The 130,097-nt window shown below is 35.5% G+C and overlaps 8 protein-coding genes across 44 annotated transcripts in view; 4 read left to right on the top strand and 4 right to left on the bottom strand.

Annotated features, from left to right (window-relative positions):
* Positions 1-7,258: 7,258 nt before the first annotated feature.
* On the bottom strand, positions 7,259-15,784 carry dhh (desert hedgehog signaling molecule). Its single transcript, NM_001030115.2, has 3 exons — positions 14,910-15,784; positions 9,939-10,200; positions 7,259-8,186 (listed from the first exon to the last, which is right to left on the bottom strand). The coding sequence occupies exons 1-3, from the start codon at positions 15,219-15,221 to the stop codon at positions 7,417-7,419; spliced, it is 1,344 nt and encodes a 447-aa protein (NP_001025286.2). The 5' UTR covers positions 15,222-15,784; the 3' UTR covers positions 7,259-7,416.
* An 11,084-nt stretch (positions 15,785-26,868) lies between these two features.
* On the bottom strand, positions 26,869-52,607 carry lmbr1l (limb development membrane protein 1-like). 3 transcript variants are annotated; one of them, XR_012398222.1, is made up of 17 exons: positions 52,243-52,607; positions 42,255-42,339; positions 39,782-39,815; positions 37,462-37,601; positions 36,335-36,438; positions 36,116-36,239; positions 35,936-36,004; positions 35,720-35,784; positions 33,972-34,044; positions 33,726-33,809; positions 33,571-33,647; positions 33,409-33,486; positions 32,812-32,976; positions 32,577-32,643; positions 32,059-32,220; positions 27,187-29,519; positions 26,869-27,098 (listed from the first exon to the last, which is right to left on the bottom strand). XR_012398222.1 is itself a non-coding variant. In NM_198874.1 (16 exon segments), coding segments are annotated over 16 exon segments (1,476 nt in total). In that variant the 5' UTR covers positions 52,306-52,564; the 3' UTR covers positions 28,809-29,433.
* A 749-nt stretch (positions 52,608-53,356) lies between these two features.
* Positions 53,357-59,631, top strand: dnajc22 (DnaJ (Hsp40) homolog, subfamily C, member 22). Of its 2 annotated transcripts, XM_073939081.1 has the most exons (5): positions 53,642-53,835; positions 54,935-55,194; positions 55,295-55,501; positions 58,666-58,958; positions 59,084-59,631. In XM_073939081.1, coding segments are annotated over exons 2-5 (684 nt in total). In that variant the 5' UTR covers positions 53,642-53,835; positions 54,935-55,193; the 3' UTR covers positions 59,267-59,631. The 2 variants fall into 2 exon arrangements, with proteins under 2 accessions (XP_001335380.1, XP_073795182.1); XM_001335344.8 differs by having other exon boundaries at positions 53,357-53,835; positions 54,935-55,501.
* Positions 59,632-61,149: 1,518 nt separating this feature from the next.
* ikzf4 (IKAROS family zinc finger 4) lies at positions 61,150-76,334 on the top strand. Of its 29 annotated transcripts, none has more exons than XR_012398381.1 (10): positions 61,150-61,261; positions 63,590-63,644; positions 64,137-64,241; positions 67,009-67,314; positions 67,448-67,615; positions 70,468-70,605; positions 71,798-71,929; positions 74,001-74,108; positions 75,594-75,686; positions 75,986-76,334. XR_012398381.1 is itself a non-coding variant. In XM_073938640.1 (9 exons), the coding sequence occupies exons 2-9, from the start codon at positions 63,602-63,604 to the stop codon at positions 75,997-75,999; spliced, it is 999 nt and encodes a 332-aa protein (XP_073794741.1). In that variant the 5' UTR covers positions 61,150-61,261; positions 63,590-63,601; the 3' UTR covers positions 76,000-76,334.
* A 2,617-nt stretch (positions 76,335-78,951) lies between these two features.
* On the bottom strand, positions 78,952-80,868 carry rps26 (ribosomal protein S26). The gene is given in 4 exon segments (NM_200025.1): positions 78,952-79,045; positions 79,148-79,278; positions 80,112-80,289; positions 80,855-80,868. Coding segments are annotated over 4 exon segments (348 nt in total). The 5' UTR covers positions 80,858-80,868; the 3' UTR covers positions 78,952-79,009.
* A 13,848-nt stretch (positions 80,869-94,716) lies between these two features.
* On the top strand, positions 94,717-116,340 carry wnt10b (wingless-type MMTV integration site family, member 10b). Of its 3 annotated transcripts, none has more exons than XM_073937969.1 (6): positions 94,717-94,811; positions 98,614-98,779; positions 98,902-98,988; positions 110,192-110,454; positions 112,320-112,771; positions 114,414-116,340. In XM_073937969.1, the coding sequence occupies exons 4-6, from the start codon at positions 110,292-110,294 to the stop codon at positions 114,906-114,908; spliced, it is 1,110 nt and encodes a 369-aa protein (XP_073794070.1). In that variant the 5' UTR covers positions 94,717-94,811; positions 98,614-98,779; positions 98,902-98,988; positions 110,192-110,291; the 3' UTR covers positions 114,909-116,340.
* On the bottom strand, positions 95,309-104,310 carry wnt1 (wingless-type MMTV integration site family, member 1). Of its 3 annotated transcripts, XM_005162223.5 has the most exons (5): positions 104,156-104,310; positions 103,459-103,564; positions 101,468-101,721; positions 100,440-100,705; positions 95,309-99,099 (listed from the first exon to the last, which is right to left on the bottom strand). In XM_005162223.5, the coding sequence occupies exons 1-5, from the start codon at positions 104,163-104,165 to the stop codon at positions 98,608-98,610; spliced, it is 1,128 nt and encodes a 375-aa protein (XP_005162280.1). In that variant the 5' UTR covers positions 104,166-104,310; the 3' UTR covers positions 95,309-98,607. The 3 variants fall into 3 exon arrangements, with proteins under 3 accessions (XP_005162280.1, XP_073794065.1, NP_001188327.1); XM_073937964.1 differs by lacking the exon at positions 103,459-103,564; NM_001201398.1 differs by lacking the exon at positions 104,156-104,310 and having other exon boundaries at positions 98,412-99,099; positions 103,459-103,610.
* Positions 116,341-122,981: 6,641 nt separating the features above from the next.
* Positions 122,982-130,097, top strand: part of arf3a (ADP-ribosylation factor 3a) — a 12,172-nt gene continuing 5,056 nt past the window's right edge. The window contains exons 1-4 of one of the 2 annotated variants that reach the window (XM_068216735.2): positions 122,982-123,007; positions 125,114-125,608; positions 126,629-126,790; positions 126,926-127,036. In XM_068216735.2, coding sequence (XP_068072836.1) covers positions 126,643-126,790; positions 126,926-127,036 — 259 coding nt within the window. In that variant the 5' untranslated portion in view covers positions 122,982-123,007; positions 125,114-125,608; positions 126,629-126,642. 2 annotated transcript variants of the gene reach the window in all.

The following is a 130,097-nucleotide window of genomic DNA, read 5'->3' as shown; positions in this document are numbered from 1 at the left end:
ATAGATAGATAGATAGATAGATCTGTTTGTCTGTTTGACTATTCTTTTTCATTTTTAAAAGGTAGCCATTTTAAGCAGGCCATTTATTATCCAGCCACAATATTTACAGCAAGCTCAGTACAGAGACAATTAGTCATACTAGATGTCAGTGCACCCTTGCTTTCAAAATTAGCACACTGCTAGCTCAATGAAAATCGATCCTAATCAGAACATTTAAGATTACAAAATGAGACCACAAAACATTGCATAAACAAAAGTGAACTATTAGTCTATTCTTACACTAGATAAGTATAGATTTAAAAAGACAGACTTTATTGATCCCAGGGTGCAAATGCATGAGCTGTCTGTTTAAATGAAAGTCCTTCTGTATTATAAATGCCTGTATATTACATGCCTATTTCTCATTCAACATGTTCCGAGAACACATGCATAACAAAAACCAAGCAGATTTAGATTTATTGTTCTTTGAGCTGACAAGCATAGTTATGGCACTCAACACACCCTGACAGACTGTTTTAGCAGCGAAGAATATAATGAAACAATGGCGAATCAAAAACACACTGGAGTATAACCAATGTTTAGCACAATGCAGTTAAGATGTCTGTAGAATATGATGTTGTCATGCTGTCTTGTCTATTTGGTGTACAGTGCCTTTTGTTTTTCTTTTAGAGCACAAACTGAGATGTTGATTACATAGAACAATCAATAGAGCTGCACGATATTGGAAAAACTCAAAAATTTTTAAACATATTTTGCAAAATATATTGCAATTTCACCAGATAACTTAAAATCTCTTATTGGAAAGAATTTATAATGTTTGATTGATTGGAATGATGCTGATCTAATAAACAATCTATAAAGTCTTTGGGGTACTCTGACACAATTTCGTAGTTGTCTGTGCTACCTGCAGTGCATTTTTGTATTTTCATTCATGTTTTTAGACAGAAATTGATGAATTAACCTTCACTGTTTGCATTTCCATAAAACCTAATAAACAGTCTATAAACTTTTTGGGGTCCCCCGGCAGGTTTTCGCTGTGGTCTGTGCTATTTGCAGTGCATTTCTGTATTTACAAGTGTTGTATTTGAGAATTTTCATGCAAAGCAATCTATAAATATAATCAAGAAAAAGATAAGTATAATAACAACACACTATTAATCATTTGTTAAGCATTAGCATATAGTGAATTCATTATCTGTATTAGCTCTACATTAATAAACATTTGTAAGCAGTTTATTACTGCAGCTACAAATGCTGTATTCTTGACTTTTAAGCACATTTATAATGTGCTTAATAATTGTACTTTCATAATTTCTGAGTGATTCATTTTTCCTTACTAAATTAAGTATTCCATTATTTACAAATCATTTGTATTTAAAAGTATTCAATGGTTTTTAAGATCATTCAAAAATGCATAATTAAATGATTAATAAACTATTGAAATCAACATTTATATAACTTATTATTTAGGCGTAATGATTACTATGTATGTTGATAAATGCTTTATTAACACATACATGCAGGTTAGAATCACATGAACAATAATCTTTGCATTCCTATCTAAAAAATAATATTACTGTAAAATTAAAAGATGGATAAAAAACAACAATATAATATTTGTAACAATATAATATGATGCAACATTTCAATGGTAATAGCGATGTTTAAACGGTACAGTAACTTTATTTGAGATAAGGTTGCAAAGATTTATTTTGAATTTAATAGGGTTTAATTTGTGGATCTTCAAATGAATAGAAATAAAGTCATTTATATTCATTTTTTTCTGTCTAGAATTTAACTGAGCATTGCATTGTCATTTATAAGGGATTTATAAAGCATAAATAGACCTCACTTTAGATTGGGTCACAAAACTGGATGAAGTTGAGTTAATAAAGCATTTATTAACATGCAAATTAACTAAAAGTATATGCCTGAATAATACGAATTATAAATGTTCATTTGAATAGTTTATTAATCATTTACTAACTCATTCTGAGTGATCTTTAAAAGCCGCCAACTATTCTTAAATAACTGGTTTGTAAATAATGCTGTAATTAATTTAGTAATAAAAAATTAATTATTAACAAAGTATGAAAACAAAATCATTAGGCACATTACACATGTGCTTATAAGTCAAGAATACAGCATATGTAGCTGCAGTTAAAGTATTAAAGTAGAGTTAATCAGTTAAAAGATAAGGAATTTACTATAAATGAAATATAAATGAAAAATAAATATAATTAAGTAAAATTAATCGTAGTTATGGTCAATAATTGTACAATTTCTCATATTTAAGTAATTTTAAAGTCATTATACAATTACAGACATTAAACAAAACACATTCAAATTATAAATTATAACCCAGACTCAACATTGCATATCCTGCGATGTGATATTGTGAATGATCACATTGCGATATCGATGCTAAAACGATATATTGTGCAGCCCTAGAACATAACTTGTTTTTCTCTGTTCACCCTGACCATACTATACCCCATTGACAACTTCTTCCCGGCTTTCACCATGCAGAATTAGTTTGAACACAAAAGGTTTGAAGGGAGCCTGACTAAGCTTTGCATCTGATTGGTTCTCCGAAGTTAATGGTTGGGTGGGCCTACATTACAGTGTTTTACCATTGGCCTAAACCAGATAGGGTTTATAGCATCTCTTCTCCAGTGGGGGTGTGTGTCCATCTGCCCCCTTCATGGACAAGATAATCCTGGGTTCTTTACCTTCAGAGCTGTGAAAAAATAAAGGCAAAAGCATGCACTTTCAAAAACTCCTTAATGGGTTACTATAATCATCCCCCCACCCCACCGCCAAATATCTACATTTACAAAAGTGATTTAGCATATTCATAGTAATCATGTATCAGCAAAGGAAGAGACTAAGTTAGTTTCAAATAACTTTTCTGAAAATAAAACTTCACAATATGGATCAAATATGCTTTTATTTAAAGTGTTACCACTTTTGTGTTAAACTTACAGTTGAAGTCAGAATTATTAACCCCCCTTTGAATTTTAGTTCTTTTTAAAATATTTCTCAAATGATGTTTAACAGAGCAAGGAAATTTTCACAGTATGTCTGATTTTTTTTTTCTTCTGGGGAAAGTCTTAGTTGATTTTCTTTGGCTAGAATAAAAGCAGTTCTTAATTTTTTAAAAGCCATTTTAAGGTCAAGATTATTAGCCCCCTTAAGCTATATTTTGTCCGACAGTCTACAGAACAAACCCTCATTATACAATAACTTGCCTAATTACCCTATGCTGCCTAGTTAACCTAATTAACCTAGTCAAGCCTTTTTATGTCACTTTAAGATGTATAGAGGTGTTTTGAAAAAGATATAATCAAATATTATTTACTGTCATCATGGCAAAGATAAAATAAATCAGTTATTAGAAATGAGTTTTTAAAACTATTATGTTAAGAAATGTGTTGGAAAAATCTCTCCTTTAAGCAGAAGTTTGGGAAAAAATAAACAGGGTGGGCTGATAATTCTGACTTCAACTGTATATGTGAAATGATGAATAAAAATATGATGTGCTTTTAAAAAAGGACAAATCATCATACTATTGTCATATTTTAAGCGTGGTTTCTTTATAAACCAATTTTGAGAGGATCACATGCTTATGATTGAACACAGCTGGTACAGCATCAGATCCGTATATTCCCACCAATCAGATGAATACTGACCCACTATAAATAACAAGAGTTTTCCACTCCAGTCATCTTAGTTTTGAAGGATCCCCCCTTCCACCCCCACTTTGATAGGGTGGCATGGCGGCCCAGTGGTTAGTACTGTTGCTTTAAAGTTTGCATGTTCTCCCTGTGTTTGCGTGGGTTTCCCCCTGGTTTCCTCCCACCGTCCAAAGACATACACCTTAAGTAAATTGACTATTCCAAAATAGCATCTTAAGATAACTCTTGGCTAGATATATCTCAGCACGTTCATAAGCAGGGGAGTTCTCGAGACCTACCTGAGCTCAAACTCCCTTCTCGCCTTTCAAACGGTAGGGAGCCCCAGGCTCGAGGATATTCTGAGTTCAGGGCTCTCTTCTAAGACAGCATGCCAAATACGCTTTATTATCAATCATCAGCTTAGTGTAACCTCTTGAAATAATAATAATAAAAGTTAAAGGCTAACAAATGGACAAAATTACATTAATTACTTTATACATTTATTACTGACTTCAGGAAGCTTAAAATAAATGGGAGGGGGGGGTGATGGGGAAGAAATACAAGAGATTATGAATCATATTATTCACACCATCTGTAGAGATCATATTATTCACATCATCTGTAGAGAGTGGTGTGTTTTATGGTGCCCACAAGGGGGTGTGAAATACTTGGTAAAAACAGGCTGATGATTTTGAGCACTGGAAGCTGATTACAATTATTTATATATGGTTAAACAGTGTTAACTCAATGTTTGGCTCAACTCATTCATATTTAGAACTAAATTATCAACTACAGGATGTGATACATGATGATGATGTCACCACTGCTTGCTTGGTTTGGGACTTGTGGAGCTGTGCATCAATGGATTTGCTCTTCTGTGTCTGGACTTTCAGCAGTGTCATTTAAACATAACTGAACTGAACTTTACTTCAACTCTGAAAACCGAACTAACACAGTTTAAATTTTTTTAAAAATTCAAACAGGAACCTTTATGTTATGCTGCTTTAACAAATTCTACATTGTAAAAGCATTATAGAAATAACATGAATTGAATTAAGTTGAATTGAAATACAGGTTGGTTTGTATAACTAATGTTTCATATTGGATCAAATAAATGTGAGAAAAAAATCTCTAATGTGTTTTGTGTGAATAAAATGTAAGCAACTCAGCTTTATTTAGCAACACAGTAAATTACAATTGTAGAAATAAGTACAAACAAAACAAAGGGCCTCAGGCCATAATCAGCACTACATGAAATATATATTATAAATCCAAAAGTACAAAAATAAATATTTATTGCTCTTTGAAATATTTTCTCGTAAAATAAACATAAAAATAAAAAGTCTACATTATTAATTCCATAACTGTCCATATTGTGATTATTCAGTGACAAGTCATATCTGGACAAAAAACAAGTTACCTTGTATATATTTTACATACAGTATATGCAACACATTTACATTAATGAATTAACCACAACTGGACCTTTTTCTGAGGTGAGTAATCATACCAGTTATAGTGTCTATTACAATTCCTTTTTGGTCAGTAGTGTTTAAAAAGCTGTTTTGCAGTTGATTTTATGTTTGCATATTCAGGGATGGGCATTCTTTATAATACAAGTATTTAAAATACAGTTAAAATCAGAATTATTAAACCCTCTTTGATTTTTTTTCCTCTTTTAAATATTTCCCAAAAGATGTTTAACAGAGCAAGGAAATTTTCACAGTATGTCTGATAAAATTTCATTTTCTTCTGCAGAAAGCCTTATTTGTTTTATTTCGGCTAGAATAAAATCAGTTTTTAATTAAAAAAAACATATTACGATCACAATTATTAGCCCCTTTGGGTTATATAAATTTTTAATTGTCTACAGAACAAACCATCATTATACAATAACTTGCCTAATTACCCTAACCTGCCTAGTTAACCTAATTAACCCAGTTAAGCCTTTAAATGTCACTTTAAGCTGTATAGAAGTGTCTTGAAAAATATCAAGTCAAATATTATTTACTGTCATCATGGCAAAGATAAAATAAATCAGTTATTAGAGATGAGTTTTTAAAACTATTACGTTTAGAAATGTGCTGAAAACATCTCTCTGTTAAACAGAAATTGGGGGGAAATAAACGGGGGCTAATAATTCAGACTTCAACTGTATGTATTTCAAATATAAAATAGTATTTTGTCATTTATATTTGATAGGGTTGATGAAAAAGGCTTAATATTTTGTATCAAAATACTTTAGTATCTAGTATTTTTGTATTTATAAAATACTGTAAAATACTTTGTAAGAAGTCTACATGATAACATCATTAATATGCAGCCTCTGATTGGTGCTTTCTCAGTTATTTGCCTTGGCTTGAGATCAGACCAGAAAATTGATTCATATTAAAGAAATGCTTGGAGTATGGATGGAAAATATGCAACACACATAACACCTAAAGATGGTGTACTAGGGTTTACTAAGTAGTTAAACTGAGACTCTGCAGTTAAAAAAGAACTCTTGAAAGAATGGATATACTGCACAAATAAAAATAGATTTAGGTGGATTGCTGATGTAGATGTCAAGTAAATAAGTACGGTGGCAATACTCACAATACTTCATTGGCAGTTGATTCATTTCCAATGCCAGTTGATTTGCAGGTGCTAATGAAAAGGAAAGATGTCTGTCTATGAAGAGTTTATTTGCAAAAACTGATAACTCCATTTTTAAAGATATTATGTTTTGCGTTGGCTGACGCTGTGGCGCAGTAGGTAGTGCTGTTGCCTCACAGCAAGAACGTTGCTGGTTCGAGCCGTGGCTGGGTCAGTTGGTGTTTCTATGTGGAATTTACATGCTCTTGCTCTCCCCACGCTCGCGTGGGTTCCCTCCAGGTGCTCTGGTTTTCCCAGTCCAAAGACATGCAGTACAGGTGAATTGGGTAGGCTAAATTGTCCGTAGTATATGAGTGTGAATGAGTGTGTATGGATGTTTCCCAGAGATGGGATGCAGCTGGAAAGGCATATGCTGCATAAGTTGGCGGTTCATTCCACTATGGCGAACCCTGATTAATAAAGGGACTTAGCCGAAAAGAAAATGAAAAAAATATGTTTTACGTTGTGCAGTGAAGAGTAGAATTGCAAAAAAAAAAAAAAAAAAAAAAAACATGGTTTATGGAAATTTCTGTCGTTTCTGGATCTTGTTTTTACTAAATTCATAAAAAATTATATCTAAATTTATTTTAAAAACTATGTGAGCAAAAAAAATTAATTTTTTAAATTTTACTGAGCCCCCAATGGATGGAAACACAATGAAGAGATGTACTACTATGTTTCATCTCATTATCTGCATTACATGTTTTTTACAGTGATTAAACATCTTCAAGACAGGGATTTCTGTATGAAATGTATACTAAAATGAAAAAATCCATGGTTTATAAATACCTATGTACAGGAGTAGAGATGGAGTTGGCAGCGAAGCTGACTTAAGTTGCTCAAGCATTGTTTACTTCATGAAGTTAGTTTAATGGTGAAGAGATTGATCAAATATGCCTATTGATGGAAGGTTTGAGAAGAAATGTCATGTTCCCTTGTAAAAGTTGTAGTATTTTCAAAGTACAGTATTTTATTTTGATACATTAGTGGCTGATGTGTTTTGTAGTTTATTTTGATACATATAAGATTGAGTTATTTGGTATTTTATTTTAAAATACATTTTAATATTTTTGCCCATCCCTGAGCATATTCAGTGTCTTGACCATCAATAAAATCTTTGTGGGTCAAGAAATATACGTCCTAATGTGTGCAAAAGCCTTGCATACCAGTAAACCTCCTTTTGTTGCAAGAAAGCATTTTCCATTTCAGCCCTTGTGGCATCTTGCCATTTGAACACACTGGATAATCTACTGTGCATCACACTTGTGAGAATGGTCTGATTTGTGGAACAGATATAAGGCACCGCCACTCTTTGCAAGTCCTCCTCCATTTCTTTGTTAAAAAAGACAAACAGGACACGAAAAGGCCAAAATACAGTGTGCGCGAGTCCGTGATCCTGAAAAGTAGCGTAGTTGGACGCCAGCACGCCATCCACAAATAGGTTCCCATGTTCTGTCAAGGGAGCATAAACCCCCATCCTCTCCTCCAGAGAAACTGAGACCACTTTAGATGGCTGGATTCCTCTATCGCCACCAGTAGTAAGTATATAGTCCCCAATCCTAACATTTCTGGCAAATACAGTTTCATAGTCATGATGGTGCAGTTTGAGATTGTGAGCCGCAAAGATGAGGTGATTGGGAGTAAGTGCTATTCGTTTCTCATTTTCAGTAGTAATAATAAAGAAACTGGTTCTGCTCTCTCTGTCCAGATGAAGAAAGAGAAGTACCCGACTAAAAACAACTTCACCTGACCCAGACACAGAAAGCACCTTCTCTCCAGGCCACAAACATGACATGGGCTTTTGTACACCATCAGCCATTGTCACAAGTCCAGATGCCGAAAAGCAGCCACCTTTCTCCACGGCTACAGAGTGATCTGTAATGTAGAGGGGAATGACTTATTATCAATCAATCAATCCAATGTGTTATCATTTACTGACCCTCAGAGACCCATATGAAAAGATATACATGAGGATATATGCGCATATATGAAACCTATATGCAGTATATAAGCACATTTATGTGTATATATCCCACATATAGGCAAAATTGAGGTGCATATATGTGCATATACAGGCCATATAGATCTCCTGCATTGCTTTTTTATATCAACATATAAGTCATATGTACAAGATATGTCTTCTATAAAGTAGCTTATATCTCACTTTAGCAACTCAGACATGATGCCTAGCTCATGCTGTCTATTATCAAGGCAATAACTAAGAACTAACTAAAAAAAAGCAAAAAACGTATGTATGTGCAAACTATGGCAAATAAGTGAGAGGAGATGGAAAACTGTGATGTCCACATGTTTCCTGAAACATTTACAAGGTCAAATCTTTCTTGTATCAAGATAGTGGAAAAGAAGGAAATGTAAAATGGTGTGTCATTTTTTCTGTTTTGTCTTATTTTTGTTCTTGTACTATATTTAAAGTAAATAAAAATTGTAAATTTGAATTTTTTGGATATTAATAATTTTACTAATGTGCAGGTAAACAAATAGGTGAACATATATGCACACAAATATACATATAGGAACCTAGGTACATGTATGCATATGCATATATATATATATATATATGTACACATACATTATATGTATTTATAATATAGAAAAACGACAGATTTGTCACATATGTTAAAAACCTATTTTAAAACATATATGTTTATATAGGTTCTTTTCATGTGGGTATCATGTTGATTTTAATATGATTTATGAATCTTTTTAACCCCCAATATCCTCACAATCAAGCTTTTTTTTTATTTAGGTGAAAAAATAAGTGAATGACTTTTACCCCTTAACGCCATTTATTAATCTGATAGCACATTTAGAAATCTAGCACCTTTTACAGCTATTACATAGCTGGGAAGAGCTAAGCTATTATTTTAGATGTATACAGTGAAAATAATAAAGGCTAGAAAATATATTGTTTAAACAAGAAGATTAGAACTGTGAATTCACTGCAAGCTAACAATATCAGTGTTTCAGTATGTACCTTTAATTATGTTAATGAGGTTAAATGCTTATTAATTACATTATAAAACAGTCTGTTTCTGCATTTCTGATTGGCTGTGGTATTTTAGGTAGCATCTAGAGTTATGTGCTACACTAGCATCAGGCCACTCATGACATATCTGGTTAGGAAATGGTCTAAGGGTATAATATTCTTTTTTATATTTATTAAACTGTTCCTTTAATGGAGTGAAAAGCAGAAAGTAAAAAAGAGTGAAGCCACAGAACCACACACACCTTTTACTGTGACCATGAGCTAATGGTAGCTGAAAGGTTTGAGAATATAGCAGGATGTTAAAGAGATAGCTCAGGCAAAAATGAAGGGCTTTAAAATTTGTTTGAATTTCTTTTCTAACATAAAAGAAGTTATTGGTTGGATGTTGGTTACCGGTAGTCACTGCATTTCATATTTGGGAAAAAATACTTTGGACTTGCAGTATCTACTTTTTTTTTTTAGCATTCTTCTGAATATTTCAACATCAAACGTTTGTGTTTATGTGTTCAAACAACAAAATTGAAGAGTAATAAACAAAGACAGAATATTAATTTTTGGGTGAACTTGGGTGTGTTAAGTGAAAATATTTGAATAAGAAATCACAATGAAAAAAAGCTTACCTGCTTTGACAGAGCAGTGCACGTGATACTTGGATTCATAGTGCACCCAGTCAAATCCTGCCTCGACTGCCAGCTGTGCAAGTAGGCCGTATTTTTTTGTGTCCCGATCTGAGGTGGTGATGTCGACTGCACGGCCCTCATAATGTAGAGAACCAGGAGGGTGATGGCCATCCTCATCCCAGGCCTCTGTCACCCGCAGTCGAACCCCTGGCCACTGGTTCATTACTGCTATTGCCAGTTTATTTAAACAGTCCTTACAGCGCTGCAAATGAAACATATCATTTCACATAGGTTATCCAAAAGTGCTAAGGGGATTTTTTTTAAATAATCTCCATATACACTTAAAAATAAAGACTTTAAAAGGCTGTTTTCAAAACCAATGTCATAGATCAGGGTTGTCAGGCTTCCTTGAGGGCTGCAGCCCAGCACAGTTTAGTTCCAACCCTGCTTCAACACTCAAGCTGCGGTCACACTGGACTTTTCTCCAAATAGACTTCCATTCATTTGTACGCGAATGCATCAGACCGAAAACGCAAGCTCATGCGGCAAGTTTCACAGGTTGCTGCACTGGAAAGTTTATGCTTTGAAACGCTGACCTGCGGAATTGCATCACTTAAATGCGTGAGATCAATCGAGGACCAAAACATGACCTCTCTGGAGAGAAATTTTAAATATGGACCAATTGCTCGCTTTTTTAAATGTATACTCATCTTGTTTAATCCCGCTCCTTTTTGCAGCGCCGTACTACAGAATTTCGCAAGTTCACTATAGTGTGACCGCAGCTTCACCTGGAGGTTTAAAACAAGACTGACGGACTCAATTAGCTGAATCAGGTGTGCTTAATTAGGGTTAAAGCTAAACTGTGCAGAGCTGTGGCCCTCCAGGAACTTAGTTTGACACCTGTGCCATAAATAAACACTTTGGTAGAATTGTTTGGTTCTCCAAAGAGCCTAGCAGAGAATAATTCTTAAAAGAACCATTTTCTTGGGGTCAAGAACATTATAATAATCTAATAAACACCACAAACCACATTTTGTGCACTATTAATGTTAAAAGTTATTTTTAGAACCATTGATGCCAATAAATAACCGTTATTTTAAATGATGTGTGTCTAAACCTACTGTATGTGTCTTTTATTTTTGCGTAGAACAATATTTTGAAGACTGTCCATAAATCTCAGTAGACTCTTTTGACTTTTACGTTTTATCAGTCTGTCAGAATTCCACCTTTTTATAAATGATTTAAACCAGAGGTGAGCAAAGGCTGAAAGCATAGCAAATACCATAGCTTTTATCGGTTTCCACAATTCCATGGTAAATTTTGGAACTGCTAGACATTAGAAATTTCTTCTTCAGCTTATTCAGCAATGCAAAGGGCCATTTCCACCCTCCTTAACATCTAACAATAAGAACAAAGCTACTTTAACTCATTTCCAGCATTCTTCAGACACTTCAGCATGGTCACAGAGTACAGTCAAGGTCATTTTTCTTCACACGATGGGAACATTTTCACACAGTCTTTTGAATGACCCTGGTGAAAACCTTGAGACTTTATAATACAGCATTTAGTCTTTCTCAAAACGTTAGGTCCTTCTACACCTCACATAATGGAGAATCTGTGAAAAAAGTAGTATTATTTGTCTGTGAAACTAATATTATGTGACCCAGGGTGCTATGGAGAGGGTATGGGAAAAGGCGAGAGAGCAAGACAGGGTCGAAAAGCCGAGAAGAGCGAGAAGAAAGCAAGGACCAGTCTGAGCGAGAGGGCCATGGGATGGAATGTTTAGAAGTGTTCTTGGGAATGTGACAGCAAGAGTGAGAAATCAAGAGGGGAAGAAAACAAACCGGGGAGATTTTTCTCGCAATGCTGTTGGACAGAGGCGATTCATTGTGAAAACTACAATAGAGGCTTTTCCGATGGTGCCATTACTTCAACAGGCGAGAATTCTGCACAGGCGACCCCGCGGAGGCTTGAAAATATGCACAAAGGATAGCTTTCAGAGTTGCGCAATGAGAGGGCACATGCATACGTACACATACACCAACTCCAAGCACTTCCATTAGGGTGCTGACTTATCAGCCATATCACACTTATCAGTAATATCTCAAAACGACCTATGATACCATGACAGATTAGGCCTTGGCGAAGTCATTTAGCTGAAAATATCATCATATTCCCATGAGATTTTTATTTGACATAAAAATATATATATATATATTTAGTGTGCTCTGTTCATAATGTTATCTGTCTTACTTGCTGGATGTTTATCATGTTCAAACAAGGAAAAACACACTGACTTCTTGGCTAAGGAGGTAGAGGTGTAGTGATCATTTTAAAGCTCACCAACAAAGAAGTTGGTTAAAGATTAAAGGGAGCAGTGGAAGTCCAGACAGTCCTAATGTCACGTTTTTAACATTTGCTAGGGAACATGGCAACATGGGTAAACATTCTATCAACATCATGGGATTGTGACTGACAGAGTTGCTTTGCTTGGACTAGTTTGTTCCTATAGTTTCAGCTTGACACATGTAAACATTTCTAAAAGGCTATATATTCATATATGAATCTTTAATTTTGCAGGGCTTGTCCAGAATAGAATCATGTTCTGTCATTGATCATCATATTAATTTGATTCAGTTTTTTGACAATGAATCAGCTGAATTACAGGAATAACAAAACCCTTTTGTTTTTTTCAAGCACTGTTTAACTGTGCATGAAGTATGTCATGGATGGCTGAGGAACTTGAAAGGGCCTCTAATGCGTCTGGTTCATGCCATGATATCTTTTTCTATTTTTTGAATAAGATTTTAAACGCAATATGAAACAAAGAATCTTTAAGTGTTAATAAATTACACAGAGCTATTTCACTGTAGAAGTTCTCAAATTACTGTAATTCATATGTGGCTTTACAGCTGTGCATTTAACAAAGAGTAATATGGTGAAGTGATGTCTTACATTCAATTGGAAGAGATTAAATACATGATTTGAGGCTTAAAATGCAAGTTCCTGGAGAAATGGTCCCTCTTTATTAAATATTTTGAAGAACTCCCTGGCCTTTAGAATATATGTATTTATTTACTTGTGTTTTCTATGTTATTTCTTTGTTGTACTCTTAGAATGTTACCAAGCCCTTCATGTTAAATGATAACATTCATTCATTTTCTTTTTGGCTTAATCCCTTTATTAATCAGGGGTCGCCACAGCAGAATAAACCACCAACTAATCAAGCATATGTTTTACGCAGCGGATACCCTTCCAGCCACAAACAAACACTGGGAAATACCTATACACTCTTGAATTCACACACACACACTGTGGCCAATTTAGCTTATTTAATTCACCTATAGCACATGTCTTTGAACTGTGGGGGAGACCGAAGCACTTGTAGGAAACCCACGTGAACACGGGGAAAACATGCAAACTCCACACAGAAATGCCAACTGACCCAGCCGGAGCTTGAACCAGTCACCTTCTTGCTGTGAGGCGATTGTGCTACCCACTGCGCCAACGCGTCACCCTCAGGTGATAACGTATTGACTAAAAAATGGCATAATGTATTTCCTCACTGTTAACTTTTATATATCTTCAAGATGATAGATCTTGATGCACTTATTTTCCTTCTTTTAGGTGTTGCCAAGCCTCTCATGTTAAATGATTACATATGGACTGAACAAATATGGTACACTCTGTTTTCTCACTGTAAACTCAGAAAGTCTGGAAAGATACATATTTTATTTTTCATTTTGTCAATGCCGTGGTTGCGGTAGGGGAGGGGTAATGAATTGCTTTAAATTGTAAATGCATATAAAATATGGTTAACAGTAACCAGGCTGATAATCCATTTAGTAATTAACTGTTCTAAAGATTATGAGTGTCTAAATGTAACAGTTTAAACCTGATATATGCACAAAAATGTAAATGTTGCTTCAATCTGTACAGTAGCAACTAATTGTATATTTAAAGAACTAAATAATAATGATTAACAATTCCTTACATTTATATAGAGCTTTTCCAGACATTCAAAGCACTTTACACATTATAAACAGTATACTTTGTGTGCGTGTACAGTTGACGTCAAAATTATTAGCCCTCCTGGGAAATTTTTCTCTTCTTATAAATAGTGTTGTTTAGCAGTTCTTTTTTTTCAGTTTAATTGCTTTACCTAACTAGTTTCTAATAACTAATGTATTTTTTTTCTAGCAACTGCATACTATTTTTCTTATTCTTTTGCAAGATACTAGTATTCAGCTTTAAATATGTAACTTGGTTATTATATTAACTAGTCAAGTTGGGCAAGTTATTGGAGGACAGTGGTCTGTTCAATAGGCAATTAAAATTATATATATATATATATATATATATATATATATATATATATATAGAGAGAGAGAGAGAGAGAGAGAGAGAGAGAGAGAGAGAGTAATAATATTGACCTTAAAATAGATTTTTTAAAAGTAAAATTTACTTAACAGTTTTTAAAAACTGATTTTATTCCAAAATATAAATTAAAATTTTCCCCAGAAGAAATAAAAAAACATTATAAAAAATACTGTGAATTTTTTTCTTGCTTAGACAAATATGACATGCTGGGAAACATTTGAAAAAAGAATAAAAAATTAACAGGATAGGTAATAAATTATATTATATTTACATCCATACATATTTGTAATTTTATGCCTGTGGAGGAGTAATTTTGAATGAAGTTAGTGAAGGTTTCCACACAAAAAAAATTAAGCAGCACTTTCTCAACAATAACAATAATTAGAAATGATCATTGTGCATTAAATCAAACAATGATGATGACTTCTGAAGACTTGTTGTTCTGACGACCAAAGCAATGATGCTGAAAATTCAGTTTACAATGTTCACATGATATTGTTTACAAGTTAAGAGACACGAGCACTAAGGTGACCCATCTGCAACACGGTCGACTCTGTGAACTATTAGCCTGAACATGCAGGTTTCCTTTACCTTGGTCATGAAGCGGTCAGCATTGGAGCGTTCCTCGTCTTTGAAGTCAATGTCAGTGTTGTAGTTGCACACGAGCTCATTGAAGCGCTCCGAGCTGCGCGTGATCCTGCCCTCCGCTCTTCCGCTCGCGCCCAGGTTGTTCTCGGAGACGCCGGGCACGTATTGCTTATAGGACATCGGAGTCAACTTGCGCTGCCTGTGGCGACCGCCGTAACCGGGACCCGGGCCGCATCCGTCAACCACCAGCCATGAATAAAGACACGCAGTCAGCAGGCCAAGCCGTGCCAGCCTTAACCAAGGAGCCAACGTCATTGACGCGCGTGGAGTTTGCTAGGAGATCAGCGAGCCGCGAGTCCTGCAGCGCGAGCGTCTCTCCAAACACCCCGTGACATCTCTCTGACACAACTGACTTTTTCCATGTCCATATCACGGTGTTGAATTAAAGCGGGGAAAGATTTCGTGAATCATTGACCAAAGTGTGCTGGTTACCTGATTATTAAGCAAAACATCCAGGCAGGTGTGATGAGTGAAAATCAATACATATAATTACTACTATATTTACGTCAATCCATTCATATAGTCATGTTTCAGTACTCCAAGCAAGGATGAATTGATGGCATCCTCGTTTGTAGATACTGGGATCGCAACAGGTGCTTCATCCCATCATCCTACCCCACCTTGGACAGCTCCGCGCGAAACAGCCTCCTTTGGAATTGGATTCAGGGCGCGCGTCTCTGTTTGTCCTGCCTGACAGTCGCTTTCAAACATAATTTCATTCCTTTACTGTCTGAGAGCTCGGCCTGTTTCAACGCGTGTTTGCTCCCGCTTTTAACCGCTGCGCTCGGACCATTGAGTATTTGTGACCGGACAGAAATCACCCTCCCTTCCTGCGCGCGCTCCAGGACAGTGGCGCACACGCCTCCTGCTCGCGCGCGTTTCCAGTCATGCCACTGTGAAGTCATATTGCAGCTTTTGTATTGGAAATATAGCGGGGGATACTTTCAGTAGGTTTTTTTTTGTATTTTCGCTTGAAAAAACAGTGTTGACTAACTTTAATGGCTGTAGAAAATATTTGTTAAGAATTATAATTATAACTGAGCTTTTGTTCACGATAAAATCATACGGGATTATCTGTAAAAGGCTAAAAAAAAATACTACATTAAATAACATTCATTCATTCATTCATTTTCGGTTTAGTCCCTTTATTGATCAGGGGTCGCCACAGCGGAATGAATTACCAACTTATCCAGCATGTTTTATGCAGTGGATGCCCTTTCAGCTGCAACCCAACTCTGGGAAACACCCATACACTCTTGCATTCACACACATACACTGCAGCCAATTTAGCTTACCTAATTCACATATACTGCATGTCTTTTGACTGTGGGGGAAACTGAAACACCCGAAGGAAACCTACACTAATACAAGGAGAACATGCAAACTCCACACAGAAATGCCAAGGTCGAACCTGCAACCTTCTTGCTGTGAGGCAATTGTGCTACCCACTGTGCCACCACAATGCCCCACATTAAAAGGTTTTATATTAATAAAACAAATGCATATTATGGACTGAAATATATCAACTTTATTATTAAAATATAAACATACATGTAAATTTCCAATGTGGCTTATAGATGTTTGGATAAAAACAGCTAACTAAAGTACAGTACATTGAAGTAAAAGTCAGGCCCGTAGCCAGCTCTGGAAAGGGGTGTACTTTTTTTTCTCAAAAAGTGGACCTTTTTACAGTTTTCTATTTAATTATGGGGTTTAAATACTACATTTAGTGACATTTTAAGCATTTTTTTTTACCTGGATTGGCTTGTCAGATGGTCATCATAACCACACTGTTTGACTAAATGTATTTCCTAAAGACTTAAAATAAAGAAATTTGAAGAATAAATAATTATTAAATATTTATTAATTTAATATTTTAATAATGTAACTTATTAATAATTTAAATTACAAATGGATTAAATAATATATCATTAGGGGGGAAATAATCAAAGTTGTAAATTTAAAACTGAAGCCTATTGTCATTAAGTCTATTAGGCAAATAACAAACCAAGCAGCACATTCAACTGTCCTCAGTCAGATTTTGGTCATTTGAATATTGAACAATTAAAACATAGTAATAATAATAATAATAATAAAAACAACAAAAATCATAATAATAACAATGTAGAGCTTAATGATGTTTTTATAGCCTCTCTTGTAAAAAGTACATCTGAAGATTCATGGGTGACAACAACCTAATTAGTATTAAAATTTGGCCATTTTTTTCCAAGAAAAAGATCCAAGATTTTGAACAAGTTCCTTTTAAAATGTTTTCTTATTTCCAATACAGTAGGTCAGTGGTGAAAGATGACTTTAGATTCTGCTTGGTCTAAACGCTTTAATGGGTTATTTTCAAAATTTATGATGCTTAGCAATTAAAATAGGACAAATAACTTATGTATGAGACAAATTCTGGACCTTTGTCAGTGGTGGGTAAATCTTTCGAACCACCTGAACCACCCAAACCCCCCTGGCTATGGGCCTGCACATAGTATTTAAAAACTTTTTCCTTATTATTTTTTACAATTTAGAGGGTTTTTTTTTTAAGCTGGTTAAACTATATGAATTGTAAAACAACAATCAGACAAAGCCTTAAGCGGCAGTCTCTCTCTCCTAGAAGTGCAAAAAAGCTCCCATTTACCCTCAACCCATCCGCTTGTGGTGTCTTTACATGCAGGTGAGGGTCACTGACATGAATCTGGGCTTCACTGACAGTTTCCTGCTGAGAGATAACACAGTCATTCCCAACATTTCTATGACTCATTAATTTCTCTCTTTGTTTTTCTCCTGAAACAGAAGACAGTGGCTGACACATGCTGTGCCCTGAGCCAAGAGGACCTCTGGGCTGTTAACACCCATGTTTTATCAGCTCCATGCTTTTAAACCACCCCAGAACAATGGCTCAAAATTAGAAGACAATACAAATATCTCAAGTCAATATATGGCAATGCGAGCGAGAGGAAGAAAAATAAAGAGCAGTAAAATATTAAAATGATTTCTGCTGACATGTGATATGCATACAGACATTTGGCAGTATAGACGATTAATTCACACACACATAAAACAAATATTAAGACTTTTAGGAAATGTATTAGTCCTTCAGATTAAGAGTTATATTTTATTTGCTAGATATTGTTTCTTTATTTGATTATCAGGTTTAAATTAAACTGACATCACAAATGTTTTCATACTACTGAACAAAACTATTAACCCCTTCGGACAATGGACATAGACAATGAACATCACATGTCGTTTTTATGTGTGTGTGTTCTGTGGCTCCTGAGCATTTCATCTAATTTAAAGCCTGCAGTCTATGAGAGTGGACGATTGTCATTCAATCAAATGGCAGTAAGGCTCAGCAGCATGGCATCACTTCATTCCAGACACAGACGTACAACAATCATGTATGTTGTTTTTTTTTTTTTGTATTTTATTTTGGGATAATGTTCAGGAAGTACAACTGTTCTGACCTGATGTTCATTAAATCGACAGAAAATACATATACTTAAAGAGTGCTGAATTTGAATTATTATAATTTGGTCTCATTTGTAGAGCCTCGAGAACTGAACATACTTTTACATGTTTTAGAAACTTGGAACATAATTCAGGTCTGAAGGTGTTTGGTGTCGTTTAGTTTGTGCAAAGTGTCTGGAACTTTTTAAACTTATAAATTACATTTTGAAATTACTTATTCAAACTTAGTCGAAAACAACTATAAAGCAACATCCGTTTGTGTCAAATGACAACTTTAAAATAATTATACATAAATATATAATAAGTAGAATAAAATAATTATATAAAGATTATATTTCTGTATTTATATTCATTCATTTATTTTCTTTTTGGCTTAGTCCCTTTATTAATCTGGGGTCACCATAGCGAAATGAACCACCAACTTATCCAGCATGTTTTAGGCAGCGGATGCCCTGCAGCTGCAACCAATCACTGGGGAAACATCCATACATAATCATTAACACACATACAGTACGGACAATTTAGCTTACCCAATTTACCAATAGCGCATGTCTTTAGACTTGTGGGGGAAACCAGAGCACCCAGAGGAAACCCATGTGAACACGGTGAATATGCAAACGCCACAGAGAAACGCCAGCAGACTCAGCCAAGGCTTGAACCAGCAACCTTCTGGCTATGAGGTGATCATCCTACCCACTGCGCCACCATGCACCCCTATTTATGTGTGTGTGTATATTTTTTATTTACTTACCTATCAAATGATGTTTAACAGAACTAGTAAATTTTCACAGTATGTCTGATAATATTTTTTCTTCTAGAGAAAGTCTTATTTGTTTTATTTCAGCTATAATAAAAGCAGTTTTAATTTTTTTTAATAAACAATTTAAGGTCAAAATTATGAGCCCCTTTAAGCTATATGTTTTGATATTCTACAGAAAAAAACATTGTTATACAATAACTTGGCTAACTAACCTAGTTAAGCCTTTAATTGTCACTTTAAGCTGTATAGAAGTGTCTTGAAAAATATCTTGTCAAATATAATTTACTGTCATCATGGCAAAGATAAAATAAATCACTATTAGAAATGAGTTATACTGGGAAAAGGAATATATGTTTTTTATTATTATTGTCTCTTTTTCTTTTCATTAAACAATTATTTTTATTTGGTCATTTAAAATTCATATATTAACTGAAATTTTTCTTAAGTCTGATATGTTGTGCATATTAATGAAGCATTTTTGCAGAAGTAGATAAATGCTGGTCCAAAATTAAATTCAGCTCTGCAGAAACTTCCTGTCAGAAGAAAGGTGTTAAAACTGAACACAGAAAGTCTTATGCTTTTAATGTTGTGCAGAGAATTCGTAGAAAAAGAATATGTATGGATGTGTGCAGTCAACGGAGGACTGGACAATGATTGACAAATGGCGAATTTCACTAAAGTCCTCCTGTTAATATCAGCTGCCTATATAAGTTGAAGTCAGGAAATGAAAACGGTGGCACACCTCCTCGATGTAACTCTTGCATTGCATTGAGGATACCAGAATTCTGTGAACTGAATTATTCATTTGTATCCAATAAACTGCCAATATCTAAAACCTTGAAGAAAAACCTCCCCTGACCTTTTTATTGAACATGCATGCAATTGATTGAATATTCCAACAGTTATTAAAAATATTATCTGTAAAAATATGTTGAAAAAAATCTCTATTAAACAGAAAATGGGGGTGGTGGTGTGGTAGGGGAAATAAACAGGGGGGTTAATAATTCAGGGGGGCTAATCTGACTTCAACTCTCTATATACAAATATATAAAAATCAAAAAAAGTTTTGTACAGTTTTATGTTTTTATGTATGTGTGTGTGTATTACATATACTTAATAAATATCTAAAATATAAACACAAATATTATGTGATTTGATTTGATTGAAATGCTATTACAATGCTGCATAAATAAAATAATAAATAAATAAATATACAAATAAATAAATTAATTAATTAATAAATTTATGTAAAAATCCACAATTTCCTGCATAAATAAATAAATAAATAATTAATAGTGCATGCAGGCAAATAATTTTAAAAAATTCACAAAGGAAATAAGAAAATGCTAAACAAATTTTATTTTAATAAACTTTCAGTTTGGCATTTTCTTATTTAGTGTAATTTATTTAATTGTTTGTCTGCCCACACTATTAAATATTTAAATATTTATTCATGTGGGAATTTGTGGATTTTTTTAACATATGTTTATTTGCATATTTATTTATTAAGTGTTTTATTTATGCAAGAATTTATGGATATATTTACTCGTTTATTTTTATATTTGCGTATTTATTTATTTATTTATTGTTTTTGCAGGTTTCTTCCTCCATAAGTTTCAACACAATAACTCATCTATGGTAACATAAGTGTGTTATATAATACATACATTGATTTATTGTCCAGGACAAATCTTGCTTTATTGATCACAATTAATTTTGCCCAGCACTCAAATTAATATATAATGGCGTTACACTTTAAACTAATATTTTTACATAATTTACATTAAAAAAAACTTTTTAACGTTTCAGTTTATTTTTGCATCAATCTCAGACATAAAACGTGTATATAGTATTTTGTATTTAGGTAGTCTAGTTTTGCACAATTTTAAACAACTTCAATGAAAATCGTCCAATTAAAGATCTAATAAAGCGCATGAAAATATTTTCTAGAAGTTAGAAGATTATGAAGAAAAATATAAATATTTAAAAAATATATATTATGGAAAGTTACAAACATTCAAATTTTTAAAGATAAAATCATATAATTTTTTTGTAAATGTATTAAACATTGCATATACTTTAACACAAAAGCATATCCTATTTATTATACAGGGTGATTAGAATACCACAACTGTGAAAATCTGTATTTAATCAAAGAAACAGTATGAAACCTTAGGTAATTAATCAATGTGAAGATTACGTAAAGTTTTTTCCAGTAGAAAACAAGTTCATAGTTGTTCAATATGACCCCCTCCAGACACTCGAGGTACATAAACGTGAAAATTGTTGTATTCTTTTAGAATCACACTGTGCTATAGCCAAAATACCTATAAAGTAAGCCTCAGTTCCTACAACACTTCAGAACAAATCAAAGATCCATCCTGGTCATGCAGTAGATGTTTTTGTATGTACTTCCAAAATGCTGACAAAAGGATCTGTAGTTCAATCACACATCCCAGACACCACAAACAACAGCATACGTGAGGAAAACTTTAATCACGAACACAAACGCTTTCAAGAGCACAATCAGCGATACTGACGTTCTGTTGAGCGGAAATAGAGAAAATAGCTCCCATTAAACATTAAAGGGGCGGAGAAGACAACGAAAATAAACACAAGAGTTTGAAAATGGAAACGGTGTGATTGTTATTAGTATTTCTGCATCCCTCCACCCGCTCGCCTCGTAAGTGACCTCACTCCTCAACTTCAGGATGGGAGTATATAGAGCAGTGAATGGCTGAGTTTCCTGAGCAGCCACAGCACAGAAAATCAGATCTTTCCTGCCCTCATTTTCCCCTTTACTGACCAATCGGGACTACACCTGGCCTTATAATAGTGAAGTGCCGTTGAGCTCATGCTACTTTACTTGGCCTCAGCAAAATTAGATGCTGCGTCATTCGCAAAGCCCTCTGATTCCAAAACTGCCTTGAATAGTCAGCTGATCTTCAGGGGTGATGGTGTTCAATCAATCATGTCAGATGTTACAGAGAAGCGCGTTTATGTAACTCAGGCTTAGATTTAGCAGGAAAACGCTGACTAGATGCACATTTCCTGAGACAAAAAAAAAGCTGACACCCATTATGACCCACCACCATCGGTCAATTCTATCGTCCCTCACCCTGTTATCAGTGCAGGAAAGAGGCAGGGTGGACTGTCCTAGGCTGAAAGCACATGATTTCTGGATTCAGCGCCAATGTACAGCTTCATAGGCTGCCCCTTACCTTAAATAACATGCTTATCAAAGTCCAGAGCAATGTGACAGGGGATCATGGATAAACAGGATGATCAGTGAGCATGGATATTTTGCGGCCTAGTTTGGGTGTCACGTCATGCACCGTCTATATATTCATTGCTTTTGTAAGAGATTGAGATTTGCCTACATAGTAATTGGTGCAATTCTAGAACCTTTACAGAACAATAGAAGATCAGGGTGGAACTTCCTGAAGCAAAACAAACAGGTTAGAGGTCAAGAGACGAGAATATATTACAGATAATGTACTGTACCTGCTATCACGCTGACCAGATTTAGAAACATGTTTGTACAGCAAGCGCTCGAGCAGGAAGACACAAGATACCCTGCAAAGGCAGCTTTCATTTGTAAGATTAACAGTGCATTGTGGGATTGAAAAGGTGTACTCAATGACATCCACTAGCACTGCATCCCAGTGCAAATATTACCCATCAAAAATATGAGTAAATACTATTCAGAAATTGGTCTATTTGGTCAATTTGAAGAGCATATTGAAGTAGTCTAATGGCTAATAAAGTGTTTTCATGACATACACTGGCCAAAAATGCCACTGAATTGAACCAAACTCCCAAATTTGGCTGCTTATTGCTGCTGTTAATGAAGTTACTGTCATGTTTTGGGCTGATCTAATTGGTCAGACTGGGAAAAAGATTAGAGCACTACACAGGCAAAAGTTATAACAAAGCAGAAAGAGCTGAGGAACAAAAGTAGCTTGTGGTTGAACAAACTGAACGAGGATGTCAAGGGTAAGTATCTTAAAAACATTCATGTTTATTCTTATCATTTCTGGTCAAGTGAGTGAAATATTAGGATAAAACCCTAATGATAACTGTTCTTACATTGTAAAAACAAAAAAGAAAGGTAACTCAAACCGTTTAAGGAAACCGACTGCAAAAAACTATTTAAGTTCAAAAACTAATCCTGTGTACTGTGAACTTAATCCATTTGAGTAATTGAAGAATTTGCACAGCAAAACCCAAAAAATGAAGTGAACTCAAACCAACTGAGTATTGTAAAGCCCAATAAGTTAAGGCAACTCAAACCGTTTGAGGAAACCGATTGCTACGAACAATTTGAGTAAAAAAAACTAATCCTAATGAGTACTGTGAACTTACTCCATTTAAGTTGAAGTAATGAGGTACTTAATAAACTCATTACCTTCAACACTGAGTACAAAACTCTTTTCAAATGTCTAGAATTAACTTTCAGTCAATTTTGAATTAACTACACTCATTTCATTATATTGACTGTTGGATTTTACAGTGTACATATTTTTTCCACCAATTAAATTCAATGTGTCAACATATTTCACGCTTTCCTTTTTACAAAGTGCAATAGGATTTAAACCATGTTTCTTTCAGTGGTTTAAACAGCGTAAATAGACAGAACACATATTGATTAATACATGACTGTGCTTCCATATTTGTTGTTTACATCAGCGTTTCACCATTATGACTATGCATATATGAGTAACTGATCAAAAACTGACCAACTGTAAAACTATTTGTTCTGAGTTGTTTTTGTAGCCAGAGCCAAAATGTTGATGTAATTGGCAAACTGTCTAAAGCAACTGGTAAAAAAAGTTTCAAAATGTAAGTAATTTTGTATTTTCAACATCTGAACAAAGCTTTGCAAAATAGCCTACTGAAGCTTTGGGTATCATTTGTGTACTGTGAAAGAGTCATTATAATTGTCAACATGCATTATAATTAGCATTAACTTACCAAAGTGCTGTTACAACTAGTGTTTTCACATCTCTCAGTTTATAATAGTATGGAGACCAAGCTCAATATGGGACTTACTGAAACAGTGGTTCCGACAAGTGGTCACGTGGTTTAAAAGCGATTAGAGTGTTTTTATTAACTACATTATTATTCTTAACTATTGAGCGTTTGTATTTACTTGCATAAGAAATTATTCATTTAAAAAAATATATTATATAATGAAGTATTCTGAGGTGTGTGAGAGACCCTTGAGTGTGTGAAAGGAGTGTGTCGTGAGTGTGTGAGGTGGGTGTGGATGTGCCTTTGCAGGCGGGCAGCGCGGCCCATTATCAGTTGATTAGGAAGTCTTTTCCGGCCGTGAGTTTTTTATTTTCCACAAGGAATAATATCTTCTAATGCACTTTGGCGCACACTTCAAACAACCGACAGGAAAGCTAATCTGCTTATTTCCCCCCTTCATTCTTGTGTTTTGACAATAATGATAGCCTATCACAACCTGTGAAAGACTGCCCGTCTTCCTCTTGTCCAACATGATGGAGTATGTGAACCAATCAAATGCCCTCTGCTGATCAACACGAGTGACAGACCTCCACCCAAATTTATTTAAAGGTGCCCTATAGAGAAAATTAAGGTATTCCTAGGCATGGTCAAATAATAAGTGATCAGTATGTACCAGGGGTCACAAACTCCTGGAGGGCTGCAGACCTGCAGTTTAGTTTCAACCTGCTCCAACACTTATCTGTAGGTTTCAAACAAGCCTGAAGGACTTTATTAGATTAATCAGGTATGTTTAGGGTTGGAACTAAACTGTGCAGCCCTCCATGAACTGAGTTTGACACCTGTGGTATATAGAAATGGAATTGCCTCAAACCCCCTTGTTTCCTTGTTCTCATGTAAGTTACGAGCCTCGATGGACAACAGGGAAATCAGAACACAATGCAGATGTGAGTTGTTCACGGCACAGCCTCAGCATTTAGATGTAGCTACCTGATGTAGGTCACATTCTACTTCATTCGGACCTGACAAGCAGCTGCATCATTAAAAGTTCAGCAGCCGTTGATATGTTGAACAAGAGATCATTAATATGCAAACAACAGGCTGTTAACTTACTATGCACGTGGGACTTTTATTTTGAAAAAAAAGTAGAGAGCAAACAGACGGCCATACTAGATTGCATTTAGACGTTACGACCGGTTTGCGAATCGGGGGTTACCTTTTTCGGTAGTAGTTTGGTAGAACTGCCAGTTTCAGACTGTTGAATTATGTTTTTCTAGTATTGATTGGCGTGATTATGCATTCACAATGGTATAAAGCATCATAGGGGGATCAAATGTATTTATATATTTAATAATTTGTAATTATCCCAAAACCCCCCTGTAATTCGTACCCTGGCTAAGACTCCATGAGCCATCATGACCAGGACACAAAATGCAGGATATACAGATTGTAAATTTATTCAGCTCCACCCAGAAGAGGTATAAAGAATGTTTAACTGTATTTTTATTGTGAAATTGCTGCATATGTTTGTAATAAATTAACAAACACATAGACTTAAATGTATAAAATGCACATTTAATAATGGTGTCATATAACGCAGCTCTTATTATTATTTTTCTGTGAAAGAACAGAAAAACGCTTTAAACAATCTGACAATTAAACATTTTATGTTATGCAGAGGTTGATATTAATTACTGGCTGTGTTTTCATTTACATCACAGCATCAAAATACAAAACATTACATCTCTGCGGGTCGTGTAAAATTGTAATTTTGCATACATTATCTACAATAAAACTCATGAGCAAAATAGGTTACTTGGATGGGTTTATATTAGATAACTTACTTCATGCAGGTAACATAAACCTCCAACACTCAAGTTAAAAAGATGAAAGTATGAAAGGAAGAACAGTATGCTCTAAAAAGATTAATGCTTAAGTGATATGAATACATGGGGAAAAATAAAGAAAACAGTTGCTTGTGCATATAACATTCAAGACATTCATTCAAAAATAATTTTATAACAATTATAATTTTTTTATATATAATTTTATGTTATTTCAACATTTACTTCACTAATCAAGCTAAACAAACCTGCTGTCTAAATATCGTTAAACTCTGCTGTTTTAGCAAAGGAAATTCAAGGATAAACAAATCCTTTAATTTAGGTCTGTCAGGACATTCAACAAAGAAAAAACAAAAAAATCAAGACAGACAAACCATAATCAGAAGCCGGGATTTCTTTTTCTGCTTTAGGAGAAATGAAAAAAGGAAAGGGAAATGAACACTCAACAAGGAAAAAGGATGGACGATACAGAGGTGGGAGGGGGTGAAAGAGAGAAAGCGAGAAGCTTGCAGTCTCCAGATGATGAAGGTCTTTTATCTGCCAGGGGCATCCGTGAAGGGAAAGCACAGGACGGGTCAGCAGCGGCGTCTATGGGCTTGCTGACAGACCCGGGGCAAAATAAAGACCCTGATTAAAGCCGGACAGCTACAGGCGGAGGGGACAGCTGGGGGAAGATGTATGGACACAGACTAGCACACTAACAACACCAGAGCTAAACATAACCACCACGGCACCATTAAAGCAGCGGTCAGGTGCTCAGACACCAAGAAATGTGTGCTGACCTCCACGGAAAGGTCCTTAGCAGATCCAGGACCAAAAATGGGGTTTAAATGAATCACAAACGACACACTGGTTGGAAAAACAAGTGTAAACACTTTTATTGTCCTTTTCACCTCATATAAAGGAAGTGAGGAAGAACAGTTTGTCACAGAGTCGCTATCTTTGCTTTAAGGAATACAGGTTTTAAACAAACAATTAAAATGTTAATTTCGTTTTCTAAACATTAGTTGTTTGCTATTTTCTTTGTTCCCCAAAAGAGTTTTCCATTAACAATGTAGTACAAAAACATCCATACATTATGCACTAATATGGTATAATCATTCATCAATTTTTCAGAGCTGAATTGCAAATGCAAAATGCAAATGAATTTTGTAAGAATGGAAAAAGACACAGTCTCATGTTGTACCAAACCTTTATGAACGCTAGTTCGGACCCCAAAGCATATAAAACATTCCTCAGACTTTCTTCCTTTGTATTAGCCTACACATGAGGAAATCGTACAGGTTTGGAACAACATGTGGGCATAATTTTCACATTTTAAGCAATGAATTACATCCACATTTGACTTTAAGCTAGATAACAGTGAGGAAAAATATATCTATGACTGAAGCAGCGATAATATTATGAAAATATGGTTGAGCAATAACCTTTGTATTGATGGATTTGTGGCACACTGTCCTCTACTGGCCACCACATGTAGGACATACACCTAAAATGTATAAATAACGGAATCATACAAAAGAATAAACAGTGTTATCATCATCATAAAAAAAAATAGAAGTACATCATAAATACTGCACCATATAAAACAGGGGTGTCCAAACTCAGCTCTGGAGGGCCGGTGTCCTGGAAAGTTTAGTACCAACCTTAATCAGACACACCTGGGCTAGCTAATCAAGCTCTTACTAGGCTTTCTAGAAACATGTGCAGGTGTGTTGAGGCAAGTTGGAGCTAAAATCTGCAGGACAATGGCCCTCAAGAACTGAGTTTAGACACCCCTGATATAAAATGAGCGGTTATCAGATTTGGTAACACTTTATTTTGATGATCCATTGGAATATTAGTAGACTGTCTGCCTAATATCTGTTGATACTGCTCCTTCAACAGACAACTTTGCAAGTACATGTCAACTTACACTAACTCAACCCTAACCCTAACATCAACCCAACAGTCTACTTATAATCTAATGAGAATTAATTGGCATGTAGATACAATGTAACTTATATTCAACAAATGGACCATCAAAATAAAGAGTGACCTCCGATTTTTAAAAAAATCCACATTTATCAATTACAGCTCCTGTGGTCTCTATGAAACAGGAAATTATCATGTGCGTTGATTGTCTATTCACAGAGTTCAACCTAAAAACTTATGAAATAACCAATCTTTGACCTTATTGCTTCATCTAGATCAGGGGTCACCAAACTTATTCCTGGAGGGCCGGTGTCCTGCAGATTTTAGCTCCAACCCTAATCAAACACACCTAAATGAGCTAATCAAGTTCTTACTAGGTATACTTGAAACATCCAGGCTGGTGTGCTGAGGCAAGTTGGAGCTAAACCCTGCAGGGACACCGGCCCTCCAGGACCGAGATTGGTGACCCCTGATCTAGATCGTAAGTCTCAAACTTGATTCCTGGAGGGCCGTAGCTCTGCACAGTTTTGCTCCAACCCTAATCAAACACAGCCGATCCAACTAATTGAGGTGTTCAAAGGAGTCATGAACATCTTCATTAGTTGGATCAGCCGTGTTTGATTCATGGAATAAAACTGTGCAGAGCTGTGGCCCTCCAGGAATCCAATTTAAGACCTATGATCTAGATACTAGATCTGGAAGGCTGCAGGGTCCAGTTTTGGAAGGCAGTCAAGTCAGATTTGCATAACTGTACATAAAACGTTCACAATATAATATTGCACATTAAAGAGTCACATATGAAAAAACTAAAAATGGGAACAAAAATCCCGAAACACATTCACAGTTTTCTTGGCCTAAACCTTGAAATCATTGTCAGACTTTTTTTTTTTTTTTAAACATACATTTTACAACCTAACTTTATATAAAAAAGTTATGTTGAACTATTTGTCTCCAACATCACTTTCATCCCTTTTGTCAGGTTCTTCAGTTAGAAGCCAGCCAGACTGGACTTCCTCTGCCAGTGCAATGAGCACCCACAGCATAGGGTTTGTTAGATGACACTAAAAATAGTGGTATACCAGGGGAAAGCGTAGGGGGGCCACCAGGACAGAACTCAACACTCTCATTCCACCACCAGGAAAAGGAAACGCGCTCATGGCTGTGATGTCATCCTCTAAAATAGCTCTCCTGTCTGGACGCATGTCAAAGTCCTCTGAAACCATTGTTCATTTTTTTTATAAGGTGGTTGTTTGAGGCGTCCAGTGATTTGACATCCCTTTTTGTATTAAAAAAGCAGTAATATGAATAAATATTATCGCAGTAAACAACGTATAAAACTGTCGCTTCAGAATCCATCAATATAAATCAGTCAGGTAACCTTTGTAAACAGCTTTGGTGAGCATTTACCAATAATGAATGCTCTGGTCCAATAGTAGGCCCCAGACTGGGATCCTGACCCTTCTCCAGACAGAAAAGGGCATTGCTAGCCAATAATATTAGCTTTTCAATGAATCTTTGAGAGGCCGTTGGCTAGGAGAAGTTTGAGAGGGATTGTTGAACGAGACACAGTCAGAGGGAGTCTGTGGAGACCTGGAGAAAAGGAAAGAGTAGAGTAAACAACATTAGAGGGATAACCTTGCTCTAACAGGCAGAAAGGGTAATTTTGGCAGGCCATGTTTGAGTTGAAACCAAACCAATCAATCACAGAACAAAAGCCACAGAAAAAAAACATGCTATCTGAAGATGGTCTGTGCGAGCGAGTGTGTGTGGGTTAGAGAGTGCTGTTTGTGTTTGGCGGAGGGCGATGGGTGTGTGTCTTCCAGGAGGAGTTTGACGCCCTGAGGTCCCCAAGGAACCCCCTTCTCCCCTTCTGTCCCCTCTCGCTTTCCTGAGAGAATTGTGCTTTTTCTATCTGAGGAAAGAGACCTACCCATAGAGAAACATGGCCTGTGCGAGAAAAACCTCACCCACAGACCCACTACAAACACTGGCAAATGGCACAGCGCACACGCCTGTCCTTTCTAGATACAATGCGTACAAGCACAAATCTTTCTAATCACATGCTTTCCTTCAGATAAATGTTAGAATTGACCAATACAAAAGGAATGTTCTGGGTTTGGTATAGCTTGGGTTGTAATGTTGAAAAAATAGTATATCTGTAAGACATTAAATTAAGTATTACTGTGAATGTACATAAACACACACTCACACACAAATATACAAATTTGATGTATATACAGATGTGGAGAAAATTGTTGGTAGTGTTCAACTAAAGAAAGAAAAACTGCAGTGGTCACTGAAATTACTTAAAGGTGCAGTATGTAAATTTGACACCTAGTGGTTGAACTAGGTATTACATTCCTGGATCAACACAAATGCAAGCGCAGATTGCCAGATTGAGGAGTGAGTCTGGCTTAAGTTCTGCTCTAAAGTAAAAATGATAAAAGGAGTTTTTGTTCTAACCAACACCTGGAATTGATATATTAGAAACGGCTTTTATTTCTCAAAGGTGAACAACAGAAAACTGACGATGATCACCTCAGGTACACATCATGTGCTTGATTTAGTGTTAAATGCTAATAATGTGAGTTTGAACACCATTTTACATGACATTTATTGTCATACAACTGAAAGCAGCAGCAAATGGTTTACCTCCGATCTTGAAAATAAAATAAACTGTTTAAAAACTGAACTTTAGAAGTGTGAAATAATGCAAGCCAACACATATCAGTGATTCAGAATGTAAATGTAATAATGTTGAAGAGGTTTAATATGTGTTTATTAGATTATAAACCTTACAAAATTGATAAAAAAGTGATTATAAATATCTGTTGCGTTTCATCTGTTGCGTTTCAAACACCCCAATTGCTTATCACTTCAAATCTCATTACTTATCGTAGTGTTAGGACACAGGGTAACAACCTGCACACCTAATGTTTACGCTTATAATATTTATATTATTTGCTAATAAATAACCACCTCGCAAGGAACTTTGAATCTTCGTCTCATTTCGGAGTCTGCTACTGTCCACCAGAGGTCGCATTTTGGTCACGAACACATGCTTTGAGAGCCTTTTTGAATGAATGAATGAATGAGCGAGCAAGCAAATGAATAAATGAAATATGTGGTTTTGCATTAAGGCAACCCAGGGTGCAGAAGTATAATTGGCTAAAGTGGCAGTGGGCAGGTTAAAAGAACCAAAACATAGACATCCTTTCGGCACATAAAACACATTTTTAAAGCAGCATATCAGACTTCAGTATTGTTTTGCAAAATTTGCATGTTTACTTGGCATGTTTCTTAAATATCTGCAAACATATTATGGTATTTTTATGCTTTGGGAGACTTAAAAACTTACATGCAACACCTTCAAAACAGAAAAAAACGTAATAATGAATAAAAAATTTGTGAAAAAACAAAAAATTGTTTTTGAATTGTGGTTAAACGAAAACATTAAAAAAGACAAACTAATGAAACTGGCCTAAACAAAATTAAAGGGCATCATACATTTTGTTAACATTTATATATTAATATTTTACACTATTGTTAAGAATAAAAAATATGTATATTTAAATCTATTTATATGCCACTGGTTAAAATGAATAAATAAAGATCTGTATTTTATACATGTATTTTAATTGTATATAAATGTGTATATTTTTGCATATAATCAATATATCTACATGCATCATGTATACATTATATCTGTGAACCTCTTTCTGTGTACATAGAGCTATGGAAAAGTTGGTAACACTTTATTTTGATGGTCCACTTGTGTATTAGTAGACTGTCTGCTTAATATCTGCTGATACTGCTCCTTCAACACATTTCACTGACTATAAGAAACTTTGCAAGTACATGTCAACTTACACTACCACTTAACACCTAGCCCTAACCTAACAGTCTACTTATAATCTAATGAGAATTAGCTGACATGTAGATGCAATGTAACTTAAATTCAACAAATGGATCATCAAAATAAGGTGTGACCGAAAAGTTAAACACACACAAACACAAATCTGCATGACTACATAGATTTGAATGAATTTATTATGTAGAAATTCGAAATTAATTCATTATGTACATGAAACACATGAACAATAATGATAATAAAAAATAAGCAGCTTACCAAAGGCACGGATGAGCTCTCTTTGCAAGGCCCATGTGACTGTGTTGATGAGGCAGGCAGATGTGAGTCCAGCAAAAAGCATATTGTACAGGAACACAATGTGGAAACTGCCAAGCCAGTCATGCCGCCCAAAATCTCCAAGCAGGTCAAACTTTGTGATTCCTACATGTCATTACATTTTAAAAGAGAAGTGGTTTTAAAATTATCATTAACAGTGGTACCTATTACTAACTAGTGCCCCCTTGTGGACAGACAACATAATTAAAATAGTCATGTAAAGATATTTGTAAAAAAAAAAAACAAAAACAAAAAAACACACATGTAAAACACTTTCAACCAGCAATAAGAATGCTGTATGCTGAGCAAAAATTTCCCCTAAAATAAGTACAGTAATTACTAATTTTTGGTATATGTAATTTTTGGTATAAAATCTTTAAATCAAACAAATCAGGCTATTATTACAAACACATACATTTCCTTTCTAAAAGCTTTTTAACAAAGACCAAAAATGGACTTACCCAATGTGCGAGAGAAAACAGGCAGTGCAGAACTGAGTATTAAAAGTGAAACACAGTTCCCGATTATCTGTGGAGACATAAACATTTATTTATTTCAATAGTACATTAAAACAGAGCATAGACCAGTGCTAAACAGTAAAAAAATAAAACAAGTTGTCTATGTAATGTAGCATGTGAAGATGAGAAACCCAGCGGTCTAAACAGCAGTTTTCAGATTGATTTGATAGATCTGTACCTGTGTGAGGGTTGTGTCCTGTGCACGTGGCAGTAAACCGGTGAAGAGTGGAGAACTGTAGAAGCCCACGACTGAAGACACCATGAGATACAGAATGATGACAACCTGCACCGCAGCTCCCAGAGAACCCAGCATTGAGAAGGAGGCAAGGCCTAAATGAGGGTCCTATGACAGAGGAAATCGGCCGTTATGATTTTTTGGTAACACTTTAGTTTAAGCACCAATTCCCACTATTAACCACTGGCTTAATAAAATATTGGCTCTTTATTAGTAGCTATTAAGTATGATTCTATTATACATCCCTAATTGTACCCAATGCCTAAAACCCAACTACTACTAAGCTATTAATAAGCAGCAAATATTAGTACTTGGTTGGGCTAAAAGTCTTAGTTAATAGTTTATCAATAGCGTGAATTGTACCTTAAAATAAAGTGTGACTGAAATTATGATCAAATATTACTGCAAAAGAGCAACATGATCAGAAGAAAAACGGAGGATTAAAAAATCCTGAATATAGTTATAATCAAATGTTTGGACATGAGTTTACAGGTCAATGTAGGAATGCTATGTAATAATAATATAAATCAAATCACGTACCTCCATCCCTCTAGGCATAGCAGATTCATCGAAGAGCAGTTCGAGCACATGGAAACACACCATCAGCACACTCACCGCCTAAGAAAGACCATTTTCCCTCATTTAGAGCAACTGTTTTACTGCAGACAGTATATTTTTGTACTCAGCAGGTTTTGTACTTACAGTTAAAGCTAAAAGCAGCAGCATGGCCACTGGGTATACTAGGTTTCTCTGCCAAGGAGATGCTCTTTTCCGCAGCTCTAGAATTGAGGAATAAAAAGGATGAAGAGAAAGTTTCCAGATAGTTACACAGATGTGTTTGACAGGCATGCTCGTACCCAAAGTAATGCGCTTGGATTGGACACTCAAAAACTCTTTGTTGAGGGCCTCTAAATGCGCACTGATCCAGCAGGTGTTGGTACCTGGGGGTGTGTGATAGAGAGAGTGTATTAGAGTTTAGGAACCCATGTATTAGCAAGTTTGTTGGTAAAAATTAATTGGAAAATGACAGCTATGAATCCCTATAATGGGGGGCCACTTCCTTAAATGCAGCAAGCATGATTGTCTCATATCCTGACACTCACTTTTTAACTTCCTGGACAGAGAGGCCTCTTCAAACACTGCACAGTTCATGGTCTCTTCCAAGTTCTCCAACAACTGAAAAACAAACACTAAACTTAACCTCACTTCTTATCTTTAAACAGATTTTTTTGATTAAAAAAAAAAACATTAACGCTTTTATACAACAAATGTGCATCAAAATAATAAAAAAATACTTTCAACTTTATTTTGATCAATAATCCTAAAACCAAACTATGAACCGCAGTTCACACAAAAAAATAAGCATTTCAAATCATTCTTTGTGAGCAAATAAGCATATTAATTTCATTTCTGAAGGGTTGTGTGACATGCAAGACTGTTATAATGATGCTAAATATGCATCTGTCATTACAAAAAAAAGTATTTCCATTACAATATGTGTCCCTGGACCAGTCCTCCTGTATGTGAAATTTTGTTAACAAATAAGATTCCCATTGATGTATGGTTTGTTACGAAAGAGCAATATTTATCCGAGATGCAACTATTTGAAAATCTGAAATTTGAGGGTTCAAAATATATATATAAAACATATTTTGACTGCTTTAAATAATGACTGTTAAGATCATTTAAAGAATGACTGTTTTAATAAATGGTTTACACTACACAGCATTGTCCTGTTGCACTACCACACCGATTTTGGTGTTATTGTACAAAACAAAAAACAAAACAAAAAAACAAGATGATTAAGTATTCAGAAATGTTTAGTTTTCACTCTGGATTAAGGAAATGTCTTTTGTATAGCAATGGAAAGACTGACTAACTCAATCAAACAAAAAAATGCACATATTTTACAAGATTTGGGACTATTTAGATAAGAATGGACTGATCGTTTAGTAAACCCAAACAATGCGACTTTGTTAATGTGCACTGTGTTTCTTATGACTAACTTTAATATATTTTTCACTTTCTTTAAAATATATATGTGTGCTGAACTGTCATTGCCTTAATGTTTTTTTTCTTTTTATTATAATTTTTATTATCATTTTAGTTTTTTTTTTTGCATGTGTATATATATGTTTATGGCTCTGTCGGGATGGGGTGGGTGTAATTTGATTGGTATTTGGTAACTAGCACAGTTTGTATCACATTTGTCTGAAACAATAAAAGTATTTTTAAATTCTTACATTTAATATTTTCAGATTTTTTATAGTATATGTATTAATTTTGGTACTTTTATGTCAACCATTTGGTAGAGGTTGATATTTTAAAAAATTATGGCATGTGTTGAAAAAATAATGCATTGAGTGTGTTAACTAGTGACATTAGGAGTTAAGAAATGCAATCCAAAATTTTAAAGGGTTAAAGTTATCTAAATGAATTGCTTAGCAATGCACATTACTAAACAAACGTTTCGATATATTTACAGTAGGAAATTTACAAAATATCTGTGTAATATGTCCTATACATATTAATATATTGAATCATGACACAATAAAAATTTATTATTTTGACCCATATTGCCAAAAACATACACATCCAACATATACATACAACATATATGAAGAGTTCAGATGCTAAGACCTCTCAGTGCCATCTGAAAATCTCTTCTAACATGAGCATTTTTCTCAGACTCCTATATTAATGTTTACTTATTTCATATTAAAAGCAATAAAAATAACGTATATTAACTGCCATGAAAGGGAAACACTCATTTTAGGAGAAAAAGTTTAAGGAACATAGAGGCCTCTTTGATTGTGAAGCAATTCCTTAGTTTTGACAAGTATCCACCTACCCGAGGTTTGACCAATAAGCTCCCAGTGACACTAAACATGCGTGATAGCCCAAAGGGTGTGCACACTGTTACAAAACAAAACAAAAAAGGAGATGAGATGCAACAAATCAACATAAACAGGAAGTCAAATGCAATAAAACACCAGACTGAACATTAAACGTCAAATGAGTTAAAAACTACAATCCAAGACCAACATACGAACAAATACACACTTACACAAGAGCAGAAGAACTCCAAAAAGGGAGATTCCAGAATAAAGATAGGGCAGATAATATTCCCACAGGTCTGAAAAAAAAAAAAAAAACAGGAAAGCAGCAGTCTGTTACTAAACCTGTAGATTTATCTTAAACTTGTCAGGATATACATGAGTATCTAACATTTCATTGCAGCCCTCACCGTAAAGACTCTCTCGGGCTGTGTTATGATGGAGAAGGGCTGATGCCACCCACACAATGCCGAGCACCAACAGACTAAGAAGCAGCAGCATCACAGCAGTCTCATACACCCGTGCCATCACACCCTTTCAGAAAAAAATCACACAAATCAAATTCACATCAAACACTAATTGAATTCCGATTGCATAGAGATAAAATAAAATAAGGATAAAAACTTTACCTTTTTGGACCCAGCAAATCCTTCTGATTCAGTAAAAAAGTAGGCAAATGGCATGAGGAACACCAGGGAGAGATTGGAGAATAAGAAGACTAGGTTCCACAAGCCTAAAACACACAGGCACGGCATGAATGAGTAAACGAAAGCTTATGTTACACATACAGATGAAGTCAGAATTATTAGCCCCCCTGTTTATTTTTTTAGAGAAGATTTTTTTTCAACACATTTCTAAACATAATTGAAGCAAATGAATGTAAAAACCAATGTATTAAACCTGCATGATAACAGAGAAGTGTTCACATTTAAGATATCAACTCAGAGCACAAAATTACAAAAATTACAACAAAAAAAAAACTCTCCTAATTGTGGTTTGAGTTTAAGCAACAAAGAATCATTTTGTGCTTTCTACAAAAATATAATGTATAATTAAAAAGGAATTGATTTCTGAAGGATTATGTGACACTGAAGACTTGAATAAATGCTGGTAATAAATTTAGGTTTGAAATCCCAGGCATAAAATGTATTTTAAAATGTAAATAGAAAAACTGGTATTTTAAACTGTAATAATATATTTCACCATATTAATATTCTATAATTGAAAATTTCATGTATTGTGTAATCAATGGAAATACCAGGAAAATTGTTGAAATTCAACAAACATATACAACTCATGAACCACAAGGGGGCGACCATGTATCGCAGGTTCCTTTAAGCTTTTGTTCTGTTTATTTCTCAGGTCTGAGATTTCCTGGCTAATTCTCTTGTGATCTGGTATAATAACAGCTTACATGGCCTGGTGTTTGTGTCCTGTGTAAATAATTGTGAAAATCATATGCCAGCAAAAATACCAAAGTATTAAATCTGTGTCTTGGATTTACAGCATTTTATACACTTTTGCCAGACTTTCTGCCATGCCTAACATGTGATCGCACAATGTGATCCCACACTAAGTCCTTGTGGGGAAAAACACATAAAAATTTCTGTACAGATTAGGCAACAAAATACTGCTCGAGTACCTCACAAAGATTTAATTGATCAGACAGACAACTCTATTGACTCTCATTGAAAACCTCTCTGTCACAGTCACAAATCCACATGTTAATTGTTCATTTGCACATGTGTGCATTTACCACGGATGAGCGAGCCATTGAGCCACTGCATGTAGTAACTGTGAGGGAATGTGAGCAGGACTTCATTGGACAGGATGGAGATGGGCAGCAGGAGAACTGCACACACGGCCACTGAGAGTGTGAATGTGCACAGCCAAAGCCTGCGGAGAGAGGAAAAAACAGACAAAGAAAGGGTGAAGAGGTGTTTTTGCAGCCTTTTACTTTGACAGAGTGCCAGCTGTGAAGGGAGGGAGTTGTTAAACGCCACGCTGGAGAGCAAAGGGCAAACTGTCCAATTACAAACATTCAGGGCAGACTAATAAAAAAACACTTGATAGTAAGCAGTTGGGTGTCCTAAGCGGTTCAGTTTTAGTGTGAAATGCACCATTTGACTGCTGTAATGGGACATGTTTGTGAGTGGAATGAGATAGTCAAGTGCTAGAGTAGGGTGGGAGCTGATTTTATGCATCTGGAATTTATTAGAGAGAAAAAAAGGAATGTTAAACACCAGAATGAAGCCAGATTGATCTTGCCAAAAGTTATACTTGAAAAGATGTGTTTTATCCATGATATGTTGCTACCTTGATTTAGGATGTGCATATTTGTTGTTTAGTTGTCTTAGCTCTTATGGTTTGATCCATATAAATATTATTTAATTAAATTTATACTTTTAGCTTTGCTTTATCATATTTACATCGCTCAAACCGAATCGAAATAGGCATGGTCTGACTAGGAGAGCAGAGACGGTAAATGAAGACTGAGGGGGGTGGGGGTTATGTGAATGGGGTTATGGGGGTGCGCACCAGGCTAGAGTCACGGTGGCAGGCTAGATTGACCGTCAGGCCACCGGGAAATGTCTCGGTGCTCCACATGGCTAGTCTGCCGCTGGACATGGGACAATAACCGGTTTTAAGGTTTACCATGGTTTGGAAAGTCAAGGTTTTAAAACCAAAGTTTCTACGTCCCTAAGGTATGAGTAAGTTGTTTTTTTAAACATGTTTTTCAGTACTATTTTATTTAGTTTTTTAGGGCAACAGTGTCTCCAGCAGAAAAGAAACCTCTACATCAAAAGCTACTGGTCCTAAATATTTTTTAAACGTTTCTTAATATATAATGTATTGTGTTCATTGTGGGAAAAGTTTTTTTTTTTATCCAGACATTTTAAAATAACTTATTTTAGAGCAGTAATCATAATACGGTGATCCTGGATAAAAATATCACGATTTCACAGTGTTATCATATTGTCAGAATCTTATACCTGCCCATGCCTAAATAATAATAAAAATAAAAAAAAGTTTTTATGACAGAAACTTCTGATCTTATGTGATTGCAGTATTTTCATTTTTGGGTGAACTATCCCTTTAAACTAAAGTGCATTAATGCAACTATAACAAAAAATAATTAAAAGCACTCTATCTGCTTGATCGTCTCAACTTGACATTATGTCACATTCTTGGTTTGTAAACAGTTCTTTGGTCTGTGTTAAGTTCACATTTATTTCAAACCACAGAGTTGGTTTAGAAGTGGACCAAAAGCCAACTTCAACAATTTTGATGTAGAGTAAGGTGAAAACTAGAGCTGCACATTATTGGAAAAATTCAACATTGCAATTTTTTATTTCATGATTTATTTTGTGATATAATTTGTGATACGAATACAATTTCACCAAATGAATTAATATCTCTATTTGGAAAGAACCTAAAGTGTTAGATTGGGATGATTCTGCAGTGGTACAGCATCTATAAAATCTTATAAACAATCTATAAAATGTTTGGGGTCCCCAACAGATTTTAGTTGTCGTCTGTGCCATTTGTCGTTCATTTCTGTATTCGCATGTGTTGTGAGTATTTTCATGCACGTGTTTAGTCAGAGATTGATGAATTAATATTTACTATTTGCATGCCCATAAAATCTAATCAACAATCTATAAACTTCTTAAGGTCCCCCGACATGTTTTCGTTGTGGTCTGTGCTATTTGCAATGCATTTCTGTATTTTCATGTGTTGTATTTAAGTATTTTCATGCATAGCATCTATAAATATAATCAAAAGATACAATTAAAATAAAGTGTTATCACATCCCTAGTCTAAAAGTATTGAAGTACAGCAATTGAATGATAAAAATAAAAATAATTCAATAAAATAATCGTAGTTAAGGTAACAAATGGTACAATTTATTATACCTAACTGTTTTTAAAATCATGATAGAATCACATGCATCAAAAACACATGCAAAGGATACAAACTCAACATTGCAAATCCTGCGATCATTGCAATATCGATGCTGAAACAATATATTGTGCAGCCCTAGTAAACACTGATTTTAGGTAAAGACAACTTACGCAATTTTGTTGACAGTGGCATCCTCAATGTCATCTGTGAGTGAAAAAGAAAAACCAATGAGTTATATTATACGAGTTGCATAATAACACTATTCTGATGTAGACATTATCATGTCTAGACTCACAGTTCAGCCTTGAAACTAAAACAAACAAAAAAACAAGCATTCACAGTGACCTGGATTCACTTGGAAGCAGTTCTGTGACGTAAACATATGTTTTCTAGCAGAATGTATTTAAACATTTTTTAATCACTGGTTTGTTTTTGCACAAAGGACAACACTATCTTTTTGAAGAGGATTTTCTGACACTAATAGAAATGTATTGAGAACATGAGGCAGAGAAACTGTAAAATAAGCCTCAAATATTCTCAAGTGAGAAGAGCAAAACATGCCCTGTGTGACAGAGCTGCAGGGTAGAAATGTGTGACATTTCCTGGGAATGCTCCAAACTTAATGCAAAACAGGTTTTCTGCACATATCCAATAAACAACCAATATGCAGCTATAGAAACAGCTGCAACCCTACAGGACTACTGCACATCTAGGCAACAACAAAGCCTTGTTGACATAAAAGAAAAAAGTCTTGGTGTAATGATTCTGTTTGTGCTACCAATTACAATATGTATCATATTCATAACGGTGGTGGTTTGGCTGGATGTTAGTTACGCAATGTTTCTTAAGTCAGTCCAACACAGAATGTTCCCCCGCACTGATTTAGAATTTTTGATCATGTAAACGTGCTACATGGATGTTTATTAAAGGTTGTGATGACCGGAGCAACAGCTGTGCTCACAGGGACCCAGCTTTAAGTGTAAACCAATTTCCCCTGTGTCTCTTTAACTTTATGTAGGTCAGAGTAAAATGGCAATAAGAAATTAATCAACAAAAATAACACACAAAGAAATTAATTGTATACTCTTATTTAAATTAATAGTAATATAATTCACTCTAAATTATCTGCAAAAAAATAAATTAACCATTGAGAGCGCATTATATCAATGCTCTTTAAATGTAAATGCACAACGAGTTGTACTGGCACTTCATTTCTCATCAAATACTAAAATTTGGAAATAACTTTCACTCAATATTCTCTTTTCACTTTGTTTTTGCAGTATTTCTGTCTTAAGTTCAAAGCCAAATGTAAAGATCCAACAAAAGTGGCCTTCTGGGGGGGATTAACTTAATTGTTTTATGTTCAATCAACTTAAATTTGCAAAAACAATGAAGTACTTACAAACTTAATCATTGTGTGTTATGGGACAACATAAAGAAATTGTGTGGAATCATGCATTTTTTTACAGTGCATATTGGGAAACAAACATTGAATTGAGGTTATACATTTTATGCCATGACTTCAGAAATTTAAGACATTGTGCTCTGATTTATGGCCTTTTTAAAGGGGCAGTTCACACAAAAATACAAACTCTCCCATCATTTACTCATCCTTCTCTTGTCCCAAACTGTTATCAGCAACCATTAAAATATCTTCTTTTGTGTTCAACAACAACAACAAAAAAAAAAAACTTTAGGGTGAGTAAATGATGAGAATTTGGTTTGTATTATTTTATTATTATTGGTTGAACTTTCCCTTTAAGGTCTTAAATTGTGAAAGAGAGAATTAACACGTTTTAGTGAAACCCTGAACACAGTAGTTGTGCTTCATCAACGTTCCCATTAGCTCCTCAACAATCTTTCAGCACACTGAAAAAATATGATTCATTGAATTTACAACATTTTTTAAAAGGTAACTGGTTGCAAACTATTTATATGGGCTGAATTTAAACAAACAAATTAAATTTAGTTATGTTAAACTTAACGTGTTTGTTTAAATTTAGCCCATATCAATCATTTGCTACAAATTCTAAGTAACCTTAAATTAAGTAAATCCAATGAATCATTTTTTTTTCAGCGCAGTCTAAACAAGCCTGCTGTTTTTTTAAGATGTCACATGCCAAAAAAAGGAGGGAAAAATAAATCACATTGGCCAGATTTTCCACTGACAGCAGGTACAGCAGAACTGTGAGAGAGCGGAGAGCTCAATTACGGGGTGTAGACCAAAACATGAGGTAGTTCTCTCTTATGAAACCTCAGGCAATGTTCGGGCAGGGGGCCTATGTTTATCTCACGGGAACATTCCTCATCCACACTGCAGCCCTCCCTCAATGTTACATAAGCACTGTCAGCTGCAGTCATAACCATTGACTCTTTCAAAAAAACAAAAATTAACATTAAACAAAAATTAAAAACAACTAACACTACTCATCAACAACAGTAATATTAACCCTCGGCTGCATATTTGGCAGCTGAACGAAGCATTTTTAGAAAGCGCAGGAGCATGACCCGTGTCAGGTCAAACTGACCAACAAATAGTCAGGGTGTATAAATTCTGTGCAGCTGTAGTGAAATCACAGGTGTGTTTTGAAGAGCTGCATAACACGAAGCCAAACAACTGTTGATGGACGATGGTAAACTTACCAGTGACAAACTCAGCACTCTTCTTAAAGTGAGTCAGAATGAAGTGAGACAAGATGTACAGGCAAATGAAAAGCAGCACGCAAATCTGAAAGACACAAAAGAGAAGAACATCAATGTAATCGGAAAACAGGATTAACAGACAACATGTGGTTATAACATGTAGCTAATCATTTGAAACGCTCCTTTTTTATTTTAAAAGGTTTGCATTTTAGATTTAAAGTTTTTATACAGTAGGACTTTTCCTCATAATACAGTGCAGCAGCATCTCCCTTCTCTCTGTTTACATGGACACCAATAATCCGATTTTAGTATGATTAAGACAATACTCTGGTTAAGAGTCTACCATGTTAACAGTGATTTTTGACTAACTTAATCCAATTAAGGTCATAATGAAACTAAACAGAAATTGAATAAAGACTAGAGTATGCTGATTTTAGTCACATTATTGAAGTGCAGTACAGACAAGTAAAGACCGCAATCCAACTATTACTGTGATGCATTTGTGACAGGATAGTGTATACATATACGGCTGTTTGACACAATTCTCTGCACCCACCAAGTCTGTAAAGGACCACAGCATAGCGAAATGCGGAGGTTTTTCCTTATGGCGTGCAATATCAAATCCCATTAAAACAACACTCTTCCAGCAGTTCATACTTGCATGCAATATTTTGTTTGTCACGGGGGCATGCATGAAATGTTCCTGAATGAAAGTGAAACTGCCAGACTGAAGTTAAAGTTGACAAATTAAAAATGAAAGACCCGAAATTAAACGAAACTCCGGAGGAAACATGGATAGCGTGGTGACACAATGACGTTAATTGAATCATCTGCTATAACATGTAAAACGGGATCATGAAAGGAACGTTCAAAAAGCAAATCATGTAAACACCTTAACCAGATTATTCTTTTATTCAGATTAAAACAAATAATTTAATTACTGATGTCCATGTTAACAGTCACTGTGTGAACCAGTTAATTCAAGGATCTGATTGGAAAATTATCTGATTTGTGAAAACGGCTTAGTTTACATTTGGCCACATAAGTGGATATAGATGTACTCTTTAAATCCCATGCTATATACAAATTTATCTGGGCTACATCAACTTAAGCTTCTTAAGCAGTTACAGAAACAAACTATACATCTCATTCGGCATACAAATGATTTTTTTAAGAAGGCCTTGTTCTTTACTTATGTTCCAGTTTAACAACACCAGACTCAACAATTACTGTCAATATAGGGTAAATGAGACAATCTATTTTTGCCATATGAGCAAGACACTATTCAACACTCTAATGGTTTTACATTAATTTGTGTTTAAAATATACATATAAAAATAATAATTAAAAAAAAAACGGAACACTGTGCCACTGTCATCTGTGGCATTGCATTGCATTTGTGCTGTTAAATCAGACTATGTAATATAGCCTGCCTCACATTTATTTTGTTTACATTTTGGAGAAGGAAAATATAAATTTGTGGTCTCAACAAGCAGATGCATTTAGACCTGTCCAGTTTCATCTGGAATTCCTCCTAGGCCACTTCCTTAAGTGGTCAAATTCTGTCTCAAATACGCATTTAAACCTGCTCTTTTCAAGATTTAATAGCAATTTGATCAAAAAAGTAAAAGGAACTGCAAGTGACTAGGTAGATGCAACTCCTGAATGTCTAATCTGATTGGTCAGATGGCCTGGATTGTTGTGCTTAGTCTTGAGTTTACAGCGATAATTGAAATCTATTGCCAATTTCCAAATTTGAATTTTATCTCCTTGGCACTTTTTAAACAGCACTAACGAATTTACTGCATCAGTTCAAACTAGTGTCCTCTTCGTCCTATGGAAGTGCTGTAAAGTGGGTTTGCTTTTGTAGCACAGATAACAACATCTTCTAAACCTGACATTAACCAAACTCCCCTAGGTGTTATACTGTCTGCAGGTCAAAGCACACATTGTTTGTTGTGAAAGCCATTGAAAACAATAGACTGGCCTTTTGCAAAATTGTGCAAATTTAAAATAATCTTTTTCTTTCAAAACACAAAATCTCCACTTATTTTGCACTTTGAACCTTTGCAGATGATGCTTTATATATTCAACACAGGAGCAAACAGATGTATACAGGCAATCCAGAGTTGTGGTCAATAAGCAGGCAAATGGTCAGTATAGGCAGAAAGCAGACAACGTAAACAAACAAGGCGGGGGTCAAAAACACGGCAAAGCAAGTAAAACGTGTTATAATGTTCACAAACAGTATAACAAGAGTGTCAAAGTGAGCCATATATATGTGTGTGTGTGTGTAATCAGTCTATGAGCAGCATCAGCTGTGGGAGTGTAATCAATAGAGACTTGGAGCAGGCGTGTGTGGGTGTGTTGCATGACTGGAACTTGTAGTTTATATACCAGCAGATTTGTAGTCTGTTAGTGATCTGCACAAGCTACATCGCTGGTGACCGTGACATTTTTGCAATTTCAGCTGTGTGCTTGGCTCTTAGATCAATATAGAGTAAAAACGTCCCGAGCTTATCACTGTTATTGACACAATTTTTATCGCAATTCGATATAACTCCATTTATCGGTCCATAAAGTATCGGTACCATAAAGTACAAAAGGGATATTATAATAATAATTAAATAAATACTCTAAAAAGTGTTAGCTTATGCAGATTTCAATATGGCAAATTAAACTAAAATTCCTTTTTTATTATACAAACACTTTACAATAGAAACACCCACCCCTTCCTTACAATGCTTTTAGATACTTTAAAATCCCTACCCATGGTCTCCACCCAAATCTCATATGTAAGATGATATTTCAGCAGGAACATTCTTCAAAAGCTTTTCTTCAATGTTCCACAATGAATAAATCACAATCATTCACAGAATACTGGGCGTTACTGTCACTTTGCAGAGTGTCAGAGATGAAATACATTCTGTCAGAGATCTGCAGTATGAGTCATGGAGTAAATATGAGCAACACAACCGTGAACAGGCAGCTACAAGACATGCTGTGCAAATGCGCTGTTTAGATGCGTTGCCAATTTAGGTTATCAAGGACATGTTAAAAAGGGAAACCTGTACCGGAGCAGAGGTCATGAAGCACACTCCAACACAGCTCGGTTATCACTGATACACGCTGCTGTGCGCAGTGCAGATTGCCTTTATGGCTGTGTGACACAAGAGCTCCTAATCAAGGACATTTGGTACTTAATGATAGCACACAGAATGGTGACACGACAGTCCTGGTCAAAGATTTCATAATAATACATTTCATATTTACGATTAACATATTGCATTCTGTGTCTTAGTATATAAAAGCAAATAGTGAAAGAAAAAACTAAATAATCTTAGCCAGCTGTCCTTAGAAGTCTTGAATATGTAATGAATGAACACCCACATTACAGTTTCCAGAATGAAGGTACAGTAGCAGCGACAGATGGCGAGTGAAGATTACAGCTCAAATACAAATGAAGAGTTAAACCAGTCACAACTGAGATTAGGCGAGTGATTATAGTAAAGATACACAATGAAATATATAGAGAGAGATTTACAGTACTTAGGTAGTCATATTTAAATTGATGTAATTAATATTCTTGACTTTAATTAATACATCAATATAATTAATGAACTATATTAAAATAAAATTAATAATCATAAATATGCAAATAACATCTACAACAAAGTAGCAGGATTTACGTATGACAACACTAGTTATAACTAAAATGTTTACAACTACTATTTATAGTATTATAAATAATATAGATAATGCATTTAATAAATTATAGATGTTAAAAATAATATTTATAATAATTACAACAGGGGCGATGGTGGCTCAGTGGTCGTCTTACAGCAAGAAGGTAGCTGGTTCAAGTTCCAGCTGGATCAGTTGGCATATTTTTGTGGAGTTTGCATGTTCTCCCCTTGTTGGCATGAGTGTCCTCCGGGTGCTCCAGTTTCCCGCACAGTATAAAGACGTGCGCTATAGGTGAATTGAAGAAACTAAACTGGCCGAAGTGTATGTGTGTGAATGAGTGTTCATGGATGTTTCCCATTACTGGGCTGCAGCTGGAAGGTCATCCGCTATTTAAAACTAGATGAATAAGTTGGCAATTTGTTTCACTGTGGGGACCCCTAATTAATAAAGGGACTAATTAATCAACAAATGAATATTAACAATAGTAATAATTCATAATAATTGTAAAGAGCCAACAAGAATAATAGTGCTAATAAATAACATTTGACCAGATCAGAAAAGATAAAAATGATAATTATTTTGATTCATTAATGAAGCATGCAATTTTGCCAAAGAGAAAAGGCATGTCAAATAATTTGGAGGATTTTAGATGAGTCTTTCACAATTAACCTTATGTTAATGCCACACTTAATTTTCACCTTCTTAATTGTCATTCAACTGTAGAAAACTTAAAATGCACACATTCATACACCAATTTTTTTTAACAAAAAGGACAGCTCCTAGTGTGCAAGACAGTTACACTGAGATTTGTCTGCATGGCAGTAATTCTAATTAACCCTTAATCTAATTTAAGATATTATTAAATCCACATACTCCAAAACAATTAATAAGATATATATTCCTTATCAGTTTTTTTATCGATATTGACTGAACTGATGGGGGAAAAGTAACCATATGTGCCATAAAAGAGAGGAAGAATGACAGTCAGAGGAAGAGTGATGAGGGAGGGGAAAGGAAGCTGGGATTGTCTTCAAAGTGCAAACAGCAGTAAAAATAATAGATGTGTGTGTGTGGGGGGGGGGGGATCCATGTCACTGGAGCTTTGAAATGAGTTCACACTCATCTGTTTGCTAAGCATTTGTCTGTTTTCTTTTGGCTAAAACAGCATGCGCTGAACTAGGGCTGCACAATATATCGTTTCTGGATCGACATCTCTTTGTATTCATCTGCAATAGTCACATTGCAAAGATATGCAATGTTTAGTCTGAATTTTGGTTGACCAGGAGCTGCAGATTTGTATTTAATTACTGTTTTTATATAGAATTTGTCTGATTTATGTAAAAAAAAGTTTTCTTACTTAGCATTTTGTCTTGTTTCAAGTCTAAATGTCTACTGTAAAACAAAAACAAGATTATTTTACTTGCCTCACTGACAAATTGTTTTGTTTTTTCAAGTTAAAACTTGAAAAGGTAAGATAAGTTGAAAACATAACAATATTTTTACTTAATTTTTTGACATTTGGACTAGAAACAAGAGAAGAAAATCATTTTTTGCACTGTGATTGTTCAGTTTCAGTACCTGAATACTGACTCTATAGGAAACCACCAAAAAGTGCTATTCAAGTTATCTTATGACAATATCCCATATCGCAATATTTAATCGCAGAAAAATAAATTATCGCAATGTCTGATTTTTCCAATAACGTGCAGCCCTACACTGAACCAAAGAGTTAACAGTTTGCTTAACAGAGCACAGTCAATAATATACAACATGAAATGACATGTCCGGCCTCATTGTAATGCCAGTCAAAGAAAGCCTGAAGAATTACCTCAGGCTTTTTTGTCAATTCTAAAACGACATTAGCCTCTACTGACGTGAAAATATCTTCTTTTGTTTTTCAAACGTCAAAAAAAAAAACGTCATGTCACACAGGTGTGGAGCAGCATGACCACAGAAATGTCATTGTTGGTGTTCAATCCCTTTAAATCCTTTCAAACAAGCAAATGGACAGACAACAATAACCAGTCCTAGACCAGTCTGTTGAAGGCAGTTAACCTCAAAATAAGAAACTAAGTTTACTTTAATAATGGTGGCCATGTAATCAAACCTCTCTATTGAAATGGGTCATCATTATTACTGCCATGTAATGCGAGCTTCATCATAATTTCAATCAGAAACCAGATCATCCCATAGCTGACCAGTATTTGCTGACCAATCTGGCTGGTTAAACCCTGCATGTGCTCAAGCCCTCTGAATCTTTAGGCTCATTCATCTGCTCTGGCTAATACTCACTTCACAACAAGACCTGGCTGGAGCAATACACAAGTCATGTCTTGAAGTGAAACAGTCTATTTAGCAAAACAGTCAGCTTTAGAGGGACCAGAAGTTGGCACAATGAGAAAACAACACTTGTGGTGTGCTAGAATAGATTAGGAGAAGGCCGGATGCAAGACAAAAATACTAATAATTGATTTGATTAAAGCTGTTAAGGGCAAATTGGACCAGTTAGTTTTTTTTATTTTTTTATTTAATTCCGACCCCTAAATAATTTTTTCCACGTTTTTTACTGCGTTATGAATCATAAAATACATATGTCATAAATGCATAAATAAGCACGTCATCAAACAAGTCAAGGATTTTAACTAATGTACTTCAAATTAATTACAAAGTGACATTACAAGATCATGTGATGAGGCCCTTTAATTACAGATGATGTACTACAGGTCAGTTTCTTCAGATGACCTAAACACCCTATTAGTGAGGATTAAAACGAAGTATCAGATGAAAAACTCAAACTGGACCCTTTTTAGTTTACACTATTGATCACTGTTAGATGTGGGTACAAAGCCCTGTATTGATGAAGACTAAGAAACATGTTCAGATTCGAATATTAATACACACAAACATTCCTTGCTCAACTACAGAGAGGGAATCATGCCAAATCAGCTACTTCCTCTACCAGGTTGTCTAAGAGCATCCAAGTACAAAGCTGTGACAATGTCATAAATTGTGTATTAGTTGACAAGTGGAAATGTGGGAAATGTAAAAAAATAAATAAAATAAAAAAACAATATAACGGCAGACAGAAAGAATGACACATTGAAAGATTAATTCTACTACAATGCAGTATATAGAGGAGAAGAACGATACAATGACCGATTGAATGAAGAAAACAAATTATATGAAAATAGATAAAACTAATCAAATAGATTTAAGGCATTAGAAATAAGGCATTAACGCATCGGACTGCTGATAAGCTTGTCAGGCTTTTCAGCATTTCTTACCACAAAATATACAAATTAAGACAAAACATTGCTGTGAGCCATAATTAATAAATAAAATGTAATAAAACGCAAAGCAGAAAGAAACGAAAACGGCTGATTGGAGCATAAGCTACATATTATTCAAATAATTCACAAAATGGTGCCAAACAGTCAAAAACAGCAATGTGAAAGACAAGCATATAAATATCCATGTTATCCATGGGTGGTCAAGATAACTCGAAGTACTACCTAGATGACCCTGTTTCATAAATTTCCATATTTGTTGTCTTGGAATAATATACCTTCAAAATCAACTTAAAACAATTGAATGATATAACAAAGATGACAAAAATAACAGAAAAAACAACAGAACAAACAAAAATAGTTATTGGTGCATTGCTTGTCTGATTATTAAATGTATAACTAAATTAAAAAAAAGAGATCTTATTGTATCAAAAAACCTTTTGCACAAAAAACCTAGAATAGATTTTCAGCTTAGTATATGTCGCCTGCAGAGTTGAGTAAGTTAATTTTAAAAATGTATAGATTAGAAATTAATAATTACTACTGGAAAATTGTAATCTGATTACATTACCAATTACTTCATGTAAAAAGTAATCAGATTACCAATTACTTTACTTTGAAGTTACTTTTAAAACACAAAATATACCTATAAAATACTAAATAAACTGCAGCTCTTTCAGTGATTTAATATTCACTTAAAAAGCATTACAATGGGTTGATCACAGCAGTTTGACAAACTCAAAAAACTTAAGAAGTTCGCTCAAAACATAATTCTCTTATCATTCACCTTGTTCCAAACCTGAAAGTATGAAAATGTACTGCAGTGTTCGTCTGAGGTACTTGGTCTACCTAAATGTTGGGCCACTGTGTTTTGGGGCACTGGTCTCCTCCTTGGTGACGAGTAGTCGTTTCAAGTGCTTGAAAAAGTTGCTGGTTAAAGTGAGAGCAGTTGAACGCTCTTTAGACTGCATTTTACAGCAATATTTTAGTTTTTACGTTCAATGAAATCAAAGTAATGTCTGCATTTCCACTTGAAGCAGCAGCCACTCTCCTCAGCAGCCATTTCAGTTCAGTTCACGTTCTCCAGCAATTTAAAAGCGCATGCTTATTAACTGATGTTGCAGCCAGATTTTAACAAGAGTTAAAAGCAGCATTTTTTTCTTCTAAAAACTATATTTATAGGCCAAGTAAAGCAATTACACTGACTTTAGTAACTGTAATCAAATTACATAAATTTAGAATGTAAGTTGTTACATTAGTGCATTCCTCAAAAATGTCATTGGAATACAGAAACGCATTACTGTGGAATGTCAAGAATTTTGAGCTGATATTTAATAGAAAACCTGTCATTTGAAGGCCTGAAGACATTTCATTTCACTGCAATATTGTAAACCTTTATCTTCTAAAGTGACAACACATGATTGATACAGCAATAGTTTAAAAAAATAGATAAAAGAACAAGCCAATGAACAAATCACACCATGAAGACCTGAAAAATGAACTATAGAAAGAACAAACAATAAACTCATAGACAGATTCGATGAAATCAGCGATTCTGAATGTTTTAGAATACAGATTTTACATTAATTACAACTAAAACACATTTGTAAAACACTTTATTGGCACAACTAAAAATAAAATAGAAGTTTAGTGAAACCACACATGCTGAAATGGTAATCTAAATGCATAAACAAGAGCAGAAGCAATTATCAGCATATCACAGTGAGGAATCACTGAGCCAAATATTCGGTTGGTATTAGTCATACTACAGAGTGACATAGAAGCCAATCTGCTTTTACGCAGTATTCAAATTCAAGAACAAAAGCTATGTGAAGCAGTTTCTCCACCCTTTTCAAATATGATATTTTGTTCCCATAACAACAAATATACAGTGTGCTTAGTTTCAATTCATCTTTTGCTAATTAGCAATCAACACAAGTTTTTTTCCTGTAATCTGTGATCCTATATCAGACCACACTACCACCAACACATTTTTAGGTCACGAGCCACCAGTTGAAAACCACTGATTTAAACATTAAATCCCAGATAAGCATCAGCCGCAGAGATCAATAAGCATGTCAGCATGAGCTCAGAGGTGCCCACAGCCTGAAGGGGGACAATAGGTCTGATTTACATTATCTAGTGTGACCCATCTGTGCATTTCACTAAGGGAAGCATTTCACATGTTCTAGGAGGATTAGCCAAAGCTGTGCATCACAGACAAAAACAAGAGTGCAACATTTTAATCTGAAAACAGATGTAAAAGATCATCATTTGTTGGCAAAGAAAAGCAAAGGCGTTTGCAATTCAAGACTATAATTCTAACCTCCTGCTTTACATTTAGATATAAATGCTTGATTTAATCTGTATTTTTAGGAGATACTTCTTTTTATTTTTTACAATTGAATTACATGATCTTACAGATTAGTAGGTTTTAAAGTATGCACCAAACATGTTGCAGTAAAATGCTGAGTGAGACACATCATTGTGAAGGAGTAAAGGTTAACTCCAAGTGTCTTCCTAAGGTTCCCCGGGTCTGAAGTTCAGTTACTTCCATTATGTGTAAAAAATAAAATACTAATTATGCCAAAAGTATATCTTATTTTCCTAAAAGAACTCAGAAAAACACAAAGCTGAAAAGTCTCATCTCTTTTTCTATTTAAAAAAGACTTTTTACACTGGTCAATGTGATGATCGTTGTTAAATTTCACAGCTCGGAATCACTATACATTAGTTTTGAGTAAAGTAAATGGAGGCCTATGAGTATATATTACTTTACAAAACGTCTTCTTTGAAGACAAACACTTAGTGAAATCACGAATTTATGAGAGAACATAAAGTCCTTGTGCACAGATTTACATTTCCAGTGATACCTCCCCACAACCACATAACCAATCAATTGCTATTGAATTCCATTAGGACAAACACAAGGGCACAGTTAAATTGTTACACTGCAAACGCTACTTCATGATACTATGCAAACAAAAGCTGCAGAGAGAGAAAAAAAAACTTACAATGGTTTCTCGGACTCGGTCGTGGAATATTTGCTCTCTAACCGTCACGTCTTCTGTTTCCATGCTTTGAAACCATGTCTTGGTTATAAGTTGTAAAACATTTGAATCTCTGAAAAGACAATCTAGCCTACGTGGAAAGTTGCCTCGCGTTAAAGCGAACCTAAGCGTTTCACCTCATTGCGGGAGCTCCAACTGAAGTCAGCGAGATAGTCGAGTTTTTTTTTTCTATATTGAGTTGAGTAAATGCTTAATAATGATTACATGCTAACAAGCAAATTATAAACGTCGTTAACTCCGCGAGCCAGCGTGTTCACAGATGCTCAAATGAATCACACACTCGCTCTCAAACTCAAACTCCATCTACTGGAGGGGCTGGACTGTGGGCGGAGGAAGAGGCGGACTCATGACACCTCGATCAGAAGTGCACATATACTGTATAAAATACACCATTATAAAAGTTGGAATCGTTTTATGTTTAATGAAGGTGTAATGAAAAATTGTATATCATAGAATATATAATGACTCTCATTTGTTAAGAAAAAATCTCTAAATTAATAAGTAGGCTACATAAATTAAAAACAAATAAATGCATAAATAAATGCATAAATAAATGCATAAATGCATAAATAAATAAATAAGTGTCTAGGGATGCATTCAGACAAGATATATTCTAAGGTCTTGAAGCCCAACAAACTCCAACAAACTCAAGATGAGTAAATTATCATTTATATTTCATTACACTGCCTTTTCACACAATCTTAATTACATCTGTATTCTTATGAACATTCGTACACCGAAAAACATTACTATAACTGCCCAATCTGTGCAAAAAAAGTCCAGTAGGTAACTAAACTACTGTCATTATTTATCTGTTATTTTAGTTATTTTTATCTATTTACATTTCCGCTGACATTAAAAATTACCAAATAAATTACATTAAAATATCCAAATGTATCCTCATTGTTCAAATGCTTTTTTTCTTCTGTTTATAAGCCTTTTTAAAGGAACAGTTCACTCTCAAAAGCAAAATTGTGTCATAATTTTCCTACCCTCTTTTTCTCTTTAGAACTCAAAAATAATATTTTAATGAGAGCTGTAAACCATTAGCCAGTGTTTTCTTTTCCACTTTCCTTCAGTCTCAGCAAGACTTTACATATTAGTCTTTTGCTTTGAATGAATGTTTACTTACTATCAAGTAGTGTAACAGAAATGTTTAAAGTAAAGATCTATGGACCACTACAGCATGTTTATGTCTTCCCTGTAATGATAATTCTTGGGAAAAAAAACTGTTTAATTACTGATTTTTAAAAATTATTATTTAGCATAATGCTCTGTTCCTCAAATGTTTCCAAAGATGGTAAATCAAAGTTTACTCTTTATGAACCAGGTAGTCATCATCATCAAACCAAAGTCCATATTGAAGCAAACACGGAAGTCCATAGGTTACATTATTTTCAGAAAGTAAATGATTTAAAGTTAAAGTTTACTTTGAAACTTCAAAACAAATTTGTTTTATGCATTCTTACATTTTCAATGCTAAGGAGTGTTCAAAAAAATTTTGGGGTGTGAATGAAGCTTCAGTCCGTCCTGCAGGTAAGTGAATTGTGAGTTGCATGATTCTGTAAGTTAAAATCCATCGATGTCTGTGAAATGAGCGAGCGAGATTAGATTACCAAAAGCATAATTCACTGAAATGATATTTGTGTGATAATTTACTCAGCCTCATGTTATTTAACTTTATATGTGGAATACAGTTATACTGCATTTACTAAAAGTACTCTTTTTGCTCTTAACATAAGACCCAAAAGATTAAAAAAACATATAAAAGTTCAACTGTATGACAAAATATAAGATACAGCAGCTTTAAACAGATTTAGCATTTTTGGTTGCACCTATATTCCTTTAAAAACTACATGCTTGTCCTTAATTTATCATGAAGCAATTTTCATAAATATGCTGTTGGCTAATCAGTAATGCACTAAAAAGCAACCATCATTTTACATATACATGCTTTCTTAAATTTGTCAGTGTGTTTCAGTTCAGTTTTTTAACTTCCAAGTATTTTTTTTTTTTGAATAAAACAACAATACATATAATACAATTTAACCAAAAGATGATGTTTTCAGTGCACAGGTAACCACAAAAACTTCAACATAAGTCAAACATCAACAGAAAAACAAATGAAAAGCCATATATACAGAAATAAATAAATCATGTGTTCCCAAGACATATGGATTACATTTCAGGTATATGTCAACCATTATAACTGAATATTAAATATTAGTCTTTCCTCTAACTCAAAAACACATACAATTACAGTTTCAACATTCAACATTTATGTCATTTGTAAGTTTCAGTTAATGCAACACAAATTATTTGTGTACTTCCAATAAAAATGAATTTTTCAAATATTTAAGTGAATCCAACACAAATAAATTTAGGTCAAATGAAACAAGTACACTGAAAAAACATGATGTCTGCAAAATTGTTAAAAACAATGTATGTGTCTTGAATTTGAATAAACAAATTGAATTTAGTAAAGTTTAACTTAATTTGTTTGTTTAAATTCAGTTTACAACCACTTAACTTAAAAAAAATGTAAACCCAAGAAATCATCTTTGAATATTCTTTCTGTGTAGCAGACATCTTTTTTTCCAGAGTAAAAACCTTCCCTCATTACAACTTTTTTCAGCTTCTGTGTGCAGCTAGAATGACCTCATGGCTAAGAAGCTCATGATCACGTATGCCTTGTGGGCAATGGGCGGCCCACTCGGCCTTCATCACATTTACCTGGGCAGAGACAGCCATGCTCTTCTTTGGATACTGACCTTTGGTGGCTTTGGCATTGGCTGGGCAAGAGAGTTCTTCCGTATCCCATCCTACGTGAGTGAAGCCAACCGTGACGTTGAGAAAGGCCGTGTTCGACATCCAGGTGCCACTCCACCACCACCAGTAGGCCTGATTCGGTTTGTCGGTCAGATTTGCGTGGGTGTTTATTTTGGTTCAGTGGCTTTAATCAGCCTCAGTTCTCTCAGCTTCTTCTACTTCCTAGTGTTGCCTCTGAGTGTTGCTGCTGGTGTGCATCTGGTGTCCTCTGTGGGCCAGCAGACCTCAAACCTTCACAAGACTCTCATTACGTGCGTCATCACATCATCCATCTTCTACGGCAGCAATCTCTCTCCTCTGCCCATCAGCATAGCTGGCAGTGTCACCTCTGCGCAGCACAACACATTGAAACCTCTGAGGCCAGAGCCATTGGGTGAGAATATGCACTATTAATGTGCACACTTTGGTAACACTTTATAATAAGGGCTTATTTGTTTATATTAGTCTTTGCATTACACAAGCAAACACTGAGTAAACAAAGCATTTAAAAAGTTCAGATGCAAAAGCCTCTAAGTAAATTCTGAACTATTCTTCTAAAAGGAGCATTTTTTTTTCTCAGGCTCTTCAATAATTTCACTTTTATGGTGATGAATAGTTTTTTTTTCATTGCTTTTAAAGCGAAATAACTGAAGAGATAAAATAACTGGCGGAGAAAAACACTTTATAATAACATTTCAGACAACACAGAGATTTTCTGAACTTTACATTTAGCAAATAAAGCATTTATTAACCTTTGTTATTTTTGGTTCTAAAAATTTTACAATAATGTTACATGATGCATGCTTTCTAAACAAAATGTGCTTAAAACTACAACATTGTTCACACATTCAAACTGATCGTTGAAAAAATGATTAAAAACACTGCATCATGCATGACAGGACATTAGTTGGTTTGTAAAAAAATAAATAAATAAAAAGTTTGTCAAGTACTTTTGCACAGATTAAAGATATATTACACATGTACACAGCATCATCATTTATCAGATCTGCATTTATTTATTTACACAGAAACTGAAACATTTCATTTTTAACATTTTTAAAACGTACATTTTAAAACCTATTTCCAAATGTTTCAAGGCCACAAAATGTTGTTTCCAAAAGTTGAATCTAAAAGGCTCAAGATGTAAGATTTCTAAATTATAGTAAAACCGCTAGAGCAGTGTTATATATTTTGCCTTCCATTGTACAAAATGTTTTGAAGAATATTTAAATCCAAAGAAATAAGCAATTTAAACTAGTAATGCCATGTTATGGCTGATAAAATCCCAAACTCTCAATTTCCAGTGTGGTTTAAAAAAAAGTAAATAAGTAAGTAAATAAATAAATTATTAAATAAATAGCAAGGGATGCGTTCAGAGAAAATATATTTCAAAGTCTAGAAGCCTGAAAAACACCAACAAATTCATTTATTCATTTATTTCCTTTTTGGCTTAGTCCCTTTATTAATTTGGGGTCACCACAATGGAATGAACCACGCTAACAAATTTAAGATGAGCGAATTATCATTTGTACGTCCTTACACTACTCTTTCACAGAACTATAACTGCAACTATATTCTTATCAAGATTAATACTGAAAAACAATAATATAACTACCCAGACAACGTAAAAAAACATATGATAAGGAACTAAACTTCTGCCTTTGTGCCAGTGTGGTTTGACAGAAAACAGAAAAACACCAAAGACACTTTATTAAGTTTTAATGCGTTTCATTAACCACACAGAGCAGCATTATATTAGAATGTTAAAATCTATTCAGTTTGATAAAACAGTGCTGCTTTGTCACCACGTGAACACAACCAGAAAAACTGGAAGTGGTCGACTGTGGCATAAAACAATTCCTCTGCTTGCTGTGTCCTGCTCATCTCTCATCAGCAATTGCTTCAACAGTTCTCATTTAGCTTCTACTGTATACATCTTTCAGCCTTACTCTGCTTCATTTTACCATGATAATAAGTATTGAATATGTTAACTCATCTATGAACATGATTTCTGCAGGAGTCCCTTTGGATTTAATGAAAATGATAACACCCATGATTCCACATTCAGTCACGCCATCATCAATCTACACCTATGTTTGTTGTAATTGTAAATATGCTAGAAAATTACATACTGTGCCTTTAAAATTCAGCATAGATGTCAGCATAAAATGGAAATGGTGTTCATCTTTTCCTTCCTATTGCGATGTTTAACCATGTGGAGAAAAAATGTGCAAAACTTGAATTTGTTCATTAGGAATTAATTGGACCTTTAAATTGTATGTATATTATATCATGGCCATTTTAGGCCACATATTTCTAAATAAATGTTGGATATATAACATATGGTGGCGCAGTAGGTAGTGCTGTCGCCTCACAGCAATAAGGTCGCTGGGTCGCTGGTTCGAACAGTTGATGTTTCTTTGTGGAGTTTGCATGTTCTCCCTGCGTTCGCGTGGGTTTCCTCTGGTTTCCTTCACTGTCCAAAGACATGAGGTCCGGTTGAATTGGGTAGGCTAAATTGTCCGTAGTGTATGAGTGTGTGAATGAATGAGTGGGTGGATGTTTCCCAGAATTGGGTTGCGGCTGGAAGGGCATCCGCTGCGTAAAAATGTGCTGGATAAGTTGGTGGTTCATTCCGCTGTGGCGACCCCAGATTAATAAAGGGACTAAGCCGACAAGAAAATGAATGAATGAATATATCACATATGTAAAATCCAAACATAAACTTGTATGATAAGTGTAATTTGCATAATATTTCAATAAATCCGATTTCTACACTGTAAAACCCAAAACGTTAAGGTAACTCAAACTATTTGAGGAAACCGATTGCAACAAACCATTTAATTTTAAAACTAATCCTAATGAGTTCTGTTAACTTAATCCATTTGAATAAACGAAGCAATTTGAGCACAGTAAAACCCAATAAATAAAGAGAACTCAAACCAACTGAGTACTGTAAAACCCAATTAGTTAAGGCAACTCAAACCACCCGAGGAAACCATTTGCTACAAACCATTTAAGTTAAAAACAACTCATCTATACAAGTACTGTGAACTTACTCCATTTAAGTTGAAGTAATGAAGTATTTAAGGAACTCAATACATTCAACACTGAGTTCAAAACTCTTTTCAAATCAGTACAATTAACTTTCAGTAAATTTTGAGTTAATGACACAAATTTATTTGATAAAGTTGACTGTTGGGTTTTACAGTTTGTAAGGCATTAGACGAGGCAGGGAGCTTCATTTGATTAAAGAATATGAAGGTAAATGAATTAGAAAAAGAAATTATAATAAATACTGCATAAAATGATAATAAAAAATTTGTCCAATTTAAATTCATGGGTATTCGAAAGATGTATAAGTAAAAGTTGATTTAAAATTAATTAATGCTGTGGAAGTACGGTTTATTGTAAAATAATTCCTGCAAATGAAAATAATGTTAACAAATGAAACATTATTGTAAAAGTGTTACCCATATGTGTACGTTTTTCAGTCCAAAGACTTTTGTGTTACATCAGTTGTGTCTAATTAACCTGCTTGGTGTGAATCTTCCCAAGGGCCTCGTCTGTATCGTCTAAGTTTAGGAGTGCTGGCTTTCTCTGCCCCGCTGGGATACTGTGTTTTCCACAACACCACTGCTACACTGTACTACATATCGGACTGCATAGCGGCCCTGATTGATTTCTTCTGGTTCTTTCCATGGCTCAAAGGGGTCCTGGAGTATTTTCTCCTGTTGCCATATCGTCTGCTATGCCTCTTAACAGGAGGAGGTTTCTATGAGGAAAGCTGGAGGAAGATGCTTGAAATAATTCTTAATGAGTTTAGTAAGAAAGAAATGGAAGCACTGAAGGTGAGTTCAGAAGGCCTAGTTTTAATTGGTCAGTAGCATATGGGGCACTTTTCACTTTTCACGATTTTATATGAAATGGGATGGTAGATATTTATTTAATCCTCATAATATTTTCTTAAAAACAGATACTATCATTACCAGAAGAGGCTTCTCTGGAGGAGATCACTCGCAGCTACAGGGAACTGGCTAAAGTGTGGCATCCAGACCACAACCCCAAAAGGCAAGAAGAAGCGCAGCAGATGTTTATTCAGATCCAGGAGGCTTATGAGATACTTGTAGATAGACATAAGACAAAACGGAGAAAATAAACTTCTGAGGGACCGGTCACATACACCCAAGTTCACCCAAAAATTTAAATTAACTCACTATTTACTCAACCTCAAGTGGTTCCAAACCTTTATGAGTTTCTTTATTCTCAAGATATTTTAAAGAAAGCTGAAAACCTGTAATCACTGACTTCCATAGGAAAGGACATAAACAAATACTATGGAAGTCAATGGTTACAGGTTTCCGGCTTTTCAAAATATCTTCTTTAGTGTTCAACAAAAGAAAGGCCAACAGATTTTTCAGTTTTGGGTGAATTATCCCTTTAAGCTCTTCACATACAGAAAGAACACCAGGATTTTAGCACAAAGTCAATGAAGTGCAATAAACATGAATGTTTCTAAACAAAGGAGGTTTTTTTCTGTTCAGAGAAATTCTCCCCTTAGGTGGACAACTAAGAATTATCTGCCATCTTGTGGTAGCATTTCGTATTGATAGCGTTGTGTCCACAGGGAATTGGCGGACCCTAGAGAGTCAGTAATGCTACTGCAGGGAGTCGACCAAATGTGTTTTCTGGCCAGAATAAATAAATAAATAAATAAATAAATAATAAATAAATAAATAAATAAATAAATAAATAAATAAATAAATAAATAAATAAATAAATAAATAAATAAATGTGTATTTATTATAAAAAACATTTTAAAATACTATAATTAATAACCAATTACTTAAAATCACTATTAATCATAAAATGCATCAAATGAAGTTTATAAATGCATTAAGCATGTTACTATAGCACAGGCTTAAAAAACAACTTTGTTTTCTGTAAAAAATACAAATAAAAAATAATAGCAATATACTACTACTACTACTACTACTACTACTACTACTACTACTAATAATAATAATAATAATAATAATAATAATAATAATGATAATAATAATGTTCATTTTTATTTTTGAATTGCACAATTAACAAAATTCACAGAAATTCACAAATATGACTTCTTTGTTAAATGTTTAATGGTAAATCAGTTGTTTGGTGTCAAGAAGGTACTACATGGTCTATAGAAATGTTTGAAGAAAAAAAAATGTAACTGAATTTAATTAAGAAAATAAATGAACAACAATTAGTATAAATGGAACAATCAAATAAATATAAGTTGGATACAAATAACCAAATAGCTATTATATAAAAATAACTTCATAAGATTCCTGTAAATGACCAAATGTAATTAAAATAAATGTAAATATTAAATCATATGCAAGTACAAATTAATCAGATAAAAATAAGATTTTATAAGCAAATAAATAAATATGTATGTATGTATGTATGTATGTATGTATGTATGTATGTATGTATGTATTTTTTTTTCCTTTTAAATAAATCTTTCTTTTTTAATAAGAAAAATACAGCTGTCTTTATTTTATGTTCCTCCATTGATGATGGACATAATCAGGGGTCTGTGACATCTAACAAAATGGTTTATTTTTGACAAATCATAGTGAACATATAGTGAGCACTGTCACTGCACAATCATCAAACAAAGAACAACCTTTATTATATTGATGCTATTAGTAATATATTAATCAATTAAATAATAATAATAATAATAATAATAATAATAATAATAATAATAATAATAATAATAATAATAATAATATAAATAATAAATAATTATTAAACTTTTAGAATTTAGCTTTCCCAGCTGATACTGTTTGATTATAGTGAATAAATTACAATGCATTTTTAAGGTCACTGAAATAAATAATAATAACAATACGTGGCCTTTGTAGTTTTTACACTGTGTTATATTTCCCAAACTTGTAGCACGAGGATCGATGCATTCGATAATCCCTCCCAATCATGGATTAGAGAGGCGGTTTTCGGCTATGTTTTATTCGGGCCTGTATCCCGGCATGGGCCCGGAAGTTGTTTGGGGTTTCAGGTAAAAGATCCCGGAGATGCTGCCTTCGCCAGAGAAAACAAACGGCGCTTCTGCTGTATAAATATTGCAATCAAAGTCGATCGTCAGGTAAGAAAACATACTCCCCGTGCGAAATCAATCGCGGTTATTGACGAAAAGTGACATTAGGTGAGGTAACTGGGCTCGGATTGGGAGGGTTTACACGGCCAGACGCATCTGTCGAGTGCTGGGTGCCATAGCAACGCCAGCGGGCTCTCAGGAAACATAATTCCTCTTTAGTTTGTCACGTCTAAAAATCGACCGTATTTCACGACCGGAGGCTGCCGATCGGATTGCGTTGTCAGCAACGCTAGTCCTTTCGTTTGTGAGTTAGTTTAGCGATGTCTTTGGCTTATTGTGAGCTGTCACGTCTCGTTAGCTGGTTAGCAGCAGCGGCTAGCTAGTGTTGCTCCAGACAGACAGGATTGACATGATTCTGCGTGCTGTCAGTCCTCCTCTGCAGCACGATGGTGCATGAAAAGTTACCAAACATACGGGGGCTTGTGCTCGATAATCTTGTTCTCGTCGTCAGGTATTGTTTACTGGTGTGATTGCACACAGACAGGGGCTGTTTCGATTACTGCGTTAATTTGAAGACTCATTGACAGCACTGTGAATTTATGAGATCTGCCTGTTGCAGCTGTGTGTGTGTGTTTTCTGCTTCGTACGACACAACGAGGTCTTATGTTTCTGGAGGCCTGTTGTTGGCGATTAAATGATAAGTCGTTGTGCATTTATAAATGTTACAACGTAAGATGAATAAATAAAAAGCATTTTTATTCATTCACGGTTTGAAAGATTGTGAAAGAAAACATTGGCGTTTGTCGTCACTGCCTTGTAAACTGTCAGCTTAAACTTACTGTTTATGCTATCAGATTGTGTTTTAAGAGTACCCTCCTGTGATATTTAAGTCAGTTCTGACCCATAATGGGAATAAAAACAAATATTAGAGGTTACAAAGTGGTCTAATCCCATAAATATTTAAAAATCAAAAGCTTGAATTTGTGTTAACAAATATTTTAGCTTTTTATGTGTCATTCAATCACTTTTGACTCTTGACATTGTGCATTATTTTGCTTTTAGTACTAGTTTGTTATACCTTTATTCTTTAATTTAGTTTGTGCTGTCTGTTATGCTCAATTGTTTCTGGATTATTGGTCCGTGTACAAACCTATTGCAACAAACCCGTTAAATTAAATCATAGTGTCAGATATTTTGGAGTCAGATTTGCTTTATGGCTGATAAAAAAACTACTTAAAGCTGCACAATATACCAAAATGCCAAGGGTAAAAGGCTTTAAAAATATGGATCATCAGATTTGTCCAGAGATTAATTAAAAAATTTTCAAACTTATTTGTTAACAAATGTACATTCTTAATGAAAATGTTATGTTATAAATGTGAAATTATATTTGATTTCACATTTAAAACTAAAACCTAGTTACAATATTAAAACTATAATATGTGAAAATCTGGTTTTGTCTGCATCATCAAAAATCATCATGTTTTCCAGTTTATTTCAAAAGCATTTGCATTTTCTTTAATATTTTGCTATTAGTAAATGTTGTTATGTCTTTATTTAAAATTAATTTTTTAATTATTTGTGCTGTGTAAATTTTGTTATGCATACGAGTCTGATTACCATCCAATTCATTTATCCACACTTCTGCCATACATTACATTGTTACACATTTTGATGTTAGACAAAAAAAAATATTTAAAGTTTAGTTTGCTATTGGCTCACATTTTACCAAATATGAATAACGTGGTTATTTTTATAAGAATTAATGGGTATTTTGTTTCAATATGTAATGCTTTTAAAGCATTTTTCCAATACCAAAGTCATAACACGTGGAAATGTCTGAGTAATAGGAAAGCATAACAACCCTTGCATTTGGCTTGCTGTCATCATTGCTCTAGATGTCAGCCTGTGTTCTGATAGGTCACAGGATGAAGGGAGGGCAGTTTCTTGCACATTACGCTCTCCATTTAAGAGTAGAATTCTATAGAATGGACACTCAATTCAGCTGTTGAGCTAGAAATGAGATCTTGACCAGTGTGAGCGTATCAATTATTCAGCTACTCAAACTGTGCAACCACACAGGAAAGGGAGAAATAACGAACTGCAAGTGAACCTGCAAGTGTTGTTTTTGTTTGATATCAAAGGAGGCAAATAGAGATGTTTTCGTGTTTTTGAGTGCATCCAATGCAAAATGTACCAGTGAAAAAACCTTGCTTTGCTTTTTGCAATGTTGAAATTTGGAGTTGGTTTTATTCTTTGCTATCCAATGTTTTATATATGTATACAGGTATATATATATATATATATATATATATATATATATATATATATATATATATATATATATATATATATATAAATGATTTTTTTGTATAGGCTGCTGGTGTGATGATGAATGCTGACGATTGCAATGGCCGTTCGTACATGTCAGGTAAGGTGTATTTTTATTTTTATTATTATTTTTATTTATTTATTTTCATTTTAAGAGACATACATTTATACATAAGTGTACAAAAACATGATGTAAGTCTGATTTTATATTATATTTATATCATATTTACAATTATAATAAGTGTGCTGGTTTAAGTTCTCTAGGGAAATAATATTACGGAGCAAACACTTTCAAATATATTTATTTAACAGAGCCAACCCTGAATCAGTTTTATATTTTTCATTCAAATCAAATCTTATGTAGGTTTTAAAAGGTTCTAAGTAGTTACTTGCTATAAAATAAGCCAGCCTTAATGTTAAAACACCAACCAAACAAGTAACCATTTTATTTTATTTTATTGAAACCATCTGTTTCAGTTTCTAAAGACATTATTTTTTTACTTAAATTGTTTTATTTCCTATTAAATTGTATGGTGGAAATTTTGTAATAAATAAAAATGTTAACATTTTGAGCCTCGTGTTGGTGTTTCAGGTAGTGGAGATTCTTCAACAGAGCGGGAGTTTTTTGCAGGGCTGAGAGGACCCACCGTGAGCACACCAAACAGTCAACAGTCCTCACCCAGCCGCTCACTCAGTGGTCAGTAGTTTTCAGTGGTGAAAGAACGTAAACCTTTACTTGTACCTATACCATAAACACAAGGATGTAGTGGACATTTTAAAAGTTGTATGAGAGCTGTATGAGATCCAAAAGTTTATATTCATATAATTATTAATTACCTGTTTTTAAATGGTCTGTCTCCAAAAGTGAGGGGTTTATGCTACGCCCCTGCATAAACCTATATCTGAGTAGATGTACAGATACCCTAATAAAATATTACTCTAGTTAAAGTACTAATAATTACTTATTAAGTTGTAGTAATAATTAGTAATTGTAAATTACTTTTTAATATTACTTGAATACTTATTAAAAATGGAAAAAGCACAGATTGATTTCATGTTTAATTGGCACCAAAATGTTTTTTTTTTTTTTTATTAATTCATTTTCTTTTCAGCTTAGTCCCTTTATTAATCTGGGGTCGCCACAGCGGAATGAACTGCCAACTTATCCAGCATATGTTTCACGCAGCGGATGCCCTTCCAGCTACAACCCATCCCTGGGAATCATCCATACACACTCATTTACACTCGTACACTACGGACAATTCAGCCCACCCAATTCACCTGTACCACATGTCTTTGGACTGTGGGGGAAACCGGAGCACCCGGAGGAAACCCACGCAAACGCAGGCAGAACATGCAAACACTATGGACATAATAGCTTACAACTCAGCAGTTCAACAATTTAGCTTACAATGTTTGGACTGTGGGGGAAACTGGAGCACCCAGAGGAAACCCACGCGAACACGGCGACAACATGCAAACTCCACAAAGAAACTCTAACTGACCCAGCCAAGGCTCGAACCAGCGACCTTCTTGCTGTGAGGTGACAGCACTACCTACTGCATCACTGCGTCGACAGTTTTGTTTTTTTAATTAATAATACTAATGCTGATATATACTGATGATTAATGGGAATTCTAGTGTGCAAGCAAGTGAAAATGGCAGTAAATAACATATAGCTATGAAACTAAATGTGACAAACATCAACATAATATAAAAAATAAACAAACCACATGAAATCACTTGGGCCAAATGTGATCTAATTTTTAAAAGTAAGATATGCAAAGATACTAGTTTTAAATATTTATGAACTAATGTAACGGCAAGAAAGATGCATGGTAATTAATTTTAATTGTCTTTGTTTTTAATTGAAACAAACCTTGTTTATTCGAAACTGGAACATGTATATGTCCACATTCAGGACCTTCATGCAGTGGGTTTTAACAGCTCAAACATTTTAATACCTGATTTGGTTAACTGACGGTGATGACCTAAATGTGATTTTCAATTAAATTAATAAATTCTGAAATTTCAGTGAATTTTATTGAGCAGTGACTTTAGTGAGTTGTTAACTGGAGATACATTCCGAACGAATATTTGGAATCAGTGAATTATTGACTGGGCGACGCAGTGGCGCAGTGACTAGTGCTGTCCCCTCACAACAAGAAGGTTGATGGTTTGAGCCTCGGCTGGGTCAGTTGGCATTTCTGTGTGGAGTTTGCATGTTCTCGTTGTGTTTGCGTGGGTTTCCTCCTGGTGCTCCGGTTTCCCCCACAGTCCAAAGATTGTAAGCTAAATTGTTGAATCGCTGAATTGTAAGCTGTACTGTCCATAGTGTATGCGTGTATGGATGTTTCCCAGGGTTTGGTTGCAGGTGGAAGGGCATCCGCTATGTAAAACATATCATATGCTGGATAAGTTGGCGGTTCATTTCACCGTGGCGACCCCTGATTAGGGACTAAGCTGAAAAGAAATCAATAAATTAATGAGTTGTTAACTAGACATTCACTCTGACTGGATCATTTGATTCAGTGAATCATTGACTAGAGACTCAGTCTGACAAGTTAATTTGAATCGGTGAGTAACTGACTGAAGACTCACTTTGATCAGATCATTTAAGTCAACAAAATGACAATTGGAGACTCACTCTGATCGGATAGTTTGAATCAGAGAATAATTGACTGGGGATAGGATATTTTGTTGATGATGAATATGTTGATAACTTTATTGTCAGACTTAGATTGGATTTTTTTTTGACAGTATGCTACGCTATTTAAAAATAGACAAGACATAATTCAATTACATAGACAAAAAAAGTATCATTTTACACTGACCTTATTTAGCTCTAAGCCAGCCTGATGTACAAAACAATTGTTTTAATTTCACTCCGTTAAATCCTTTGACTTTCGATGTCAAATCAATGAAATGTGAACTTCAGACTCATTCTGACCAGATCATTTGAATCAGAGAATCGCTGACTGGAGACTTTTTCTAGGCAGATAATTTGAGTCAGTGAATCAGTAAGTGGAGACTTACTCTGACCTGATTATTATATTTAGTGAGCTGTTGACTCAAGAACAGATGCAAGTGGATCAGTTCCAATCACAAATCATAGCTGTAACAAGCAATGGAAATAAAGACATCATTATTAGTCAAGCAGGATGAATAAGCAAAACGTTTTAAATGAATTGTTGAGGGGAAAATTTTACATAATAATGAAAAATAGATGAATGTAAACTGTACTCAGATACTTTGACATAACATTGAAGTAAAAAATGATTCGTCCCTATGCACCATTGGTGTTTTTCAGCGTTTTAAACAAATTTTTACATCTTACTTAACCTAAAAAATGTCTTTCTTTTGCTATTCATTGTACACACTGATTGTTTATCATTTCGAATTCCTGGTTAGAGTTAAAAATATATGGCAAGTGAATAAATGTGTAACTTTCTGTCCACGTCCAGCTAACTCCATCAAAGTGGAGCTGTATAGTGACGAGGAGGCAGGTGGTGCTCCACTAGTGGAAAGGAGAGTCGGAGAGAAAGATGAAGGATGGAAAGATGAAAAGGGCGATTTGGCAGAAGACGGTGGAGTGGAGATGGTTGGAGGCACTCGAGGGCAGGCTGGCAGCGGCTGCGGGGAGATGGCCAGCTCTGAACCCGCATCCCCTGGTCCCATTCGGCTGCCCAACGGGAAGCTTAAATGTGATATATGCGGGATGATCTGCATCGGACCCAATGTTCTTATGGTGCACAAACGCAGCCATACAGGTAAGTGTTTCTTGACCAACTCTTAAAAAAAACAAAAAAAACAATCAATTATCTTTTATAAAATGTCAGCTTGAAGATATGTGCTGCTGTTTTTTTGGGCCGGTGGGAAAACTGGTAGTCTTGGTCTCGGTAGGTGAGCGGCCATTCCAATGTAACCAGTGCGGGGCCTCCTTCACTCAGAAGGGCAACTTGCTGCGTCACATCAAGCTCCATTCTGGCGAAAAGCCCTTCAAATGTCCCTTTTGCAACTACGCCTGTCGCCGCCGTGATGCTCTGACAGGACACCTCCGCACCCACTCTGGTGAGCCGCCATTTGTGAGAAATAAAGAGAAGGAAGGAGCGAGAACTTTGTGGCTGGAAAATAAATGGAAGGAAAAGTGTGTGGGCTGGAAAAAGCCTTTTGATTTGCCACAAAGCATGAATTAGTGCAGTCAAGGTCATCTTAACCCATTTCTCCTTTAATGCAAGTGGTGATTATTTTTGCTGCCTGGAACTTCACTCAACTTCCTTTTGAACCTGTTGCTTCTCTAAAGCTTGAGCCGGCAGACTAATACGTGTAAATTAAATCTTATCGATCAGTTATGTAATCGCATTTTAGTCAAAGACTAAATGAAGTGCAGCGGTCTAGTATGACATTTAGAATATCATGAAAACAGGATATCCTGCTTGTGTTTTTGAATGATGAGCGTTTACCTGTAGGTCCTTTGAATAAGAATGCAGATATTCAGAGAAATGACTTTATAGAGTGATGGATTTCTCTGAAATGACGCACATCTCTAAAGCTATCCGGACAGATGCGGTCTGTAGTTCTTGCTATTCTATTAACGTCATAGATGAACTGCGTGTAATTTCGTTTTTGGGGAAATTGTGTCAAGGGAAATTCTGTGGTTTTATGAATTCTGTACCAGTAACTACCTTATTCTTATGGAATTCTTTATAATCTATTTTATATAATAATTATGATTATTATTAATTATCATATTATTCATCCTAATAATATTATGTGGTGTTTATTTTAGTTATAATTTGGAGTGTAACAACACATTTGTTTCAAGAATTTTTATGTATTCTTAATTGTAACAAATAATGTGTTAATAAAACACTAAGCGTTTTAGATAAATACAGACATTACATTAGACAATAATCAATAATCAATAATATTGCACAACACATGGACATGATCATTTTGGTCATGCTATATATATCTAGTATATATATATATATATATATATATATATATATATATATATATATATATATATATATATATATATATATATATATATATATATATATATATATATATATATATAAAAGTTCTGTCTGGTTCTCGAATCTGATTGGCTGATAGCCGTGATATATTTAAGTAATATCAGCACCCGTACAGCCTCTTTACCCTTTGTGTATTACTCTGCCCACATACAGCCAGCAAAAAGCAGACACTACAGATCAAAAGTTTAAAGATGCTTGCTCAGCTGTTTAACTGTCAGCTTATGATTTGAACCCAACGCGGAAGAAAGTAGTTCAATTATGTTGTCAAACTGTTGTATCAACACAATATCACACATGGCTGTATATCGGCACTGGTGGGGGCACTAAGGCACTCGGCTTGCGGCCTCGTGCCAACGCATGCCTCCCACCAGTGCCGATATACAGCCATATCGCACTGCTACGAGTGTGATATTGCTCATATATAAATATAGCTGTCAGTATGGTAAAAAAAATAATATAGTATTTGCTATAAATTATCTTAGTATATTTTCATGTAGGTGTCTGACAACTGAAAACAGATCTGGTACCAGATATTACAGACTTTGTTACTTTATTATTATTATTGTAACATTTATTATTATTTATTTGTTATATTATTAAATTGTTAAAATGACTAAAATGAAATATTCTTATGGATAAAATATTATGTGTTCTTTGCAACAGCGCATTTGCATTAGGGCTGCACAATATTGTAAAAATCTAGCATTACGATTATTTTTTTTTTTATTGTGATTTGAATTCAGTTTCATCAGATAACTTAATATCTCTCTTAGAAAGAACTTGTTATGTATTATTATTATGTTATTATGTATTATATTATGATCGATTGGGATGATTCTGCAGAGGGAGTACATCTCCATGAAATCTAATCTTTTGGGGTCCCCCGACACATTTTCGCTGTGGTCTGTGCTAATTGCAGTGCATTTCTGTATTGGCATGTGTTGTGAGTATTTTCATTTATAACTGTCTATAAATATAATCAAGACAAATATACAATTGAAAAAGTGTTTTAGTGTTTTCAGAGTCTGACGATATTCAAATACAGTAACTAAGTAAAATAAAAATAATTCAATAAATTTAATCGTTGTTAAAGTCACAAATGGTACAGTTTCTTGGGCCTGAATGCTTTTGAGGTCATTGTACAATCACAAGCATCAAAAATGCATGCAAATTATGAAATATAAACTTAACATTGCATATCCTGCGATGTGACTATTGTGAAGGATCACATTGCGATATCGATGCTGAAACAGTATATTGTGCAGCCCCAACTTGCATCTTGATGTTATTATATTGTCATTCCAGTATTATATAGTGAGTGTCATCAAATGGTCTTAAAATGACAATAATATAGTTTATTGCAATATATTGTAAAAAAAATTAATAAAATAGATATCATGACAGGCCTAGTTATAGAGTACACCTCCTATTGAATAATCTCAAGAAGTTTTGTGTTATCTCATTATCGTGTTCATAAGAACACATTTGTATGGTCCCATTCATCCATTTGAGCTATAGTTAAACTTTAAACATTAAACTGTACTTTATTAAATTACAGAGTTTGTTTTCTAAACCATTGATTATTAAGAGAAGACAAAAAGAAGCAATTTTATGTTTAGTGTTTCCACCCTTAAAAAGTACCAAATTGTAAATTTTAAACTGATCTACATACCTAACCATCATTTTTGTGTACAGTTTCACCTCTAATTATATTTAATAAGAAAATTGTTTTACTGGTAATCACCTTTTACTATTACTATTAATAGTCATCACTATTAATCACAGCATCAATGTTGTATTCATGTTTATATAACACTTGCAGATCCGTGTGAAATGCATTGGTATTCTCCCTCCTCGTTATTTCAGTATCCTCCCCTACAGTAGGAAAGCCCTACAAGTGCAGTTACTGTGGCCGCAGCTACAAGCAGCAGAGCACCCTGGAAGAGCACCGTGAGCGCTGTCACAGCTACCTGCAAAGTCTGGACCACCAGCCGGCTCACAACACCCAGCCTACTCACGGTAATATCATTTTCCCTCCCACAAATGGTAGGGGAAGCCAGTACTTTGCAACCAAGTTTTGTTCACCAACATTATTGTGTTTATGGTGTGTGAAGATCACAGCTGGTGAAGTAGCTGTATGCAAGAATGGTTCAGAGCTCTTCTTGATTAAAATACATGCTTTTGGAGAGGTTGTATTTTATACATGAAGAATCTGAACAGGTGGTTAGATGTCGAAAAGAAAAAAGATATATTATTTTGCTGTAGGCCCTGTGTTGTATAATATACCAGCTGCAGTATCCAATGTTGTTAGTATTTCCATTTTTTATTTCTTTTTTAAATACAGACATTATAACCAATCTCTCAGAGCACTGAATTAAAATGTGTATTTTAACTGATAATCACACAGATAAGACTATGAAATTATTTAATTTTATTTTATTTATGCATTTGTTTGTTTGTTTGTAGAGGAGTACAGTACTATTTTATTAGTTATTTAATCATTATATTTAGCAAGGACACTTTTAGGTTATTAAAAGTTTATTATAATATATTTACTACTATATAATATATAGTTTATTATGACAAGGCAAAGCAAGTTTATTTATATAGCACATTTCATAAATAGTGGCAATTCAAAATGCTTTACATAAACAGGAATAAAAGAGACAAGTATAAGAAAATAAAAACAAATAATAAAAGTGATTTAAAAACAGATTAAAATGTGTTAAAACAGGTTCTAAAAGATTAAAAAAGAAAAGATTTAATTATAATAAATGTAATAAATATAATACATTTAATTATAATACATTTATTATAATTTGATCACTTTGTTTGTATAATTCATACGAAATAGTTGAAGTAGTTTGTTTGATTTTCTGTTCTTCAAAGAATCATTTTACCACACTAATAATAATAATTGGGAATGATTCTTTAGCACCAAACCAGTATTTACGATGTCTTCAGAAGGGTCATGTTACATTTATGACTGAAGAAATTAACATTAATAAATAATTAATAAATTCCTTTGCCAATGAATTTTATATATATATATATATATATATATATATATATATATATATATATATATATATATATATATATATATATATATATATATATATATATTTTTTTTTTTTTTTTTTTGATTGATTTATTGAATAACACACAATATTCTATTATAATCATGCCTCCATATGTGCATCATGTACAGGTGAAGAGTCCCATAACGTGGAGATGATATCTGAACCCCTGATCCAGTCCTCATCAGAAAAAATGACCTTCATTGATCGTCTGGCAAATAGCATCACTAAGAGGAAGAGATCTACACCCCAGAAATTCCTGGGTAGGCTCATTTCTTTGAAAAGCAGTACAGTATTTCCTGCGTAAATGGGTATTAAGCTCGTCGGCTATGTCCACTGCTAAAATTATACCTTGGTTGTCTATATACAGTTGAAGTCAGAATTATGAGCCCCCACTTTGTTTTTTGTTTTCTTTTTGAAATATTCCCCAAATTATGTTTAACAGAACAAGGAAATTTTCACAATATGTCTGATAATATTTGATTTGATTGCATTTTAAGGTCAAATTATTGACAGTTAATTTAAACTATATGTTTTCTAGATAGTCTAAAGAACAAACCATCGGTATACAATAAATAGTCTATCTAAAAAAATATAGCTTAAAGGGGCTAATAATGACCTTAAAATAGTTTTAAAAAAATTTAATAACTGCTTTTATACTAGCCAATATATAACAAATAAAGTTTTCACCAGAAGAATAAATATTATGAGACATACTGTGAAAATTTCCTGGCTCTGTTAAATATCATTTGGGAAATATTAAAAAATAAATAAATAAATAAAAGGGGGGCCAATAATTCTGAATTCAACTGTATATTGAAGATAATCTGTCTGGATCAGTCAGACATCAACTTTTTTAAAACTAGATTTATAAAAGTAACATGTTCTAAAAATAGTATTGCTTCTTGCTTGGCTGCATAAAAAAACAAAATCATTTCAGTGTAATGTGATACTTGACAATCAATTATACTGATGCTCCCTGGCTTTCTAGGTGAAAAGCACATGCGGCTGAATATATCTGAAGCACCTTATGATCTTGACCCCAATCCTGATAAAGAAGGGGATTTGTTGCTCTCACATCCTGAGGGCGACCCGGCTGCTCTAGCAGAGATGGGAGGGCGTTTCATGCGGGGACCAAGAGGAGGCAGCAATGACGTGGATCCTTCCCGCTCGCTGCGGATGCCGCCTCACTCCGCCTGCCTCTCAGAATTCACCCCAGTCATTAGCTCCGTCTACCCTCATATAACCCCTCTAGGTCAGCGCTTAAACTGTGCGGGGGGCATCTCCATGGGCTTGGCCGGGAGGGAGGCCGGCGAGGGTCATGAAGATTTGCCCTCCACCCGCAGCCGCGCTGCTTCGCCGAGTAACGGTTACCAAGATTCGACAGACACTGAGAGCATGGCGGAGGAGCAGTGCGTTATTACCTCGGCGCCACCGGGAAATTTGAACCACCGTGGGCGCGATCGGCACAGTCCTAGTCACGCCAAAGAAATGGACATAGAGGGGGACAGGGAGAAAGGGGTCCCTGGGGGTTTACCGACCAAGGCGAGTCCGCGCTCACCGTTGACAAGAGAAGCCATGCAGGTGGTAGACGGGGAAGGGCGGCCGGTGCGTTCCTTCCGCTGCGAGCACTGTCGCATTTTCTTCCTGGACCATGTCATGTTCACCATCCACATGGGCTGCCACGGCTTCCGCCAGCCATTCGAGTGCAACATCTGTGGTCACCGCAGCCAGGACCGCTACGAGTTCTCCTCACACATTGTTCGTGGGGAGCACCAGGTGGGCTGAGGTGGATGGTGGAGGTCAAAACTGGGGGAAGATGTACAGAGAGTTGTATGCTGCTTTGAGATGGCGTCATGGCATCTAGTTCGGTCTGCACCAGAGTGGGGCACATTAGCACTTGCTTTTATAGTTAGCGAACATCCAATTTTTACCTTTTAAGGCTAATCGCTTGGGTACGAACACAAAACGTGCGATTGCATCCTGCGTTAGAGGATGTCAGGAGGATTCACCTAGTCCAATCCTCCGATTGCACTCCCACAAAAAGTCATTCATCGCAAGACGCAGCTGTTTTGCTTTAGAAGTGCCTTCCTTCCGTGGGGTTTATTTTTTATCAGTTGCGAAGAGAAATTCGAGATGTGAGATTAGGTGTGTACTCATCTGTTCGGTGGCGTTTACATAGAGTCTGCCTCTTCAGGAGAGAAGGACAAAAAATAGCTTCGACGTCCAAAGTCTGGACTGTTTTATCCAGAGCGGTTTTCCAAAGTTTCTGAGCCTGTTAAACAAGAGAAATCTAAGCCTAGGAGTATTCACACAAACATTGTGCTCTTTTAGGATACCTCGATGGGACTGTTGAAATTAGGCGACTCAGGGAGGACACTGCTGACAGAGAGGGAATGAGGAGCAAGCAGCGTAAATCGCAAAACTGAGGCTGGAGTATTGGTATGTTAGCCATATAAGGAGCACAGACACATATTGCCTTAATCGTTGCTTTATATGAACCCTGTACGAGCTAGTCGTTGAATTGCACATGGTTTTTAATGCTGGAAGATTTAGTCGGTACAATGCAGTTTGAATTCGGGTAACTTTAAAACAAAGATGATACGGCACTCTTGGATCAAGTAGGATTGGGGTTAGGCTAAAGCTAGGGTAATTTTATTAATTTCTAAAATGTATATTAGTGTTTTATTTGAGAAAGGAAATGAACTTGAAACATTTGCCTTAGTTTTTGAGTCTACAACCTCTGTCCTGAAGAAGAAGAAAGGTTGGTTTCCTCGTGCCTCAAATCTTGATTGTCGTTTCAAACCTTATCTCGACCTCACTTACATTACGATAAATATTTTGCCTATCAAATCTATTGAGAATAGAGGGTTTTTTTTAAATAGAGGTTTTTGTAGTATGAAGTCCCCACCCTCCATCCTCTGCCATGCTGCAAACACAGTAGGCCACATTGTTTTCTTTTAGATGCGGAGGGGGGAAAGGAGCCTTAAAGTTCTGGTGCAGACCAAACACTGAGCCATGTTGCATTCCGTGACTCTGAGTGAAGGGGAAGGGTTGTTACCTCAAAAGGAGGATTGCACTTTTTCTAATTCTGCTTAAATGTGAGTGTTTTGCTGGGGCTGGGGTGGGTTTTGGACCGGCGCGGCGACACGGGGCGGGAGGGGGATTTTATTCAAAGGCTTTAGGGAAGCAGACACAGTAAAGACTGGTAACTGAGCTTTGAAACATACTCTTTTGTTTTCTGAAATTGCTCTATTGCACTGATTTCTGATAAAAAAAAAAATGCTATTTAGAGAAAACAAGAAACAATTTGATACGAGAACACGTTGGTTATAAAGACCAGATGAACAGTGTGGTGTTTTTAAAAACAATTCTACAAAGGCTATTTTCCTAATAACAAAAGGGGTCGCAGTCATTTAAGGTTTCAGAACTGAACATTTTCTCCTTGTGTTGTAAAATTTGGTGCTTGGATGTTTGTGTGACTTCTGCCCTTGATATTGGACTTGTATCCTGTACGCTTGTCCTGTGTGGTCATGTCCATATGAGTTCATGCATACGGTACTCTCGATCCCCACCGAGTATGAACTGCTGCTTGATTTTGAAGGAAAGGACTGAAATGTTGTCGTAGAGTTATGTACCGTCCTGCCAAGAGATATATAAATATATGGTGGCCTGTTTTATCAGCGGATCTCACTTGCACAAACTGAGATGAAACTAAAGCACCAATGAGTGAAATAATGAAGATTTGTTTTGTTTGATTGCTTGTACATTTCTCACCTTTATGTGACGTGGGCTGTGGTTAAGGGTACGTGGATGTTGTAGCATGTGTGTATAACTGGACCCTGAAGGTGGTCAGCTGTTTCCAAAACTTGCTTATGTGTAATCCACTGACCCTACATCTTTCGGTTACTTTCACGATGTTTGTAGGCCTCTTAATGCGAATGCTTGGATTCACTCCAGTGCAAGCCTACGGAGTACAGTATGAATGGATAAGTGAGACCAAATCCAGTATTTACAAAGGTTAGTCAATGACTTTGCACCCTTACTTTCTTTTATTTTTATTTTTCTGCAAAAAAAAATTATTTACTTGAAATTATGGCAAAAACCATATATGACACTTAATGCACTTAACGGTCAAAGAGAAATTATGTAATGAATTCTATCGAGCGTGTGAATGGGAGAGGTTGCATGTGTACTCGTTTGTTTTCTGGGGTTCTGCAACTCTTCTGCTTGTGAAATACTAGCTGCAATTTTTCCCTATTTCCTCTAAACCAAACCCAGCTCTTTATCTGCATCATTTCATATTTCTTATCCCCAAGGTGTGATGAACTAAATATTTTTAAACGAACTGTGAAGCAACCATAACGAGCAGCAACTGAGAAAGAGAGACTTAGCGTTTTTGGGGAGGCAGGGATCAAACTCTGTCGTTCTTGGGCTTTATCCCTGGATTCAATGTTTTTAAATATTTTGTGAGAGAAAAAAAATGTATATGACAAAGAAAAACTCTTTACCTCAAATTTGTTAAAATATAAAAAAACTGCCTCATGTTCTATAAAAAGGTGTGTTGGTTTCAAGAGGTATTGTTTATTTGATCTTGTTTTTAAGGAGTGTAACCCAACTTTAAGTTGAAGTAATTTTTCATGTCCAATAAAGTAATATTTGTTGTAACTTCTGTCGCTTACAACTCTAAACACTTTTTCCCTAATTTATGTCCAGTCTTGATCAAATTTCAGTTGTCAAATTATTTTAACCAGAGATGCTCAACCCTGTTACTGGGATCTACCTTTCTGCAGATTTCAGTTGCAATCCATATCAAACACACCTGCCTGTAATTATCAAGTGCTGTTCAGGACCTAATTAATTGGTTCAGGTGTGTTTGATCAGGGTTGGAGCTGAACTAATCAGGAAGGTAGATCCCCAGGAACAGGGTTGAGCATCCCTGATTTAAAGTATATCTTGTATTATTTTTTAGTTTACTTGACCCAACAGTGTTAATAATATAGTGTTGCTATGTTTTATTTCCAAGTCTTTAGGTTTAGCAATTATACCGTTTATTAGGATTCAGTTTCAGGTTCATGTTTTATTTCAACCGGTTTAAATTTATTTCCATGTAATGTTTGTATTTGATTTCGCTTTTATTTAAATGAACTTTCCATAGTTTGTTTTTACCAGGGGTGTCAACTTAGTCCTGGTGAGCCGGGGTCCGTTCTTCGTACCTCGCTTAAATGATCTAAGATGATTTGGCAGATCCTGAATCTTTTAATCTTGATAACTGATCTCTCGCTTATTTGGTTCTTCAAACAAGTTCGCGAATCAGATTAGAATGTCTGGATGAACTGATCTGAGATCGCTGCGTTTGTTGTTAAGGACAGATCTATCGATCCTCGAAATCATGATCAGCAATGCAACGATTGGCTGACGGCACAGCAGCGTAATGACATCATCTGATTAATATTCAATTATCCATGTGAGCAAAATTACATCAAATTAGCAGTAAACGGCTTGTTAAATAAGACACGCAGTAACTTCACATTTGTTGTGAGCTGCAGGCTTTACACTTTCATTTGTCAAGACAAGAGTATTCATCATGTATTTCAATGCAAATCAGTGTATTTAGTTCTACATTTAGAAAAGATTTTCTTTATTATAGTACAGTTTTTTAATCGGTGTAAAGAATAACTGGTTGTTTCCAAAAGCATTTTGATATTGGTAAAGGCGTCTGCAACTTTTGTGAAGCATCAAATCACTGGCATATTAACTGTCAAAACATGTTTATGACTGCATAAATGTATTATTGCTTTTAAAAAAAAGTCACATATTGTGCATTTCTATTATACACAATTTGTACTAAAGCGATCTAAAAAGTTCATACCAATAAGTTTTCTCTTTGCACCACCAGGTGGCAGTCTTTGTACTTTCATTTCGAGGGTGCAGATTGCATACGTTTTATTAATATGTAAAACTTTATTTATTTTATTAATGACTATAACTTTAAATATATAGTTAAAAACTACTATTTTCCCAAGTGTATATAACTTTTACTGTAAGAAAATATCAGAACTCGGTACATACTTTCTGTATTATCTTTGCTTGAACTGAGCCGATCTAATCCTGTTTATATGATTTGAACCTGCTCCCGATCAGGTTTGACCTAGCAGATCTGTTGCCATGACAACAACTCTCGGATCAGCTTTGAAGAACGAAACGATCCTGGATCGTGTCAAATCGTCAATATCCAAATCCAGCTAACTGAGTAATCCACGTACGAAGAACTGACCCCCGGTGTCCTGCTGAGTTTAACTCCAACTTGCTTTAACACACCTACCAGGAAGTTTCTAGTATATCTAGTAAGAGCTTGATTAGCAGGTTCAGGTTTGATTAAGGTTGGAGCTAAACTTTCCCGGACACCAGCCCTCCGGTACTGAGTTTGGACACCCATGATTTACACAAACAGTTTCAGCATATTATATACTATTGTCAAGTAACCGTCTAATTTTAATATTAACAGTATTCCTTTAAAAAGGTAACATGAACCACTCTAACAATTAACAAATGTATATTTACATTAATCTATCTTTAATTTCATTTTCCTTCGGCTTAGTCCATTTAATAATCAGGGGTTGCCACAGCGGAACGAACTGCCAACTTATCCAGCATATGTTTTACCAAGCGGATACCCTTCTAGCCACAACCCAGCACTCGGAAACAACCATACATTCTGGCATGCACACACACATACACTACAGCCAATTTAGTTTATTCAATTCACCTATAACGCATAGCTTTGGACTGTGGGGGTAACCAGAGCACACAGAGGAAACCCATGCGAACACGGAGAACATGTAAACTCCACACAGAAATGCCAACTGACTCGAACAAGCGACCTTCTTGCTGTGAGGTAACAGTGCTAACCGCTGCACCACCTTTATCTGTAATACATTAGGTTATTCCTAATTTAATGCTTTACCATTCATTTATTCAAAAACGTAACCCCTTAATGGTCAGCCCATTTTTATGGTTGAACAATGCATGATATATAGTAGTCAACATTTAGGTGGATCATAAAAAGAACAAGTATAGTTTCAGTTCCACTTTAAGGAAAGGTTTTAATCCACTTCAAATGTTGACTACTGTAGTTTATCAAGGTAACACAATATACTGAAAAACATCCCACTTATGGAACTGAGCGTTTAAATAGGTAATAAAAAATATGAACAAAATTTGTAGTATTGTCTATTCAAAATGCATTTCGGTAAACTTTAGTAACCAATAACAAAAGAACACATTAACATTTAAGTCAATTTTATTTCTTTACATAAAAAAATTATGTAAACGGCTCCAGATCACATTGGTTTTGGAGGAGCTCTTGGGGCACCACCCTGGAAAAAGAAACAGAAAACAGTTACATATAGATAAAAAAGCATAAAATAGCATGTTTTATTTATTCATGTTTGTAACACTGATGTGAAGACCAGACTTACAGTAGGCCTGAAGCGTGGAGGTGGTGTACGGTCCTTCCTGGCCTCGCGAGAGCGGTTCCTCACCACTTTACTGTGGATGGCACAGCTGACACAGTAGTGCAGCTTCACATAGAGTTTGGGCAAAACATAGGCTGCACAAAAACAAAACATAACTGTTAATATTGTACAATGCCTCTGTCATGCTTTGCCATGCATCATGTAGTATGTAATGTAACCTTTTATAAATCTTAGTCTGCAAAGCTTCAATGATCAAAGTGCACAATACATAACTAATCTCTCCCTGAAAAAATAAGCACAAATGTATGTAGGTTTCTAGCAAATTAGCATAATTTCATACTTGAATGGTCTTCAAAGCCTGCGAAGTAAACAATGTCAACTTTGAGCCTTATAAACAACCTGTTGTGTTGAGATGCTGCTTATTTTGCTGCAACAGCTAATTAACTTATCAGCACTCCCAAAGGACGAAGTCTGCAGATCAAATTGCTACAGTAAAACGGGCACTACTGTTACAGCTCATATCACTGTATTTGAAAGTGTAGAGAAAGCTTCCAGAGAAATTAAATTATGGCAGTGGTGTCTAAACTATATCCTGTAGAGTTTAGGGCCAACTGCCTGGAAGCTAGTGTGTTTAATTGTAACTGAAACCAATTTTTTTTAGGACAGTGGTGCTCCAGGATTTTAGTTTGAACACCCTAGAGATATGAGAATGACTATGGCTTCCAACATTTGTTGTAAGTGGTTGACTCATCACAGCAGACTGGCCAATCTGAACAGGCACTCAAAAAGCAAAGGATTAGAAAGATTGGATCGTGGAATGGACCATTTTAGACTGGATGCTGCCACCTGTATTATACGATTTTTGATCTTTGATGATCTATTGTAGGAGACATCTAAAACAATAGTTTCAAAAGGGCACTAGGGACACAATCAGTGTCCTCATTTTCTAAAGCAACTGTTTACTCACAATCAAACACACTGGCTTCAGAGATGTCCCTGACTGCAGCAGCCTCCACAATATTCCTGATGACAAACTTCTTAATGGCCTTGTCCTTGGGCACACAGCGGGCGCAGTTTGTGCAGCGGATGGGCTGGACATGCCCTCGTCCCTTCTTAGCACGACCGTTATTCCTCCTCTTCTTAGTCTAAGATGTGGAAAAGTACAATGAGAAGTGGTTTTCAGGGGACAACCTAAAAACACTGATTTACTTCATTTCAGGCTTGGGCATGTTACTTAAAATTATATATTTACTTTATAACGCTTTGAAATAAACTTACATACTGCAATTGCTATAAAAAAACACAATAAAAATTATGTGTTATGATACACTTTTCATTTAACATGCAATAAGGCCTATTGTGTATTAAATGATATAGTGTGGTGATTTAATTTTAACTTTACAATTTTGAAATACATATATAAAAAGATCACTTTTATGTTTGCGTGCGTAAAGGCGTAACTTGTAGATGCATTACGTTTAAATGTAATAGTTGTGAATGCGTACGATGCTTTAGTGTAACGTTACATGCGTAGACACCTCAGGCGTTTTATCGCTTCAATGGGTTAATTTGCCTAAAAACCGATTAGTGTTTGCTGATGAATGAATAAACTTCACTCCGAAACGCGTACCCGGCGAGATAATACGCCGTATCGTAAAGATCGAGCCAGAATACAGGACTAGCCTCTGACTGAACGATTGGTAAACTCACCATCTTGATTTTAGAGAGGCATGAAAGAGGACCGGAAAAGCTCTTACGTCATTTTTATAGTTCACACGGCGGCCGGAAGTATGTAGTTAAGAAAATAAAAGCCCTAAAAGTAAACCCATTTTATTATTTCAATAATCGATTACAGATCTTAATATTGTGCAATTTTAATATATAAACATTTGAACGAATTCTTCATATTATGTTTTACCTGTGATATAATGCACATACAAAGAGAGATGGTGCTCGACGTAAAGTGAGGTAACATGACCTCCCTGAAAGAACAGGAGAAATATGACATCTTGGTAAACCCAAATACTGCAAGGTAAATATACATGTCACAGATGAGACCCATTGTGGTGCTGCAATTAATACTGTATTAAGAGGTAGCAGTCCTCTATCTCCAATTTTATATGTATGCATGGGTTTATTTGTTTGTTTTATTACTAAAAGCTAACAGTAGTAACAAATATGCAAGTCTTTCTTTCTTTTTTCTTGAACTGGGGTTGATGTAGCAAAAACTAACATGGTCACTTTGTCACAGTAATTAACACAGATGAACCATTTTCGTAAAGAATTGTTTATCCATTGTGTGTGTGTGTGTGTGTGTGTGTGTGTGTGTGTGTGTGTGTGTGTGTGTGTGTGTGTGTGTGTCTGTCATAAAAATGAAACTGCCAAACTTATTTCTTTTTTTATATCTAGTTTTTATAGATTTTTTTTTGGATCATATAACCAGTGGAAACAAACAAGTGGAAACGAACAAACTAATTACAAATACTCAAATTACTGTGTTTGAGTGGTTTTTGTTTACTTTTCTTAAACAAATATTAATTACTGTCATCATGTCAACGTTAAAATTAATCAGTTATTAGAAATTAGTTATTAAAACTATTATGTTTAGAAATGTGTTGAAAAAAAAATATTTTCTTCTTTAAACAGAAATTGGGGAACAAATATGGGGGGGGTAATAATTCAGGGGGGCTAATAATTCTGAGTTCAACTAAACATTAATGACTTATTACTCTATATAATTTAGAAAATGTTTTAGTCGTTCTCTTCTTGTACGTCTGAATGAAAATCTAAACAAGCTGATTGTTCCAATTTTCATCCTGTATTTCTTTCATATAATAGTCCCGCAACTGTAAATATCTAAATAGGTTTTGTTTTAGAAAACCAAACTTATCTTTTAAAGTTTGGAAGCATTCCATTCTGCCAACTTTTATAGTTGCACAAAATGAAGAGATTCCTAATAATACCCATTGTCCCAGGTTTAAAATCCAATTCCAAATCCATTCAAAATTTGAATTTCCCGTACTTATTTCAATACTTAAAAAGTCAATTCTATAACATTTTATTGACAAAACATCCTGATGAAAAATGAGTACAGTACAGCCTATAGTGGCATTATATAAATCTTCTAATTTGCCATCAAATGATTCTTGTTAATCTGGAGACTATATGTTTTTTTGTACACTGGGTAATATTTAGTGGGTGATTTCTTTCAATCAAAATCAAAAGTTAAAAAAATAGGCAACAGTTGCATATAAATCTGTATAAAACCTTGAATTCATTTGATGCTTGAAATCTGTGACTTATTGAGATTTCCACTAGATGTCAGTAAAGCCTATGAGAACTAAGACTCTTAATCTGGTGTAGTCAGTCACTTATTCATCAGTGCTTAATGTTGTACCCAAGCAAAGAAGATTGGTGAGATAGCCTACCACCATATTTTGTCACGACCAGTTATCTGATTATTGTTCTGGAATGATCCTTGTTAGTATATGTGTTAGTTATTGTATATTTTCCTGTATCAGACTTGTGTACTATGCTCAAGAGCTGTCACTTCTTTCCATTTCTAAAATGATTGACGATTGGTTGTTGATATTCTGAAATAACCTCTGGTTTGCTTCTGGAGGTGATTATAGAGTTGGTTTTTGGAGTTGAGTGGCAATGAGGGATGTGTACTTATGCAAGCTGCTCTCAGTATGGAAGAGTGGATGTGTAGCTCCTGCGGTAGACTGTCCCCTGTGTCACTGCATTGAAGGAACTGTTGCCAAAAAACCCTTTTCTTTATTGGTTCATGATGGGAATGGAAAGGACCCACTGACAGAAAGGAACACACAATCAAATTCACTCCCATTCTTATTGTAAATTTCTTTGAACGTGTAATAATTTTAAGATATTAATTTCAGGGCGTCACAGTGGTTCAGCATGATCACCTCACAGCAAATAGTGTTGCTGGTTCGAGCCTCGATTGGGTCAGTTGGCATTTCTATGTGGAGTTCACATGTTCTTCCCGTGTTCGTGTGGGTTTCTCCGGGTGCTCCAATTTTCCCCACAAGTCCAAAGACGTGCGCTATAGGTGAATTAGGTAGGCTAAATTGTCCATAGTGTATAAGTGTATACAGATGTTTCGCAGTGATTGGTTTGCAGCTTTAAGAGCATCTGCTGTGTAAAACATATGCTGAGTAAGTTGGCAGGTTATCCCATTGTGGCAACCCCAGATTAATAAAAGGAGTAGCCAAAAAGAGTCATATGATTCTAAACTTTTAAGAATTTCAATCTTCAGATGAACACAAAGGAAGAGTGACTGAAGAATGCTTGAAAAAGGCAGCCATTAACCTCCGTTGTAGGAACAAAAATACTGTGGAAATCACCTGCTGTTTTTCCAGCATTTTTCAGTCAATCTTCCCTTGTGTTTAATCGAAGACTGAAACTCGGGTTTAGAATAAGTGGAGGATGAGTAAACGATGACAAAATAAAATTGTTTTGGTGAACTATGCCTTTAAGCCATCATGAGATGAAGAGGAAAAAGGCAGACATGGTGACACAGGAATGTGTCAGTGTTTCTGTAACCGCTATGCCCCTAAACTGCAGCAAATAAACATTCCTCTGTTCATGTGTCAGAGCTGAACACTTGCCCACTGTTGCTGTAAAAACATAGCCAATAATTAAAACCAAAAAACCCAATGCTTTTTTCCTTTGTCTTAACATTTTTCTCCCAGTGGATTGCATTTAAACAATGTACCATTGTTCATCTGAAAATGTGCAAAGCACTGCAGATGAACCACCAGAGATGGACACAAACACATCAAAAACTGTTACTACAAGTACAAATAATTGATCATCATTCATTCATTTTCCTTTGGCTTAGTTCCTTATTTATCAGGGGTTACCACAGTGGAATGAATCGCCAACTATACTGCCATATTTTTTACACAACGGATGCCTTTCCAGCCATAATCCAGTACTGTGAAACATCCATACACTCTCACATTCACACAATAATTCATACAATTTAGTTAATCCAATTCACCTATAGCACATGTCTTTGGACTGGAAATGTAGCACCTACGTGAACACAGGGAGAACATGCAAACTCCCCACAGAAATGATAACTGGTCCAGCTAGGATTCGAACCAGCAACCTACTTGCTGTGAGGCAGCAGTGCTAACCACTGAGCCACAGTGTCTCCAACTGATTATACTGTCAACTTTATCCAGCATATGTTTTACCCAGTCGATGCCCTTCCAGCTGCAACCCATCTCTGGGAAACATTCATTTACACTCATACACTATGGACAATTTAGCCATTTATCGCATGTCTTTGGACTGTGGGGGAAACCGGAGCACCCGGAGGAAACCCACACGAACGTGAGTAGAACATGCAAACTCCACACAGAAATGTCAACTCACCTAGCTGAGGCCAGCTGACAGCACTGCGCCACCGTGTCGCCAACTGATTATCAAATATATGCAATTTATTAAAAATTGTTGTATTTTAAGTATTTAAATAAGCTGTGATAAAAAAAAAGACTAATTCCAGCATTATAGATGAGGCATTTGCGGTGAAAACATGAAACATAAATGCACAGATAATGTATTTGTTAAGAGTATATTGAAACATCTGTTTATATTTTTCAAAACAGCTATTTTTTTGAAACATCTAACTAACAACTACATTTATTTGGTCCAAAAGTTAAGGGATTAAATAAATACAATCTGTAAACACATTTTATACTTTAAATGAGATAAATAAACATGCGTTATGCATGTGACCAAGAAACTATACAATTTTACAGTGAAAGAAACATCATTTGTAGAAATTATGTAAATAACTAGACAACCCAAAAGAACTATTGCTAATCAAATGGATAATAGTTGTCTCTCTTTAGAACAAAAACAAATAATCTTGTTTTATATGACATTTTTGCATTTTAAGGAAAATTTGGTTGTGGATGTGACCGATGTGAAATTGCCAGTTGTGTGACTTTCGCTAATAAAAAAAAATAATAATAAAATAGTATGAAAACGTTGACAGATGTTTTTGAGTATTTGAACATTACTGTAAAATATGAACCTACACAGACAACTTGGTAAAAACTTAATTTCTTTCATGGCAGGACTGACATTTGCATGGAATTGCTCAAATACAGAATTATGTAAAAATTGTCATGAAGTTCAAAGCATCGTTCAGTTCCTGAACCGATTGCCCATCCCGTCCTCTCATCTATTTTTCATTAATGGATGATCAGTCTTATCTGGAGAATTGAATGAGTTGGTGACATTGTAAAAGTCCAATTTTCTAGAAATTACTGATTTAGAAGCACCATCTTCTCTTGCTATGACTGAAAGGCTTTAACAAGTTTTCAGTTTGTTTAGAATGGCTCACTGTCTTGCAATGTTAAAGTTGAGCTGCCAGTTAAACAAAGTTTGTCAGATAATTATGTAATTTATGCCAGATTTACATCAATAACTGAGAAGAATCAGAAGGTGTTCTCTAATTTTGATTAGTGTCATTTTTAAAATATCTCCTTTTAGAGTTATACTGTGCTTCAGATCACATACACTGTAAAACCCAAAACATTAGGGTAACTTAAACCATTTGAGGAAACTGATTGCAACAATCTATTTAAGTTCAAAAACTAATCTTAATGAGTACTGTGAACTTAATTCATTTGAGTAAACGAAGCAATTTGAGCGAAGTAAAACCAAATAAATGAAGAGAACCTAAACCATCCGTGTACTGTAAAACCCAATATGTTAAGGCAACTCAATCTATTTGAGGGAACCAATTGCAGCAATCCATTTAAGTAAAACTAATCTATGAGTACTGTGAACTTGTTCCATTTAAGTTAAAGTAATGAGGTACAATCTAAGCCCGGATATGTTGAGTTTACTTAAAAAAACAAGAGGAAACTTGGTTGCCCTAAAAAATTTAGGTAATGAATACTTTGAAAACATAAGTGAGCTCTACTTAAAATAAGAGTTGTTCTAATATGTATTATAAGTTGAATAAACTTAATGCTTTTAATTTGTCTGCTACACTGGAACCACACCATTGCATACATTCATTCAATAAACAGATGCTTTTATCCAGAACAACATACAAATGAGCATATAGAAGCATCTCAAACCAGTATATAACAAGACTAAATTTATATATTATATTTATTGTTACTGTCCTAACAGAGTGTTTATAGGAAAGTGTGTTACATATAGTGAGGAAAGTGTGTCTTTTTATTATAATTTGGTTCTTACTTTGGTTAATATCACTTTATTATTTGGTTTCACTTATTGTTAATCTTAACATTTAGGAAATTGACTCTCTACTATAGATTTTTCACTATAATGCGAGGAAATGCGATGGTAGAACCTTATGCAAGCGCATTGTGTGCTTAATTCATCAAGAAAGTTATGCAAGTTTGCATTGACATGAGTGTGAGCAAATGATGACAGGATAATGTTTTATGGGTGAACTGTGTCTTTAGACATTTCTTTCTGAGCCAATGGCAACAAGTTTTTACAGCCATCAAAAAATATGGCTCCATTATCTGAGCTTTATCTCTGTCATCAAGTGGTTGCAGAAAGTGATTTAGCCCGGCTGAAAAACAGGCCTACTGAGAACCGCCTGTTGCCTCAATGGACTAAATCAAGAGGTCATGGTCCATTAGTGAAGGGGGGTCGATATTGCCACCTAAATCATTACTGGATCAAGCCTGTTTGCCCACACACACATACCATGAAGTACACAGTTGCACAGAAATACAGATATTATTTCACACAGCCTTGCTCCCGCAGACTTGAATGTCATCCAGAAAGACTCCATTCTGAAGTGCATTGTACACATAAACCACAGACAGCAGTCCAATAGCTTAAACTATACCCACCCTCATTCCACAGACACATCCTCAGGAAAAAAGTGGATTTAAGAGTGTCACGGCCCCTATTTCTGTGGATATAGACTACTCAGGCTTTAAATAATGTAGTAAACTCTCTCTTTGACCTTTCATATCCCTTGCTTAGAAATATGTCTGCCAAAACCTATAGAGTTGTTTTTTTTTTTGTTTTTTTTGTCTGTTTAAATATGGAAACAAGAGGTTTGCATGAACATATCAAGAGTTTAAGTTGTTTCACATTTGCTACTGTGTTCATTTTTAATTTTATGATTAGGAAAGCTATGTTGGCAAGCATTTTATTTGTACTTAATAATTGTGTATGTTAATTTGCATTTGATTCCTTTGTTGCTAAAAAGGCAGACCAAATGCACAAAATCGTGTCATGAAAAAACGAAATTGTGTATCGCAGAATGAAAGGAAATTGTTGATGAAATAATTGCTGTATACTCAATCTAGATGCGAAGTAGATTAGTGTCTGAATACTCACTTGGAAATAGAAGTTTTTTTGTAAATTTTATATTTTTATTTTGACCTTAAAGCAACACCAAGCATAACTAAAAGCAACAACAACTATATAGATAGAAAAGACAAACAAAACAAAGAAAAAAAGATTTTAAAACCATTGTTACATCAGTTCTTCCAGTTTTATACATGCAGTGCATCCGGAAAGTATACATGGCGCTTCACTTTTTCCATATTTTTTTATGTTACAGCCCTATTCCATAATGGAATAAATTCATTTATTTCCTCAAAATAAACACACAATATCCCACAATGACAATGTGAAAAGTTTTTTTTTTTTTAATTGTTGCAAGTTTGTTAAAAATAAAAAAAACTTGAAAAATCACATGTGCATAAGTATTCACAGCTTTTGCCCTGAAGCTCTAAAATGAGCTCAGGTACATTCTGTTTCCACTGATCCTTCTTGAGATGTTTCAGCAGCTTAATTAGAGTTCACCTGATTCAGTTGATTGGACATAAATTGAAAAGGCATACACCTGTCTATGTGTATAAGGTTCCAGGGTTCATAGTGCATGTCAAAGCACAAACCAAGCATGAAGACAAAGGAATTGTCTGTAGACCTCTGAGACAGGATTGTCTTGAGGCACAAGGCTTGAGAAGGTTACAAAAAAGTTTTTGCTGCTCTGAAAGTTCCAATGAGCACAGTGGCCTCCATCATCCGTAAGTGGAAGATGTTTGGAACCACCAGGACTTTTTCTAGAGCTGGTTGGCTATCTAAGCTGAGTGATCAGGGAAGAAGGGCTATAGTGAGGGAGGTGATCAACAATCCAATAGTTACGCTGTCTGAGCTCCAGTGTTCTTCTGTGGAGAAAGGAGAACCTTACAGAAGGACAACTACCTGTGCAGCAATCCACCAATCAGGCCTGTATGGTAGAGTGGCCAGACGGAAGCCACTCCCCACCTGGAATTTCTCAGAAGGCATCTGAAGGACTCTGACCATAAGAAACAAAATTCTCTGGTCTGATGAGACTAAAATTAAACTATTTGGAGTTAATGCCAAGCGTTATGTTTGGAGAAGATCAGGCACTGCTCATCACCACGCTAATACCATCCCTACAGTGAAGCATGGTGGTGGCAGCATCTTGCTGTGGGGATGTTTTTCAGCAGCAAGAACTGGAGGACTAGACAGGATAGAGGGGAAATGTTTGAGTTTGAGAGGTATTGCTATGAGGAATGGGCAAAAATTCCCAAAGACATGTCCACCAACCTTGTGGCATCATATTCAAAAAGACTTGAGGGTGTAACTGCTGCCAAATGTGCATCAACAATTATTGAGCAAAGGCTGTAAATACTTATGTACATGTGTTTTTTTTGTTTTGTTTTTTTAGTAAATTTGCAACAATTGAAAAAAAAATCTTAGTCACTATGGGGTATTGTGTGTAGAATGTTGAGCAAATAAATTAATTTAACCCATTTTGCAATATGGATAGGCTTTAATATAAATAATGTGGAAAATTGATGCGTTTTTAATACTTTCCAGATGCACTGTAGGTTAACAATGTTACACGTATTTCTAGGTCAGTGGGCACAGGCAATATGGTGATCTTGCAAACCATGACAGTCATACATTTAAACATTTGACAGATATTTAAAAAAGGGTTTCCATGTGGCTTTGAAACCCACAATGCTATCAGAAACATTGTGTCTAAGTCTCTCTAAATGTAATAAAAATTGCTAGAGAATTCTAAAAGCCAGCATTTAAAAAGTGGTTTTGATGCCTTTTTCCATAGACAAAGAATATATTTTTTTAGCTATCACCATTCCATATTCCATATTGGATTGAGTCAGACCAACTAAAAACAATGATTGCTGGAAAGCAGTTTTTGGCATGTTTCATTTGCTACACATTTTCAAGTTTATATGCTGTTTGAGATCTATTCTGCTCAGCTGGTTGTTTTGAACCAAATGGCTTAAATTTAGACAAACCCCAAAAAATTGTGTTACATTTTTGAATAAAATGTTCAACTCAATCATTGGGTTGGTTCATATTTTACCAAAATTTGGGTTTGTATGCTTTGAGATTGTATGATCAATTCTAGAGTGCAAGATGCTTTATCTAAAGTGACTAACATTACATTGTAGGTTCATGTTGTTATTATTATTATTTTGCTTTCAGGTCTATGTTAGTGCTATACTTAAGCAATATAAAGATGCTGAAATACAGATATGTGCAACACTGGTTTGATTTTTGTCAGTGTGCTAGCATAGAAATGGCTTCAGTTAATAGATATAGCATATCATTTAAATTTAGTTCCAACTTTAACCAAATGGTAGTGCAGCCATTGTGTTTGTTCCTATTGTACCCAAAATTTGTATGAAGCTATCCCAGCATTGTATTAAGTATATGTCATTCATAGGGCTCTGTGTGTGTCAACCTGTACATATACTGAAGACTATAAATTACGGCTGGGTGATATGGCAAAAAATAGTTGCTATTTTTTATTATTTATCCCAACAATGACTAAAGCCACACAAATTAGAGAGTTAAATGGCATAGCATTTTCGGCAGATAAATTTTTGGTGGTCGAAAATTCGGTACATCTCTAATATCAACACACTTTTAGATTCTCATTGTTGCATTTTTTGCTGTGTGATTGGCTCTTTGATCAATATAGAGTAAAAATGTCCAGAGCTTATCATTGTTATTGACATAAATTTTATCACGATTCAATATAATATTGTTTATCGGTCCTGCTCTACTTTTAAACATCTTTGGATCTAGATATTTCTTTCTAAACTCTTAAATCAAAGCATCCAGCAGATCTGTGATCATACATCAAATTCTGCTTCACAACTTCTAACGAATAATACCAGCTAATACCCTTTAACAGACACTTTTCTGACACTTTTCTCCTTTTCAAGGAGCAGTTGCAAGGCAGAGTATGAGCAAATGATGGAGATGTTACAAGACTTTGTCCTTTGTGATGTTAGATGGCAGTTTTTCTGGAGCCACCATCTGCTGAGAGGGTCAGGCAGCATGTAGGGTTCAAATCTCCTGGATTTTGCCTGCTTCCCAGCTGCCATGCCCAGGCACTCCGAAATCCACACACAACCGCACTTACACACCTCGCAATTATCACACACACACTCGCAGACACGCATAATCCCAGGCATGCTGCGCTGCTGAAACCATTCTCATCAGGGCTGACACTGAAGAATGTTGGGATTCTTGTGTCGAGGTACCAATGTATTTTTCCTCCCTCTTTGGGTTTGTGCAGAATCCACACATTCTGTTGAACCCATGCGCCCACACTGCGTCAGCCCTGCATGTGACCACTGCTCCACTGTGCTCTATTCAGCACGGTGACCCGAACTTTGCTCGCATTCCATATACTTTCTTTGGCCCATTTTGCCCAGAAGCTAGCTTCTCAACCCTTCCCATAGGCCCCGAGCTTGAAGAGGGTAAACGGTCTTCCAGAATTTTTTGGAAGAAACCCATATTTTTGTGGTCCATATACCTGCTTGCTGTACCGTTCCCTTGAAATTAAAGTGACTCTTGAATGGAAAGTAGTCTATCTACAACAGCATGGCTCAGCCAAACTCTTACTCCGTCCAACCCAGTGAGGTTTTGTTTTGGAATTTTATCAAGCGGTTTAATTTTTCGCCATTATTCTATTAGCTTCAAACCACTGGTGGAAGGTTAAGGTTCTCCGAGTCCCTCAAGGGCACTTACTGAATTAAACTTTATTGCGTAGTTTTGGAAAAAGAGCGGCACTTCAATTAAGGGGAACAGCAAATCAACCATGTTACTAAATGGAGATGTAGAGCGTTAATGAGTTTTCAGCTTGTGGTTTTTGCGTCTGTCGTAATCTGTGACTCAAACTTCATGCTTTCTGACTTGTCGTTTTGCATACGTCCATCACAATCACTATTGGCATTGAAAGCGAGAAGAATTTCTGCTTTTAGGAGCTCTTGTGTTTCCCAGCCTCCCTCTCCCTGCTTGCCGCCTGGCAGGCCCGTGTGTCAAAGGTGGCTGCTGCAGAACAGACTGTGGGAACAGCCGGTCAGCCTCCCCTGTCCCCTATTCCCTAACCAGAGGGGCAGCCATCAATCCAAGCCTGCTCGAACCCCTCCCGGCACACACATCCCTGCAACCCACACACTCTCTCCCCAATAATCCGCGGAAGCAATTTCATCTCGACTCGGGTGGCGGCCCATTGTCGCCAACTCCTTCAATCTTTCCTAATTAACTCTCGCTTTGTCCCGCATCCGAGCTTCTGGACTCATCTCTACGACATTCCGATCGGGGCCAGTCTTTGCACTCCCGGGCAACCCTCGGACCCTAATCCCACTGCTCCCCTCCCTCCCGAGTAACTCTTACCATTTTTTTTTCTTTCCCCCAACCTGCCGATCACCTACTTGCAGAGTTAGGTAGGGGCATTAACTCCTTGGGATTTCTGAAAGAAGAGGACGAAGGAGGGGGCGAGGAGGAGATGGCCAGAAAGCGACTCCAACCCAGACAATTAGAACAATGGGCTGGGCCTGTAGGGGGCTAACTCGCAGCGTCACGCCTGGACGGTGGGGTATTTTGTCGGTTTAATGAATTGTCCGTCAGTCCCTGGCTGCATCATAGGCCATGTAGAGAGTGGACAGCAGGGACCCAGACACTAAGTCGGTATTTATTACACTGCCTTTGTCACTAATTGAGCTAATTATCAGTGACTCTTCAGCACTCCCACAATGACAGTAGCCCTCCACCCTCTGCCTCCCTCATCCCACCAGTGCCTGGGAATTCAGCCTGACTTTGCTTCTTTATCCCTCTTTTTTTAATCCTTCTCTGCTTATTTTCAATACATATTTCTCGTTTTTATTATTACTTTGTATTCTTACACTATTTTGCATATGAGTTATAGAAGTTTAAAGAATTTGCTGCCTTTTTAAGATCGAAAAACTAATCTATAATTGATTTTGTGTAGAGGGAATGTTTTTCTTTTTTGTTGTTTATTTTGGACTAGTTTTAGATTTATTGGTTAGGGATAGAGATTTGAAGTTATATGACAGTGATTGGACATAGAGCTGAGATTGAAACTCAGGTTGGGTTTTTGTCACTTTTTTTATTATTACCAAGTTTGCATTTACTTGCTAAAGACTTTTAGACTGAAATGTCACATAAATCAATTATATTTAAAATATATTTAAAAAGAAAAAAATTACTTTAAATTGTAGTAATATGGCACAGTATTATGATTTCATCAAATAAATTCAACCTTAGATCATTTTTGAAGAAAAATCTGAATTATTTTTAATCATTGCCATTTCAACAAACTATTAATTATTTCAAACATCGGACTGGTAATATACATGACTGAATGCATTTAACTGTTTTAATAATAAATTCCAATAAGCTTACATTACAAAAACAATACAAAATTGAATGCCTGATATAGGGATAGTGTGTAGCACATCTAAATAAGAATTTGTGTAACTAAAATTCAACCTGTTTATAATGCTTCTCTCTTTTTTTGCACAAATAGCAGAAATAATTTTGATTTCTTGTATATGGCTTTAGATATTGTCTCGCAGTCAATGATTAAATGAAGTGAGTACTGGTCATAGTCAGGGATGAGCAGTATTTATGATACATGTATTTTAAATACCAAATAGTATTTTGTAATTTGTATTTGATAGGGTTTATGAAAAAGCATTAATATTTTGTATCAAAATACTATAGTGTCTTGTATTTTTGCATTTTTAAAATAGCAGGGGTAAATGCAATATGAAGTAATATAATGTGTACATTTATTATAGCGCATTTATTGTGTATGGCCATACACCCAAAGCGGTTTTCAATCATGAGGGGTCTCTCCACACCACCACCAGTGTGCAGCATCCACTTGGAGGATGTGACGGCAGCCATAGGACAACGGTACCTGTGTGCTCCCCACACACCAGCTATTGGGGAAGTGGAGAGACGGTGATAGAGCCGATTTGGTGGATGGGGATGATTGGGAGGCCATGATGGGTAAGGGCCGATGGAGGGAATTTGGCCAGGCCACCGGGGGTTACACCCCCACTCATTACGAGAAGTGCCATGCGATTTTTAATGACCACAGAAAGTCCTGACCTCAATTTAACGTCTCATCCGAAAGACTGTGCTCACCGACAGTATAGTGTCTCTGGTTGCAGGTTGAGCGCCCCCTGTTGGCCTCACTAACACCTTCCAGGTACTGACCAGGCTCAGCCCTGCTTAGCTTCAGTGGGTAATCGATCTTGGGCTGAAGGGTGATATGGCTGTGGCTAAATAAGACAAACGACATTTAAAAAAAATCCTAAACAAACAAAAAATAAATTGGCTGCTTCAAATGCCAGTAGCTAATCTGCAGGTGCTCTTTTTATAGTCAATTACAAACTTTGAGATACAAAAATATTAAATAAGATTCCAGTCTACTGGTCAAAAACTTCAACTTTTTTTGAGATATTGTGTTTTATATTGTGTTTTCAAGAGTACAATTGCAACAAAAACTGGATTCCTGGAAATGACTACATTTTAGTTTTCAGAAATCATGATTTTACATTTGAGTATTGAAGATTTCAATTGCAAAAAGGTCGAAAAATAAGACTTAAGAGATGTGACAATTTTCACAATCAAGTGACATAGTACTTATTCCAACTTATTATCTGCATTAAATGGTTTTTACAGTGATTAAAGAGAATCTTTAAGACAGGGCTTTCTGTATGAAACTTGTAAGAATCTTTAATAAAAATCAAAGAGAAAAATAAAGTTTTATGAATGAAACTTATACAAGGTATATTTTTTCATGTAGAGGTGAATGAGGTGCAGAGAAGCAGAGTTAAACTTGCTCAGAGAAAGGCTGTTGTTATCAATCATTGTTTACTTCAATAAATCACTTGAATGGTGAAGGGATTGATCGAATATGCCTTTAGATAAAAAGTTTGTGGAAAAAAAGTTTTTTTTCAATGTATTTTTGCCCATACCCTGTCATAGTAATAGTGACTTCACACAAAATTAATAAAAATTCTATTATTGCCCACCTTTTAATCTTGGCAAATCTATCAAATTGCATGCTAAATAATCTTCATTTGAAAAAAGTTTTTAAAAAGTGGGTCTTTTTACAATTAAATTCAACAAAGTGTTTGGACATTTACAGTGTTAAGCAATATTTTAATATGCATGTCTTTTTGTTTTGCTTTTTCTTACAGAAGCCCATCTCAGGAGATGTTCTGTGATGTGTATGTGACGTCTACAGCAGTGCAGAGCTTCATCTGCCTGACCTTCAGTGGCCCTGCAATATGTTGCGGTGGGTGAGCGAAAGAATCGTCTTCCTTCATCCAAACTCTTGTGGTCTTGCTGGCCTCAGCAGCAGGGCGGGGGCAACACAGCCTGTCATTATTTCTAATACCATTGCTTTATTTTGTTTCTGATATTAAGTTAAGTGAAGCAAAACCTCTAGTGTCATGAAAACATACAGATTTAACGCTGCGTTATTCCCACAGCCCAAATTCCCTCAGCGGTTACTGTGGATTTAAAATGCATGACTGTTCGAAGAAGAGGCCTGTTCTTGTGCTTTCAGTGGTGAGAATGATGTTTAGAGGAACGGATATACTCGCACACTCATATTGTTGATTTTAGGTTAAGTGCTTTAGACATACCCTGTCATAGCAGGTTGCGGTTTGGAGAAATGATTGATGGATCACAAATGAAACTGAGGAGAATATGCTGTGAAACACAAACCCGTTATTGAGCTTAAACCTTGAGCCGTCTTAGGAAATGAGTGGTTGTCTCAGAACGTGAGTAATGAAAATATAAACTTTATTGTGCTATTACTCTATATGAAAACAACATATCTAAACGGAGCTAAAATATTCCATTTCATCAGAAAAAAAGCCATCATACAATAATAAATACTTTTCATTCACAATATTAAAAGAGATGGTGTTCAGTGCATGTAAAACACAAGTGTGGAGACGAGCAAATCAGGCGTTTGACAAAGTAATCATGTCTCTCTGAGATGTATGTGGCCTTATTTTGATCATCTACACTGTAAAAAAAATCAGTTATTTTACTTTTTTTTTCCAGCAGGGTGCTGAAAAAAGCATCAAATAACGGCTGTTAAATTAAAGACATTTACTGTCAAATAATGGACTTTAAATAACAGAAATTTCCTTAAATTTAAATGTCTGTAAATTACCTTTTTGTTATTTTACAGTAAATTTCTGTAATTTACCAGCCGTTATTTTACGTTTTGCAGAAAATATTTTTTTTTTTACAGTGTAATTTGCGATCATCAGCATAAGTTAGCACACAACCGTCTGGAATATCGTAAATAATAATGCTAGTGTATTCACCCTGCTTTCAGAGTAAATAATTTTCTCACATTGCAAGTTGCAGCATAAATATATATATAGATCATATCTATTTATAATATTTACAACGTTTTGGTTATGTTAGCTGATATACAAAATACAGTTTTCATAATTGTGGCTCTTTCAGAAACATAAATGTGAACTGTTTGTCCACTGTAAACTAGGTACTAGAGCATTTACAGGATTATCTTTACACACTTACACACAAAAAACCTAATATGTACTTGTGCGTAATCAATGTAGTGTCTTTGACAGCTTCCGACAGAAATCTCCCTCGACAGCCATTTCTATAGTAAACATGCTTCTGTCAGAGTCAATCTTAGGTCAATCTTCCCAATACTTTTCCATCAGTACAATAACATGGTGTACCACATAATAATAAATGGTATTAAAAAAATGGCAGGAGACTCAAAGCAGTGACGGGAAGCATGGCAGGTCCGAATGGGAAATCACAAGAGGTTGGGCCGAGTTCGGGATTCCGCTACATAGTAATCGGAAAAGGAAGCCCCATCCCTTGAGAAGCACTTCACACAGCTTTTTGTGAGACGAGGAGGACTGCAGCTAAAGAAAACAAAACGTTGAAATATTTTAAAGAACCGCCCTCTTGTTAGAGTTTTGCACTGGTTTATGAGAGAGCATGCTTGTGGTTCGCTAACCACAGGAACATCTGTCAAACTGTGTCCAGTTACTACTTTCTTACTTCTACGCTCCCCGGAGTACCAGAGATGGAGATGAGGAGAGGAGAAGACATGCTGGAACGTCAGGACTGCTGCTTTGAGATTCTACATTTCAAAATGTTTCTGCGTCGCACATTGCGTAGTGGTTCTTGACCCATTTGAAGACCTATACTGAAGTAACATGACGGAAATGTTGTGTTTTGTGAAGCCTACCATAACCTGACAACTCCACACGTGAACTTTTGAGCTTTTCTCAGTAGTTAATACATTGAATACGTTTGCCTATTTGGTGAGGATGTTGGTTTAAGCCCCTTTTTCTCAAATTTCTTGCTTAAACTTAACATGTTGGTTTATTCCTCTACACTACAGGTCCAAAGTTTGGAATAATTGGATAAAAGTTTTAAATGATTTTAGGAAAATCCTATCGTGTTTACCTAGGCTGGATTTAAAAATAAGTGAAATTGATGAAAATAGTTGTCTCTATCAACATTCAATATTCTAATATTTGTTGAATTTCAGCATATTCGCATGATTTCTGAAGTATTGTGTTGACTCTGAAGACTGGAGTGATGTCTTTGAAATGGCAACAAAACAGTAGTACTGTTTTTACAGAATTACTTGGTTTAGATTTCTACATATTCCTTGGTCTTGCCCTGACTTAGAAGAATATTGGAATGAAGTCTTTGAGGTTATTGCCATAGTTGTAGGTACGAATGTGCCTAGAATGCCTACCTTCTTAGGAGATACTACACTACTTAATCAACAAAGCATTCATTTGTCAGATTAGCCCTACTAGCAGCCATAACATGTATGACTTTGAGATTGAAGGGTTCTAATCCACTTTCTACTTCCGTGTGGATTAAAGAAGTGTCATCTTATGTTCATCTTATCATTTTTTACTTGGGTATAACAGGACAGAATGCTTAGAACCTGACCTTTTTTATGTTTTCTTGTTTAATTTTATTCATGCACTCTAAAAAAAAAACATAAAGTAAAGTTATTTATTGGCCATTGGCTTATTTATTTAACCCAATGGTTGAGTTAAAATATTGGGTGCTTTGTTGGGTTATTTTTAACCTTTATTAGATTATTTATTAATAATATTTTGAATTTCAACAGTCAACAGATTTAATTAGACATAGAACATCTGTATTGTTATGCATACGTAATGTTGTTTTTGCGTCATAAAGTTAATTTAAGCTCTAACATAATAATGTTGTTGTTTTAATCAAAATTACCACTCCGTGTTGTGCGTTTTATATCCATTTCACCAGCACTCTTAATTGTTGATGATATAGTCGATCTATATTAAACGGATAAAAAACACTTGTGTCTGGAACTTGAAATGTAATGGAAATAAAGCATTTTCATTATTTTTGAAAACTGTAAGTTATTTATTTACACAGCCATAATTATCAAATTAATAGTAGTACTAGTAATAGTAGCAATAGTAATACCAGATTGGGAAAAAATTACATTTAATTAAAATAATCCAATGCATTGGGTTAAATTTTATTTAAAAAAAAAGCAAAAGAACCGGGGTAAAATAACCCATAGTTGGGCAGGTGCTATAATAACCTAGTTGGGTTATAAGTTGGGGTATTTTTAACCCAATTATTTTAACTGATGGTTTTATTTGTGGCACTACTGTTTGGAGGTTTGGGCTAGGTATAGGGCAGTATGTTTGGGGATGAAAGATCTATTTAGATCATAACTTTGTTGTACTTTTGTGTTTAACTTGGAAAAACCCAATAACCATAATGTTAAGAAATACTTATTTTAAATCTTCATTATTCCAAACTTTGAACCTGTGATCTATCACTCCAGTTCTCAACAGCACATTTTGTAAGCCCTCCCTATTTACCACCCCGGATTCAGAACATCAACACATTAGCTGTAAGCTTCATGAACTGAAGCATGCGTTTCAGATAGGAAAGACAAACAAAACTCCTCCAGGGCAAGAGCTGAGAACCCAGGGTCACCTCAATGGCCCATTTCTATAGCCAATTTGGGAGCCTTCTCCTCCAGTTTGTGAGTCGGTTGTGTTTTCTCCTCATAGACACTGATGGACAGTCTGTGTGCTGGTGCAGTTGAGGCAGCTCACATGGCAGCACCAGTGGAAAGTACAGTGGCATCTTTCGGTGACCTGCTCCATTCGAGTCTTGTATCCTCTTCCGCAGCACAGCAGCTCGCACCCATCCAGAGCTGGCGACGAACTGTTGCAGGTACGTCCTGATGTGCCGTGTGTTCCAGTTTTGCCATTGTAGGAACAGAAGTTAGGTGATTTTTCAAAGTAGACGAGATCCCGAGATGAAGGGAGTTTATGCGCTGGGTTTTCTGGTTCCAGGTGTCGGGGATCTGCTCGATGGGATGCGCGATTGCTGCCTTTGTTGGCATACACAACTCGGGATGCGCCGTCAAAACGGTCCTTCAGGTAATCTCCCACTAAACGGAAGCTGGGAAGTCTCATCCAACAAGTTCGCACAGTGCAGGATCCAGACATCCCGTGACACTTGCACTCCTGCTGCATCTCTGATGCGACAGTCTGGAAGGAAGGAAGGAGAGAAATTGATATAATGGATTTAAATGTTTGGTCACACTTTATCTTGATGGTGCGTTTGTTGAATTTTAAATTACATTGCATCTACATGCCTACTAATTCTCATTAGATTATAAGCTGACTTGTTAGTTTGGGGTTAAGGTTAGGATTAGTGTAAGTTGACATGTACTTGCAAAGTTTCTTATAGTCAGTTAAATGTCTGTTGAAGGAGCAGTATCAAGAGGTATTAAGCAGACAGTCAAATAATACTCAAATGGACCATCAACATAAAATGTTACCAAGCGTATTAAAACATATATATTGAAACTTGCATAAATATTGAAACATTTCTATTGAAAGTCTGTTTTCTAATTTGGATTGAAAATTATATACTCATACATTCATTCATTCATTCATTTTCTTTTCGGCTAAGTCCCTTTATTAATCTGGGGTTGCCACAGCGGAATGAACTGCCAACTTATCCAGCATATGTTTTACGCAGCTGATGCGGACCCATCTCTGGGAAACATCCATGCCCTCAATCACACTCATACACTACAGACAATTTAGCCTACCCAATTCACCTGTACCGCAATACTGTGGGGGAGCACCCAGAGGAAACCCACACGAACGCAGGAAAACATGCAAACTCCACACAGAAATGGTAACTGACCCAGCTGAGGCTCGAACCAGCGACCTTATTACTGTGAGGTGACAGCACTACTGCGCCACTGCATCGCCCATATTTATATATTTATGAAGAAAACTATTGCATAACCTCACTAACCCTAATCTCTTCTGCTGTTTAAGCGTAAAATAACAGCACATCAATTATAATGCCTGTAAATCTGCTAGTTGGTCTGACGTTAAAGAAGATATGTGTATTGATAGATGTGTTATGTAATTAATACATGAGATATGAATCAATATAGAGAGCTCAGCATAATTAAGTACACCCCATTTTGAAAATTATTATTATTATTTTTTTCTCAGTTAATAGGCAATGTATTTTGGTGCATTTGAACAAAACCAATGAATTACACAGATTTATTAATTTACATATTTTAATAACCAAAAATCTTTAGAAATGGAGAGATAATACCTTTAAATTCTAGTGAAATATTGCAAAAAAAATAGAAAATTTCAACATTTTTGTTTGTTTGTTTCTTAATTTCTTTCTCTTTTTATATTTTGTAATTATTATTTTTCCCTCGCATATAAACTTTGGTGTGCAAATTTTTTGACCGTTAGCTATAGTACTAAAACTAATGTTATGTGTATATATAAACATAAAACTTATAATCAATAAATTACAGCTAATATATAATATTTAAGGAGTGTCTTACCATTCGCCCTGCCTCATTGTTGTGCAGGTTGGTCAGATAGCGTAGATCTCTGCCCCTCTCGCTGGAATCCACAAACTCTCGTCCAAACATCCTGCCAAATTCCACATTGTCGCTGCAGCCTCCCCAGTGCCAGTCTGGCCCTCCAGGACCACGGCGCCGGTAGTCACAGGTGCAGGACTCAATGGCCCCTTCAGAGCAGGACCGAGCCACGGCGTGAGTAACACCAGCACTTGTAATGGCAAACACAAACGCAGTCTCGCGACAACCTGATCAAATAAGGAAATCAACTTACAATCTATCATATTAGGGGGTGAACAGTGTTTTTTTTATACAGCTGACATTTTTAAAATTCTAGGCTAATGGAAAGAAACACTTCTATTGTTCCTTTTACAAAGCTTTTTTGAATTTTTATTTTTTTTTGTAGATGCAGATTTTAATTATTATACATATTTCTATTCTTTCTTTTTTTTTTTTTTTTTTTGAAAAAAAATGCTGTTTTCTCAAAAAAATGTGTTATGTTTTTCTCTGGCACTGAGCCATAAATCCTCATTTCTGCAGACTTAAAAAGATTTATTCATATCTACAAAAGGAAAGTTTATATGTAATTTGCCTAAATATATATAAATATATTATACATACACGTTTTATTCTCCTAAAAATCTTTTTCCTGCTATTTGCAGTTTTTTCTATTATAATTGATACAAATTTTGACTCTGATTTTATCATCAGATTTTTGTGCCAGCATTTCATACAAATTAGCTTCTATTTATTTAAAAAATATATTATTTGCATATTTAAACATAACATTTTCAAATAACCTAACTTTTAAGAAAACTTGTAATACAACGTTTGCAATTCCTAATATAATCAATCAACTGGAGAACTATGCTGATAATTATTACTTTGTTTTCAGTGTATTCACTTGCAGTGTCAGATTTTATAATTGTCTGTGTTCCTATTTCAGTATTTGAGGTATGAATAGTATTGAACACATCACTTATGATGCCTCTCTCAGAAGCCATGCTCACCTCGGTTGACAATTTTGCCAAAGACATTGGGGCTGTGGGTAGTGGGACAGTTCCAACGACGGTTACGAAACTGCCATTTGCATTCTTTGATGGCTGTGTGCAGACCTGCTGCAATAGCATGAAGGATGCCAGGGTTTTGCCTGATCAGCTTTCTCTGGCGGCGACTTAGCAGTGCCAGGCTTGGGTCGAGTACCAGCTGCACATTCTTAGAGTTAGTGAGGAGATTGCCCGAGGATGCCACATTCACTATACCCCTAGTAGAGAGAGAGAAGACATGACTTTAGTAAGTTGAAAAAAGGTAATTGGTCATTTGAAGATGGAAAAATTATGCCAGCCAAGATCATGGAGCTTTAGAGCTTTTTCTTGTAGTATGTTTACAGTGATGTTTGTCTTTAATAACTAACAGATGATATTTATCCTGTTAAAATGTTTTGATTTATTAGAAGTTTTGGAACATAATATCACAGTAAATAAAATATACAATGTTAGTGACATAACATATTATGGTTGGGAATATAAATATAACATATTTATATTCCCAACCTCAATTGTTGGCAGGTTTGGATATGGCTAGCTTTATAGGATGTGAGAAAGCATGTCCAAACTATCAATCATGTCAAGTTGCATATTTGTAAAGTTTAAAAATAATAACGCTTTTAAAAATTTTAATAAAGCTTTAAAATTTGCAAAACTAGTTTTATTTCTAAACAAACATATATATATATATATATATATATATATATATATATATATATATATATATATATATATATATATATATATATATATATTATATAATATTAGATTAAAAATATATAAATTGCAATCAATAATAGAATAATTACAATATATGTAAAATATTTATATGGATTATAAATAAGAAATTTTCCCAGTTCTTGGTTGCAGCTGGATAAAACATATGTTGGATAAGTTGACGGTTCATTCCACTGTGGCGACCCCTGATTATTAAAGGGACTAAGCTGGAAAAAAAGGAATGAATGAATGAATAAATATGAAATGTAGATTTTTATTTATCTTATAGACATCTGTTCTGATCTGTCAGCGCAAATTTAACAATATAGTAAACTGAAATGTATTATTTTGATGTGATTAAATAAATGGTATCCTGTTTATATCTGTATGCACACAAACATAATTTACATAAAAAAATGTAAATTAAACTAAAGATATATATATATTTTTTTTTTTTATTAATAATTTTACTATTATCATTTTTCTTATTTTATTACTTATGCGTTATACAATATATTCAGTTCATTATGCCTTAATTAAAACAAATTACAGTGTTTTAAATTGATGATAAATACTGGTATTTCTTTTCTACTTTGTGTATCATTTTTAATTTCCTTTTCATCGTCATTATGAGACGTATACACACACAGCTTTGGCTCATATGTCGTGTCTAGATTTAACCTACTCCGGAATGCTGAGCACAATACACGAATTCGACCCTGAAAGCGACCTGGAAAGGAACTGCTCCCAGCCATAAAATAAATCCGCATTTAATTTATCCCACATTGGATTGAAAAATCTTGTCCCGTGTTCAAGCCACACTGTCAAAATGACAGAGAGAGAAACCGAGAAAGAGAGAGAGAGCGCGCGCAAGCAGTAGCTCCAAGTAAACACATTTAGATTCCCATTTATTTATCTAGTGAGTGAGCTTGACTTATCCGTTTTAAACAATCCCTTTTCAATGTACTAGCCTACTTTATAATATCAATAATAGACCATACTGTTTTTCAAAATTAAAGGGATAATATGGGTAGCTCCACGGATGCCCACTTTCATATGTTCGTTTACGCAGTGACAATTTCAGTTCAACCACTAAATGACGCTAGCCAATAAATCTTCTTCTCCACGTTCTGAGAGGCTTTATTTGAACATACAGGTTGTGAGCGCTGGTTGTTCACACTAAATCAATATGTCCTATATGAGTATATCTTATATTTTAAAGGCCTGTTGTCTCTTACCACCACCGGCCGCTGTTGTTGACCGCCCCTGTGCCAGTGAGAGAGGACACCAGGAGGACACATGCCGCTTTAACTGCGAGAAGCAACGCGAGAACCCGCATGATATCTGAAAGGGCAAAGTTAACCAATTAACCTCAAATCAGATTCACGCAATAGCACACACTGTCAGATATAGCCCATTTAACATCTTAACAGATAGTTAAGCTAAACTGCAATGAAATTATACAACATAATAGATTTATGTAGCAAATATGAGGGGGAATATAGATATACAATAGTTTCGGTTACATATGCGTTTAAAGTATTCAATGAATGTCAAAATACTGTTAATGACAACACTTTAATAATCTGACGTGCAATGGAAAGGTTGCAATGATGTTAAAGGTGCATGGGACCATCGATGCCAATAAACAAAGTTTATTTAAGAGCAAGTTCTGTAATCTTACAGATGAAGTAACCTAAAATTAGCAAACATAAACGTTTATCATTTAGTACAAAAACTTTAGGGATTCCATTAACATTTTTAAACAAATGCCCTATAATGCAACAAATGTTTCGTTTATGAAGAACCATATAGCCTATACAGCTCATGTATTTTTATATGAAATGTTTAAAAAAAAAAACTAGAAACAACATTTATATTTGACGTTTAACTTGAAAATATAAAATAAATTGTTTCCATTGAGCATCCACTTACCACTCCACATTCCAGTGCGCCCGACAGCGTGGGTCAGCGTTTATTCATAAAATCAGTGTTGAATCACAGAAAGGGTCCTGGATGGGATGCCAGCGCAACTGCTGCTGCTGCTGCTCTTACTGTCTGTGTGTTAGTGATGCTCTGCTCACAGCACTGAGCGCGTGGGACAGTCCCGTAGACCTGATCCCCTCGGTGACTGATAGGCGACACATTGTTCACTTATTGAACGCTACAAGATGAATAAAAAAGGGATTTGCTGCTCTCATCTCCCTCTGTTTTTTTCCTCCCTCCTTTTGAGTGGAACTGAATGGAGGGATAGCTTAATTCTTCTCATTGGGCACAATGAATACAGGAGGCAAAACACGAAATAAAAGAGAGGAGATGAAGAAAAGATCCGTTATAGGCGCTTTAAATTACATATCATTTTGTAATCCTCGTCCAGAGATTCCTCGTGTACATTCAAGCGAAATCATCTGAAATGCAGCCCCTTCAGGCGCCTTCCGTCCGTATATGCAGCGCGGATTTATTCCTTCTCATTGTAGCGGGTGTGTGTGTGTGCGCGCGCGCACCGTTTGTTTCCTCAGTTCTCTCTGTGTGGATTGTGTCGCGCCACGGTTACAGTAGGGGAATATAAAACATCTTAAACTGCCCTTTTTACCCGGAGTACATGCATGCATTACTCCCTTAACTGCGTCTCCTCCCTCTTACGCGTAAAAATGTTTTTATAGGTGTCCATGCATGCGCTCTGAGTTTGCACTCACCCGTTTGTTGTGTTTAGCCTAAATAAAGCACATCAAGTGGAGACGTCATGCTATAATTATGGTTAAATAAAAAGGAGGATATTAAAGACACGAGGACAGTGATTAATGCTGCGCCGGTGTCTTATTTTACAAGAGAATTAACCGGATAATGTTACATTTATGTATTTTTATTATATATTTCTTTTTTGTAGTATAGCATAAGTCTTAACTTTTTAGCCAGCCATATGCGTTTTTGATATACTCCCTTGAAAACAAAGACTAGATGGAGGTTTTCAAAGCAATGCCACAGAAGAACCATTTTGGATTTAATATAAACCTTTTAGTGAACGGTTCTTAAAAGGACAATTATTCTTACTGGAAGTCTAAAGAGACTTTTTTTCATTTATGTTAAGTTACTAAAAAAGGACAATGTAGAAGAACCATGTGGATTCACAAAGAACATTTAAGAGCCTGAACGGTTCTTGTGAGCAATATTTAAGGCTATTATTAATATTATTATCATTATTTATTATTTATATTATTATCAGTATTTATTATTATTATTATTATTATTATTATTATTATTATTATTATTATTATTATTATTATTATTATTGGCATTGATGCAGGTTCCACGAAGAACCTTCAAGATCCACAAAACCTTTTACATTGCACAAAACATTTTTTTATAGTGGAAATTTTTCTTCACGTTATTAGAAAGTTGTTTACACAACTATTAACGAACTGATTGGCAGAATGTTCTTCATCACGAAAACTCTATTTTAGAACTTTTTTTAAAGAGTACAGTGTGAAAAAAGTCTTAATTGAAACGGAAGGGATTCATAAGCTTCTCAAACCATAAATGCCAGTACAACCTTTACTCTTCAGGAGTCTTTGTGTGATGGAAAGGTTCCATGATTTCTTCATGGAACCAGATGGCAGTAAAGAATCTTTATTTAACACTGTGTTTTCATATTTGCTTGCTTTTAGAAATTAATAATTTAATTGGAGCTGTTGCGTTGCGTTATAAAGGTCACTTGTACATTTCAAACTTTATTCAATAATTTACTGATGATAAAATTCATTTGTTCACAAATAGTGGTATTTCATTTTAAACATCTGTAAATAAAGCATATGGTAACAACAGCAAACAGTGTCACCTGTAACCTCAAAATGTATTTTATAAACCTATGTAGGCTGTTATGTTTGCTATTATTAGCTTAACCCCCGCTGCATTCTCCTAATTAGTTACATTTATAACTATACCTTCGTTACAACACTCAATTAACTATTTTCTCAGATTTCAGAGGAGTACAATAAGAAATTGTTACCGATAAATAACTCCACTGATTTCATCTTAAAACGTGACACCAGAGTAGAAAGAGTCGAGATAAAACTGTTCACCATCTGGACCGCAGACCTCCCTTGATCGCATATGGTCAGTAAAGGCACGAATCAAATATTATCTTGCTGTCAGATTTGACTCCATACATTTATGGTATCGTCTGCACAAAGAATTATGAGCGATTGGCAAATATTAAATCGACGTATTTTAGGCACATATAAGGTGTTTGATGTCGCCTTGAAAGCATCAGAAAGAAATAGAGCACTTTTTTCCTTTGAGGGATTGAAGTAAATGGCTAACTGAAGGAAGTGCGCTTTTGTTAGTGGTATTTAATGAGGGCTGCTTTTCTAGGCTTAGCCTGCTCTTATACTCTTGAAGGATCTTAAACAGGTTTTCCTGAAACACTCATGCGATGCGCCGCAGATTAGCGCCAATCCGGTTAAAGGGACGCCTTTTATATACAAATCAACTTCAAATCACTTTTTAAGCCACTTAGATATACACGCCAAGGCAAAATGCTAATGCACTTTTCGTTGCCAGAGCTTAAGAAGAGGAATAGAGGTGATTAGCTCCAATACAAGAATTGATCTTCGAGAATAGAAGGTGATTAGCCGGAAAACCAAGAACTGTTGTCAGGATTCCGTGTTACGAATGGATTTAACTCAATTTCATGACATTAATCCTGATTCTACTACTGTTAATGGTAATATTAATAAAGATAAGAAGCAAGATGCGCCTTCTCGGGTCACTTAGAGTTTTTACACCTGCTGCGCATAGCGCATAGCTGACCACCAGCACGATAATCCTTTAATCTTGTAAACTGCTAATGCTCCAAATATTCTGGTTTATTCATACTTCTGTATGTTCAAGTCTCTTTGAGTCGTATAATCACGTCTCAACGTTGCAGCTTGCAAAAAAAGAAAAGAAAGAAAAAAAAAACACTGACAGATTGCTTATTGGACAAACTTATTACGTGCATTATGCATAATTTGTTGGCCCGCTATGTAATTGCGTATCGCTTTCATTGAGCCTTGACAAAAAGCTCTCCATCATGGTCAGTTATGGGACTAATTACACGCACAAACTCAGACGTGTATAAACAAACAAACGAAATAAGTCTATTTTCCAGTAGTGCTCTAGGCTATCTCCAGCAACAGTCAGCAAAGGCTTCTCATTAAGAGTGTCGGGCAAAATGATGAATGTGGGCCTAATTAAAGTGAAACGTCACTGCACGGTGAACTGTTGAACTGATTCGGAGTGGGAGGAAGGGCAAACACATGAACGCGCACACGCACCTCGCATTGTTCAAGAAGAACCGCACGCCTGCCTGCTGCTGCGAACCCGCTTATATTGTAGTTTATATGAATGACTTTTACTTATCTGGAGTTGGCATACACTTTTTTTGCGAGGGAGCAAAATGTCTCTTCACGAGATTAGCAGTGAAGACAGGTAGAATGCTGTACTGTAAAAACTATAAAAAATAAAAAAAAATGCAAAGAATGCACATAGCCTACAGCAAATGTCAAGTAACTTTTAACAAGTGCATGAGCGCTTTACTAAGTTGTACATTAGGCTGTATACCCAGGTTTGTATACTGGCCATTGAAATGGTTTGCAATGTTTCTGTCCAATAACATTTAATTATACTGGATTGTTTCGCACTCGTGATCAGAAATTGTATGCATTATAACTGTCTGACTTGGGGCTGGAACCTTTACTTATTGTCTTATTTGCTTAGCCTACTTTGCTTACTTTACTGTAGGAAATTTGATATTATTATTATTATTGGCTACTTACAATTTTTTTTTATGTGCTTATATACTTGCCAATATTCATACTTTACCATTTAACCAATTGTCATTTTTTTCTAATATAAGAATTTTGGCATAAATGTGGATGTTTTTCAAAAAAAGCATCCCAGAATGCAATACATAACTCAAGACGTCCAAAGACAAATAAATAATGCTCTAGAGGCTATAGCCTATCTATTTAATGAATAGCCCAAAACAAAAAGGAAAAAAAATCCTTATTTAAAACTATTTTGCATGTAATATCATGGAATAGCTTGCTTAATAAATAAAATTGCATAATAATAATAATAATAAAACTAATAATAATAATTAAACAAATAAACAAATAAACAATTATATTCTGATGAAAATGCTTGTTAATTTTTATTGAACATAAAATTCAGACTATTAGTCAATGCTACTTTTGTCATTATTACTGCAAGGTGTTTATTTACCTGAAAATAACCTAAAACTGGGTTGTTAATGACATGTTTGCCCTATTAAGCATGCACACTACTATTAGACAGACGCCACAATTATCACATTCAGTTTTAGCAACACGTAAAATTTGACAGGCCTACGTTTACACCGTTCGCATTTAAAAACAAGCGCCCGAGGCGATGTTTGCCCACCCTGACGGCGCCCCCTCCTCCTCCTTCTCAGTGACATACACGCTCCAGTCCCAAGCTTCATCAAATGCTGCTTGCTCAACTCCCCGCTCCTCACACAAACAATTCAAGTCATTTCCAGTTCGTCGTTAAAGCAATCCCACAGGTGTTTTAATGTCCCGTCGAGAAAAGCGTTCGACGCAATGGAGTTACCCCACAGACAGTGTTTGGGACGAGTCCTGATTGTGACTGCTGCGCTTCTGTCACCTGCGTTCACGTAAGTAGAAAGGTGGAAGCGCGTTCACGAGATCTGTTGAAGTTAATCAGCTGTTTGTTTTAAAAGCCTGGTGACTGATATGAAGTATGATGCCTCAAAATATATTTTGCATGATTTAAATATTGAATTGCTCTAAAAAGGGACGTCTAAGGTCTAAAGTTTGTAGCTTTGTTAGTTCTAGCTTGACCTGCACATTGGAAAGTTATGGAGATACAATCACTAGAGTGCAGTTGTCTCACTTTAGGCAGTGTGCCACTTTAGGGCAATTCACAAAAAGAAAAACTTTCAGGTTACCCAGCACAGCTGCCAGTATAGTAGACTATCTATTTTAAAGTTACTTGTATTTGTATTGTAAAAATAATACTGTTAAGTATTCCACTATACATTAGTCAACGTTATAAGTGGTTGAAAATATTTAACAAAATTATCCTATGACAGGAATGAGTGTTCAATAGTTTTAGGACAACTTTTATGAAAGGTTTTGATCCACTTCAAATGTCTAGTAGCCTACTTATTGGCTATGTGCTACTATAAACTTTAATTGTTTGTCATTGAATAAATGGGAATGTGTCATTCAAATATTAATTATGTATTCCAATTCTTGCTGGTAGTCTACCTGTTAGTTCCTAGTGATGGTTATTAGTACTTTTCTTGATGATTCTTAATTGAAATCTACATGAAAAAATAATAATCTCACCATAAAAGCTGTGTGGTTATGGTTGTTCTTCTCTTTTTTTGAACACTCAATGGGCATAATGTATTTATTAACACCAGCGTGTTATGATTTGGATATAATACTTCCCACAAATCTTTTCCATATAGTCATTTTCTCATCAGATTGTCCTCAGGCATGCCAAGACACTGATAGAAACCAGGGCGTCTGAATATTCATGGATGTTTTCTTGCAAGGTCACAGCCTTGTTTGAGTGTCAGGCCACTTAAGCGCACAACTGTTTCCAAGTGCTGATATAAAAAGCACTAGAATTTGTCACTTTTTCTCTGCCATATCTAAAATGTTCCAGTAAGCGTGTATTGATCTTATTATTTGAAATGAATATGGCACCATAAAACCATCCGTGCCTGTAACAATATTTTCCCTGCTTCTCGTTAATGACTGAATCCATTCAATCGTTGTCATAATTTCTTCACATATGTGAGTCATTTCTACAAAGACCACATGTGATGCTAAGTAACACCAGCCTTTTGCAATATTTACTGCACCGAGTGTTACTTCATAATGATATCACTGCTATAAAATTAATTTTCTCCTTTCTAAGGGTACTGGGCAATGACATCCTCGGCCTGAAGGTGGCAGGAGAGCCAGTGCTTACCCCCAACGCAGTGTGTTTACGACTGGCAGGCCTGACCAAAAAACAGATGCGTTTGTGTGTGCGCAGCCCTGATGTCACAGCCTCTGCTCTGCAGGGCATTCAGGTTGCTATTCACGAATGCCAGCACCAGCTCAGAGACCAGCGCTGGAACTGCTCCTCCCTGGAGAACCATGGCAAGTTGCCCCATCAGAGTGCCATTCTCAACAGGGGTGAGTGGATGGCAAAAGGGGCATGGGAAGTGCTGAAGCTGAAGTTGTAGAGAGCCAATACAGTCATAATCCGGGCATTGAAATGCTACATTGGCCAAAGAGGGAAAATATCAGCGTTGAGTCATTGTGTAACGCATTTGCACCATGGAAAACATCTTTTATGAGATTTTAGATAATGATCATTATAGATAATTATCTCACCAGCTGCTTCAGTTTTTGAAGGTCATGTTTACTCTCTTAGCAGCTTTGTTTGCAGTGGTATTCAGACCAAGGACGATAACTAGAATAATAACAGTAAAGTTTTGAAAATTGGTCTTCATTTAAAAGACTATTGGAATCAGTCTAGACCATGACTGTTAGAAATACAGCACAGAGGAAAGAGATTATAATCTCACAAATCTGATTCGTCTGGATTTCTCAAGATGTATTTCTTGTAGGGAAGACTAATCAATTTAACGTTACATTCACTGAAAGAAACGATTGCAGCTTTTCAATATGCAATTCAGATTTTTCATTCTTTTAAGAGTTTTGCATCCATCTGAAGAACAAAAAACATTACCAGCCAGTCAGAATCTAACTTTAAAACTATTAAAGAGCACCTATGATGTAAATCATATTTTGGAAGCGACAGAACTGTGTGTGTGTGTATAGTGTGTCCACAGTCATATTGGGGTGATATAAAGACAATAAGTTTCTTTTTTTTTTTAATTTCCTGATGTTAAAATTGGATCCAAATCCCTCCCATTTTGAGGCATCCACAACGTGACATAGGAGTGTGGTTTCTCTGCCCACCGAATTGATTGACAGTCGGATATTAACATGTCTATGTAGCAACACGTATAATCATATCAACAAGACAGGACGTGCACAAAGCAACTAGGATTAATAGATCTGTTCAGCTCGCTGTGATCATCAATCATCATCAAATGTGATCAAGAATGAGTTTTCCAAATGTTTTTAAAACAGTGCATGTTTGTAATGAATTACAGAGATTTTACCGTCTTTACTTTATCACCACAGCCAAATGTCAGTACAATTATAAAAAGTACAATTATAAAAGAAAACACTTCAATCCCGGTTTGTGGACGTTAAATCAGGTTTTTATACATTAACAGAACAGATATCCATGCAGCATTGGAAATTAACGTGCATCTTGTCACATTCACCAAGCAAAAACAGTGTAAAGTTAAATGTGTGTCTGTGTGTGCATGAACCTTGTAACGACATTGGGTGTGACTCATCGTTGCAGAAAGGCTTGAATTGACTCCACAACAAATACATCAGATAATCATTGGGAAAGTTCTTACTTTAGTACTTCTCACAAACGTTATGTGAGATCGGCTTCCTTCATGTCTGTAACTGTGCTGTTTATTTGACGCGCGCAGCCTAAGATTGAGGCACACTCTAACAGGAATGTGGGAACGGTGGGTGGGGAGAACTAGCATTTAAAGGCACAGGCCACAAAAGCAGCTACGTTATGTTCAGAGCAGAAAATCCAATATTCTGCAAGCTATAATAAATAATTTGATGGGTGTTTTGAGCTGAAACTTTACAGACACATTCTGGAGACACAAAAGACTTCTAAGTCTTGAAAAAGAGGTAAAATAGGTGCCCTTTAAGCAATTTAAGCAGGGACTACAATATTGGAACACACACTTATAATGCTTATCATACAAATTTTTTAAAATGTAAAACAGTCATACATTGCCATAAGTTTTTAAAGATTATGAAACCCCATGAATGATGATGATGATGATGATGCTAATAATATTAATAATAAAAGATATGCATAGAATGGCTAAATCGTTTATAATAAAGACTGCAATATTCCATTTAAGTGACTATAATGCTCTGTTTCATCACAGGTTTTCGAGAGAGTGCCTTCTCGCTGTCGCTGCTGGCTGCAGGAGTCGTGCACTCGGTGGCTTCAGCCTGCAGCCTCGGTAAGTTGCGCGGATGTGGCTGTGAGGCTAAACGACGCCTGGATGACGATAAAATCCGTCTCAAGTTAACCCAGCTCCAGCTTCAGACCTTTCAGAGGAGCGGGGTGTCTTTAGCAGGTGCAGGAGAGAACACACCTGAGCTCAGCTCGCTCCACGGCAGCCTTCCTGCCAACCTGCACTCGTCCCACCCGATGAGTCTCCTCAAGCCCTTGCCGGATGAGGTCACAATGCTGCAGGACACCTGGGAGTGGGGAGGCTGCAGTCATGATATCCGTTTTGGTGTTCGCTTTTCTAGAGATTGGTTGGATTCCAGAGGATCTCCTCGTGATATACACGCTCGCATGAGGATTCATAATAACAGAGTGGGCAGACAGGTGGGGATCTAATAATAATATCTGATAATTGGTACTGAATTAGACTTAATAAAACACTTCTTTTTAAAAATTAATTATTCATTAAATGGCAACATGGTGGCTTAGTGGTTAGCACCACACAGCAAGAAGATTGCTGGTTCGAGTCCCGGCTGGGCCAGTTGGCATGTCTGTGTGAAGTTTCCTTCGGGTGCTTCAGTTTTCCCCACAGTCCAAAGATATGCTGTACAGGCAGTGTGCAAATTAAACGTTGACGATCATGGTGGTCAACTGTTTGTCAACTGTTAGTTTGTGTAATACATGCTTCAGTCATTTATGTACAGTATTTACTTTTAATTATGTCTAGTTTGTTAATAAAATGTATTTAAGTTTTTTTTTTCAGGGTTTTGAGGGATGTTTAGTGCATTTTGACTTTAGGTTTTTGACTTTTGCAGATTTTTAGCCAATTATTGAGTCTGTATTTACTTGTGTAGATGTGGGTAAATTAATATTTATTCAGTTTTTAATCAATTTCATCAACATTATTGTGTATAATAATAGTAATATGAGAAAGTTCATTTGATTTATTTTGTAAAGGGATATGTTCTGTCTTTTAATAGATATATTAAATGAGAGACTTGCTTTGTTTACCAAATAAGTGGATCTAATTAAATTTGCATTGTAAACGTTAAATAGAAGGTAAAATGTATTTTTTAATTTCATATATTATGTTTTTAGGTATGATGATCCTAAAATCATTTTACATTAATCCACAGATTTTTTTAAAATTTATTTTATTATTTTTTTTACAAAATTCTCAGCAGAAATCACAAAAAAGGTCCACAGATTCTGTCTGGCCCTATTGATTAGCTATTTCAGATGTTTCTGTAGGTTAAATTACAAACTATGCATCTAATTTGACTTTATTTTCAGGCTAAGTATAGATACAAACACATATTTTACAAGAAAACAAAGTCTTGTGAACACAATGTCTATTGGTGCTCTAGATCTGCCAATTAGTCTGATTGGCGCAATATTTATTAACAATGTTTGATCCATTATAGGGTGCGTCAAATGTACATTTATATGATCTAATTTTTAAATTATTAACATTATTATTTAATATACAGATCAGAGAGAAGTTTTTCTCAGTATTAAAGATCTGACCCCCTTATACATCTTGTTTTAAGATCTTTCAAGGGGGATCTAGTGTTATTTAGGGGGGTCAGTCCCCCCCAACCTCCCTGTAATTCGCACCCTGGGTACAGGTGAATTGAATAAACTAAATTGGCCAGGGTGTATGAGTGTGTCTGAGTGTTTTCCAGTACTGGGTTGCAGCTGGAAGGGCATCCGCTGTATAAAACATATACTGGATAAGTTGGCAACCTCAGATGAATAAAGAGTCTAAGCCACAGGAAAATTAATAAATAATTCATTAAATGTAAACAAAAAAACTTTTATGTTGTAAAAAAAATGTACACCAATATGAATTCAAGGTGTGAGGGCAATAAATTTGACAATAACAGTTCAATGTATTATTGTATTACTTTAAAAACTTAAAACTATAAGAGCTATTAAGTCAATAGAAAACAGATGAAGATGGATGTACTAGTATGTAATTAACTGTATACACCATAATCATGTCATTATGATTTGACTCCAACAGGTAGTTACTGACAATATGAGGAGAAAGTGCAAGTGCCATGGCACATCTGGCAGCTGCCAGTTCAAGACCTGCTGGTACGTTTCTCCTGAATTCCGGCTTGTGGGATCCCTGCTGCGGGAGAAATTTCTGACTGCCATCTTTATAAACTCTCAGAACAAAAACAACGGAGTGTTTAACTCTCGAACAGGTGGAAGCACTGGCTCAGATCCGCTCCGAGGCCAGCGGAGGCGCAGTATCTCACGTGAGTTAGTATACTTCGAGAAATCACCTGACTTCTGCGACCGCGAGCCTGCAGTGGATTCGCTGGGAACGCAGGGGCGGATCTGCAACAAAAGCAGCCCAGGGATGGACGGCTGTGGGTCGTTGTGCTGCGGCCGCGGACACAACATCCTGAAACAGGCTCGAAGTGAACGCTGCCACTGCCGCTTCCACTGGTGCTGCTATGTGCTCTGCGAGGAGTGCAAGGTCACAGAGTGGGTTAATGTGTGCAAGTGAGCAGCACACCTTCATCCAAATCTCCATTTGGTTTTTTGGACCGGGAGGCAACAACCTGTACCCTGTCAAATCGAATGCGACTGCAAGTGTGTTTTGCTCTCCCACAGTGTGTCTGTTTATCCGTTTCTCTCCTACTTTTAACCTCCATCATCTGGGATCTATTTGCGTCGTGTTGCTGTTGTTATTCTCGAAATGCCAAGTCAGAGATTGAGGAGGAGGTGACTCATGTCATTTGTCTTTTTTTTCTTCCCCGCTTGGAATCTTCAGCCTCCAGAACCAAGCAAATGGTCTAAACGCCATCTGCACTCCTCCAAAGTCACAACAGCAGGAACAAATTATTCCTGTGAAATATAGGCACTGCCTTTTTTTTTTACATTTTCGCAAGTGCACTTAATGTATATTCCATACTTGGTGAAATCTTCGAGAAGATCATGTCATATTGAATATTGATGGTGAAATGCCATCCTAGTAGGGTTGAGGTTTCTAAAACACTGTATCTTGCAACTTTGAGATCTTTGCATACATTGATCATAAAGAATCAATGGCTGTGATAATTGAAGGGAACATCTCAGTGCTGTTTCATAAGATGTTATAGAGAAACTCCCCCCAGTCTGGAGCAATTGAAAGAGAATGTGCCTTGCGTCGTGGTCTGAGTTTGCTTGGTTTTTATGAAAACCAGGACAAATGTTCAGTTGATATGCTGTGTAACCCCATCCTGACCTTAAGAGAGACAGACCAATCTGCGAACGGAGATGGATAGAGTGAAGGAATGACTGGAGAACACTTGTGCCTCCCGTGGATTTTTCGCAGCTGATTAAAAACAGTCACATCTCATCTCATACTGCTGAACAATGTTGAATGCCAGATGCCTTTGATGCGAGAATGGAAGACATTTATACTCTCAAGTCCAGAGTTAAACTGTATTTAAACAGTTGCCATTACAATCTTATCACAGTGAAAGTGATGTATACGATTTTGAAGGCTTCATTTTGATGCTTAGGGAATGACCTTAATTCTGTGGATGAATTAACTTTCATATATTGTCATTTTTTAAGAAGTGTGTAGAGAATTAATTTACCTACAGTATGTTGTAAAATGTTGTTTTTGAGAAACCTTTCTTGGTTTATCATGGTTTTAGAACCAGGAAAGACAAGAGGAAGGGTCATAGATTGGCATATTAGACATAAATATAATTCTTCTCTTTTGGAGATTTTTTTATACTGAATCTGACCTCTCATAATGTGCAACAGGGATAGACTTTCATAAAGAGATTTATAAGCAGATTGAGGCATGAACCTGTCTTATAGGGATCAACTGTCCAAAGTTGTGCCATGTGCTGCTGAGTACTGTTTGTCCTTGTCTGTGAATCCGCAACTGTCAGAAACTGGACCACTGTGTGCGATTTCCTAACTAAACACAGACAAACGTCTGATGACTACGCTTTGTCTGAATTTCTTTCGAATGCACAAACATCTTAGGAATAAATGAGTTTTTCTGAATGATCCCTCACGAGGAAGCGCTGTGAAGTGACCACCCACGGTCTGCTGGCTTTATCAAACTCGCTTCTCATGGTATTTCCTCTGGCAGTAAAGATGGGAGTGGAAGAGGACTTGAGAAAGAGTGGCGTGGAATGATAAAGCGCTGGATATCTGGTTTGCATTTCTTTATTCCTTTATCATTTCACCCTGGAGCTGCTGCAAGAGGGAATTTCCTGTCGCTGTTTCTCCCATGTGTGAGACAGAGAAATTGGATGGTCGTAGACCACCCCCCCCCCATCCCACAACCCCCCGACAAAATGCAGGGTAGCCAATCACACATACAAAGCAACATACTGACAGCATCAAGAGTAATGACAACCAGACACTGCCACAGTTAAAACAAAAGGGCACCGAACCAATGCTGGGTCAAATGAAAATATTTCAGTAAGCTACCATATGGAAAGACAAGTCAGATGGATAGATGGATGGATGAATGAATGGATGGATAGGTAGATGGATAACTTTGGATGGATGAATGCGCAAGTACAAGCAAATGAAGGGATGGGTGGAAGAAGAGATGGATAGTACAAACAGATGAATGCATGAGAAGATGTTTTGATGGATGGATGGATGGATGGATGGATGGATGGATGGATGGACAACTTTGGATGGATGAATGGGTAAGTACAAGCAAATGATGGATGGATGGATGGTATAAACAGATGAATGCATGAGAAGGTGTTTGGATGGATGGATGGATGATAAGACAAATACATATGTAGGTTTATGGATTGATGGATGAACAGACAAAGGTGTTTGGATGGATTACTGATTGAAAGGTTGTAAACAAATGAAAGATGGATGAACGTGTTAATTAATTTATAGATAGATGGATGGATGGATGGATGGATGGATGGATAGATTGATGGATGGATGGACAACATTGTATTGATGAATTGGTAGACCGTACAAACAAATGAAGGTATACGTGAATGGATGGATGGATGGATGGATGGACGAAAATAGGGATGGATGAATAGTACAAACAGATGAGTGCATGAATAAGGTGTTTGAATGAATGAATGGATGAATAAATGAATGATGGAGGATAGTATGAGGGGTTAGATGGATGAACAGATGAATGGATAGATAGGCAAAGAGATGAACAGGTGATCACACGAGTAGGTGTATGGATTGATGGACGATAGACAAATGAATAAGTTTATAAATTGATGATGGGTTATTGGATGAATGGTTGAAAGATAGATGAAGGTATTAACAATTAGATGATCGGGATAGTAAAAAATAATGGAATGGTAGTTGAATGGATGGGAAGATGAAAGTATGGGTAAATAGATAGACAGACAGACAAACAGACAGATGGACAACATTGGATTGATGAATGGATAGATATGGATGGGTGGGTGGATAGATTGACAGACAGACAGATGGACAACATTGGATTGATGAATTGGTAGACCGTACAAACAAATGAAGGCATAGATGGATGGATGGATGGATGGATGGAATGGGTGGGTGGGTTTATGGATTGATAGACAGACAGACAGATGGACAACATTGGATTGATGAATTAATAGACCGTACAAACACATGAAGGCATAGATGGATGGCTGGATGGATGGATGGAGGGATAGTACAAACAGATAAATGCATAATTTGTTTGGTTAAATGGATAGATGGATGAATAATAGATGAAAGTATGGTGGTTAGACACATAAACAGATGAATAAATAGATGGGTAGAGAGATGAACAAATGATAGTAGGTGTATGAATTGATAGCTGAAGAGACAAATTTTTCAAGGTTTATGAATTGAACGTATTAATAAATGGATGCTCAGGATAGTAAAAATAATGGGATGATAGATAGATAGATAGATAGATAGATAGATAGATAGATAGATAGATAGATAGATAGATAGATAGATAGATAGATAGATAGATAGATAGATAGATAGATAGATAGATAGACGGACAGACAGATGTGTAACTGATATACAATATGAAATATTAAAGTAAGCTGTTGTGAAAGTGCGTATATGCATAAACACACAAGGTACATCAAAAGGAAAGGAAAAGGGGAAAAAACAGCTGAAAACATCTGCTTCTGGGCTCCTTGTCCAGCTTCCCTTCCATTTTTGATGTGGGATAGAGAGAAAAAGAGAAAGGGAAAGAAAAAACAAGGAGCCAGCTACCCAGAACATCAAAGCTGTTGCCTAAATGTGCAAGCCCTCATTAGTTCTGCAAGCCTAACCAACCCGACTTATGACTGTGTTTGCTGGGGTGCACTTTGGCAAACACTTCAGAGGAGAGGCTCCTTTAAATTATAACTCCCACCCCCCCCCCGGCCCAGCTCTCCTGCTCCCACCCCTATCCACTGTAGCCTCTTCTGCCCACCCCACAACCCCCAAAACTCCCAGTGCACACAAACACAGCACTCCCCCCCCATACAGCACTCCACCCTATAATCTGGTGTGCAGCTGCAAGCATCTGCTCCACTCCCTCTCTCTTTTCCTAACCACCGAATTGATAAACACATCGATCAAAAACCCACTGACACACGGTGGACTGTGTGAAGTGACACCGGGACAGAGTTTCCTATTCATCTGTACTAGATCTGTCCAGATGCTGTGTGCTTATATGCACTTCCTTTCACAAGCACACACTTATTAGGCACAAAATGTATAGTAAACATTCACATGTCATGAAGCTGTAATAATTTCTTGTACTATTCTGATTAACCTCATAATCTTTACTCTATACTGAGTTGTCTTTTGCTTCACTGCTGATAATCTGGCATGCAGCTACTGAGTAAGTTGGCAGCGCGAGGAAATAGTTGTTGCCAAGTTTTGTAAATTGGCAGCATCCAGTAGGTTACTTATTCATTAGCTTCAGTCAAAGCTGAATTATTAATCACAATATGGAAATGTGCTTCCAAACATTCACAGCAACAGATCCTTCAGTCGTAAATTATCACATAATGCACAGTTCTGAAAGAAACCTCTTCGAAATGTGGTAGCTCACTGATTAATGAGACATAAGGAAAAGGCACATGCCCTAAATTTATGACAGCATTTCTAAATTTACCCACAAATGTCACCACTGTTTGTTTGTTTTTCATTCTGTTCTGTCAAAAAATTCTGTGTTTTTCGTTTGACCATGGAACTAGACACTTGCATATTATTGCTATTTTAATGATTTTGATCTTGAAAAGATCTTTTAGGTCAACATTACTGTTATTAACAATTTCCATTCTATTTTCCACACTGTAAAAATTCTATGATCAATTAGTCCTGACAGCATATGTTTAGGTCATTGTAACTAATTAAGCTAAGTTAATCATGCTCAAACTTAATTTTATAAGTTATGCAAGCTGTTTTAGTCAGTTTAACATAATAAAAATTTAATGTACTCATAAGGTTAATTTGATTCAGCTTGAAAATGTAAGGCAACCAGGATTTTTTACAGTGTAGATTTTCCATATCTTAAAAGTGTGGATCTTTATCACTTTCTAACCTTATTTATCCTATTTATTTTTAAATAATGTAAAGATATTTCTCTCGTTTGCCTACTTTATTACACTAATTAGGAATTGTCATATTATTATTTTAATTTTGTTCATTTTTTGTAAAAGCATACCAAAACAATTAAATGTGTAGCCTGTCTAGGCTTTTCAAATGTAATATTCATATATATATATATATATATATATATATATATATATATATATATATATATATATATATATATATATATATATATATATATATATATATATATATATATATATATGAATATATATATATATATATATATATATATATATATATATATATATATATGAATATATATATATATATATATATATATATATATATATATATATATATATATATATATATATATATATATATAAAATCTTAAAATCAGCTAGTACTAATCAATAACTACTAGTATTTATTTAATAGTTACTATCTAATGAACTGGTACCAGTATCTATTTAGAAAGAATTGGTATCTATTAAAATGATATCTAATGAATAAGCAATAATAAACAAGTACTTGATGGTCCCTATTGCACATTTTGTTGACTAAAAGCTGCATTGCAACTATGCCAATTAATTCTCAGTTGATTATTAGTAGATTGTCTGCTTAATATTTGCTAATACTGCTCATAAACAGACATTTAACTGACTATAAGAAACTTTGCAAGTACATATCTACTTACACTAACCCTAACCTAACAGTCTACTTAGAATCTAATTAGAATTAGTTGGCTTGTAGATGCAAATGTAACTGAAATTCAACGAAATACGTTAAAGGGACCATCAAAATGAAGTGATACTCTAGTGTTTATACGTACTAGTATATACTGTATTAAGCAGTGGTGGACAGAATACTGAAAAATCATACTATGGTAAAAGTACTTGGCCAAAAATGTAGTGCAAGTAGAGTAAAAATATCTGTTGTAAATATTACTCAAAGTATGAGTAAAAAGTAGACCTTTCAAAAAGGACCCAAGAGTATTTTGCTGTGAAAAGCTGATGTGTTTACATGTAATTTGTAAATGTGTGTAAGCTTAACATTCTGTAGTGTATTTAGTTATTGCCCAGCAGGCAAGAAACATCATAAGACGTTAATTTTAGGTTAGCTTTAGGTTGTGATGTAAGGTGACCAAAATTTAATGTCTAGCCACAAGGACAATGACAATTTAATGTCAAATGATGTTGATGTTTGGTTCATTTAGCTTGTTTTAAAAAGTGACATTATTCAACGTCAAGCCAACATCTTAAACCAACGTCATATTGACGTCAAAACATTTATTTGTCAGGTGTGGCAACCAAAATACAACGTCTGATAGACGTCATAGTGGTAACGTCACAACGTCAAGCTGTAACATCATTAGATGTTGATGTTTGGTTGATAGGTTGGACATTTGACACTGATGTCGGTCTGACGTTGCGTTCTGACATCAACCCAATTTTCAATTTCAAACACAATGCAATGTCCCTACGACATTAAGGGATAACGTCAATCTGACGTTGTATTGATGTCTTGTGTCTGCTGGGTGTTTAAGCCATCATACAGTAAGCATCCATCATCTTCTCATCAGTGACATGCATCTAAACAGTCTCTGGGTCAATGCGTGTAAAGATTTTGGACGTATACTTGGACACTTTTAAAGCTTCCAAACAGTTTGCTGCAATTGTAAATTGCCCATTTCTTGAGGTAGTTCAATATAATGCGATTTTACCTTCTATATGCGAATTGATTGGACAGGAATCACAAGATTGAAAAAAAATCTAAAAATAAAATAGTGACTGCATTTTAAAGGAAAGTAATGGAGTAAGAGTACCAATACTGCTCTAACAATGTACTCAAGGGAAAGTAAAAAAAAAAAAAAAAAACTTTTTAAAACTACTCGATTACAGTTATATGAGTATTTGTAATTTACTTTACACCACTGATATTAAGTACTAGTATTGAATAAATAGGTACTAGTATCTAATTAATAAGTACTAAAACCAAATGAATAACTAGTACATAAGAAATACTAGTGCCAACTGGAATCCAGTCAAAACTGAATAGTTAAATAGTCTCAATGATCTCCATAGAAATAATGTTTTTTTATTTTATTTGTTACTATTAAAAACAGAATAGTTACTAGTCACTATTAGAATAAGTACTATCTGATAAATTCTGATAAATAAGAACTAGTTTCTATTTAATGGTTACTTAATGAATAAGTACCTATTAAATAGATAGTAGTACCTAATGAACAAGTAGTAGTATCTACTGAATAGGCCTAAGTACTAGTACCTATTTGTATCTAATGAATGAGTACTAGTATTTAATGAAAACTTCTAGTGTCTAATAAGTAAGCACTATATACATACATACACACACACACACACACACACACATATATATATATATATATATATATATATATATATATATATATATATATATATATATATATACATATATATATATACATACATATATATGCAATATATATATATATTCATTTATTTATTTTTTTATTTAAATTTATTTTTTATTATTCTTTTTTTTTTTTTTTTTTTTAAAGCGCTAGTACTAGTTCTAGTACTTGATGGACAAGATACTAGTATCTAAAAATAAATACTAGTAACATAGATTCTAGTACGGATTATTGATTAAATGTCAAAAAGGCTTGCCATATCATTTCTTCTATTAGGAGTTCCTATTTAATAAAATACATTATTTAATAGTGTCAGATTATTTAATTTATATTTGGGGTAATGTAATTTAATTTAATTTAAAGTAGTATTACTTATAGAAAAATACTTTGCATTCCTCTCTCTCTCTCTCTCTCTCTCTCTCTCTCTCTCTCTCTCTCTCTCTCTCTCTCTCTCTCTCTCTCTCTCAGTGAAGATGTTTAATGCTCTTTCCTGAGTAAGACCACCGCTTTCATGAGTTCATTCATTGACATTTTTAATGCACACACCAGGATGCGCTTCGATAATATCGCGAGATCTCTGTGTTTCTCCAGCTTATCCCTCGTATATCGCGAGAGCGGAGTGACTTGCGTGAAATTATCCGGTGTCTGTGCCTGAGGTGAGTAGTGATGTTGCAGAACGCTAAAATATAGGCTATGGTTCGTCTAAAATAGATGTGATATTGCTGAAGTAATGTCATATGTTCGATGATATTTACACTGAATACCGGTGTAATTTATTATTTGTCAATATGCAGTCTAGCTCTTGATATAGTAGCATCTCTGCGTCGTGACAGAAAAAAAAAATGCTAGACGTAAAACAGCATCTCTGCCTCCTGACGTGACACGCGCCGCTTTACCATGAGAAGGCAATTTTATCTTATGATTGATAACCATGAGATTCGAGCATCTCTTGCGTTTTCATCAGCAGCCCACCTACAGCATGACATTAGAAAGCATTCCTCATATCAGGCTTTTCTGATCTTAAATGATTGTTTCCATTTGCCTGTTGAAATCATCTGCCTCTGAAAGCTGTATGTGATCAGATCTGGGCTTCGGTAGTTCTGCTGGATTTGAATTGTCATGCAAGTCAACATTTTAGGTTTTCTGGCATTTACTACCCATATGATGTTGATGTCATAACCATTTTATGGAGTATGCATGAGAAACCTTTCTTTTTGACAAACACATCTCATGAATCTGTCCACTTGTGCATCTCAATATGTCAGTCAACACATACATTAAAAAATACTGTATTAGTTGTAATGCAAGTGTTTTAAAAACAGTCACACTTCAAACTGGATTAGGGATCGCATTTTATTTCAGTGTCTATATGCAGTGCTTGACTCAATGTTCTATGCACATTTATTTAATCAGTGCATGATGACAGTTATGTCATCTGAGATCATCTGAGATGAATTTGCAGATTAGCGCTCTCACTGTAAGGCTTTTCAGGATGACCTTATGTTAACATGACATCACTGAAATGTTTGTGCGCTCTGGTTTTCAAGGATTACATTTTTTATGCTCTGGTTACTGCTACATTATTCCTAATACAAAATAGGCTTTGCATTAGTATAAAAGTTACAAATACTTAAAATACTGTAATAAAGTATTTTGTCTTAGGAATTGTACTTCACTAAGTAATGAGTAGTTTTAAAAATGTTTACTTTTACTTGACATTTCTTTTTGTTGTCCTTTTTTTCTTTAACCTGCAGTCATAGGTGTTTATTTTTTCTTGGCTACGATGATTCGTTAAGTAGAATAATCAGTGACTTTCATGTTAAATTTCATGTGCCTTTTTTTACAATAAAAAAGGTAGAAATAAAAGAAAAGTTAGTCATGTGATTTCTGTCCAATCAAATCGTACAGAAAAATCAAGACAGATGCTTCATTATAGCAGTGTGAAAGCATTAAAAATCTCCAAGACCACACAAAATCATTACTCAACATTTGTTGTTTATACTGCATGTCACTGATGAGAGGATGAAGAATGCCTCCCTATTTGATCACTGAAATGGCGAAGCGGTCTAAAACCGCAACTAAATACACTACAGAATGTTACGTTTCCAAACACAAGCACAAATTGCATGTATTGGGCTCTATTTTAACGATCTATGAAAAAAGTCTAAAGCGCATTAAGGGTGTGTCTAAATTCACTTTTGCTATTTTAAGGATGGAAAATACGCTCTGCACCTTGGCGCATGGTCTAACAGGGTTGTGCTTATTCTTTTAATGAGTAATGGTTGTGTTTTGAGCGTAATGTGCATTAAACCAATCAGAGTCTCATCTCCCATTCCCTTTAAGAGTCATGGCACATTAGCTATTTACATGGAGGACTTTGTAAGTGGAAAAACTAAACGCTTCACTATCGAGAAAACAGTTGAACAAACCATCTGCAGTGCGAGGATAAATAACTCCATTCGACTTTTTTACTTTCTCTTTACTTTTACTCTTAATTCCTTCACTTTCGTGGATAAGAAAACGGTGTTGTACGCACTCCACTGAAGACATCTATTAGGCTACATATTTAATTTAGTTTGTTAAGCGCAAAGATTTGTTTCAAAATAATTTTTAAATTCAGTTCTAATTTCCAGCAAACAAAGTTATATCCATACACACATCCTATTCTTATGCCCCATATGGTGATGCATGCGTCTCCAAAACCTGACAGGTGGACAAATCTAAACTTGTTTTTATTCATTCATTCATTCATTTTCTTTTAGGCTGATTCCCTTTATTAATCTGGGGTTGCCACAGCGGAAGGAACCGACAACTTATCCAGCATATGTTTTACGCAGCGGATGCCCTTCCAACTGCAACCCATTAGTGGGAAACATCCATACACACTCATGCACACACACTAAGAGTGGGCGATATGGAAAAAATATCTTATCATGATTTTTTGCTAGGGAAATCACGATTCACAATTTTTATTCCAATTTTTTAAGTTATTTTTTTAAGACTATTTTGCAAATTACAAAGTACTTTTACTATGTATGTTTAAGAATATTTTATATATGGCGATACGATTTTTCTAAAAAAGTGGATCGCGCAGTAATTTTGATCGTTCACATTAAAATATTGTGTTATCCCACAGCCCTAATCTATACCACATGTCTTTGGACTTGTGGGGGAATCCGAACACGGGGAGAACATGCAAACTCCACACAGAAATACCAACTGACCCAGCCGGGGCTCGAAGCAGTGACCTACTTGCTGTGAGGCATTGTGCCAGCCAGATATTTGTGTGTTGCTGTACATCCTGTGTGTATTAAGCAGTGTGTAAGCAATTGAACTGCATAGGCGCATCACTAACACACTCTGTGCTGGACTTTAGACCTTCTTTTATTTGGTGAATGGTGCAGTCAATTTCAGTTCCTCAAAATAGCAATGCACCAACAATGGGCCTTAACACACCTCCTTTTTAGACTGCCAAACCCATGAGTCCACAGAATGGTGCAAATGGATTTGCTATTTAAACAACATGGCTCAAAATGTGAAAATTAAGGTTGCGCTGGTATGAAAATAGCAACAAATCGAGCCAAACACATCTTGCACCTTATTTTGCCGGGTGTATGATAGGGCCCTTACTGTTAATGTTTGCAGCACCATCTTGTAGCTTATTAATCAGTGTTTAAAGTGCATAATAAATGTTAAAATATTGCCACAGCTAGATTTTCACCCACTTTTTGTATTATTAGGTTATACAGATTTCGTAAATGTATCAGCCTGCTGTTTGTCACATTATCATAAGTGCATAATGTGTTTCACAATAAATTAATGTTACATTTTAAATTTATTTTCCATAAATAGTAAATAATTTACTCACACTTAGAAACAAACTTAAAAGAAACTGGCACTGATGTAAACTATTTTTTGGCAAGTAACGGTCCTTTTACTTGAGTGTGTTTTTTCAGTTTAATTCTGTCTCTTCATGTACCATGTGGCACTTATTGTTTAAGAAATATGAAGTATGAATGTGCCCAGCCGCAGAGATCATAGATCATGTAGTAATCATTTAAATTGCAGAGAGGTTTCTAGAAGAGTTTAAAAGAAGAACATTATGATCTTTGTAAGAGTCAATATGTACTAATGTTATTATGTGATGTTGATGTTCAGAGAGTACAATGTGGTAGCAAATGCTCTTTTGGACGTGGCCAAACCCTAAATTGCAGGTAAGAAAATTTTTATGTTTTAGTTAAAAAAAAAATGATTTTTTCCTTTTCATATTGGTAAAGGTTAACCAGCTACCATGGGGAACATTTTTGGCAACCTTTTGAAGAGCCTCATTGGGAAAAAGGAGATGCGGATTTTGATGGTCGGGCTGGATGCAGCTGGAAAGACCACAATCTTGTACAAGCTGAAGCTGGGAGAGATAGTCACTACTATTCCTACTATTGGTGAAACATTTTGTAGAGTTTATATGTTTAATATTGAATTTTTAATGTTTTGTTTTCCTTGTACACAGGACTTGATGTCATGTTTTATGAGTATTGCCAGTGTATAATTTGTATCCCGTTGTGTCTTATGACTAGGTTTTAATGTGGAGACTGTAGAGTACAAGAATATCAGCTTTACAGTGTGGGATGTTGGTGGCCAGGACAAAATCCGACCTCTGTGGCGTCACTACTTTCAGAACACACAAGGTGAGAAGACAGCTCATAATAAATGCGCAGACAGTTAAATACACTTAACATCCAAATAGGACTTTAACTGAACAGTCACAAATACACACACACACACACGCACCACATAAGAGACTTGTTGAAGGTATGAGAACATTTCTTCCTAATTTCAAATAAATTATTATTTTAAAGAGTTTTTTGTTGTTGTTGTTGTTGTTGTTGTTTTTTTTTCAGAAAAAAAAATTCAAATAAATGTTTTCATACAGTATGTTGAGATTAAACATCAGGGTTATTCTGTCAAATAAGGATTTCTCAACTCTTCTAAAATTAGAATATTGCAATTGTGTTGTACAAAAAAAACTAATTTAAAAACTTGCCACCTTTTTTGGCACCAAAAAAAGAAGAAATGTCACAGAATGAAACAGGAATTATATCAAATATCTATAAATTCTTAATCCATAAAGAGATTGTCAAGTCTTTTCCAATAGCTGTATATACTTACTGTCAGGATTCTGCTTCTCCGATCTTGTTAATTCTTGTTTTGGTCCAGACACTAGTTCTGTCATGTCTTGTATGTTGTGCTCGGTTCGAGTTTTCTCTGTTGGATCACTCATTTTCTGTTATTGTGTGTCATTTGTATGATCTCCGTCTCGGCCGCGCTCGGGCCTTGCGCCACTTGATGCAAGCGCTCGAGGTCTGGTTGTGCTTTGGGCGCATACTCTCATCCTGGTGTTTGTGTTTGTTCTGTCTGCAGCGTGGTGTTTCATTCTCAGTGTCTAGTTGGTTTCGGTTGGGGCTGGGATGAAACATGTGCGTTGCTTAGCACGTGGTACATCTTTACATGTGCCACGTGTTTTTGTGTTCATGTGAACACGCGGTTAATAAGTTCTCTCATTGGCTGTGTCTTCTAGTCTTGTTTTATGTGAGCACATGGCTTGTGTTGTTTATCTGTGTCATGTGCTCTCCTGGTTATTGTCTAGTCCCACCCTTCTTGGTAATCCATTGTTAGTTTATTATGTTCACCTGTTTGTTTGTTTGTTTGTTTGTTTGTTTGTTTGTTTGTTTGTTTGTTTGTTTGTTTGTTTGTTTGTTTGTTTGTTTGTTGGTTTGTTTGCTTGCTTGCTTGCTTGCTTGTTAATTATTTCTGTTTATTGTCTCCCCATGTCTGCTGTCATTTGCCAGTTCATTGTGGTATATCATCCTGTCCTGTCGTTTCCAGCTCTGTCCAGCCCTGCTCTTCCCTGCCAGCCCAGTTTGATTGTTTTGTTAATGTTTTCCCCCGTGGGGTTGTTTTTGTTGCCTTTTTGTTTTATTTTATAATTAACCCATATATTTTAAGTTACTGCATTTGAGTCCTCGCTCCCTTTCCCTTCCTGAAACCGTGATACTCACATGCTGTTAAAAATATTTTTTAGAGAAGTACACCAAGGTTGCATTTATTTAATCAAAGATATTGTAAAACACATAAGAATACATCTTCACAGAGCACAAACAGTTCTTTGTAAAGTTTGTAAGATCTTTATAAAGGAACAATTTACCCCAAAATGACAATTTGCTGTTAATTTACTTTAGCTTATTTAGCTCATGTGCAGATGACTTTTTTGTTCAGTACAACATTACAATGATAGTTCAAAAATAAAAATAATATTTTTTGTAACCATTGACCTTCATAATAGAAAAGGCACGTTCTATTGACGTCAGTGGCTACCAGTTTTAAACATTCTTCAAAATATATTCTTATGTCTTCATGACATAATTTTCATATTTGGTGAACTATGCTTTTGAATTTTTTCCTTTTAGCAAAACCATTGTTTCTGTTTTTTCTGAAATGCTAGTGAACGGCTGTTGGCAAAAGTTAAAAAAAAACACACATACAGCCAACACAAAATTAATACCCATGGCTCCTAGTGATACATTAAGTTTAATAAGCAAAATGATCAATGTGTGCAAGAAACTGAGCATTATTTCAATATCATTACCTCCACAGCCTGTCATGATTAATATCAAAATTTGGGAATCTGTGAAAAGTCATGCACATTAATTCTGGCTGCCTGTATACTTCCTCACATTATTATTAATCTGCTCACATTAGGGATGTGTAAAGGATATTCACTGGATAATTATCTAAATTTAGTCAATTTTATTACAAGTTGTACAACAGAAAATTCCTTGCAGCTTGACATTAGTAAGACGAAAGAAATGTGTTGTGGAACAAAACAAACAAAACATGAACATTTTGTGACTCTTTGTTAATTAATGGGGAGGAAGTTGAACAGGTGAGTTCTTTTAAATATTTAGGTGTGGAAATCGACTTTCTTTTTTGATAAACACTCAGGGAATGTTTTTTTAAAGGCTCAGCATCGGTTGAGTTTGTTGATAAAACTGAGAAGTTTTGATATTGTAATGTGAAAGGGGATGCTGACAAGGAAGTGCAGATCCAAATGCAGGGTTTTTAATGCAGAGAATGGTCAGGCAAGCAACAATCAACACAGGAGAAAACAGATGTATACGGGCAATCCAGAGTCGTAGTCAATAAACAGGCAGATGGTCAAAAGGCAGACAGCAAACAAACAAAACAAGGGTCAGAACCGGCAAGACAAGGAAAACAAGTCATAATGTTCACAATCAGTATAACAAGACTCAGCAATGTGTGCGTGTTTGAGAGGTGTATTTATAGTCTGTGTAATTAGTCCTGAACATCTTCAGCTGTGTTTGTTTGCAATCATGAGTATCTAAGCCAGGTGTGTGAGTGGTGCATGACTGGATATGTAGTTCTTTTGCTGGCAGATTTGTAGTTCTCCAGCAATCTGCATGGGCTAGACCGCTGGTGACTGTGACAGATATTAAGAAGAACATTTTGATTTTCGGTTATAAATGACTGTCCTTACTTTTATTATTGTTCCTTGGTTTGACGCCCTCTCTGTTAAAAGAAAAAATTAACTTTTAAGGTTGGTAAACGTAGCAAGTAAAATAATTGGTGTAAAACAAACACCTCTTGCTGATTTATTTATAGCAGCGAGAAAAAGAAAAACCTCCTATTGCAGAAGACTCTTGTCATCCTTTACATGGTTCCTTTAAGTTA

Source organism: Danio rerio, chromosome 23, assembly GCF_049306965.1.
Source record: "Danio rerio strain Tuebingen ecotype United States chromosome 23, GRCz12tu, whole genome shotgun sequence".
Taxonomy (NCBI): Eukaryota; Metazoa; Chordata; class Actinopteri; order Cypriniformes; family Danionidae; genus Danio; species Danio rerio.
This window is presented reverse-complemented; position numbering and strand designations above follow the sequence as displayed.

Excerpts from the sequence above, each read along its gene's own strand:
- ikzf4 (XM_005162266.6), top strand. The coding sequence starts at position 63,602 with ATGATGAATGCTGACGATTGCAATGGCCGTTCGTACATGTCAG. Across the intron at positions 64,242-67,008 it reads ACCCAGCCGCTCACTCAGTG|CTAACTCCATCAAAGTGGAG; the intron begins GTCAGTAGTTTT and ends GTCCACGTCCAG. Across the intron at positions 67,315-67,432 it reads GCACAAACGCAGCCATACAG|TCTTGGTCTCGGTAGGTGAG; the intron begins GTAAGTGTTTCT and ends GAAAACTGGTAG.
- wnt10b (XM_073937968.1), top strand. The coding sequence starts at position 100,621 with ATGGCCCCTTCAGAGCAGGACCGAGCCACGGC. Across the intron at positions 110,455-112,319 it reads GAGTGCCATTCTCAACAGGG|GTTTTCGAGAGAGTGCCTTC; the intron begins GTGAGTGGATGG and ends GTTTCATCACAG. Across the intron at positions 112,772-114,413 it reads ATAACAGAGTGGGCAGACAG|GTAGTTACTGACAATATGAG; the intron begins GTGGGGATCTAA and ends TGACTCCAACAG.
- wnt1 (XM_005162223.5), bottom strand. Across the intron at positions 101,722-103,458 it reads AACAACAGCGGCCGGTGGTG|GGGTATAGTGAATGTGGCAT; the intron begins GTAAGAGACAAC and ends TCTCTCTACTAG. Across the intron at positions 99,100-100,439 it reads ACAATGAGGCAGGGCGAATG|ACTGTCGCATCAGAGATGCA; the intron begins GTAAGACACTCC and ends CCTTCCTTCCAG.
- dnajc22 (XM_001335344.8), top strand. The coding sequence starts at position 54,961 with ATGGCTAAGAAGCTCATGATCACGTATGCCTTGTGGGCAATGGGCGGC. Across the intron at positions 55,502-58,665 it reads TCTGAGGCCAGAGCCATTGG|GGCCTCGTCTGTATCGTCTA; the intron begins GTGAGAATATGC and ends AATCTTCCCAAG. Across the intron at positions 58,959-59,083 it reads AAGAAATGGAAGCACTGAAG|ATACTATCATTACCAGAAGA; the intron begins GTGAGTTCAGAA and ends TCTTAAAAACAG.
- dhh (NM_001030115.2), bottom strand. The coding sequence starts at position 15,221 with ATGACGTTGGCTCCTTGGTTAAGGCTGGCACGGCTTGGCCTGCTGACT. Across the intron at positions 10,201-14,909 it reads CTGACCGCTTCATGACCAAG|CGCTGTAAGGACTGTTTAAA; the intron begins GTAAAGGAAACC and ends TTTCATTTGCAG. Across the intron at positions 8,187-9,938 it reads GCACTGCTCTGTCAAAGCAG|ATCACTCTGTAGCCGTGGAG; the intron begins GTAAGCTTTTTT and ends TCTACATTACAG.